The sequence below is a fragment of the Python bivittatus genome, unplaced genomic scaffold (genome assembly GCF_059951505.1).
Source record: "Python bivittatus isolate LINGU-HERP-01145 unplaced genomic scaffold, Pbiv_v1 ctg000080_np1212, whole genome shotgun sequence".
Lineage (NCBI taxonomy): Eukaryota > Metazoa > Chordata > Lepidosauria > Squamata > Pythonidae > Python > Python bivittatus.
Window position 1 is genome coordinate 76,417,613 of NW_028277035.1, and position 144,179 is coordinate 76,561,791.

Genomic DNA, 144,179 nt, shown 5'->3' on the forward strand with positions numbered 1-144,179 from the left:
GCCTGTACCTACACCTGCAATTCTTTTCCATATTAGAATCTTCCAGACTGTCACATTCAGCCCAGGTGGGTTTTAATAAAAATGGTGGAGATGGAGGACATATAGTTTGCAAAACAAAACAAACAAACAAAAACCAAACAACCCTGGGCAGCTAGAAATGCCTTCTGTTAATATTGGCTGTTGGCAGGAGAGCACTAATGCTCATTTGGTTGCCTTATATTTACTTCCTGCATTATCAGCCTGTAGGTAGATAGGTAACTACATGTAGGTAACTACATGTTCTTATTTAAGTTATCTTCAGAAGTTTTAAAAGCACGTAAGTTCTTCTCAGAGAGGGGTTGTCAGAATGAACCTGTCTGGTCTGCCTCCACTCCCTCTAATCTCTGTCCATGTCAAGAGAGGGACAGGATGAGATGGAGACCTTCCTCTATCTAGGAAGATTCTCCATGCAATTTTAAAACTTTTGAAGCATGCTGAGAACATCCATGACCAGAGACTGCTGTCTACTAGGCTCACCCCTCTGGGCAGACTGAGAAAAGCGGCATTATTGTCACTCTGCCAGCTTCATTCCCTTTGAGCATACAACATAGTGAAGCATGTAGAAAAGGAATGGGTTTGTGTTTTGATGCTGCAACACTGCTCTACTCAGTCCAACTTCCCTTGCCCCCAGTTCACAGGCTGATTCACCTGTGTGAATCGGCTCTAATCTGATTCAAACTGGAGATTCAAGATTCAGAAAGTGATTTAAGTATGCAGTTCAAGATCTGAGGGCAAGCCTATTTGATTCAAGCTTATTCAAGGTAGTAGGAGGCCCTGGGAAGAGATTTTGTTTTTGTGGGATGCTTTGCTTGATCAGGTGTTATTCCTTGGGGGTTTTGCTATTTTTATTCTAGTTTTGTCATTCTCTTTAGGGGAGGGGGATGTTATTGGTTGTTTTAATTAAAGTGTCCAGAGTTGGTTGGTTGGGCAGCTTTATAATTTGATAAAATAAATAAATAAATACATAAATGATAGGCTATTTAGAGTGTATTAAGCCTGCAAAGTTTCACCTGAGCGTCTCCAAGAGTTCCACTGCAATAAATGCTTGAAATATTCTCTGTCTACAAAGAGTGTTGAGCAGAGTAGTTGCTCCAACTTAAAAGTGAAAATGTTCAAAAATGATTTTAGAGCAAGTTCTTATTTTTCCATTTTCTTTTCTCTGTGATGCTAGGGTCAGCATAACACTGAGAAACACTGATTGCTTTTGCTGCCTCTGCTCACTGGGGTGCAAAGAAGGTTGGCAGAGTTGATTGGCAAACTTGGAGCTTGCTAGGAAGATCTCCTCTTCACTGATTTCACTAGGATGCCAATCTCCACACTGGCAAAACTTGATCCCTTCTGGGTAGGTCAGAAGAATGACTATTAACTTATACTTGTAGGATGGTGTAGTTTTGCTGGACATTGTGGAGCACTATGTTTTCTGATTGGCAAGAGTGATTCTTCTGCATAGGTCCCCCCTTCAGTGGCAAGGGGGACAGAATTGTAGCTTTCTGGCAACAAGCTTGAGGCTGCATGAAAGAGTTAAAAAAAATGAATGACCCTAACAGAGCACTGTTAGCAAGAGAGTTTAATATAGTGATAAAGTTTATTAGCTCATGTCAAGGTCAGAGAGCCCATTGCACTACCTAGTCCCCACCAGCCACACTTTTCCATATTTAGAAGTGAAGCTGAAACACCAAATATTGTCTACAACAATTCCAGAAGTGGTAGAGAGCCACTGAATCTGTGTAGCTCTTCAAAAGGTCATCAAGTGCTTCAAAGCCTCCTGATTTGATATGTTGCTTCAAAGTAGATCCCATCTTCCATTCATGAATCTGCCTTGATGGAGTGACTAGATCTAAGTTTTGTTATATCAAAGCAGTCTTTTGAAACTTTGCACAGCCCTAATATTTACTCTGGACAATCACTCTCTGCTGGGCAGCTGTTTGCTAGTGAGCAAAGCTGGTATGCTTTCTCTTCTTCACGTAGAGGACTTCACATATTGAAGCATCTGAAATGAGCTATGTTAAAGGCTGAAGAGCACCATCAGACAATAACAGTTTGAATGTGTGAGAACTTAGATCAAATTTGTAGAAAAAACACAAGCAGGGGAAAACATGAGACGAGTCTTATGGAATTGTTCCAAAGTTGCTAGGAAAACAATGGTCACTTCAAAAATGAAAGATCTGTGTTTCCAGTGTACGTCAATTAAATCTGTTCTGGATTATTTGAAGAGGAGAAACATATGCTTGCTTGCAAAATAGTCTTTTGTGACATAAAAAGAGAAAGTATAAATCATTTGTGTGCATCTGCTAGATTTCATGGCATGAAGTAATATGCAAAACCACTGATAGCTTTAGAAATTGTCTAGGAATGTCCATTGTTTTACAATCCACTGATGTCATCTGATTTTGCAGAAGCATAGAAGAAGCACAGATTGCAGATGATTATGAGAATCTAATATTTCTTATACTCACACTATCTGCACTGTTCAAATGTGGCAGTAATTAAACATATTGATCCTTTGAGCAAACAAAAATCTTCAGGAATGTTAATAAGATTTATATATTTTTTCCCTTATTTGTTCCCTTTTACAGAATTGTAGAAATAATATGTCCTTTAAAAATGCAAAAGTAGATACAGTTCACAATTCTTTCCCTAGCATGCTTTGGAGTCCCTCTGAATGTACATGTAAAGAGGGTAACTGATGGATAATTTCTTACATTTTAGTTCTAAACAAAGAAATGCAAAGAGGTCATTCTGGCAAGAGGGAAAAATGTACCTAAAATGTTAACTTTGGAGTTTGTCAGAGAAATTTTATAAACTGTACCAATGAACTTTGAATTACCCTGTCCCTTTCATATTTTCCAGTTAACAGGCATATATCTGCTCCTGCCATGTAATCAACTGATTGTTACACAAGCATTTTCTAAAGCTGTGACAAACTCAGATTTATGAGGTCAACAAGTTCAGACTTAATCCATTCAATAGCTGCAATTTATCGCCTGATGATAATTGTATACACAAACATTGTAATGATTTAGATGACATAGTGTAAAGATGAAACCCGTTTATTTTAAAAGGGTTTCTAACCTCTAAAATATGTTGCTGTGAATACCTTTCTGGGGCCATTTTTAACAACACAATTATTATTGTTTTATTGATCAGGTTTTTATTACTGATTTGACACTTATATTTCACGTTAATCGAAATTGGTGTAATTTTTCCACAGGAAATTTAACAAGACGATGACTGTAATTAATTATATCATTACTATGTTTTCAGTGCATTGCACTTAAAGGAGTCTGGAAAGAAGTGCCTAATTTATCATAGATTTATTATGAGGAATATGTAAACCTGCTTTAAGCAGGGAGAGGGCATGATCCTTTGGGAGGAGATGGGATATGACAAAGGCTCGATATTTATAGATCCCTGCCTTTATCATGACCTGGTGTTCTAATGACAGCTATTTTGGAATGGGATTGTAAATTAGTAACCTAGAAGCCCAGGAAGCTTACAATATCACCATTGGCTACTCTTAAAGCACAAATCAGTGGTCATTCTCTAATGCCTTCAATAGATCAAGAAAACTGTCTGCAGACAAGGAAGCAGCCGCTAGACAAATAATATGGGAAGTCTGAAAGAGACGTATGAGGGCTCGTCAATATGCATGTTCTAAGCATCATTAACTGCTCTGGCAACCACACTTTCCAGGAGACTCCAGCCTTTGTGGTGGATCTTCTCTAAATGCAATGCGAACTTGTAATGATCAGCTGTGCAGACTCTACAGCATTTAGCTAAATGGCAAGAATTCAACTGATCTCTAGTTTATTGTCATTGATCTTTACCAAATGTGACTATATTTAGTCCTGGGAAAAATAAATCTGTATATACACAGGAACATAATTTATGTTCTCAGCCAACATAAATGCCATAGTGGGAAACAGAGACCGGCTTAATTAATTAATTAATTAATTAATTAATTAGCTAGCAAAGAGAGGATAGCCTTTCTTCTGTAACACCACTCCATCTCCAGCTTTGCGTAATATTTATAATTTGCAAACTTATCACATACATTCAGATTCCATTCTTGACATATTGCCACATATGTCTAATTCATGTGTGTAATAAAATATTATAAGTGCATATAAAAACACATCTCTCAAGTTACATCTGTGTCTTCTAAACACTTCAGCATAAATAATAATCACTTTAGAGATGCGTAGCTGCATGCATAATTATAGTTTTCTACATTATCTAAAAAATGGCAAGCCGTGGAAACGAAAATTTCTAAAATTTACAGTCGCATATTTGGAAAAGCTTTGGATTACTGTAGTCGACCTGTTCCTATCCAGAAATGACTGTAGGAAGCAAACCAGCTGAAGCTGGAGGAAAAAAAGGGTTACTTTGTCATAAAGGTCACTTGTTTCTTCATTGATATCAATGCCTGTAAGAACATTCTCCCACACACTCAGTATGCCTTCTCCTTTAGAGAAAGCGAATCTCCATCTAGAATGGAGACAATCAACAGCAAACACCTATATCCTGTGTCACTCCAAGTTTCATTTTCAGTTCTTCGGTCCTCAGTCAGCATACCAGTCCACCTAGACGTAAGTCAAGGGCGCTATACAATTACAATTACCCCTGATTTAGGTATGGTCACCCAACAATATGGTTAGCCTCCCAGTTTCTAAATATAGAGCTGCATGTAGAAGCAGAATCTCTGTGAACTGGGTGCATAATTCCCAGTTCACAGAGCGGTTCCAGGATCCCATAGTTAATGGCCTCAAAAACTATTGAGGATTTTCTAAGTTGCGCTGCCTCTCTTCACAAAAAGTTTGCAGAAAAATCAGATAAATAATCTAATTGAATCCAGAGGAGTAATTGGTATAACATCTATGTGAGGTTATACATGGGATGTTAACCATTCATTCCAATGTATTAGCTGTTGCACTAGGTTTTATTTATCCCATTGAAATAAATGGTATAGCAAAAGATGGCCTAGGAAGACATGAATACATAAAACATGTTTAAGTTTTTTCAGTCCACAGGATTAGGCTCTAAATACACAATGCTATAAAGCAACGTTTCTCAATCTTGCCAGCTTTAAGATGGGTGGATTTCAACTCCCAGAATCCCCCAGCCAGCATGGGAATTGTGGGAGTTGAAGTCCACGCATCTTAAAGTTGCCAAGGTTGAGAAACACTGCTATAAACTAATGAGTGCTTCAGCATAAAATACCAACCCATTTTACCCAAACTGGTGTGTGAGCCCTGTGCTCTACTGAAGTTAATAGCATTTGCGCAGCAGCATAGCTTAACAGATAGATGAAACTGCTCTCACTATAAAATACGCTGCAGGGGTAAGGAATTTTTTTTTAGATTTTTTATCCTGCCTTTATTATTTTTATACGTAACTCAAGTCAGCAAACATACCTAATACTCCTTCCTCCTTCTATTTTCCCCACAACAACCATCCTGTGAGGTGGGTTGGGCTGAGAGAGAGGGACTGGGCCAAAGTCACACAGCTGGCTTTCATGGCTGAGGCAGGACAAGAACTTACCATTTCCTGCTTTCTAGCCTGGGGCCTTCACCCCTAGAGCAAACTGGTTCTCATTTTTCATTTCATTTTGAGGGATCCTGATGAAATTCTCTGCAAAATGCAATTTCTGGATGATGTGCTCTTAGATTCCCAGCTTCTTTCTCCATTCATTCCTTCTGTTTCTTGCACTTTCTCTGAAGATCCCTGAACTGGCCCAGTCTTCAAAACCCCATAATGTAGCAGGCAAGGAAGGTGCCCTTCCTTTCTGCCTCCTCCGTTGCCCTCATATCTTGGCTGGTGGTACAGTAGGAGAAGAAAGTTTCGGGATCGGCAGTGGAGACGTATTTCTGTCTTGAGGGTGGCCACAGTTTTACATGATTCCCAGCCTTTTGCACATAGGCACACCTTAATCTAGCCTGCCAAGACAAATGGAACTCCCTCCAGTTCTCTCCAGTTGCACCACTTTAGCACCCAATGCTGCATAATTTATTTGTAATCTCTGCAAGAGAAGAGAGGTCCTTTTCTGCACCTATTACACCTGAATGTCCGACAAGCATTGCCAGGCATTATCTCAAATTCTCACCCTGGCAATGCACTTAGCATTCTATCGATGGCACCATTCTCCCCACTATAGTTGGGCAAGCTTTCCAAAGAGTCCCTTGGACCTTCACTTGAAAGGACAAGAAGCCAAGCCAGTCTGAAGACATCCCTGCCAACCTTTACTATTTATTTATTTATTTATTTATTCATTCCTTAGAATTATATCCCATCTTTGGTACAGGAGTTCAAGGCAGGGTACAGTGTTGCCTCCTCCTAGTTTTCCCCACAACAATAATCCACTGCGATAGATTGGACTGAGAGAGAGTGACCAGCCCAAAGTCATCCAGTGAAGTTCCATGGCCAAGGATGGACCAGGACATGGGTCTTCCTGCTCATTTTAATCACTATACCACGCTGGCTCTTCACACTGGCTCCTCACACTGGAGACTGTGGAATCGTAGTGTAGCCTTTATCGTTTCAAGAAGCAGTCTAACAATAGAGTTCTCATGTACTTTGGGAGATATCTTTTCTGAAAATTGTGGCAAAGGCCAATAGTGTTGAACTATACAGGCTGAATCCCATAAAGGAAAGAACAATTATGAATATGAAAGGTTTAGAAACATCTCTTAATTAATCCCAAACTTTTGTTTTCATGAGCAAAGCATATTGAAATTTCCTCTTATCATTTTTTTTTCACATTGCCCAGAAGTTGTGAAGGCTTTGAATTGAACAATTGTTAACAAGTAAGGAGTCTTGGGTTTTGGTATGTATATGTAGATTCCTTTTTCCTTTTAAGTATATTTAATAGTTGGGTTGTACGGTATGAATGTGAAGAATGGAAAATGACCAAGTCTTGCAGAAGCCATCCCCAAATCTTTTTATTTGACATAATATCATTTTTAAATTTGTGAAAAAGGAAGGATTTTAAGCAAGAAAAAATCATAAGCAGACATTAGAGAACTGGAATCTCTTTACAGACAGCATGTTATGCTTATTAAAGTGTTCTTTGTTGTCTTCACTTATGGTAGAAGCTTCCATGAATAGGTTTTTTTTTCCCCCTTGGAAATGATTTCCATTTTATGGCCTGAGAGGCTTAAACTTTAAATGAAACTTTGATCAGCTATATGTAACTCAAGTAAATGCATATTCATGGGTACCCTACTGACTTTAGAAGGGAATTATTTGGGGTTGAAAAAATAACAGTGGAGAGATTCCATATGGGAAATTGCCTGGCAGTTCTTAATAGAAATATCAACTTTCTCTTCTATAGGAACTACTACTGTCTCATATTTAGATGAGACATCACCTATCCTGGGATAGAAGAAAGGTGAATTAGCAATCCTCCCCCCTTTTAATTATTTTTTTATTCTCCTTTAACTCTACACATGCTCTTGAATATTGTGTGGGGGGAGGAAATTAAATTTCCTTTGTTAAAGAATTCTAAAAGACTTACTCAGGGAAATATTGAATCACTATTAAATGACAACTCTCATTAAAAAATAAATTTATTATTGACCAGACTGTTCTACAGGTTTAACTTTTGGATTAAAAGTCCTAATTATTATTAAATTTTTATCCTGCATTTCTATCTATCTCATCTCTCTCTCTCTCTCTCTCTCTCAGCAGCCAACATACCTAATACTCCGGCCTCCTATTTTCCCTACAAGAACAACCCTGTGAGGTGGGTTGGGCTGAGAGAGGGACTAGCCCAAAGTCACCCAGTCAGCTTTTGCTCAGTCTGGTGAGTTTGAGTATACTACTGTACTATGATATAACACAAAGCAGTAGATATACAGTACTTATCAGCAACATTCATTGAAATCATAATCATAGTGAACCATCAGAAAGCTTTATCATAATTTGAGATCTTTTCCAGAGTAAAATGATAAAAAGTATTCCCTAAATGCCAATAATTATGTAATTATTTTGGTCTAAGTAATATTCTAAATAGTAATCTTATTTCTTTTTTAATTTTCTGCTTTTGAGCTTGCTTTAGTTTAGGATAAACATTTATTAAAATGCAGTAACTTTATCTGCTTTATATTAGTTAATGTAAATTAAAGATTAATTGCTTGTTGACATGAGATACAAATATTACTTGATCTCCAAAGAGACAAAGAATGAAGATAACATGAATCTAATAAGAACAAATAAGGAACTAAAAAAGCCTGAATTACACAGCTATTTCATGATGCTTTATATCAGATTTATGCTGCAGGGAAATAATGGCCCTTATTTTACTATTTAGGTGGAATATGTTTTTCTAAATAAGATCAATGTTAGATAATATAATGTATAATTACAAAATTGAATGCTTGTGGTCATTGTTTGTTTGCTATTACTATGTCTTAGAACTAAAAATCCTGTAACGGGGCACAAATTATACATGTTGACTCTATAATTTGACTGGGAATTCTGTAGAATTTCTTATGATTCCTTCATTACCTTTTTGGACTTTATTCATGGCTCACTTTCCCAGTTGTAAAATATTCTTCCTAGGCGCACCATTCAAATAAAACACTGGGGGAATTAGGGTGGATTATATTATCCTAAGACTTCTATTGCATCAAGATCTCTGAAAATATATGTTTGAAATTTGGCAGGTTTAACCCTTCCTCCCAACACACAGAATACCTGATATGTAGTTCTGTCAACAAAAGCAACAATAAATATTGTTTAAATTTAAACATCCAAATGTCTATCCCTATTTCTCTGGAATTTAGGCTTTAGCATCTCAGAAAAGCTTATTATTTTCTAAAATTCCTCCAATTCTATTCAAAAGTTTAAAAAGCTAAGTTTAAAAAGCTAGCGGTCATTTGGCAATGTCCCACGGGATCAGTGGGAAGACATTTTCCATGCTTCTGATTCTTGCTCTGAAATTGGGTAATCTGAATTGACCTAAATAGAATCAATCTGCTTTTAAAATTGTATCAGTAGCACACCCCACATCACATCCCACATCAGTAGCATATACTTTAAATGATACTATGTTGGAATCAAAAGGTGTTTCCACTTAGGAAGAACTCCTGTCGTCCGTTTTCTTGATCTGGTCCGCTCCGCCTCTATCAACCCCAGTCCTGGACCATCTGCTCCTGCCATTCCTTGTGCTTTCCATACCCAGATAACATCTCTCTCTGGAGTGTACCACAGAGTGAGACACTGGGAATGATTCAGCTGTGGGAGTTGGAGGGGAGGGGAGAATAGATATTCAGGGAATGTGTTTTCAAATACTGCATTGATTTTTTCCCTTTTGCTGACCAGGAAAATAATTGCATAGGTTGATTGGCCTGGAAAGCTTGATACTTCACTAGGGCAGGGAGGGCACCAAGTCAATGGCACTTATATTGGCAGAGCTCCCTAAAATTAAGTAAGATGGTCAATTCCTTGTTCTTTGACTATCAGAGAGTGTGGCTTCTTTACAGTATTCACATTTTCCATTTGTTTACCCTGAGCCCTCCAATTGACTTCAGGCAGAAGATAGGAATTGGGTGAATGCAGGAGTGTGGCCTTAATCCACCAGCTGTCCCAGTCTATCACTGAGAAGTTTGGTTCATTGTGTTGAATGTAAAGGCCGGCATGGTGTAAACCATTAGTTGATTCTCCTGGATTACCACCTTTGCAATAGGTTTTCATCAGTGCCCTCTCCCCCAAGATGCTAAGGGTATCAATGATTTGAATACATAATTATCTCTGAAGAGAGGTAAGAGAGGTAAACAAAAAACAAAACAAAACAAGGCGTCATCATCATCATCATCATCATCATCATCATCGACAGCAACATCCAATTGACAGTTTACAGTGTGACCTTTGATGTTGTTATTATGCTATTGCCAATTTAACTGGATTTATTTAAAATTCTGCTGAAAGTATGATACCATAAGGAAAGTTTTCTCTACATATCTTATGACTGGAATCTATGCAGGTGGATTCTGTAGTAGGAGATATCATATTTACTGTGGAAAGGGAAGGAATGATGTTTTTCGGATTTGTCCCAATTAACCTTGTAACACAATGTAGTGGAGTGCCTATTAATGATACTAATGAGATGCAGGGAAGACAATGCATAAAACATCATTGGCATATAAATTAAATTCCTATACACAGATACCTTTATGCACTAGACATGAAGGAAAATTATTACGAGGCTATTTCATTATTAAAAAAAAAAGCTAATTAGAAAGAAAATTCAATACTTTTTCCACCTCATATCCATCAATGTTAGAAACCAATCTGGGCACTTACTGATGAAATGTTCCATTGATATTGCTGTGCAAGTCAGGAAATTAATTTTATGATTGTTCTCCTGGAAGCTACAGTTGCTGCAAATACTTTTATGTCTTACCTTTGACTATGTACTGGTTTACATTTTAATTTGACCAGGTTTATATGCATAAATTCATTTCTTTAAAAAAATCTTCAAGCCAAGTTTCATTAGGTATGGTATATGCAAAACAAATAACTCCTGCTTACATTTCTATTTCCAACAGTCCTTATCAGTAAGTCCACTAGACAAGGTGTGTAAAACTGAAAGATAAGAAACCCTTCAGCACTTAGGATGTGTTGCAAAATAATATTTGTGTTTGTGCCTCTGTGTGTGTGTGGTATATGTGTTGTTGTTGTTTAGTCGTTAAGTCGTGTCCGACTCTTCGTGACCCCATGAACCATATTGCGCCAGGCCTTCCTGTCCTTCACTGCCTCCCTGAGTTTGGTCAGTTTCATGCTCATTGCTTCAGTGATGCTATCTAACCATCTCATCCTCTGCCGTCCTCTTCTCCTTTTGCCTTCAATCTTTCCCAGCATCAGGGTCTTCTCCAAAGAGATCTCTCTTCGCATTAGGTGGCCAAAATATCTGAGCTTGAGCTTCATTATCGATCCTTCCAATGAGCAATCAGGGTTGATTTCCTTTAAGATTGACTGGTTTGACCTCCTAGCAGTCCAGGGAACTCTTAAGAGTCTTCTCCAGCACCACAGTTCAAAGGCATCAATTCTTCGGCGCTCGGCCTTTTTTATGGTCCAGCTCTCACAGCCATACATTACTACTGGAAAAACCATAGCTTTGACTATGCGGATCTTTGTCGGCAAGGTGACGTCTCTGCTTTTTAATATGCTATCTAGGCTTGCCATAGCTTTCCTCCCAAGGAGCAAGCGTCTTTTAATTTCATGGCTGCAGTCTCCGTCTGCGGTGATCTTGGAGCCCAAATAAATGAAGTCTGTTACTGCTTCCATTTCTACCCCTTCTATTTGCCAGGAATTGATGGGTCCAGATGCCATGATCTTAGTTTTTTTAATGTTGAGTTTCAAGCCAGCTTTTGCACTCTCCTCTTTCACCCTCATCAAGAGGCTCTTTAGTTCTTCTTCACTTTCTGCCATTAGGGTGGTATCGTCTGCATATCTGAGGTTGTTGATGATTCTCCCTGCAATCTTAATTCCGGCTTGTGATTCTTCCAGCCTGGCATTTCTCATGATGTACTCTGCATATAGGTTAAATAAGCAGGGTGACAGTACACAGCCTTGTCGTACACCTTTCCCTATTTTGAACCAATCGGTTGTTCCATGACCGGTTCTAACTGTTGCTTCTTGGCCCGCATACAGATTTCTCAGGAGACAGGTAAGGTGGTCTGGTATTCCCATCTCTTTAAGAATTTGCCACAGTTTGTTGTGATCCACACAATCAAAGGCTTTTGCATAGTCAATGAAGCAGAAGTAGATATTTTTCTGGAACTCTCGTGCTTTCTCCATGATCCAGCGAATGTTGGCGATTTGATCTCTAGTTCCTCTGCCTCTTCGAAACCCAGCTTGTACATCCGGTAGTTCTCGGTTCATATATTGCTGAAGCCTAGCTTGTAGGATTTTGAGCATAACCTTGCTAGCATGTGAAATGAGTGCAATTGTGCGATAGTTTGAGCATTCTTTGGCGTTGCCCTTCTTTGGAATTGGAACGTAAACTGACCTTTTCCAATCCTGTGGCCACTGTTGCGTTTTCCAAACTTGCTGGCATATTGAGTGCAGCACTTTAACACCATCATCTTTTAGTATTTTAAATAACTCAGCTGGAATCCTGTCATCTCCACTAGCTTTGTTGTTAGCAATGCTTCCTAAGGCCCACTTGACTTCACTCTCTAGGATGTCTGGCTCAAGGTCAGTGATCACACCAGCGTGGACATCAGGGACATTAAGATCTTTCTTGTATAGTTCTTCTGTGTATTCTTGCCACCTCTTCTTAATCTCTTCTGCTTCTGTTAGGTCCCTGCCTTTTTTGTCCTTTATCATGCCCATCTTTGCACTAAACGTTCCTTTCATATCTCCAATTTTCTTGAAGAGATCTCTAGTCTTCCCCATTCTATTGTTTTCCTCAATTTCTTTGCATTGTTCATTTAAGAAGGCCTTCTTATCTCTCCTGGCTATACTCTGGAAATCTGCATTCAGTTGCTTATATCTTTCCCTTTCACCCTTGCTTTTCGCATTCCTTCTTTCCACAGCTATTTGTAAAGCCTCATCAGACAGCCATTTTGCTTTCTTGCATTTCTTTTTCTTTGGGATGGTTTTAGTTGCTGCCTCCTGTACAATGTTACGGACCTCCGTCCATAGTTCTTCAGGCACTCTGTCTACCAAATCTAATCCTCTAAATCTATTCATCACCTTCACTGTGTACTCAGAAGGAATATGATCTAAGTCATACCTGAGTGGTCTAGTGGTTTTCCCTACATTCTTCAATTTAAGCCTAAATTTTGCAGTAAGAAGCTCATGATCTGAGCCACAGTCAGCTCCTGGTCTTGTTTTTGCTGTCTGTATAGAGCTTCTCCATCTTTGGCTGCAAAGTATATAATCAATCTGGTTTCGGTATTGACCATCTGGTGATGTCCATGTGTAGAGTCGTCTCTTGTGTTGTTGGAAAAGAGTGTTTGCTATGACTAGCTTGTTCTCTTGACAGAACTCTATTAGCCTTTGCCCTGCTTCATTTTGTACTCCAAGGCCAAATTTGCCTGTTATTCCGATTACTCCTTGACTTCCTACTTTAGCATTCCAATCCCCTATGATGAAAAGGACATCTTTTTTTGGTGCTAGTTCTAGAAGGTGTTGTAGGTCTTCATAGAACTGGTCAACTTCAGCTTCTTCAGCATCAGTGGTTGGGGCATAGACTTGGATGACTGTGATATTGAATGGTTTGCCTTGGATACGCACTGAGATCATTCTGTCGTTTTTGAGGTTGTACCCCATTACTGCCTTTCCCACTCTCTTATTGACTATGAGTGCAACTCCATTTCTTCTAAGGGTTTCTTGCCCACAGTAGTAGATATAATGGTCACCCGAATTAAATTCACCCATTCCTGTCCATTTCAGTTCGCTGATTCCCAAGATGTCGATGTTCAGTCTTGTCATCTCATGTTTGACCACATCCAGCTTGCCTTGGTTCATAGATCTTACATTCCAGGTACCTATACAATATTGTTCTTTACAGCATCGGACCTTCTTTTCGCTTCCAGATACATCCACAGCTGAACGTCCTTTCGGCTTTGGCCCAGCCGCTTCACTCTTTCTGGAGCTACTTGGAAATGCCCTCCGCTCTTCCCCAGTAGCATATTGGACACCTTCCGACCTGAGGGGCTCATCTTCCGGCATCATATCTTTTAGCCTTTTAACATTGTCCATGGGGTTTTCTTGGCAAGGATACTGGAGCGGGTTGCCATTTCCTTCTCCAGTGGACCACATTTTGTCAGAACTCTCTGTCATGACCTGTCCGTCTTGGGTGGCCCTGCACAGTATAGCTCATGGCTTCACTGAGTTACGCAAGCCCCTTCGCCACGACAAGGCAGTGATCCATGAAGGGGGTGGTATATGTATCTGTGTGTATATATGACTTTTGGTAAATTCATTGACACAGCCATTTAGCCTACAGCCCTGGTGTTTTCTGCTTTCTCCATTCCAAGTATTAAACAGCCTGACCTTACTTAGCCCCCTATTTGAAATCATCCAAAGGTTGTTGGGTGTTGCCATTTCAACAAAACATTCTGTTTAATGGGAAAGTTAAGGACAAGGGGGAAAAGGACAAGGGGAAAAGGGGAAAAATCAACACAAGATCTTTCCAAATAGCTCTGGGTTCTTGCTCGATTTGATTACTAATACTGTAACCACTTAGAATTTGTAGTGGCCAGAATGCAATTGTACCTCACAAAATGTTACCTCTAGGAGACATTGTTATTGGTATCTTGGAGATGGTGTGGCAACTTTATATGATCAGTTTTAAGATGCAAGATCACCTGCACAGTCTCACTAGATATGGTGCTTGGTGAAATATAGAGTGCAGGTAAATGAAAATATATGGGCCTCAAGTGGGTTGAAGAACTTTTAAGAGACCAGTTCAAGGTCAAATCTTACAAGAATATAGTCTCTGAACACAAACTCTGCAATGCTATAGAAAAACAAGAGTGTTACAAGCTTAGAGGAAGATGCTTCAGGGTTGAAATTATTGCAAACGCTATGTTCTATTGCCTAATAATCAAACTTTATAGCATTGTATTGGGCCATGGATACCGTCTTTGTGCATTAGGTTCTGTGAGAAAATAATGAAAAGGCTGTCTGCTAAAGATTTTTTAAAATCTTCCATTGTTTCTTAAGTAATTTTTTCCCTGTGAATTTGGTCCCATATAAATCAGTATTAATTTGAAAATAAACCCATATTTGCCATATTCTCGTCTAAGAGGCATTGTTTCTTTCCTTGTATTGCAAACAAGCAACTTGCTTATGCTATACAAGAATCAAACACCTTACTGTACATGTTATGGAGAATTCTGAGGAAGGTGTCTTCATATGGTGATGGCTAAGGCATGAACTATGCTACCTCCCCCCAAAATGTGCAGATTTCCAGTCCTAGAATTTTTAGCAACAGATCTGCTGGTTGGGGAGTTCCAGGAGTGGAAATCTGTACTGTACCACATTTGGAAGGCACCAAAATTGGAAACGGGTAAATTAAACATTATCTCAGCAAAAACACGTTCTCAAACCTGGCTCGTAAAAATTCAAGTGTCATGACATTTTGCATGTATTTATAATTCTTTATTTATTTCATCTCTTTGTATCCTGTTTTTGAAGTTTAACATTTTAATGGCAAAATATATATGAATAAGATACAAATAATCATATTTAAAATACAATGGCACTATAATAAATATACAACCCAGTATCAATTAATACAGAAATTAAAAGAAGTCTTCTCCCTTTAACTGTTCTCAGGCCCATCATACCTTCCCTTTAAACAACCTGCTGGTCTGGATATTTTTTAAATGTTTTTATATTTACAATATCAGCCAATCGGTGGAAAGAAAATAAATCACAAAACCAGGAGCTTATTTGTTTTTTGTAGTCCTCCTTCCTCAGCTTGTTCTCATGACAAGGAACTTGAGAAATTACAGTTTTGCAGCCATCAGTTCTCACTGGAAAAATACTCTTTCTGTGTGTAACCCTAAACTCTAGAAGGAGTTGAATTCTCCTCTTTTTCAAGTTCTCCCAATAAGGAACTTGCTTTAGAAAGCTGAGGAACCCCCTGGAATTGACCTTGAGGGTCTGGGAAAGGAGAGGGGGAAAGGGGAAGTCCACTTTTTACCAGTTTGGAAAATAAAGACTTTGCACTATATTTTAAAAATATCTCCTGATATAAAGGTTGCTTTTCTATAAAGAACATGTATTTGTGTGGACGGTTGTACTCAACTGTTTTCAGAAATGTGCTATTTTGCTCCACTGAGTTTATAAAGAGTATCATTAAAAGCTATGATTCCCCCAGCTGACAGCCTTCACTCTGAACTCTTCTAGTCCAGAATTCTAGTCCAGAATTCTAGTCTATTTTGCATAATGTGTAGAATACTTTCAAATCTCTTGTAATTTAGAAAATGTTCAGCAAATGGGAGACTTTAAAAAGCTTCCTCTGACCAAAGCTAAAAACAAATTGATTATCATGCTGAGCTTGCTAATAGCATTTAACAATCTTTTTCACTTATCAAAATTATAAGAAACAGATCAATTAAACATACATCTATAAGAAGATATGAAAGAAGCATGTCCAAAAGCCCTTAACAAAAGACCGGTCAGATCGCAATGGATACCACAAATTATGCATAGTGAAAGTAATAGCTCATGGCTTGACCTATAGTCATCTGGAGATGTAGGAGACAAAAGCATAGAATATCAGGACTCACTTATTTTATTACAATTATATCCAGCAGTGCTACTTATTACTTCTATAAGCATGTTGAGAACCCAAGCAAATTTTGTATTAAACATGTGCTCTCATAAGGGGCAGGTATTTGGCTGCCTTCTGGGTGTTTTGAACTGAGACTCCCATAATACCTAATTATTGGCAATGCAGACTGGAACTTATGGTAGTTCAAAGCATCTGGAGAACACCGAATTTCCTTCTTTTACAATAAGAGGAAGGAAAAAATAAGGAAAGCAGCTTATTGGTGAAAGACCTGTTCCATACTCAACCCAAGAAATTTTTTTGCTCCAAATTTTCTGTTCGATTCCAGGTGGTATTGTACTCTTAATCAGCTGTGGGTCTCAAATGAGCAGAGACACGAAAGAGATGAAATTTTATTCTACTGTAGGAAGCATATTAAAGCCAAATGAGTCTAAGTTCAGATATTAGTGGATCATGTTCCAAGAGTTTGCAAAGATCTAATTCTCTGGAAAAGGCTCTAATGCTAGGAAAGGTGGAAGGAAAGAGAAGAAGAGGATGACCAGCAGCAAAGTGGATGGATTCAGTTATAGTGGCGATGAGTGCACCATTGGGAGACCTGAAAGAACAGGTTAGGGACAGGTTGTCATGGAGAAAATCTATCTATGTGGTCCCTAGGACTTGAAAATGACTCAATGGCACATATTATCACATATATATATAGCAATGAGGGAGGAGTTATACAACCTTGGACCCATTATAAAAGTATGTTGGGACTAAGTCCAGAAGGATCGCTATAAAATGAAGCATTTTAATAATGAGCTTACTCAAGTTATGCTCTAGTTGTGGAGGAAGAATAATTTGGCCATTTCTGCATTAACTCTTCTGGTGACTGTGTGTGTGTGAGTAGCCTTCAAGTCAATGTTGATTCCTAGCAACTGGCTGGACAGGTCCATGCAATTTTGGCAAGACTTTTGGAAGTGGTTTGCCATTGCCTTCTTCCTAGGGCTGAGAGAAAGTGACTGGACCAAAGTCACCCAGCTGGCTTTGTGCTTAAGGTGGGATTAGAACTCATAGTCTCCTGGTTTCTATCCTAGTGCCTTTAACCACAACACCAAACTGGATTTCTCTGATGACATATCTAGGGATACCTTATAATCAAGATAGAACAGCTCATCTAAAAATATGGGATTTTATAAACATTTGGTAACCTATAGTAAGGAGGAGGTGGAGCAACAATTAGGCTACAAAGTATATGGTTACTTTGGTTTCATGTAAACTCACTTTTATAAATGAATGTTTCATTATTTTGCATAACCCAGGGCTCTGTACAATCCTAACCTTTGCATAACCCAACAGTTACCAAAAATGTACTTATACTTGTTGGAAATAGATCTAGGTAATCCTCCATAAACTTGAAACAAGTTTGGGAAACAGATTTAGGCAAGCAATTGGATAACACAATATGGCAACTCCTGGGAATGTCTGGGGAATTTTTCATCTGTCTCAATGCAGGAATGTTATATTAAGATCTCACATTACTGGCATTTAACCTCAATAAGAATCTCACATAAGATGCATAACTACTCCATAACATACTGGAGGGCTTGTAATCAAAAAGGACTTTTTTCTGTCTTTGATGGGAATGCAATAAAGTCTCCAAATTTTGGAGGGAAGTTTTTAACAAAATGGGAGCAATAACCAAAGGATTGAAGTCTCACCAAATTTAGGTTAATTATATTCAGTGGAAGGAATAAAAAGTTACAAAGCTGGAAGTTTATTTTACTGCTTTTAGCAGCAAACATCTATCACTGCCACCCATGGAAACATGACTTAAAAGTAGTTTGGTAAGAATTGTTCAAATGTCCTTCTTGAGAAAGTTGTCTGATAAAATTCATTTGATTAAAAAAAAACAAAGTGGGAAATTGTTTTACTATGATTGGCAGAATTTGATCTGTTTCTAAAATGACGATCCCCTCAGAATGTATGGAAAATGTAAAGCTTTAAGATAAAAAAAAACCAAGGTATATCAAATATCTAAATCAAGGTCTACCTATCTTCATGTTTCCTACGGAAGTTACAAAAATGATTGGAGTAAGCTTTTACAGTCAAATGAAGACTGTACTTATACCAATACAAAAGAAAGGCCTCTTTAAAGAAATTATGGATATATTCCACTTGAAACATGGTCTAAAGTGGAGAACAGAGCTCTTTCTGCAAATGGCTTGATGACATGCTGTATATCTGTTTAAAATAGCAGCAGCAGAGAACTATAAAATAAAATATAGTAAGTATAAAATATAATTGCAAATCTACAGCCAGGGATATTGTATGGTATCTGACATTTTAAAATACCCAGTGAGTCAGGCCTGAGGAATAAAATATATTTTTTACTTTGTTTGGTCATTCACTTACGTGTGTATGCATGTGCATGCATGTATGCATGTACTGTATGTTTCTCCCTCTCTGTATAAATATAAAAATATAATCACAGGCACTGAACGAACAGGGATGCTGAACAACGAAAACTAAATTAGCAACCACGTCCTCATTGCCAAGGGCAACATTCACTCAACAGAGAATATGATAATGACAGATGAATCCGTGTTCCCAGCTTAAATTCTCTCTTCTCAACAAAATAAATGCACAATGTCTTAGATATTTCTACTCACATGCCAGTCACCTCCCTAGCAGAGCAGCTGTTGGAAATGTTGTCAGTGACAGCCAGGAAAGGTACTGTTTCCTGTCATGTTTTTGACAGGGTCACCCCAATTTTCAGCTGACAGCAGTCTTTTCCTTTTTTTTCCTAGTCCCTTTGCCTTTTCTTTTCTGTTCCTCCTTTGCCCTCCAATCCCTATATTTTCCTTGTCCGTTCTGCTCTTTTTTCCATCTTTCCTTCTCCCCTCCTTCTCCCATCTTTTGTTTCCTTGTTACAAGCCATATCATTTCTATACCTAGACCTTTTAGAAATGTTTTCACATCCCTGAAGAACTACTGAAATGAATCAGCTTCCCTACAAAGTTGCCATAATGCAACCGATGTTTTTGTCCAGAAACCTTCTTGCTTACATGCCCCTTCTGAAAATTAATCTTTGGCACTGATGAATACCTGAATCTGAACAAGGCTTCCAAAAATTTCAGTTCATAGGAAATGGTGCTTCTAGCTGTTTACACAAGGCCATGATTCTCAAAGCAGTTTCAAGTTAAGTCAAGAGCCTTCTTTTGACTGCTCTGATAATGTTCCTCACGTCAAAGGGCCACCAAGTTGCCATCTAAAAATCACTATTTACAGGGGCTCCAACAGTAGTAGTATAGAGGCAGCTGGTCTCTCAGAAAAAAGAAACAAACAAACAAACAACAAATCCCCCAAAACCAACTCTTGGAATTGTTGATAAAATCTGCAGAAGGAAAACGTTTCTGGTGAATGCCTAATATATTTTTAGCTACAGATTAAAAACAGCAACAGTGGAACCTCATGAAATGTAAGGGGGAAAATGAGAGCACATTAAAACTTGCATGTACAGGCCCTATTATTTATAGATATGTTCAGTAGCTTATTTTAAGCATGGACCATTACAGAGAATAAACGATTGGGTTTGTGTAATGTTATCAGAAACTACTGCAATGGAAACACATATAAATATCTTCAAGGAACAACACTTAATGTAAAACAAGTTTTATTTCTTTTTCAAACCGATTTGGAGAGGCTGCCCCTCCATTTTAAATCCTGACACAAAAGATCTAGAGGTTACCAATTTTATTATAGGAAAAAAAGACCTAGCTAGCCAAAAATACTCTGGAGAGAAACCGTGTTTAGAGAGGACAAGAGAACCATCGTGCTGCAATGTTTATGTCACACATGTACAACCGAGCCTAAAAGCTAATCATGATGAAATGGCTATGTATTATAAAACAAGCCGCCTCTAATTTTAGAACCACAAGGACTGCCATCCCTATTGTTAATTTTAATTAATATTTTTCCTAAATAATGCCTTCTTTCAGTGTCTATTTATACTAGGTCAGAGAAAGAAAAATATGCTGTGCATTGCACCTTGAAAGGTAATGGAATATTTCCTTCTAAGCAGAAGGAAACTGTAGTTTTGTCTGGAAAGAAATTGGCCCAGCTGATGACTATTGTTGTTTAAGCAAGATGCTTTCTTCATATGAGTTTTAATGCGTGGGTCTTCCATTCTGAAGTTAATATGTACATTATGGGAAATAAATGGAATATGAAAGAGAATGTTAAGAATAACATTCAGTATAGTCCATTTATTATCTTTCCTGGATAAAATGCTCCAACACATTTTAAGCAAGAGACAAACATTTGACAGTACTGATCTGCCCATGTCTCTTCAGATTTTGCTCCTTTTCAGTTGGAGGAGACTCACGCCGTCTATGAGCTCTTCACAGTGGAAGAGACTACCTGGAAGCTAGTGGAGGTTTTAAATAATCAAATGCCACTTGTCAGGGATGGTGAAAAATCAAATTGCTTACTTCTACAAAGGATTGGATTGAGAATTGAACTGCCTACATCTACAAGGGATTGGACACTGCCTACATCTACAAGGGATTGGACACTACCATATGCTGTGATGTGGGTAGCCATATAAATTGTTTAAATAAATAAAAATAAATAAGATAACCTTTTAGAAACTTCCATCTCTATTATTCTATGAAGTAGGTAAAGGATTTCAGCCAAAATACATCATGCAAGTGATGTCCATTACATTCCTTAGTAGGCAGGATATCAAAATGTTCTTTTAGCTTGATGATTGTGAACTACTTTCAAATTAAAACAGTTGCATACTGATTCTGACACCTGCTATGCAATAATGTATTAATGTGAATCTTTTAGTCACCTAAGGGCTATCAATTTTGTTGCCCCCTTATCTGCTTCTTTTTAGTCTGAGGGCAAAACATGTGCACTACTTAATCCCCCCAGGTTGATACCCTGGAGATAAATTAGATTACAACTGACAAAATTCACAGCCTTGTATGACATGAAGGTTAGGAAATTCTACACATCTGGACAAACAATCGCAGAAGCCCAGATTCAGTTGTTGATTTCAAATATGGAAACCAATGGACACATGTTATTTTAAGGCACTCAAAAGGTACACATGGGCCTATTCCTCACATATGGAAGAAGAAAAACCTTGCAAACAGCATAATCCTGTCTTTGCCCTTTTCTTTCTCTCTGGAACTTGATGTAAGGTTTACCCCATTCATGTCAGAGAAACTCTCGTGACACATGTGTTCAGCAAAGAAGTTTACTCAAGCGTAACGTAAGTAAGTACAGACAAAGCCAGGGTTGGCTTGGCATAGCTTACATGGTATTTTATAGCTTCCCCGTTCCCGTGCTTTACCCGTTGCTTAGTTACAGATTACCCGCAGTAATCCCCCCTCGCCCAAATGGCAGATTCAGTCCAGTGCTTTTGTCTTTCTGATTGCAGTCTATGGGTTGTGCTGTTGTTGCCTTTGTTGGGTTTGCCTTTTTGCGCGCAAAACCGGGAGTTCTCGATCGTTCGTCGTTTGTTAATTGCTTCGTTTCCGAGCCTCTGCGCTTTCCTTTGTTTGCAGCGCCCGAGGGAAGCCGCGCTGATACAAAGTATCCGCTTGCGGTTTTGAGTTAATCATCTCACGGTTTCACTTCCCCTTTTTCTCTGCTCGTGCCTAGGCGGTGAAATTGACTTAGGTGAAGCTGAGCGGTGCCTTCGCCGTGCCGGGCTATGCCGGCTGAATCTGACATACCACCCCCCTGAAAAGAAACCCCCCCTTTACCTTGGTTTCCCGGGTACTTCTTGTAAAAGTCCTTGACCAGTTCAGGCGCCCTAACGTGGGACTTGTTTACACACTCACTGTATGCTCTTGGGAAATGTTTCCATTGTACTAGCAGTTGGATCTGGTCCTTGTGTTTCCTGACTTCCAGGATTTGTTTTACTTCAAAGTGTCTCTCCCCGTCGACCATGATCGGTGCCAGGGCCGGCTCGTCTCTATGCCAGTCATTGGACGGTTGGCGTGGCTTCAGCAGGCTGCAATGGAAGACTGGATGGACCTTCCTGAGTGCTTTTGGGAGCTTCAGTCACCGGGTTTATTATCTCGACAATAGGGAAAGGACCCACAAACTTCAGGCTGAGTTTTTTAGACGCTTGATGTGTCTTCAGGTTCTTTGTGGACAGGTACACCTGGTCCCCTACTTTCCACTGCCACTCGGGGAGTCGCTTGCGGTCAGCGTACTTTTTGTAATCCGCTCTGGCTTCCTGCAGTGGCGTTCAAACCGCCTGCCTTGTGGTGTCTATCTGGGTGAACCAAGTGTCCAATGAGCTGATCTGGGATGCTGGCTGGGGTAGCTTGGGCATGGCGACGAAGTCTTGCCCGGTCGCCACTTTAAACGGGGTGAAGGCGGTGCTTTTGTGGACCCCATTGTTATATGCTACCTCCGCAAATGTCAGCAGCTCTGCCCAGTCGTCTTGCTGGTAATCCACATAGCACCATAGGTACTGCTCCAGCCCCCTGTTAAGATGTTCTGTGGCCCCATCCGTCTGTGGATGGGCCGCCAAGGAGAGGGCTTGCTGAATCCCCACTCGCTTCAGGAACTCCCGCCAAAACCGCGTGATGAAGTTCCCCCCCCAGTCACTCACAACTCACTGGGGGGTGTCGTGCAATCGATTACATGCTGCACGAACATCCGCGCCAGCTTCTCTGCGGTGGGTACTCACCGACAAGCCACAAGTGCACTTGTTTTGAAAACAAGTCCATCACTACCCAAATAGCCACCTTCCCCTTGCTCTTGGGTAGCTCCACAATAAAATCCATGGAGATTTCTTGCCAAGGGCCGTCCGGCATCGCTACAGGCTGGAGGACACCCCGGGGCTTCCCCTTGCTCCCTTTGGCCGTTGCACAAATCAGGCAGCCCACTGTGTACGCTCCCACATCCTTCCGAAGGCTTGGCCACTAGAACTGCCTCCGTATTAGGTGGAGGGTTTTCACAAACCCATTGTGGCCCGCGTTTTTATTATCATGGGCTCTTTCCATCACCTCCCTTTGGCAATCCCTAGGCACATACAACTTGCCCTCATTCCACCACAACCCCCCGTGTCCCATTAAAGAGTCTTTGTTCTCCGCCACCCAAGAGTTTTGCTCACCGGCTTCTTGGAACGTTTGTTGGAGTCCCGGTTCGGTGTAGCTTGCCCGCTTCCTCGTTTGGCTGCGTATTACGGCTTTTGCGGCCAGCCGGGTCACGGGGATGATCGAGTCCACAACCTCCTCCCGCTGGCTTGTGTGTTGGGGCATGTGGGACAGTCCATCCGCTAAGAAGTTCCTTTTCCCCGGGATGTGTTTGAGGCCGAAATTAAATCATCCGAAATATTGGGATCAGCGCACTTGCTTGGGCGAAAGCTTCTGTGGGGTCCTAAGTGCCTGAGGTTCTTGTGGTCTGTCCACACCTTGAATGGCTGGCTCACTTCCTCCAGTAGGTGTCTCCAGGTGGATAGGGCCCACTTTATAGCAAACGCCTCCGTCTCCCACACCATCCACCGCCTTTCCGTCTCGGTGAACTTTCGTGAGGCATAGGCGCATGGGTGGAGGGCCTCTTTGGGTCCGGGCTGTAAAAGGACTGCTCCCGTCGCCACATTGGAGGCATCCACCAGGATTACGAACTGCTGGTCAGGTTCGGGGTGGCGCAGGATGGGCCCTGCTGTGAACCTCCGTTTTAGGTCCCCAAACGCCTCTTGACACTCTGGGGTCCATGCAAGGGGCATGCTAGGCTTGGGGGTTTTGCCGCTGCCCCAAATCTTAAGTCCATTAGTGGCAAGGCGACTTGAGCGAAGTTCAGAATAAACTGCCGGTAGAAGTTAGCAAAACCCAAGAAGCTTTGGAGCTGCCTCTGGGTCCACGGTGCTTCCCACCCCAGTACATCCTTCACTTTCGCCAGGTCCATCTCAACACCCCTGCTGGATATTCTATACTCAAGGTAGTCCAGTTGATCTCAATGGAACTCACACTTCAAAAGTGGCATACAGCTGCACTTTTAACAGTCTTTGGACATGGTGCGCACTAGTCTCATGTGCTCGGTCAGGGTCTCGGAATATATTAGGATGTCATCCAGGTAGACAAGGACACCCCGGTATAGTAGATCATGCAGCACCTCTTTTATTAATTGCATGAACATCCCCGGGGCCCCTTTTAACCTGAACAGCATCATGCGGAACTGGAAACTTCCAAGCGGGCAATTGAAAGCGGTTTTCCATTCATGCCTCACGCATATCCAGACCTTGAAGTACGCCTCTCGCAAGCCCAGTTTTGTGAACACCTTCCCCTTGGACAGGTGGGACAGAAGGTCCTTCATCAGGGGAAGGGGGTAGTGGTATTCGGTACTTATGGCGTTCAGCCTCCATGCACAGCCTTAGCGAACCATCCTTCTTTTCCTGGAACAACACCGGGGCCACCAAGGGGGATTTCGCGGGTTGCATGAATCCCCACTTCAAGTTCTTGTCCACTAACTCCCATAGGGCACCCATCTCCTTCCCCGACAGGGAGTACATCTTAGGCTTGGGCAACCTGGCCCCTCTGCCCACACTGGGATGCCATTCAGTGTGGGTGCCACTCGTTTCCCACCGGCACCGCCTCTTCTCCTGATGACCTGCCTTGGAGGTGGACCAGCTGGTACCACTGCGCTCTGCTGCTGCAGCCCCTACTCCTTTCCATGGTCGGTCAGGGGCATGCCATTCTGGAGGTTTCGGGGTCCCGGCGTCTACGCGGGGTGGGGCCCCGTCCTGCTCTGTTGGGCAATGTGCCGCCCAATGGCCTCGTCCTCTGCACCGGAAACAGAGACCTGGTTTCTTCTGAGTCTCCTGCCCTCCTGCGGGTTGCTGTTGGCTGCTCCGCTTCTCCTCCACAGCCGCCTTGCCCAGCTCGGCTTTGCTCGGCTTTTGGTGCCTTGTCCTCATCCTTCGCTTAATCTGCTGCCACGCAGACTCTGCCATCCCAGCCAACCAGATCCACTCCTTTAGCGTGGTCAGATCATCCCGACTGAGCACCCTCTCTAGGATCTCCGAGTTGAGCCCATTCTTGAAATAGTCTACCCTCAGGGATTCCGGCCAATCGGTGAGTTTTTCTGCTAGGCACTGGAACTCTAGGGTGTACTCAGCCACCGACTTTTCCCTTTGTCTCAGGTGTTGGATGTTGTCCCTGGCCCGCCTGACACTCAGCATGTCCTCGAATCTATCCCGGAGTGCCTGCATGAACTCTGGGAAACTCTCTAGCTCTGCTGTGTTGGCATCGTATAGACGGACGACCCACCTGGCTGCTTGGCCCTCCAAGAAGTTGGCCACGTAGGCAACTCGCTCCCCGTCGTTGGAGAAAAGGTGGCCCCTCCGCTTCATAAAATTCCTCACCTGTGTGAGGAAGCAAGGTAGTTGTTCGGGGTCCCCCGAGAACTTTCCGTTCAGGCCCTAGAGTCGCAGTGTGTCCACCGCCCGTTGGTCTCCTGATACCTCGCCTCCGAGGCGCGTCCTCAGAGCCGGATGGGGCACAGGACTAGTGCTGGCCTCACCCGACTCCTCCTTTGCCTGTGGTTCTGCTGCAGGGGCCTCATTCCCACAAAGTGTGGCCTGCAGCATTGCCTGGATGGCTTCCAACCGCTGCTCGAATTTGGCCTCCAAGAGGGTTAGGCATTCCTCCAATTCCCAGGCTTCGGATCCCGAGCCACGGCTCGTCGTGACTCCCCATCCTGCTGACCCATCGGGCCCTATGCCGACGCCAAACGACCACCTGGCATCCTCCGGCACCCTCTCGGCTGCATCCCCGTGCCCCTTGCTCTGGGCCGGTCCTGCCATCACGCCTTTGGGCTTGGGCTCCTCATTGCACCACTGGCTCACGCCTTCTCCGTTGCTGGCCATCTCGGTCAAAGTCGACAGGCTTGGAATACTTGGCTGTCCTGCGGATAAAATTGCGAGCACTCCTCGGTGATACCAGGTAGTGCTCAGGAGGAACCCTGGCTTTATGTAAGGTTTACCCCGTTCGTCTCAGAGAAACTCTCGTGACACGTGTGTTCAGCAAAGAAGTTTACTCAAGCGTAACGTAAGTAAGTACAGACAAAGCCAGGGTTGGCTTGGCATAGCTTACATGGTATTTTACAGCTTCCCCGTTCCTGCGTTTTGCCCCGTTGCTTAGTTACAGATACCCGCAGTAATCCCCCCTCAACCAAATGGCAGATTCAGTCCAGTGCTTTTGTCTTTCTGATTGCAGTCTATGGGTTGTGCTGTTGTTGCCTTTGTTGGGTTTGCCTCTTTGTGGGCAAAGCCGGGAGTTCTCCATCGTTCCTTAATTGCTTCATTTCCAAGCCTCTGTGCTTTCCTTTGTTTTCAGCACCCAAGGGGAAGCCGCGCTGATACAAAGTATCCGCTTGCGGTTTTGAGTTAAGCACCACCACCTGTCCGTAATCAGCTCACGGTTTCACTTCCCCTTTTTCTCTGTTCACGCCTTGGCAGTGAAATTGACTTAGGCGAAGCTGAGTGGTGCCTTCGCCGTGCCGTGCCGGCTGAATCTGACACTTGAATCAGATGGACATATTCCCAGACTCCAGCTATACAGAAGGAGAAGGAGAAGGAGAAGGAGAAGGAGAAGGAGAAGGAGAAGGAGAAGGAGAAGGAGAAGGAGAAGGAGAAGGAGAAGGAGAAGGAGAAGGAGAAGGAGAAGGAGAAGGAGAAGGAGTCGTCATCTTCCAGAACTAGGTATGGGTATATTGAGAAGAGAGGAAGAGAGAAGCGTGTTGCCAAGGAGGCAGGAGCAATGGAACTAGACCTGAGAATGAAGGGTGGGGAGTGTTGAGCAGTGAAAGCCAGAGAAGAAGGGGTGCACAAGTGTTTGAAACATGGAGGGCAACCAAATAGCCAAAGGCAGTCAATCTTGGGGTGGCTAAAGGGTGATTGAGGCTGAGGAGTGTGGCCAAGGAGAGGGCTTGTTAAGCCCTAATAATTAACACAGGTGTGGGTAATCCAGGAAATCCTGCCAAAAATAACCAGTGAAAATATGTGTGATGAGAGGAAGGGGGAGATTTTGGAGACTTTCAGAATTTTTGGAAATGATGAAGTGAAAAAAAATTTATAATGGATGAGGAGGTAATCTTACCTTGGTCAGTGGCTGATGGGAACTTTTTTTGTTTCTTTGTTTTAAACAAATGTCTTCTTCCTTACAACAGCATGAAGACTCTTCTTCACCTTCTTCCTTGCAGTGAAAATCTGATTCTGTGCTGTCAGGTGATCTTAAACCTGGTCATGGGAACAATGTAAGAAAGAGAAAGCAGGAGGAGGCGGGGAAGAATCCTTGTGTCACAGTAGGCATCTAGGGTGAGCTCTTTTAAAGTGAAAAAAAGTCAAGGGAAAAAAAAAAAACCTTTATGCCACTGACCCAGGTGAAGTCCCCTCTTCTCAAGATTCTTGAGAAAATCATTTTCACATGTGAAAAAATTGCCTCATCTAAGATTCCACACGGCTGACCAGCACACCAAGAATGACCAAGAAGTTGGTTTCCAGGCACAGAATCTAAGACCTGTCCAGCGTGGACAGATGTGGCGTTCTCACCAAGAGGTTCAAAAACACAGTAACATAGGACAGAATGGGCTCATCAGAACAGGACAAACGACTAGTGGGAAACGTATACAATTTCAAAATGTAACTGAAACAAAATTTATAGCAAAGTTAGAGCAGGGTCAACGTTTTCATTTCTGGCCTGGAAGAATTGGAATTGAAGGCTTATAAAACAGTTATCTGGATTCTACTCTAGCCTCAGCCACCAGCAATCAAATCTTCAAGTAGTCTCTCATCACAGTGGTAGCACAAGGAGATTTGCTTCCTTAGGCAGAGGATGGAAACGCTTCTTTCTCCTGCTGCCCCTCCAGATTACCCCCATCATATGTGCCTATCCAGCAGTTTTTCCACAGAGGCAGCAGCATTATCACACATCTGACTGGCAGCCCATCTTCCACCCTATAGATATTGCTTTGAGGGGATTCTTTAAATAGCACCTTGTAGAGAGGACATGGCATCTACTGCTTGATCTACTACTGAGGATCTCCTACAGAAAGTGTAGGGCTTTGGGAGGGCAGCAAGCTGCTCCAGAAAGCTGTGAGCCTGATGTGGCAAATCAGGGGGATAGCAGATAGAGGTTTCACCCCTGTTCACCACCTGTCTCATGTCACCACTTGAAGCTCTTGCTTCATTTTGCCTAATGGTAGTGCCAGCTCTATTGATTCACAGCTGTTAGCACTGTCTGGGTCTCAGTGGCAACTCCACCTCTGTTTAATTTAGCAAGGAAATGGTTCACTTCTATTGCTATCCCAAGTTGCCATTTTCTGCAACTAGCAGAGGCAATGGCTCATTGTGGGCTGGTGTCTCTGACAAGAAGTCATCAGAGATGCTAGACTTCCCACTCCACCCCAAATTTAAGGATTCATCTTGCTTTCCAGAATTATTACGGTTGTTAATGTGGGCATTAAAAAAAAATCTGCTCTAGAATACTTTGGCCCAGCACCAGTTCATAAATTTTATTCTTATTTCTATCTTCAGAAAAGTGCAATTAGCTGCATCTATTCATGGAAAAGGAAATGTCTGTTACTGTAAGGTTTAGGTAAATATGCTCCTAAGAAATATTTCTTCATGTAAGTTAGATATACTTAGAACAGATAACATTTTCAATCACATCTATAACAGATTTGAAGGGATAAACATTCATAGTGATAATAATATAATCCACCCTTAATGAGATAATTGGGATTTCCTGGAAAGTAGCGTCTACAGTTTCTTGACTTTGGCTGGAATAGGCCATAAATTCTCTCCAGCAAAGGGTGAATAAAATCATGGAGGAAGATAATGTAATAACTGACTTCCCTGCAGAAAAAAAAAAAAGATGTTAAGTATTCCTTCTAAACATTTCTCTCCCTTGCAACTTTTTTTTAAGGGCATACTTTGGGATAATGCATTGGAAAATGAAAATGATGTGGCAGTAGCAACATATTTTATTAAAATATCTTATCAAGGTGTATTATTCTCTGCCTTTAAAAAACAGGGGATGATTGATTAAAACAGCATGACAGAACGGAATTGTGTTTAAGACACACTGTGAACAAAGTTGCTAGTTTAAATAAAAGGCTTTTTAGGTGCAAGGGGGTGCGTGATTATGAAATGCTCCTCCATTAAGAAAGTCTAAATCTTCATACCAGCTATGTCCTGGATTGTGTTTAATCCAAATAGCCAGATAAAATAAACCCTGTGTTGAAAAGCAGAGAAGTTATGGCTTCAATAGTGTCTTTATTAGCTGTTCCGCTGTAACTTTTTATAGCTGTGTTGTAACTTGCAACAAAGTTAGAATAATGATACCTTAATACTAATAATAGTAATAATTGCATGTGTATGTGTATACAGACACACGCACACATATTCAGAGGACTTTTTGTTCAGAACAATCACAAGGCACTTTAAGTACTATATATAGGCATTGCTTCACTCGTCATTAAACTGGGGTGGGATGGAACAGCTCTTCACACCACAGTTATTACTGGACATGGTCCCAAATCCCTGCACTCTCAATAATGGAGATGGAATGTTCAGTGTTCCCATTGGCTGCTGCCAATGAAAATCTGCATAGGAATCTAGATGCATTTGTGTTGATCAGAGCTATGTTTTCTGTGCCAGGAAACAAAATGTTCCTTGCTCCTATGAAAAGTGACCCATGGAGCACAGCCACCAAAGCTGTGAGGTCAGGATGGAAGGCTATTTCAGCACCCAATTGTTCGGATGGAATGAACATCCAGATTTTAGGTCTACTGCATCTTCATTAGGGGAAATTATATTTTTTCCTTCTCAGCTCTTCATTTTGGAGATTCCTTGCCCTTTCTCCATGCAGGAGAGTTGTTGTTTAAGCATCCATTGCTACCTTGGCAGATCTTTTTAAAAAATCTATAAGGTGGGAGATATTTCCAAAATGTTGCAGCTGGGAAGGGGGGTAAAAATGCAGATCTTGACCCTGTGTACTTTTGCTGCCCTTCCTTTGATTTTTGCATGCTATGTAATGAACAAAAGGTATTCCAGATCTTGTTGCAGACTGGCTTCCTTAAGGGGGATAAAGCAGTTTTCCTCCAGAGGTCGAATATACTGTCATGGATTTGGTTCTCTTAAAATGGCTGCACTAGCAAGTGGTCCAGATTTTCTTCCCAGACGCAGAGAATTGTGTATGTTCTCCATCAGTAAGATAGACTTTTCAGGCCTCATCACTGTTAGGGAAACTCTCATAAGATCACCACATTGAATATTGTTTTCTATAAAAGTAGATTGACCTATTTTTGCCCAACCTTAATCATTATATTTATCATTGTACTAGTTCTGGAAGTGCAAAGCACCAGTCCTTTGCCCTATAGATCACTAGATAAGGAAATAAGGAGAAAAGATAGTAAGGGAAAGACTATGGACTTTCCCAAACATCTGCCAGTCATGACAGCAATATGAGGATGGGGCTGGTGGAAGTGGTGAGTTTTGGCAAGCGGTTCAGCATGCCTATCCTTCCTTATTGCACATGCCAAAGCAGGAGAGGGTGGGTTACTCACCAATCCAGCAAAACTGCTAAATAGTTGTTTAAACAGTATAGGTAGATGTTAAGTTTTGAAAGATGGCTAGACCCATGCAGTCTTGCTTTTACTCTCAAGACAGCACAGGTTAGGACTCTTTCAAACCTCTGCACTTCCTCAAGCCAGATGAATAGCTGAACAGACTTGCAGAGTTTAAAAGAGAGCTAAACCTGCATTTGTAAGGAAGTGGAGCATGGATTGTTCAGAAGTGGTCATCTTGGAAACCTGCTGAACAGTTGTTTAAAAGAAGTGCACTCCCCTGCTTTCAGGATGGCTTCATCTTCATCTTCTGCTTCAGATTCAGTCTTTTATAGTCATCTCTTAACACATCAGTTCATAAAATTATTCTCCTATACCATTATGCACGTAAAAGCATTGACTTTTTGCTAGGAAAATAATAATGCTGCTAATAATGAATAGCTAAGCAGGGTTGGCCCTGGTTAATACTAAATAGGGACTGCTTAGGAATTCCAGGGCTACAGGCTAGACTAAGAAGTGAAAAAGAAAAAGAAAAAATCTGGAAGTCAGTGGCAAAACACTTTCAGAACACTGCCAAGAAACTTGCCATGAATATATCCACCAAGAGCTGAGCTCAAGTTGAGGTCATGTAAAATAAAATAATAAAACAAAACAAAACATCATTAATTAGATGCTAGTTACTGTTCCAGGATTGCCACGTATCTTCTTTGGGTATTTGATATGTCCAATTTCCAACACCTGCCTGAGACCTTCTTAAGTTTTTTTATGTGTTTCCTCCTGATATTTGGTATTGGGCAGACACTTGGCTAATATACAGTATTATTTGCTCACAATGCCTTGAATTGCTGCTACATTAGAGGCTCTTTTGGTAATCAACTTGATGGAATCCTGGAATCAATTGGAAGAAACCTGCTTCTGGATAAGTCTGCCAGAAGGAGATGGTCTTCAGGACAGCTACAGTAGCAGGTTCTGCCCTTCAGTTTTTATAGGAAACCATGAACTTCATTTCTTCAATTGAAATTGTCCTCCTCCACAGCAGTAGCTCAACATTTTCTTGCTACTTCAAGAAAATTAGGACTTAGTAGGTTATAGAAACACACACACACACACACACACAGAGAGAGAGAGAGAGAGAGAGAGAGAGACATACAGATACCTATGCAAGTGGTTATAGAATCCCAGAATTGGAGCATTTAAGCTAGGTAGTTATAGAAAATCTAGAGCTGAAGATTTCTCGACAGATGTGACCAGATATAAAACCTGTTCAACTTTGGACTTGCCAACTATAATGGTCTCTACTATGCTTCCAAAACTCTGAACACATCATCATCATTAATCACCTTCTCTCCCTCTGATTCAGAACATTTCAGACTCTGAATTGGGGATATTTGCTTGAAATTTGTACATCATGAATCGCATGAATTTATAACCTATAAATTAACTATGCCTTGCATCTTTCCAGAAACCTACAAATTAGGTGGAAACTTGCAGAATCTTAAGCTGCTGCTATCTCAAAAATCATGAAACATTATCTAACCAAGATTATACCTGCTAATGTCTCATTAGCTTCAAAATGAAGCAAGTATGAATGTATTTTCAATTCTTACTGGAAGAAAATGAGAATGTTTTCCTTGTGGCTATTTGAAGTGTTTGGAGAGTATTCACTGAGAACTAAGTTGGAGAAAGAAGAGTTAAATCTCCCTTCCCTATACAATTTGTTCCTGTAGAAATCCTGAACCAAGAATTATATTGTTTAAACTTTCACAAGAGTGCAGCAAACAACCCTATTAACAGCATGCAGTTGGACCCTCAAAAGCTGTATTGAGTGTCTTGTAATGTAAACTGGGGAAAAATTAAATCTTGAAAATAATGTGTAATCTTAAATATGCCATCCTTTCCTACCATCCATCTCTTTTTCATCACTTCCTCTCTCTGTTGTTTTATACTGCTAGGATACAACCCTCTTTACTCTGTACTTATACTATAGAATATAGTCTATTTTGAAGAACTTTAATGAAAACCTGGTCGAGATGAAATTAGAAGAGAGAGCTGAATACCTTCAAAATTAGTCCTTGCTGAAATTGATACTGTGTTTGTAATGGATTTGGGCACTTATCTGTAGTCTCATACTGGGTCTCTGATTATGGCATTAGTCATTCTTAATGTCATAATTAGAAAGCCAGTGTAGTGTAGTTGTTAAAGTCTGGACTGGCATTCGGTAGACCCAGATCAGGTCTACTGCCAATCATGGAAAGTCACTGGGTGACTTTGGGGTAGTTATTCTCTCTCAGGCCATGCACGGTGTTAATATTCTTGATGAAATCAGTTTGAAATTAAACCCACATCCTTTTTATATCAAAAACTGAGTAGCATTTTTAAAGTTTACTGTAGGGACCTTTATGACTCATGGCTGAAAGAAGTGGAACACCCAGTAACAGAACATCAATGGTTGCAAGTCTTAAAACATGCTAAATTTGCTTCAATGGATTTAAAATTAAAACTGATTCATCAAAATTTCTTATTTTGAGTGTTAATGGACACCTCTAAGAATGTATTCAAAAGAGTGAATATCAGATTTTCTCTGTTGACAATGTAAACAATTTGAGGGGTCATTGACTCATATGATTTGGTCTTGTGAACCACTGACATTCTTTTGGAATAATATTTTTCTGTACATAAATAGATTTATAGGGAATTTTTAAAAATATGTTAATGCCATGTTAAATTATGTCCCAAAACTATGGAATTTGACTATTTGAGGAGCTATGATTTTATTGAGCCTGGGATGTTGCTAAAAGAATTATTTTGAGAAATTAGAAAAGAGTAATATTCCTGATATTAAGGATTGGTTTCAAGAGATGTGTGACTTATCTGTATTTGAAAGGGCTATTTTATGTACTAATAAAAAATGACTCAGTATATTTTTCTGTGGCATAGATTCTGTGATACCTTGTAATGTTAGATAATCATTAACTATTATTTTCCTGAGGTAGATTTAGAAATCTGACACTTGATTAAGATGTAATATATATCAATAGACTCCCATTTTTGGTGGCGAGCGTGTTTTGTTTTCATTGTTTTTCATATATTTTCTTGTTTTTTGCATTTTGTAAATTTTTAAACCCTTTCTGTAAAACTTGTTAATAAATAAATAAATTAATAATTTTAAAAGACCAGAGCGAGAGAGAGAGAGAGATTTGCAAAAACTTTTAAAAAATAAATGAATTTCCCTCTCAGCCCAGTCTAGCTGACTGGGTGGTTGTAAGGAAAAATTAATGGGGGGAATGGTACATATACAGCCTTGATCTCCTGGATGAAAGGCAGAATATACATTTAGCAAGTAAATAAATAAATAAATGGCTACTCCGAAAAGTGATCCAGCCACTGAACATGTAAACTATGGATGGGGAAACTGTGTCCCTCCAGATGTAGGCTGACTTCCACTGCAGACCTTAAGGCAGAATACTTAGCTCAATTTTTTTTAAAAAAAAATCACTTCTTCCCTCTGCTGTTTTTTTTGGGGGGGGGGTATCCTTTTGGCTGATGAAGAGTTCTTGAGAATACAAAAGATTACACATGCATGCTTACCATTTTTGATAGTCCTAATAAACCTATTGCTCTAATTTGGGGTTGGATTTTTTCTCCCTTTCTCATATGAACCGGCATTGCTATCATTGTTTTTAATAAATATAAATATTCAGTAGCTTTTTGATATCATGACAGATGGTAGACCTAGCAGACCTTGGTTTTGAAAAAAGCTAAGTAGAGTCACATTTGATTAGTAGTTAGACAGAAGACCACCCAGTGCTGTAGACTATTCTGGGAAGTTGAAAAAAAAATATCCCAAAAGTAGCAAAGGAAAGTCACTTGCATATTGTTGCCAAGGAAACAACATGGATGTGTCCATCTAGTCACCAGAAATCAAACTTGACTCAAGAAACTTTCCTTTGAAGATTTCTGATGCTAGCCATAGTGTGTCAAATACATTTGCATTTTACTTTTCAATATTGTCTGCATTTATCAAAAAGTGACTATGAGAGATTCAGGGATGAAAGACTTAGCTGCCGGCCCCTTTCCTTATCCTACTACTGAGACATATGAGGGTGGCCATTGTGGGTTCTTACTGACCTGAAACAAGCAGGTCAGCACTATTTAATACAGAAAGAGCAGTGAACTGAAAGGTAATTTTAAACTGGCATTAATCTGAGGCACAATTTGAAATTCGATGACAGTGTATGTAAATGCGATAATGCCACTAAGGAGACACACAGAACAGGTGATCGGTGACAACTTAAGAGCTTGTAGAACTGCTTTTATTTATATAGTCTTTCCCTTCTTGACACATCAGGGATGTTTTCTGCCGTTGAGCCCTGCTTGTAACATCCAAAGAAATGTGGGTTCATTCCAGGGAGTTCCTCTAAAAAAGTGCAATTTGGCAAAACAGAACATTGTTTCCTGTCAGAATGAATGAAGAAGCAACAGTTCAGTAGAGCTTCAGAGGAATATCCAAACAGTGATGACACAGGTTTGCTTTTCTGGAAAATGTTATCCAAATCTTTTTTTAAAAATCTTATTCTAATAAGCTGAAAACAATAAAAAAGAAAATTAAATATAAACACATACTGATTTAGATCCAGGCTAGCTCTCCTACAACTGAAAGGGTTATTTGTGGCTGTCGAAGGAGATGCAATTCAGTGAAAGTTCCTTTCATGAAATTCTGTTCATTTCTCCTCACTTCCCACACTGTTTCAGAGGTCTCTCCAACTTCCCAGAGTGGACTTTCTTCAAGAAAGATGCAGGGGCTAATAGGGGAACTGAACGTGAAGAAAAACAGCCATCTTCCACTCTGGGAACCAAGTTTTCTTTGCAGAATTTCTGGATATAACCCTGCAAAATCTTTGCAGACTCTGTTGAATCATTATAAATTCTGGTTGGCAACTGCTTTTTTCTGGTGGCTGAATTTCTGGTTCAGGAGTTTTAGCAAAGTAGATCACAGGCTAAGTTGTAATTAATAAAGGCACCAGTGGAACTAATATAAGGAATTTTAGCTCCAGTCTGGTGCAACATCAAGATATGCAAGGTTTTTTATTGGTGGTAGGTTAGTCAATACTCCAGTTCAGTGTTGGAATCTCAACACCAAAGGATCTGATATTACAGCCTAGACTGCTTGGTTCCTGTTTGGTGTTCCATCCTGCTTATCCTCTAATAACATTTCATATAATGAGCGCATGAGAGTCACTTAAGGTGGACCTTATAATGGAAAAGATCCAAGTGCCTATGTACCCTACCAGAAGCAAGCACTAATTTCTCCTGAAAAGGGCAGAAAAGAGGAGGGAGGAAGGAGACTTTCTCCCTAACACCACAACTGGCCAGTCTCAAATGGCATCTGGTGAAATGGGCAACTATATAAATTGATGCAATAAATAATAATAAATAAAATATAAACATATGTGAATCCATGTTCCCCTTTTCTTAGATGGTAAGTTATTAAGATTTAGAATGAAGTTTCATGCCCACATTTAATATTAACTGAAAATTACCTTCTCTGGCTTATATGTTCATTGAGTAGGATCTTCCTTGGAACTCAAGGATTTTAAAAACAAAACAACCCCAACCACAGAGAATGGAGGAGCACAGTGGGGACAGACCTTATGGTTACTTCTCCTTCAACATCATGGGGAAGACCTGTAGGTTGACATGGAGAGTGAACATGGTTACAATTTTCCTGAAGACCATGAACCCCATGCTGTCAGGTTTTGCCCTCCACTGAAAATTGTAATCATTTGTTTCCCAAAACCAGTTAGACCTCCTTACAGAATGGGAAATTCAGATGGTTTGGGTTAAGACATGACCATAGCATATAGCACTATCACATCACCCTTTTTGAGGTGGGGGGATGGCTGCCATATGTATCGTTTCACCTTGTTCTTTTAACAAGAAGAATGGGCTGCTTACAAATTCAATGAATGAATGAATAAATAAATAAATAAATAAATTTCTAAGTTCAGTGGGCTCCACTGCTTCTGGAGGCTGTATCAGTAATGTATTTCTGTAACTGGATGTTTTTCTTATAAAGTGCAATCAGAGATGTCTGCAAAGTGGGGTCAAAAAAAGTCAAGATGGCAGCCATGACAGTCTAGTCAACCCTCTGCCGGTTTTTTATCTGCATTGCAACATGTGCAAAAAACAGGCGGAACAAGCTTTGATTGCACCATCGCAGCCACTATCCTGTGGACGCCTCTGAGAGCAATAGTCCAAAGATAAATATTACAAGGTTTTCACTTCTGTACAGATCTTAAAAACACTAAGATGTTGTGAATCACTGTACTAATAAAATTTTTTTTTTTTAAATGAAGTATTATCATTGAGATAGGGACAGGGTTGGAAGTTGCCTATAAAAAAAAAATGGCAGTCACAGATACACATGTTTACTTGGTCACAATCTTCCCTATCACCGTGAGACATATTCTATTTAAACTGAAACCATTCATTCAAAAGGTTCATCTCGCCATTTGTCCCTTTCTGGAAATGCATAACAGTCCACTCTGTTAAGATGCATTTATCAGGCTCCAGTTAGTTAAATTATTGTAGGAAACAGGAACAATTAGCATGTTCATATATTTAGTAGCTATTCTTTGGGTAGAGAACGATCTTTCTTTTTTCTTCCATAACAAGTCTTGCAGTGTGTGTAGAAGGAAAAAAAATGACTGAAAATTGCTTCCTGGAGTCATGTGTATATATAGAAATAGTTATATATATTTTTGCAGGCTTTCCTCTATCCCATGGTGTTTACTAGCCTGCATTAAAGAGGGCAGCTGTGCTTATTCGAAGAATGGCTGTTTTGTTCTGCTAGAACAATTGCTTCACCTCAACTATTTAAGGATTAAGTCAATGGCAAGTCTCTTCATTCAAGCCTGGTGTAGGCAATTTTCAAACAATATTATGTTCTTTACCTGTATCAATTATCAAGTTAGCTTATGATGCCATTTGGGGACTGTGGTGTATAATCCAGCAATTCCAGCAGAGGGCAGTCAAGCAAGAATAATCAGGTAATGAGAGCAGAGAAATGATCCTGCCATTTCTACACATTTTTTTTTTTTTTTTTTTTGCTTTTCTCCACCAAGAAATGAACGTCGTAATTTTCTTTTTGACAAATGTGTCTTTGGCAAGCCAGATTGCTCTTCACTTAACCTACATTTTAAACATGAATATGAGTCACAGCATTTTCCAGATAACAAAAATGATACTTGTCTGAAATGCTTCTTTCCATGCTAAGATGCAGGGATCCCTGTTTAAAGAAAATAGGTGTTTCAGTAACCTTTGTCTCTTCTTTTCAGTTCAGGATATAAAAGAGATGCTAAATCAGCTTGTTCAAATAACGTATCTCTAGAGTCTCTCCCTCACATCCTCTTCCCTTTTCCCAGATTTTAAAGCAGCGATTTTTTTTAAAAAAAACTAAACTTAAAATAATTTTATTCTTTCAGAATAATTCTATTCTTACTACTTGTGAATCCAAACCCAGCATAAATTGTGAAAGAGAGGGAGAAGGAGAGAAGGACTGAGGATATTTAGCAGATATTTAGGACCACAAACATAGTTTATCCAGCTGGGTAGGTGATTTTTTCCCCCTTGCCACAGAATCCCAACCAGGGGCATCCATGGAAGCAAGAAGGAGTTTGTATGACAGCTGGGGCCAGGCCATTGAAGGCTGCCCCCTTTTAAATGTATGCTGCGACACATATAAAAGAGGCAAGGCTTTCATTGCATGGTCAGGCCTGCCATTTTGACTTTTTTCTAACCTCTCCTGTGGATGCCTGCTCCCCACAGGGATTTTTTGTGTTTTGAAGGGTCTAGCGCTCAGTTTTGCAGGGTAGTATATAGTATACCCAAGAGCTGCATTGTTCTGTGGGAATTAAGACCAAATTACTCCATCAGCATTTCTTCTCTTGGCCAGCTGTGTGACTGGTGGGTTTTGTGGGAATCTCGTAGAATCTTATTGATTCTGCAAAATTTTAATGCAAAGCAGGATTCCTATAGCCTAAGTGATGAAAAATTTATCCTTTGATTGCATAGTATTGGGCTTGTTAATATGCTTGTACATGGAAGTTATTTATTTTCCTTGGAATGAAAAGATTATCCCAATCTAAATGCTGGAATTTAATTTCTAGATCTTGAAAACCATTGGATTTCCATTCTACAAATCTTCAAAGAATTTAGGATGGGTGTTAGACTATCATTGATATAACCCAGCCATTTGGACTCAGGAGCGTCTTGTTCATTTGTTAAAATGTTCTTCTTCAATACTTAATACAAAGACTATCAATAGCCACGTCTGCCACAGACAGGGATTCCCTAGAAGAACCGGTCAAGGTTCTTTGAATGGTTAAAGACCTATTAAAGATCCATTCTCACTACCGATATGGTTCTTCATGATCTCCAGAGTGTAATCATCCTTTTGAAAACCTGCTACCTTCATTTTCTGCATTGGGAATCCTTTTCTTAGTTGTAGTTCAGGAACACACTGACTAAAGTTGCTTTGAATAAGGCCTTTGGACCAAACTTGAAAGTAAGTGTCAGGTATTAACTTTGGGAGAGGGCTCAGCAGTACAATTTTTCAAGCCAGTTCCTTTTCTTTCTTGAAGAAAATAAGGAACAACTTGTAGCCACAGGACTGTATGAGGCCCCTAAACATATTTTCTACCCATTGAATCTTTCTATAGTCGTGTATACTAAAAATTATTACTGTTGTTTCTCACTGTTTTGAGGTATGTAAGAGTATTGTAAGCTCTAGAACAGTGTTTCTCAACCTCAGCAACTTTAAGATGGGTGGACTTCAACTCCCAGAATTCCCCAGCCAGCATGGAATTCTGGGAGTTGGTCCACCCATCTTAAAGTTGCTGAGGTTGAGAAAAACTGCCCTAGGATATGCTTACCACATCTTGAAAACAAAGAAAAGCCCCACCATCCCAAACAAAATGAAGCAATCTGAGCCCTGGAGGTATCCATTTTATAGTTTCTCCTGCTTTGCCTTATCATCCCATCTAGGACAATGCTAACCCCTTCCCACTATACTACAGCTTCCAGCTACTAAAACTTACCTCTTAATTTTTAAAATGTATTTATTAAGATGACTTACATCAGTGTTTCTCAACCTTGGCGACTTGAAGATGTGTGGACTTCAACTCCCAGAATTCCCCAGCCAGCATGGCTGGCTGGGGAATTCTGGGAGTTGAAGTCCATACATCTTCAAATCTCCAAGGTTGAGAAACACTGACTTACATCCTATCTTTCTGCCAATAGGCATTTAGAAAATACTGAAACATAAGAGAAAATCTGACTAACCTAAGATGCTTTCATGGCTAAGCTGGTAATTACAAAGCCTGGTAGACATTTACATTTATTCAGAGATTGATAGGAGCAACTCATATGATTTAATGCTTGGAGGAAGTGTCTAGATGGTTAACAGATTATAAACCTAACGTATTATATTGTTTCTTACTCCTGGAAGCTTTAACTCTTCTTGCTACTTTTTTGGAACAACACGGATGTTTTAACCAAGGTCCCAGGATGTTGACAATAAAAGACGAGCAATACATATACAGAAAGCAATGATGTCTGAATTTCTACATCTCCCTCAGAATGTATTCCCTCCTGATCAAAACAACTGTCTGTGTATAATATAAACTGAATATGCAATATCTATGCTGCCTTTATAGTATTTAAATTTTAACCAAAACTTATTTTTGGAATGTTGTAGTATTTGGATAAACTGATGAAAGGGTGAAGCATTAGGGCAGCTGGAGCAGGGAAAGGGGACAGAGAGGCAGGAATGAGGTATTGGGACAGCTACTCACTCATCCCTGTGCATGCTGTGAGGAGTCCAAGAGCTATACCCATTCTAATGCCTTACTAAGGAAGTCTTTATAGCAAGACACTGGAGTAACTGCCTACTCTGTGATGGATTGGTTGGCTAGTAGCTTAGCACTGAAGATGTTACTTAGCAGAGTAATGTTCTTTTTTGTTATTGTGAGCTGTCCAGAGTCACCCGTTGGGGGAGATGGGCGGCATACAAGTTTAATAATAAATAAATAAATAAAAATAATGAAACGTTTGCAAGAAAAGAACCATGCTCAGAGAACCCAAAGGATTCCACAGAGAGAGCTTATTTTATTGTTGGAGGTGGCAGAGGAGAATGGTGTAACTTTCTCTTACAACTTTTTTCCATTGCTCTGAAGCATCCCTGGCTGTTCCCCCTTCTAGTCTGAATGTCCCCTATAAGTTCCTGCATGATATCCTCCCTTTGAAGGTTGCAGACTGCTGGAAGATGATAGTGCAGTGAAATACAAGATATTTGCAAACATTTGCAAAGATATTTGCAAACATCCCTCGGACGCCACATAAGTAGATAAGTGCAAGAACATTGTAGCCCACCCATTCACAAAAAGAATTCACCAAAATTATTTTCTTCTTTGAAAGTATTTTCAACAGTAAGTTCTCTTTATCCAGCTGAATAAGAACTGGTAGAAAAAAATGCAGATGTTTTTTCTGCACAGCTCTACTTACATATTCACAGTATATACTAAAGCAGCTAGAAATCTGTTTTCCTCAGTGTTCCAATTTGTAACCCAGGGAAAAAGTTTTTATAATAATAACCTATCCCACAGGGATAGACTTTTTCAGATTTCTGAAACAAATACACACACACACACACACACACACACACACACACAGGAAAAAAAGATGTACAACAATTGGATATGAACCTTAAACAGTTTTAGGAGATTGTCTTGATAGATATGCAAGTTATTATAAAAAAATAAGTTTATAAAACCCAAGTATGAACCAGCAAAGGGTTAAATGCAACAGAGTAATTTTCCTGCTAACAACAATAATAATAGGCTTTATATCAAAATTTGTTCTTCATTTTTTTTTTTTTACCTTGGCAAAAGTGTTGGTGTGTATCAGTGATAAGAGGTATAAGTTTGCTAGGGCAATTACCCATTACTGTTGAGTGGCTGAGTAGTCCCTTGGGCAAACTCACACATAATTTGTGCATAAGATATCTTAAAGCTGAAGCTGTAGGAACTCCTTTCCTGCTTATGGAGAAGAGGAAAAAAAATGTAAAGCTTTCCCTTAACTCCTGCGTAGTGCTTGGTCTATTAATTGAACTTAACTTTCTTCCTTCTTGGCTTTTAACCTTCCTTCTAGGCTTTTGTTTCCTACATGGAGTGCAAAGAGAGCTTCCTGTAGTAAGAAAGGCAGAGGTCACAAGAGGGGAGCCCTGGTGAGAAACAGAGCAGTTTCCGCCTTATAAGAAACATCATGGTCGTTGGTCTCAAGACATCAGTAGAACTTCTCCTTAACTGATTTATCCTGGTTCGGTCTATCTAAGCAAACTCAGCTTAAAATTGCTTTCTTTTGTAAAAATGAAATCCTTTTGTTTCATATAGAGAGGATTGTGTTATTTATAATTGGGATGCAAAATAACTGCTTTAAAAAGCCATATGCATTTGCTGTGCTTGGTATTTTACTATCATCCTTTAACCTAGAGAGCCACACACTTAATCCCTGCTACCTTATCTGTAACTCAGTACTTTCTTATTCTTCAGTCCAGCAGCCACTCAATAGTTTGCAAGATGGCAGATGCGCTGCTGTTATATCAGCCCCACCTCTTTTGTGCGTGTGTCAATGTGACATACAGGTACAAAAGGGACACAGCTTGCATTGGGATGCTGTGTGTGTCACGTTGGTTGTTTTGACCACCTTTAGAAGATGCTGATGGCCCTTTTCCCATTTCATACAGCTCACTATTCTAAACGGAGTGAAACTTCCGGTTAGTAGAATTTAATGCAACAGACTTTGGATGTAGTGGATGAAATTCCCACTTTATTCACATTGTACATAATTTTAGATCATTTGTGTAATGTTATCTGTATGCAAAGATTGCCAGTGGTGCCATTTGTGGTCATTCACATGATTTGCGTAAAGAAATAATTACGCAAATGATGTAAAATATGCAAACGACACAATTTGTGTCATTTCTGTAAAGACATCACTGGGGCTGATGTATCTTCTTATTTAATGGACAATTGAATGGGGAATACCCTTCCCCAGGTGGCTCATTAAACTGAGGTTTCACTGGTTGGTTTGCATTACCAACTTCTCCATCTCTGCACAAAACCATTGCTTACTACTGCATTCTAGATCATAAAGTCTTGCTTGAAATTTTACAATGTCTTGACATTATGTCATGTAAGTGATACGTTCACAGGATGATTTTTCCTTCCATTGAGGCATGTGTGTCTATGTGTAATTTTAATGGGCTGTTAGCAGTCCATTCACTTTATCGTCTGGAATGAATGGCATTTTTTCAGGTGTCACACCCACTTCTGAGACAGATTTGTAAAAAAAAAGTAGGTTTATTTATAGACTCTTAAGGGAAGTTCAATTGATGTTGCTTGGGAAAGACTCATGATGGATGGAACTGCTCAAATCCAGATTTAACAAAATCCACTCCCCCCCCCCCCCCATGAAACTTACGTGGCCAGGCATTTGCAGAGAGCTGAGTCATGCAGAACCTGGGCAGAGAACTGAAAGAAAATGAACATGGACTAGTTGAATAGGAATGAGAAGAAATCCAACTAGTTCGTTTTTTAAATAAATGTACCAATTGTTAATACTTTGGATACATGGATTAAAAATAAGTATAATCAAAAGCAAGTACAAAAATATGTTATACTGATTGCACAAATTGTACACTAGTTAAAAGAACACGTGAAAAGCATGTATTAGAAGAACTCTGCGCAAAGATACATATAGGCTAGTTTGCTTTTTCCCCCCAAAAAAAGATACTCTCTGAACAGATCCAAACATGTGATAAACTAAACATAAAAAAAGAATTTGAAAGAAACCAGCACTGGCAGAGTCTTCCAAAACTCAGGTTCCCTCATGAAGCTCAGTGACTAACTGAGGCCCTAGCCTTATCTCATAGCAAGGTTAATTTGGAATAAGTTGGGATAAGAGACCACCCAGAGATTTTGGATAAAAGCAGAATATGAATAACCCACAACAAATAATTACTATTTTCAAATCAGGCTCAGCTTTATAATGTTTGCTCACTTACCTGAAGTGGGTGAGTGAGATTTTAAAAACAGCATTCAAACCATATGCTCCATTCCTAGGAAGTAGGATCACGTGGTGCTGTGTCCTTGTAATATCTCCTTCAGATTGTAGATCTAGAAAATACCCAACACTGAAATGTGCCATCAGAACCAGAATATTCTTTCTGTGGTGATACGCTATGCTAATTTTAATATGGATGTGAAGAATGGGAAAGTATGCTTTAGAACAGATGTGTGGTATATGCATTACAACAGCAACCACCTTCAGTCTTAATATGGATAGGAGAAGTTGGCAACATAGAGTCTGTAGGACACCAACATATCTACAACACATTTCTCTCAGTACCCACTAGGCCCCTAGTCTCACTTGACTGTAACAAAAAGTAAATATTAACTTTATTTCCAAGGAGTTTATAAAGCCCCCATGATTTTCCTTAAAAATAAAATTAGCAAGTGGCTGCAACCCAGGTCTTTGTTATATAAGAAAACCATCCCGGGACTTTTGGTTAAGATAGTGCAGATGATTATTGCAGTCTTTGGCATCTCCCTACAATTTCTCTTAATATTTTCTTGTTTGTTGGGTAAATTGTTACTGTCTGAGCCAGAAATAGATGACTTTTGATGATCAGAGAGAGCTCTTTCATTATCCATCTAACTGGCACCCAAGTAAGTTTGATAACCTTCTTCCGGCACTCTAAAACAACAGTGTTAACAGCAGCTGAGAAAACGTATAAGCCATTAAAGGTGTTGTTGATGTCACAAGTCTCAGAATATCTCATTTGAAAGATCATGGATGCATCTCTGATTCATTTACTAAAGGTGGTTAAGACTGTTCAGGACAAAATTCTCTGGAATCTCACTTCTGCTGGAATAATCAGTGTCACTGGGATTCCAGAGGAAGCTGGGAAAGGCCACTTGGTTCATTTATTGAAGCTACAATGGAGGTCATATTGGCTCTACTCAAAGTATGTCAACTAGATATTGTTGAGGCTTCTTGTACAGCTGATAAGCCCTGGCTATTCATTGTGAGGTTCCTTAGTTTTGTCATGAGGCATGTGGTCTTAAAGAAGATCTGTGTGGCGTGTACAATCAAACAAGGGTATGGAAAGTCTCATATATAGCAATCCAACATTGAAGAGGAAATATTGCTCAAGAAAAAAAAAAAACTTCAATATTCCTCAGGTTTCTGGCTATAAAATGAAATGATTCTGAAATTCTGAAATGATCATGTCGTACTCATAAACCATTTTATAATTGCATAGAGCTGAAATGTATCATATTTCTTAAAGCTCCTGTTGAAAGATGAAGATAATTTTTCTTTTTTTTCTAATGTTTTCCTGTGACATTTGCTTGTATTCAGGTGGCTAGATTTATCTTTGGCTCTTAATTATACCATTGTAGTTACTTCTAAATGGCCTTGCTTTGCATTTACTTCTGAACAATTTCTTTAACCCACATGTTTTCCCCCTTTTCTTTAAATTGGCCTTGATAAAAGATTGTCCTTTTTATTAAAGCTTCTTCCTTTTCTTTTCTATTGGGCATGTATAATAGCAACAGTAACAATCAGTTGATTATGTTATTACTTTTTGTAAAGGGTAGAAGGAATGTAATGTAATGTGTGATTGGGATTTAGAATTTTTATTTTTAATTTTATCACTGTAGTATTTTCTTTTCTTTTTTCTTTATCCAGAGCTGGTCTTTGGCATCAAATTGAGATACGTTATAGGTGACATCGAAACATAAAATGTAAGGATTGGATAAGAGTTTAGAAATAATCTAGTCTGACCAAGCCGAAACCCATTACTACAGCACACCTGACATAGGGTTATCTACTGAAACATCTTCAGCAAAGCAGAGAGCCAGCTTTGCCTAGGGGTTAAGGCTCCAGGCTAGAAAGCAGAAGATGGTGAGTTCTAGTCCCACTTTAGGCATGAAAGCCAGCTGGGTGATCTTGGGCCAGTCACTCTCTCTCAGCCCAACTCATCTCACAGGGTTGTTGTTGTGGGGAAAATAGGAGGAGGAAAGATTATTGGGTATGCTCACCACCTTGAGTTATTTCTAAAAGTAAAAAAGGCAGGATTAAAAAAAAAAAAAGAGGACAGGACAGAACCCACTACCTCCCACGGCAATCTGTTTCATTGCTGAGCAGCTGTTACCATTATGAAGTCCAAACAAAATCTGTTTCCTTGTAATTCAAATTGTTTCTTGTCTTTTCTTCTGGAACAACACTGTCTACTCTATCTCCCCATGACAGCCCTTCATACTTCAAAATGTCTGCCGTACCTCACTACTCTTCTCCAAGCTAAACAGACCTGACACTTCCAACAAGTCTTTGTAAGTTTTTCCTCCCATGCCCCTTATCATTTTGGTTGCTGTCTTGTGGAGGTGCTCCATCATGTCCTTTCTAAAATGTGTGCAGAGCTGGACAAAATATTGTAAAAATATATGGTAAATTCTTCTTTTTGCTGTTCAAAATTTTTAATGTTAATGATATAAAATGGCAGAGTCCTTTGTAACATGGGATGTTAAAGGAGTGCCATATTTTGTTGAGCATAGATAAAACTTAGCTTACTTAAAAAAGATGGGAACAGAAACTGCTTTTTTGCACTAGAGGCATATTCTTCGTCTAGATTAATTTTTTTTTTAAAGAAAGCTTAGGGAGAAGAAATGATCTAAATAGAGGTGTTGCTATTTTAATTTGTAGATTTACTAAACTGATTGTTGACAAAGAAATATCAAAAGAAGAAGGCTGTTTCCTAATACTTATTCCCACTGCCAGATGGAGTGATCAGCATTAGCACCCTGAAATTGATACGGTCCAACTATAGACTCTCCAAAATAAGTACATAATTATTCTCAACACTTGTGTGCTAAACCAGCAGACCATAGAATTGCTAGAAGTGATTTGCGTCACGCTGGATTCTTTTCTGGATTGTAATTTCCCACCACCTAAATTATATTCTCAGATTCATAAATACTTTGTTAGATTATACGTATCTGAATTTAATTTAGATGATATTTGGCATTCTGTTAATCCTTCCTGATGTGAATATACATTACTTTCCTTGTACACAGGACCTGCTTTAAGCTAGATTACTTCCAGATTTCTCATTCTTTGTTATCTAAAATTAAAGTGTGTGATACAGAAGCTATTGTGATTTCAAAGCATGCTCCTGTGATTGTTATTGCTCCATTTGATGAACATTTACATACATTCTTTAAATGGTCCTTAAATCTATCCCTGTTGAATGATACATTCTGTTAACAGATGGAAGATTCTGTTAACAGATGGAAGAGGAAGTGAAAGAGTTTTTTCATCTTAACAGAGACTTCGTTACATCACTGTCTTTGATACGGGATACCACTACAGCATTTATTTGGAGTCTTCAGAAATGGAGTGACATTTAAGTTGAAGTAAAAAAATAAATAAATATCACATGCTTCATATAAAAAGTATCTACATTTGGTTAAAGTTAAAGTTTTAGAGGAGAATTGTTATTATGTTGCATAACACAACAATATTTGGAAAAGGGAGCAAAATCTAGAAATTGTTTGGCTTCTAGACTTTATCAAGTTAAGCAACATAATATTGATGCTGAAATAGATTACAGAATATCTATTACCAGCCTTATTAATCAATGTTTCTTGGATTTTATTTTAAACTGTGTAATATTAATTTTAATCAACAGAAAATGAGATTTTTTATAGAATATGGGTTTACTACATTTATCAGGTTACTTAGTTGTATTTAATTTCTCTCAAGAAATGAAGATATCACCATTTCAGGTAAAACTATGATATTGGAAAGGACTGTTAGTCTTCATTATTTTCTATTTGATTGGTATACTTGTATATTGGATTCTAATCTCTCTCTTTCTCTTCAGTTCTATAGTGAAGTCTTTCAAATAAATCCCTGCCTTTTAATTTAAATGAGACAAACGTCACAGTTATTCCCAGGTATGATATCTGAAACTGGCAAGGCAAGAAGCTGTGATTGCCAACCCAGGCAGAATCACTATGTAAATATGGAATAGATGTCTTCAGGGCTCAAAAAGAATGGCCAAAAGTCCGTTGCTTCAAAAAGGCTGGAGGAAAGGTCCCAGAATTAAAACCATGGGATTGACACATATATACATCTTCATATATACATTTTTACATATGTGGGTGGGTGTGCATGTCTATGTGTGTATGTATATTTCTCTGCAGTACACACACACACAAAGTGTGTGTCTATGTGTGTGTATATACTTCTCTGCAGTAAAGCAACTTGTCTGTTCATATCAAGTCTTTGAATTTTCAGTGGTTAGCTAGCTACAGAATAGGGGATGCAGGTTCTGGAGACTATGTTTTAACATGTCTTGGAGAGAAGTGTGACACCATGTTGGACAAGGACTCTATTTTCTAACTATAGCAAGTGTATTCAAAAAGTGAGCAGGCCATTCAGAAACCCAAGAAAGAACGAGAATGGTGGTTATCTGATGGATATTTGCTTAGAAAATGGTTTGGTTCCCCCCTCCTCTGAATATATGGTTTAATATATATATATCCAATATATCCATGCATAGAAATGGAAAAAGAAATTAAGCTAAAAGTATGACTGATTTGATAGATGAAATATTTCAGAAAAAGAAAGTATGACAAAGTATTAGAAGATGCTAAAAAATTAGGGAAAAAAGTAATGTGGGATAGATGGAGGATGAGAGGTTCTGAATGTGGAACATATCATTATATGTTGGTGTCAAGAGTAGATCTTGGGGAAAAAACTGACATGGAAGAAAAAAGAAAAGAAAAGAAAAGAACCCCCCCCCCCCCCACCAACAAACCAAACAGAACAAACCCCCAAACCTACTACCTTACAGTTAAAGAAGAACAACTGCAGAAGGAGAAAGCATCAGTTTTGTATGGAAAAAGTATCAGAAGATGCATTAATCTCCCAGCAGAATGAATGAAAAGTGGGTGGAAAGGAGGAGGATATGAAAGCTGCTTGGAACAAAGGGAATTGAAGCATGTTACAAGGTGCCACAGAAAAATGTGTAGCTTTGCCGATGGGATGGTTGGAAAAGGATTCTTGGTAGAATAATGAAGTAAAATACATTGTGGATAAAGGGGGGAAAGCATATAACAGAATGTTTACTAAAAAAAATAAGATGAGAAAAATATACTGCATAAAATGTATAGGATAATTAATTTGAGGGTTTTGGTGCCTTCAAGTCAGTGTTGACTCCTGGTGACTGCCTGGAGTAGACTCAGCAATTTTCTTGGCAAGATTTTTTGGAAGCGGTTTGCCATTTCCTTCTTCCTAGGGCTGAGAGAGAGTGACTGGACCAAAATCACCCAGCTGGCTTTGGGCTTAAGAAAGGACTAGAACTAATCACTACACCAAACTAGCTCTAGAGAGACAAGTAGTTCTAACAAATTAGTTAAAGAAAATAAGGAATGGTTAAAATTAAAATAGGAAAAGAAAATGCAGAATGGTTTTGGTATAATTATAAAAAATGTTTTGGAAGTGGGTGAAAAGAGAGTAAAGAAGGAGTCTCCAGCAAAGTGTATGGTATTAAAAGTGAGGTGGTATAGGATGAAACTGAAATGAAGGAATGCTGGAAGGAGTAATTTAGAGATTTGTTTGGGAATGGCATTGAAGAGTGCAATTGAACTTAATGCCATAAATATTAGCATCCAAGGAAAATGGTGAAAGGAAGCCATAAACATTTTTAGAATGTTGACAAATGGGAACGCTGCAGGTACTCATGATGGAAATGCAAGTGACTGCTTACAAAATAAATGTTCAACTCTAATGTGTTTGAAGACTACATCTATGCTGATGATTGCAAGAATGCTGTTATTGTTCAGCTATACAAAGGGAGATGTAGCTGGAGTTAATCCACAAACTGCAGAGGAATTAGTTTGTTAAATTACCTGGGAAGATATTTGGAAGAGTTCAGATTGAAAGGCTAAGAGAAGAAACAATGAGCAAAATTTGAGAAGTCCAGGATAGTTTCATGTAGAGCAGAGTATATACAAGCCAGGTTTTGCTTTTCATAAGAACTTCAAGAAACATGATAAATAACTTGTTTTGTACTTTTACTGATGTAAAGAAAGAATATCATAAATGAATAGGTTTCAGTTATGGAATGTTTTGCATAAACATGCAGTTGAAGATTGGTTGTTGGATGTGATAAAAGCAGTGTATGAAACTAATGATGGGAGTAAAGCATGAGTGAGAATAACTAGAATGCCTAGCAAATGGTTCAGCATTGACTAGGAAGCAAGACGATGTGTGATGTCCCTTTGTTTGTTTAATGATTTAGTAAATTTATTTATAATAATATGTTTATGTATTAAAGTTATTAATAAACGTATAAGATGTGGAGAGGTCAGAAGTGTGTTGGTTGAGAACATAAATGGGTGTGTACTTTGATATGAATAAGTTGCTGTGTTTTCTAAAAACCCAGATGACCTCCAGACAATGTTAGAGATTGTATGATGCAACAAAGAGCTTTGAATCGGTAAATTAATGAATCGAAGATTAAAGTAGGTGTGGTTGACACGAAAAATGGAGGAAAAAATTCAAGTTATACATAAATGGCAAAAAGCTAAAGTATATGAATTGGTATATCTTTGTAGAATGTTTATTAAAGACAAGCAAATATCTATAAGAAAGGTGGTGGATGATTTGTGATCTGTAGTAAGGAATGAATGTTTATTAAAATAAGTGAAAATGGCTGTGAATAAGGGTATGCTTTTGTCTACTTCATAATATGGAAGTGAGAGTTGGGCACGCTACAGAAATGTAAGCTGAATGCAGTCTAAATGGATGAACTGAAATGAATGAATGAATGAATGAAATGAATGAATGAATGAATGAATGAATGAATGAATGAATGAATGAACTCCAGGTGTAAAACAAGAAAAGATAGGACCAAGAAGAAGTGCTTACTAAATGAATGTGGATTGAATCCACAAATGAGTGACCAATATGAAATAAGTATTTTGAGGTTGATTTGGCCATTTTTAGAGAGATAGATGCCCTCAATCAATCAGCTAAATCAGTTGATTAAGTGTATTCATATGTATATGTACTCCAAACTAAATCTTACGAAATCAATATAACTAAGTTTCCCAGGCATATATAAGATATTTACTACCGTGTGTGATTCACTGAACTCTATGGGAATTTCTTCTGATCAATTTACAGAGAGCTGCTTTGCAAAGGGCTCATGTAGCACTTTATAATATAAACAGATTGGACTGGGATGATTTTTTTCCTCAGGTTTTTAAAAAAGAAATTGGATTCCACTAAGATTTGCAGTACATTAAGGGCAAATTTTACATGTGGCCATGCTGTGAGCAACCACAGTAACTCTGTTGCAGAAAAGCAGACATCATGCCAAGAATGCAAAAACCTGAAGCTTCCATTCCTGCCATTCCTAGCATGGCTGTGACTCCTACCAGAAACTCTAGATAGCTGATGTCAATCAGTGCACAGTGATAGCTACATTGACTTAGATAGACTAGTGTGCTGACTGGATATGACAGTTTTTCAGTTTTCTTATGTGTTCTCTTATTAATCCTATTATGCTGCTATACTAGCAGACAAAACCATGAAAGATTACAAGTGTCCATCCAGTTTATGTACCAAGTCCACGTGCTAGTTGAAGATGAAGTCTTAGATGGAAATTGTTTTCTAAATAGGTGGCCTGGTATTCCACAATAGCATCTTAATGCCCAACATGTTACTGATAGGGCAGACATAATTCCCATAAAAGGAAAAGATCCTGAAGGAGAAACACCCTCCAAATGTCTATCCTTTCTTACTTCCCAACCTTGTGTGTCCTACTCTCTGACTTTTCCATTTCTTAGGAGTAATCATGGTACTGTGCTGCAACAGTTATGTCTGACTGGAAAAGTGACTACAAGTTATTCCTTCTCTTCGGTAACAGAACTTGGAATAGCTCTAGCTCTAGGGACTAGCTTGGAAACATAATTTTCTGTTAAATCATTGATCCCAAAAGAGAGTCGTGCTCCCTCTTTGGAAGTTAATCAGATACTGAAAAGTAATTCTCTGGAAAGCTTTCCAGATAGCTTTTTCCCCTCACACCAAAGCCATCATCAATATAGTTCAACTCTGAATTCCCATCAATTATTCAAAGACATTGAAGCAAGCTAACCAAATATGCAAAAATGCATGTTTCAGATATTTCCTCTATATCTTTAAGCATTGTAAAATGGCTTAAATAGCTTGATTCTTTAAATCAGTCCAGGAAAAACATCATGGGAGGGGGAGCAGGGGGAGGTTTATATTTTAAGGGTTTGATGGATACAGTCCAAGATGGGCCACCTTGTGGGAAAATGTCCACCCTTAGGAAGAACCAAAGTGTTTGGAGATTTTGCTACAAAGTTACTTTATTGGCATGGAAGAAAATACAGTAATGACTGGGCTGTCAGCCAAAGAATCGGACAGTCCCAAACATTCAAAGAAATAAAGATTATATAGGAAAGGGGAGGATTTTAAAGGCATTACAAAGGTTAATTTATGACCCTAAGATGCAAGGGCAACAATTAGATAACATGAACAAATCGTCCTCAACTTTGGCAAGTTAAAATACGATAAACATTCCAGAGTCAATGTTCTTTTATTGCAGTGAGGAGATGACCTTCTTTCCCAGGAAATATCATATCTGAGTTCTGTTATCTGACTCCTCAGTAATTCCTCTTTGGGGTCATTGGCTCATTGGGAATAGGATACTCAAGCCATTGTGATGCTACAGGCCCAAAGTCTGGTTAATTCTTATAGGAAACTTAATATGAGAATAATAAACCTACGTTAGTAAAATATAAGTTAGGCCCTGGCTAGAGTCACGCATACATATTCCCACAAGCCATAAACAAGTACAAGTGTGTCAGGAAAAAAAGTGCTACATGGCAAAAACCTCTAGATGATTCACACGGCTGAAACCATCCACTACAAGGGAAGGCAAATCTTAACTAACCTAAGACATTTTGCTAGAATTAAGTAGAACACCTAATTACATTCTTCCTTCAGTGCTATAGACTCTGTTGTAAAATGTCTTAATTGCACCATTCAGATACCAGTCTTTTTCTTCACCTGGCTTTCTAAATTCTGCTTCCTGAAGCATCCTGCTTTATCTTTTGAAAGAAAAAGGCATGCACACCAAAGACTTTGCATTTACTAATAATAGTGGTTAACATGACATCTGAATCAGGCCATTTTCTTCTTTTAGTCCATTGGCAACAAGGGATCTGATCTTGTCCTAGTGTCTGATCTCTCTGCAAAAGAATCCGGGATCAATAATTTATCCTTCATTATAAACACGCTCAGACCTACCAATTTATTGGAAAGTGTGCTTAATATCAAGTTATTAGTTAACTTGGCTCAAAGCTGTTGGCCTCTAACTCACATGAATGGTTGTTCTTATTGGACAAGCAAAGAATGAGAGAAAGAATACATATGCATGAATCTTGTAGGCATATGTATTAATATGGAAATGGGGCAGATAGACTTGCTTTGGCATTAATTGTCCAAAATTATATGAAATATTTTAAATTCAGCAACTCTAATCTGTTTGCCACACATGCAATTTACTGTTAACTAGAGATGGTAGGTTACTCGTGAAGGTTTTTTTTTTAATCCACACACACATACAATAAAAAACATTTTTTCCTGTGAGCGAGAATGACATATGATGGGAAAGTAGAAGAAGCTGCTGTCATAACAAAAAGGAATATATTATTATTTATTGGACAAACATAAGTACATAGATCTTGGATTACAATATTGGGTGACAAATGCTGGATAAGATTTTGTAAATATTGCAGGAAGATAACATTGAATTCATTCTACAATTAATAGTTCTGGAATTCACCTTTACAAAGAAGAACTAGCATTTTCCCTCTATATGATAGGATATGCATATACTAAATTTGATCTACCTCCAGTTGAGTATGAAGAGGTTGCAAGGCTAAACAGATGGAATCTAACTGATAATTTAGTTTACATGAGCACTGAAGGAGTCAAAGAACACGGGAGACCAGTCTCTCAAAGAAAGAGGGAAAGAAAAACAAATGGGGGGCATCAACTTGTGGAAGAAAAAAGATTGCTCTAACATGTAAGAAATGATTTCATGAAGTACAAGGCCCTTGCATGTCATTTACGAGAAAGCCAAATACAGTTAGAGCTGTGGCTTGTTAGGGGTTTGGTCCCCTCCAGCTGAATTTTCATCCTCTCATTTTAAAGCATAAGTTCATCACCAACTTGGCAGGCACAATTCTACTCAGTTGGTTAGTAACATGAAAACTTACTGTTTTCAAGATTTTCACCAAATGTAAAAAAGCTGAGATGACTTTTTAGGGTGGGGGGAGCTGTATCTCAATATATCTATGTATACATATACATATACATATACAGACACAGAAACACTCACATGCATATCACATTATTTAAGTGGACCCTAAGCATTGTCAAAACCTTTCAACTATGTCTTTCAAGTGTAGTCTTCAAAAATGAAGGCCTGGGTGGTATGATGAAGTGCGAAAAAGTTCTCATTGCACTGGGAAGCCCTTGATCAAAGTTCAGAGAGGTTCTGGAGCCTGAGCCACTAAAGGTGTGTCCAATCCTTGTCCTTGCCAGACTTCATACACAATTCATATGAAACTATCAAGCTGCAGGTCCGCCTTTCCTTAGCCTGCTGAGAAGCAGTTTGGATTGGGGAGAGGAAATGCAGGCTGGGAAACCTGAAGCAGCAGTCCCAAACAGTGTGCAAGCTATTCCCTTGACCTGATCCCTGCTTTTTGTATTCTCTGTAAGCCCTCTTACCCAAGGTAGCAGTTCTACCATGCCCACCATGTTCATGTCCACCATGGTGGCCATGGGCTTGTCCCAGATTATTTGCGACCCAACTTGGGACAGCAGTCCCACACTGGACTTGGTTTTCTTGTCAGAGCAGTGGCAAAATGATCTGAAGGGGGAGTTATATTTGTCCCCATTGTCACAGTTAGATCATGTTCTGGTGGCCTTGAGATTCTCTTCTGCTACCCCCCTTTGCAGGGAAGCAGGACCCATTCAATTGGTCTGCCCCCAGGGACTGATGGACCAATAGAGTTCGAAAGGGAGCTGGGGGTTATACCCGAGGATCTGCTGCATGGTCCAGCGAAGGTCTTGGCTGCTACCTGGAATAGGAAAATGTTTGAGGCCTTGGACAAGAGGTTGCATGACCTCTCCTGACCCATCGAGCCTGATACTCCCCATGGTTTACTGAGGAGCTGAGGGTCTTGAAAAGGATTAAGAGACTTTTAAAGTGCTGCTGGAGGAAAACAAGGACCAAGCCGATTGAACACAGGCTAGACCCACTATTAAGGCCAACTTGTGGCAGTAAAAACAGCGAAAGGCCAATCTTTCTCCACTCTTACTGAATCTGAAGAATGCTGCCCAGGGCCCTGTTTAAGATCACCCAATCCTTTTTAGGCAAGGAGGCCCCAGCTGCCCACATACAGGGCCACACAGAGGAGTTTTCTGGGCACCTGGAGGATAAAATAGCTTGGATTCGTTCCCAGTTGGATACCAACCATGAGGCATAGCCTGTAGAGATCCCCAGGGGATGGACTTACATTATATGGGAACAGTTTGATCCTGTTGAACCCAAGGAAGTGGACAGGGTCCTCTGGACTTTCATTGCCACCACTTGTTTACTAGATTCATGACCCTCCTGATATGTGGGAGGGTCCGGGCAATGGTGAATTCATCCTTGAGAGATGGAGTGTTTCCATCACTGGATCCCACCATATTGGACAATTTTCATCCACCTTTTTAGGGAAGGTGGTCAAGAAGGTAGTGGTGTTGCAGCTCCAGAGGATCCTGGATGAAACGGATTATCTGGACCCTTTTTCAGTCAGGTTTCAGACCCTGATATGGGATGGAAATAGCATTGGTTGCACTCATGGATGATCTCTAGCAGGAGCAGGATGGGGATAGTACATTCATCCTTGCTCTTCTTGACCTCTCAGAAGCTTTTGATACCATTGATCATGGTATCCTTTTGGGTCAACTTGGGGAGTTGGGAGTGGATGGCACAGTTTTGTGCTGGTTTGCCTCCTTCCTCCAAGGTCAGTCCCAATTGGTGTTAATTGGGAGCGAGAGGTCCAGCCCTCGGCCACTCCACTGTTGGGTGCCACAGGGTTTGGTACTCTCTCCTCTCCTTTTTAACATCTACATGAAACCACTGGGTGAAATCATCCGTCACCATGGAATGAGGTATCATCAATATGCAGATGATACCCAATTATATATCTCCATCCCGGGTGACTTGAGTGATGCCGTGACCACCCTTTCGCGGTGCCTGGAGGCTGTGGGGATCTGGATGGGATGCAACAGGCTTCAGCTGAACCCTGGTAAGATGGAGTGGCTGTGGATTGGAGGTCCCTCTATATCTGGTGGTGTACCATCTTTGGTTCTGATGGGGTTGCACTATCCCAGATACACCCAATGAGTAATCTGGGGGTCCTTCTGGACTCATGATTCCTGCTCAAAGAGCAGGTGGCAGTCGTGGCCTTTGCTCAACTTCATGTTGTGCACCAGCAATGCCCCTTCTTGGATCAGGAGGCCCTCTGGTCAGTCAGCTGCATTGGGTGCCAGTTTGCTTCTGGGTCCAATTCAAGGTGTTGGTCATCATCTTTAAAGCCCTACATGGCAGGGGTCCAGGTTACCTGAGGGACTATCTCACCCCTATCACATCAACCTGTCCCACCCAGTCATGCAGAGAGGACATGTTATGGACCCCGTCAGCAACAGAATGTTGGCTGGCAGGTCCCAGGAGGACAGCCTTCTCTGCCATTGCCCCTGCCCCTTGGAATATTCTCCCCCCAGAGGTGAGGCAGGCCCCCACCCTCCCAGCTTTCCAGAAAGAACTGAAGACCTGGCTCTGACAACTCACATGGGGTGAGAAGAGACATAATCAACCCTGGGGGTAGCTGGCACCTTGCAGATGCTCCCTGAGTTCACCATCAATCTTGGAATATATTTATTATTTGTAGGACTATTATGTTGTATTTTAATTAATATTCATCCTTCTACTGTAAATTGCCCAGAGTCATTTCCAGGGAGGTGGGCAATGACAAATGTAAAATATAAATATATAAATATCTTCTCTCCCTCCTTTTCCTTCAGCCATTTGGCTTGAGAGTAAGGCTTACAGAAAGGCACTCAGACGGAACTTTAGCCTGGTTACATTAAGGAGTGGTACTACCACCTTATTACACTTCATCTCCTCCTTTCATGCCACAATCCCCCTTCAGTTTTGGCAGGTACCATCACCTGTCCTTCCTTCTCTCCTGCACTGCTATGTGCAGGGAAGTCCCACTCATAAATAGAATAAATGGGCAGAAGGATCAGACAGAGGAAGGCCCAAAATCTATTCAAACATGTTCAGAGATCATGCAGATCTGGAGTGTACAACTCATGTTATTCATGTTCGTTCTGCTCAGCGTTCTTAAGATATGGCAGTGGCTGGAGCTTCTGGCCAACCTGCAAGTCAAGTCCTGTTTGTCAAACCAGGGAGTAGAATGAAGATGTGTGAATCAACACCACAATAATCATAATTTAGAGTTAGATACAGTGAATCCTGCTGTACTTTTAATAGCAAATCTGGGAAAAATTTCTGTCTGCCATTTTGGAGTACCACTGTGGGCAAGGAGGATTGAGGTGGTTTCTTTTGTGTATATGGAAGGGTACCATATTTCTCAGCAGGTCTATGTGATTGCCAGAGACATCAAATCAACTTCAAGAGAGACTTTCATTTCTCTGACAGCTACAGCACAGTTCTTTCTTTCTTTCTGAACCTTTCCTTAAGGAAGATACCATTTCGATTTAACATGGCAAATCAAATGCCTCTTCCTTTCCTCCCTTGCACAAAATTATTGTCAAGGAGACATTTTCAAACTGAAGACTGTGCTGCTCTGTGCAGCACAATGTTTTTGTCAAACACCCAACTTTGTAGCCATTATAATAAGAAGTGTTGTCAATTTTTTTTAAAAAAAATCATTTTAGCACTAACGTGGCTGGTTCTGGCAGTCAATCAAATCTGGCACTGTACAGCACAGGAAGCGGGCGGAGGGGGGAGAACGCCTAGCTCATCCTTTCGGTACTGTCAGCGTGAGGGAATGCTGGACAGTACACAATCTGGGAGTCTGGAAGAAGGACTAAACCATATTCGTTGGACCTGCTTATCTTCATCTCTCTTGCTTGGAATGGCAATCTGAACTATCTCAACCCTGAGAAGATGAACATCAGTTAGAAGAAGATAGTCCAGTATAGATATATGTGTGTGTGTGTATATATTTATATTTATATATATATGCTCTATCATTTCGTGGAAGCAAATTACAAGAGGCAATCCATATTACACTACTCAGCAGACTAATGTACACATAATACTCCCAGGTACTGTAATTTGCATGCTTTGGTGGACAACAGTCCTCTTTAGAAGAGATGAATGGCTGAAGGGGCAGTAAAGAATATATTGGTTACACTTTTGCTGAACTACCCTTTATTGATATTTATTTGTGAGCGCTTGAATGTGATGCATGATTGCTATTTATAAGCATATTAAATAGCCACAGGGATAACTCCTGCCCGAAAACAGCTTATCTCTGTGCTATAATATACTCATAAGAATTATTAATACATCTCAACATAAAACTGATACCACTGCTGTTGAAGAATACATGTAATATTAATAAAGAGTTATGAAAAAGCATCCTGGTTTAATGTAAGATATTTTGGAGGATGTGTGATTTTTTTTTCAAAGGACGAATACTTGTTATTTAACAAGACAGAAACATCCCATAATGTAGATACCGATCAGAGGAACTATTCATCCAAAATAAAGCATTTACAGCAGTACTCTAAACATCTTTACAGTACTGCTGTACTCACTTTCCTATGAGTACGACCCACTCAATGCAGTGACTATAAGCTCTTATTTTTGAGTAAACATGCATAGGATTTTTTGCAAACTGGTTACAATGACTAGATAAGACTCTGTTGAACTAAATATCATTTATGTCCAAGTCGATATGCTTGATGATGCAATGTACATTCCAATTACTACCATGGGAAATCTATTTTTAAATACATTATTTCTTTAGTAAATATCTCATAAACCTAGTTCTCTAAGTGTTGCTCAGCTGTTGAAAGCACAATGACAAAGCCATAAACATGGCAATTAACTGGAAAAACCAGCATGCAGAAAATCCCAGTAATTACAAATCACTGCTAGATACAATGCTCAAGCTAGTTGTCAGAAGCTAACTTTTCCTACCCTGGTAAAAATAGGCAAATGTCAAACACTACAACATTACTTGCTGATATTTTTTACTTTTTCCCATTCTACAGATGTCAGAAACAGAGACAGACAAAGTGAAAGTTAGAACACAGAGCTTTGAAAATGACCAGCGAACAACTTCAGTGTTGCTGAAAGAAGGTAAGTTTCATTGCTTATATTGGAATTATTATTATCCTAAAATATTGAGAAACTAAATTTTCAAAGAATGAGATTTTATGAGAGCGACCAAGAAAGCTTTCAGAAGGCTCAGAAGAAACAAGTTTCTAGGACTAACTAGAGAAATATGACAATGTTAGTCATTGTTTCTTATTCCACAGAAAAATCTAAATTTGCCTACCAGCATCTCTTTTGGCAGCCACTAGGTTTTCTTCATGCTATAATGTGTATGTTTTATTTTAAAAGTTGACCAAATTACTCTAAGTTTCATCATTTGTATTTTCTTCAATATAAAATATTTGGCAAATAAATGGGTTATTTATTCATTTATTTAAATTTTATTTCATCTTTCTTCTGAAAGATCAAGGTTTTATATGTAATATATATTGCTTGTTTGGGCTATGTACTTGATATATCTTGGAAGTCTCCAGTATTGGTGATACTTTCCTTGTTTTACAGTTTTGGCTTCATTTGTTTTGATCGGCTCTGCCGACTTTTGCTATTAGAAGGAATGAAACTCCTGTGACCTTTGCATTTATATGTATGTCTGAATGAAAGGAATTCCAAATGATTACAGTTCTAGAAAAGTATTTGTTTTCAAGCAGAAGAAGTCTATTCTTGTTGTAATGTTGGCATCTTGGCATCAAATAACAAATTCATTCAACATGCAATTATTATTTTGGAGAACTGTGAAGTAACAGGTTAGATTTGAGACTTGAGATAGATACATATGTAAAATATATTTTTATCTCTCACAGGGTTTGCACCCTTACAATAAATGTGTAGGAAATAATTCTTCTGCAAAACGAGGCAAATTTTGATACTAGATTTAACTCTTCCAACTTCAACTCATTAATAATATGGATTTTAAAAGTGGCCAAAAGTGGTGGGTGGAGTGGGTTAAAGGGAATGCCTCAAGTTTCATCACAGAATGTAGCTAATGGAATAAATTAAATATGATTTGGTTTTATTTTCTTTCTGAAGATGAAAGCACACATATCAACAAAGGGGGAAGTTTAGCTTTTCATGCCTAGCTAATTTGAGCTGTTGTCCTACCTCTTGGTTCTCTCCCTTAGTTTTATAGATCATAATGGTCATTGTTCACTTCATCAGCACTATTTAGATATGCACCTGAAATCTATGGGAATTCTCAATACAATGAAACAGGAACACGGTCCAGGAGACTTTGGTGCTAATACTTGTAGCAAATGTGGCAGAATTCCTGTAAGAGTAGCAGAGTTCCTCAACTAGAAGGTTTTCATAGCAACAGCTCTTAGATGAATTTTTGTAATGTGTTGTGTGTGTGTCTGTGTGTGTGTGTGTGTGTGATCTTTCACCATAGAGGTAAACTGGATATGTGCATTGTGGAAGGAACATAAGTTAATGGTAAGGCATCTGCTTTAGATGAAGATTTAGACTTCCCAAGTCAGTGTAGATTAGCCAGATCCTGATGAATGAGCTAGATTAATTACTTTCTTGATTTGCTTAAAGGCAGCTTTTTCTGTTCCCGTGATGTAACCACATTATGTGTTTCTTCACCTGTGCTTCATGGTGTTGACTGATGCATATTACTCTCATGTCACAATGTTGGCTAATGTTCCTACAATTTTACCAGGGAAAGGAGAATTCATCCATGTGGGCATGTGTGTGATTTTCCCCCAAGCATCCCTATGTAATGTATAATATATTTCTGGCACCTACCTAGACAGCATTATACATTCTGTGTAATTTGAATAACTTATTATTGTGAAGGCTGAGGACAAAAATGAGAAAATCAGGAGGTGCTGAGTTAGGAAGTGGCTAACAAAAAATGATAATGATTCCCCTTCCCCCTATGTTTTGTTATTCTCCCTGTATGATTTTTATATTTATTTATGCTTGCTACACATGATTTTGAAATATTCATTTTCAGGTCTCACAGCAAAAGACTGAGTTGTGTAGTAGAACTTGATCCTCCCTGCTAAGAAGGAAAGCTGCATGTTCTTTTAGCATCCAATTTTAAAGGAAAGTTATTTTTATTCATGGTTTTATATTGATTATTTTTGCCTTCTAAAAGAAGCAACCAGGAACCACAGTGGAGAAAAGATGCTGAAAAAGTATGGAGTGAAATGCCCTGCATTTTCAGATCTTAGAGAACTTTTCACAAAAACAATACTTGATATGTCCTTAGCACAGCATTGTGTACAATAGAAAAAGTTTGTGATCTTTACAAGATATCCTTTAAGTATTTATGGGCTAAGCAGGTCATCACCTTTTACTCATCATTTGCATTAGAAATACTGATGTGAACACTTACATATATTTATCCAGAAGAACAGACTAGGAACCAGAGATATAGGGCATGATGTCCAAAGGTTAAACACTTTGAAGTCCATTGATTTCAAATAGAGGGAAGGAGCTCAACTTTGAGAAAAGGGAGGTGTAATAGTGGATCCCTTTCAGGGCTACATGGGTGGGCTAAGCTGGTGGTGGGCAAACTCAGTATCAAGAGCAGACCACAGTCTATGGGTTGTCCACTGGTACCCTGCAGTAAGCCATTATAGGAAATAATAATAACAACAACAACAACAACAACTGTACCATCAAAGCCAAGGATGAAACTGTAGATCATCTCATTAGTGGCTACAGTAAAATTGCTCATTTTATGGCATCATAATAGGGTTGCAAAAATTGTCCATTGAAATTTATGTAAAAAAAAAAAACCTAGAATCATTTGTTCCAAAATGTTTTGCAAAATAAGATCAAAATTCAAACTAATAAGCTCTTAGAACATAATACACCAGATATTACTGTTATGGAAAAGAAGAAGATGTGACAATACCTGGAGACAGTCAGATTGATGAAAAACAATTGAGATCAACAGTTTTTGGAGAAAAAAATCAATTGTCATGCCAATTGTAATTGTCTCGGTGTAATTCTGAAAGAATTAAGGAAATATTTAGAAATCTTAAACTTGGTGGACTTGATACCATTAATTTTACAAAAGACTACCCTACTTTGAACAGCATACATTTAATAATGATATCTCCATCCCCCTTAAGTCCCTGGCTAGGATCTGAATCACTGGAGTCAACATCCATTAATATGCTGGATATATTAGGCCCTGTGTTATTGCTTTCTTTTTGCTTTAACTATGCTGAAATGACTTTTTTAACTTGTACACCATCCAGAATATGAGTTGGATGGTGTTATGAATTTGAAAGAATAATAACAATGGTGGTGTTATTTTTCTCCCAGAAAGCACATGGGGCCAGATATGCCTCTCTCCTTCCTCCATTTTCTCATTACATCAATCCTCTTCAGACATTGTGCAGCAAACCAGAAGGTGAGGACCAGTGCTGCTGATAGAGGTACAGGATCCAAGCCTGTCCATCAGCCAAGGCTCCTGAACGTGAGACATTCAAGTCTAAACATCAAGGAACAGCAACAGCTGAGCCCAGTCCCATCAAAGGTGCATTTCCCTTCAAGGGCTCCTTGCCATACAACTCAATGTGAAGTTAGCATGAATGGGATACATAGCAAGGGTGTGAACTGGACAAGTGGATGAGGCTGAGGAAATGTGAAAGGGTTCTAGTAATAGGACTAGATTCCAAAGTCCTGTTCAGACATTATCTCAACAGGAGAAACAATGAGGAGGACCTCCTATCTCTTAGTCATGCAGGTGGTGTAAGTGAAGACTACTGGTTATACTTGTAACAAATGTAAAAAAAACAAACCATTATATGGATTAGTATAAAAGGGATTCAAAATAGCAGTGCCAGCATCATATGGACTTATAGATATTAATAATGTTTCCTGACCACTAGGCTGAAGACATTAGAACAGTGTTTCTCAACCTTAACTACTTTAAGATCTGTGGACTTCAGTTAAAGTCTGAAAGTTGCCAAGGTTGAGAAACAGTGCATTAGAATAAGGCTGTCATTAGTCATATCACTGGGTATCTCTGGTCAGATATGACTTGCAGGATTTGAAGCACACAAATCTTCATCTTCAGGCTGAACTGAGCCATAGCAAGACAGATAAAAATAAATAAACATGTGTCTGTCAGTACTGATAACTCAATTGCATTGCCTTCATGTTGTTGAAGAAATTGTTGCTGTTGTAAAACAGACATTACAAAGCTTCAAAGTTGGGGTTTTAAAAAAATTGTTAATAGATGTACCAGCATTCATATTGGGGGGTTTATAATGAAACCATGATCTGTAAGAATAGTATAAATTTCCCCCATATCTCAGCAAAATTATAATGTCCAGAACAATGAACTTAACGACTGCCTGCAATTGGAGAAAACTATATTAGATAGTGAAGAGTATATTCAAAACTAGAACTTTTTTGGTTTTGGATTTGCAGCCAATCACCTGGGGAAAAAAATGGGTGGATTTTTTTCTTTTCAAACCAGCTGGCTTTCTTCTTTCAAAGAAGAAGAAAATCTGTGCAGAGGCAGATTTCATCAAAAGATTCTTAGTGAAACAATTATTCATGGGGGCAGCAGATAAAACAGTCAAAATGCAAGGGATCAGGATGAGGAGGAAGATGGTTGGTCACACAGTCAGCCAGATGTTTAGACTGGATTTGGCATTTTTATCCACCTATTCAGTCCTTCCCAAAGACCTGGGATAGGCAGATGTTGTTTGTTGTTACTGTTGTTGTTATTTCTTATCAGAACAGATGGCGAAAGGCAACCAAAAAGTGGTGATGCTAATCCCGGGGAGCTGAAATCCTGGGAATATGCCTTGCCAGCTTCAGACCTCTGTTCAGGTGACTAAATCAATGCAAGCCTTGCTTTGACTTGTAAAAAAAGAGGAGATTTAAAGACTTCTTTCCAATAGGCACAGAGACTATCAAATGTAGCACACTTCCAGCTTGCTGCTATTAATTGCAGTTTTATAAGCTCAGTAGTTGTTGAATTCTGCAATGCACTCTCCAGGGAAAGAGAGGTTTTAAGTCCATTCAGAATCAAAGAACAATGTTCTGGTAGCTGGAAAGTGCTGCAAATGCTTTTGATGGCAGGGCACCAACTGGACTGCTGGATTGTCCATGCTGCTAACCAAGTACAGTGCCAGTGCAGAGCACCAGCGTTTCCCAGACACTGGTTAGGAACCTCAGCAATACAGAGAGCCTGACCAGGCCATAACTTACTGGGCCTTATATAGTCCCCAGCAGAGGGCAAACTGGCCCGCTTATCCCTTAGAATGATCTCATTCAGAGCAGTTTGAAAACAGTTTTCTACAGTTGGAAGATGCTTTCTGGAGCTGAAGCTGTTTTTTGGCATTGGACAATAGGGGATGTGGTGGGCCACCAGTGGGAAGCCACCCCTCTAACTGAGTCAGTGGATGGGAGCAACACACACACACACACACACAAAACCTGATTCTTCGGGGGAGTTGTTAATCATAGGCAGTAGGGCATTGTTACAGCTTTCCCACTGCCCTAGGACAACATATAGGTGAAGAGGGAGAAGTTAGGTAGGTAGATACCTGTGTGTGTGTGTGTGTGTGTCTCACCCTTACGGGTGGTATGTGTCTTCCTCAATCTTGGGTCCTCTACCAGAGGCCTGGGAGTTTGAGGATTCTGCACAGTATCTGAGCTGTTCCTAGCACTTCACTTTTCTGGACAAAAAGCTCTGATGTTGCTCCTGGGATCTGTTGGAGCCACTGTCCCAGCTTAGGAATCACAACCCCGAGTGCTCCTACCACTGCTGGGACAACTTTGGCCTTGACTTTCCACATCCTCTCTAGTTCTTCCTTCAGGCCCTGGAACTTCTCCAGCTTCTCATACTCCTTCCTGATGTTGTTGTCACTTGGCACCGCCACATCTATCACTCATCTTCTGGTCCTTGTCTACTACCACAGTGTCTGGTTGATTGGCCAATACCTGCCTGTCCGTCTGGATCTGGAAGTCCCACAAGATCTTAGCCCTGTTATTCTCCACAACCTTCTGTAGAATCTTCCATCTGGACTTGGGAGGGTCTAGCCCATACACTGTGCCAGTGTTCCTGTACACAATGCCACCTACTTGGTTGTGCTGTTCAGTGTATGCTGTTCCTACCTGCATCTTACACCCTGCCACTATGTGTTGGATTGTCTCTGCACAATCTGCACCTTGGGTCCTGTCTAACGTGGTAGGCCCTGCTTCTGTGGAACTGGTGCTTAGTGCCTGTTCTTGTGCTGCTATGATTAGTGTCTCAGAGCTGTCTTTTAGTCCAGCCCTCTGGTTCCTCTGCTTGAACTTCCTCCCATGTCTGCCTCAGGCATTCTCTCAGCAGTGCATCACTGGGTGACATCTTACTGATGTACTCCTGGATGCTCTGGGTTTCACCCAGGGTAGAGGCTTTGACACTCACCAGACCCCACCCACCATTTTGCGGCTGGTGCACAGTCTCTGGATGTTGGACTTGGGGTGGAAACCTCCGTACATTGTGAGGAGCTTCTGGGTCTTCACATCAGCAGCCTCCATGTCCTCCTTTGGCCAGCTCACTATACTGGAAAGGTATCTGATGACTGGCAGGGCATATGTGTTGATGGCACGAATCTTGTTCTTCCCAAAGAGCTGGCTCTTCAGGACCTGCCTTATTCTTTGGTGATACTTGGATGTTGCTGTCTTCTTTGCCTCCTCATTGTGATTCCCAGGTGTCTGTGGGATCCCAAGGTACTTGTAGCTGGTCTATGTGTCTGCTATATGGCCTGCTGGTAGTTCCACCCTATCAGTCTTAACTACCTTCCCTCTCTTTACTATCACCTGGCCACACTTCTGCAGTCCAAATGATGTCCCAATGTCCTCACTGTAGATCCGTGTCAGGTGGATCAGTGAGTCGATGTTTCATTCACTGTTACTATACAGCTTGATGTCATCCATGTAGAGGAAGTGGCTGATGATAGTTCTACTCTTGAATTAATATCTGTATCCCATCCTTGTGATTATCTGTCTGAGGGGTTCAAGCCTATGCAAAACAGCAGTGGGTACAGTGCATCACCTTGGTATATGCCTCACTTAATGACCACTTGTGAAGCTGTCTTGAGTTGACTTCCAGTGTTGTCTTCCATAGTCCCACTGAGTTCTTGAGGAAGGTCCTTAGTGTCCTGTTGACATTGTATAGTGCCAGGCATTCACAGATCCATGTGTGCGGCATTGAGTCATAGGCTTTCCTGTAGTCAATCCAGGCTGTGCTCAGATTGGTCTGTCTAGACCTTGAATCTCAAGCAACTGCTCTAAGAGCAACTGGTGTTTTGAGCCTCTGGTGTTGTTCCCAATACCCTTCTGAGCTGTACTGGCCCATATGGTCCTGTAGCTTGGTGGCTAGGATGTGTGATAGGACTTTCCATGTTGTGGGGAGGCAGGTTATTGGCTGGTAGTTGGACGGTGCTGTTCCCTTGTGAGGGTCTTTCATGATCAGCACTGTCCTTCCTTGTGTTAGCCAGTCTGGATGGGAGCCTGCTGCTAGCAGCTGGTTCATCTGTGCTGCTAGGTGTTCATGCACTGCTGTTAGTTTCTTGAGGTGTGGATCATGTCCGGGCCAGGTGCTGTCCAGCTCTTCATGTTCTTGACCAGCTGTTGGATGTCTGTTACTGTGATGGTGACTGGTTCCCGTTCTGGGAGATTGCTGTGGTCTGCTCTCAGGTCCTGCAGCCACTTTGCATTGGTGTTATGTGTCTTCTCTTTGTTCTCTATGTTCTTCCTGTACTGTTCATTTTCTGCTGTTGGTGGTTCTGCTGTTTCTGTGTTGTTGCGCTGCAGTTGGGAGTACACCTTGGATGGTTTTTTGGAGAACAGGGCAGTTGTCTTCTTGGCCTCTGCTTCTCTGGAATATCTCCTTAGCCTGGCAGCCAGTGCTGTGAGCCTTTGTTTAGCAGTCTCAAGGCTTCAGATGGAGTCAGGCCCTTGTATGTTTTCAGTAGCCAAGTCTTATCCTTAATCTCTACACCCTTGTGTAGGGTGACTAACTTCTCTTCGAGTCTTAGCAGAGAGATTCTTGATCTTAGCCTCCAACCTCATTTTCCATTAGATAGATAGATAGATAGATAGATAGATAGATAGATAGATAGATAGATAGATAGATAGATAGATAGATAGATAGAATTTCCTACGTCTGAGAGAACAGGGAAACATGTGAAAAAGATTCAGAGTAGCTTGGCCTTAATTACGCAAGTTATAAGTTGACCTGAGTAATTGCTTTGACAGACTTCAAAGATTCTGTTACGACACCCTACTATTAATAAAGATCTTTCCAGAATTCTTAGTAGTTTTTGTTTCCTGAGATTGCCTGCCTCATACAGCTTGATGTGCAGTAATGCTCATTGTATCAATTGTTTAAATGAATGTAATTATTTAAAACATAAAAATATTAAAAGAACATAGAACAGTATCCAATCTCAGTTATAGGCCTATATCTAAAACCAGCACTTGGCATTAAAAGGTCCTGCAATAAGTCATCAACTCTTCCCTCCAACATGATTTGGAAACAGGATATTGGACAAACCATCTCTTCTGCATCAGGGGTGTCTGGGCGGGAAGGGTGTAAAAAGTCAAGAGGATAGCCAGAAGCATGGGATTGAAACCACCTCCCCTTTTTAACACAAAAATGAATGGGGCTTCAATCGTGAGGTCACAACTGTCATCTTGATTCACTCACTCACCAACTCACTCACTCACTCACTCACTTACACACACACACAAAACACCCCCCACCCCACTGTGATACCTCTGACATTCATGAATGTGTCTATAACTTGTATTCAGCTTCAGAAGTTGGGCTCTTCTTTTGTTCTTCAGGGTGGCAGGGAATGCAATATAGCCCTTTTGGTGGTGGTAGCACCCCAATTGTCAGAATCTTCCTGAGGGCAAGTAGATTGGCCCACTCTGTGTTATGCTATACACCCTCTGTCTAAAAGACTTTTAATTCATTTTTAATGTATTCTTTTTCCAGTAACTTTAATTCTCTTTTTAGCCCACTAAATTCCTACAAAAGCTCATGAAGTTCATTCTTACTGTCATGGTACAATCTGAAAGGCATGGCATAAAAGGAAAAGGGTTTGGGAAGGAGGAAGAAAATTACATTTTTTAATTAAGATTTTGTTGCATTTTATTTTGACTTATTTTGGCTTTGAATGTTGTTTTTAATTGGATTGATAAAATGCCCCAGGGATTTTCTTTTTTAAGCTGTAAGACAGCACAGAAGTATTTTATAAGTAAAAGAAGTAAATGGTCAAAAGTAGTTGGCTGCCTATTTATTACATTCTCCAGAAAACATTTTAAAAAGTCTGACTGACAATATATCTTTGCACAAATTGCTGCTTTTTTTTTTTTGACTTTGAGTTTTTAAATGATAGTTTTATTGTAATGCATCATTTTATTGGGTTGAACATTATAAAGAAAGGTGAGATTTTATGCTACAGTGTTTGCAAATTGGCAGGAGTCTGAGATGAAGGGCAATACAGAAATATGTGAAGTAAATAAATAATTGCTAGCAAAGATTATCTCTAGCTTTGCTGGAAAAATACTTGCAAGGGCTTTGCATAGCTTGTTGATGGAAGGGCTTAAGTGCCAGGTTTCTATGAAATTTCAGAGATTACTTATTGGAGACAGGAAAACAATTTAGTGCGTGTTGCTGCATGTATAATTAAAAGGTAAATTTGTAGCATGGCCTCTTATATTATTTAATAATGAATTACTCAAGCCTATAAATAATAAAGATGATATTAACCTTGTACCATAACAATGACCATATTGGAATAAAATTCCATGGGAAAAACATCTTGTTTCTTTGTTCTATTATTTATTATATGCCTAATGAGTAAATTGTTGTTATAAGATTATCGTTAAGCTTTTGTCAAATGATGCCATTTTGTATATTGGGGTTTGCAATCTGTTATCCTGCAAATATTTGGGACTACTTTCCGTATCACATCCAGTATATATGTCAGTATCCTGCATATACAGTACTTCCTAGCTGGGGCAATGAAGACAATATTCACCTGGCTTCTAAGATTAGACAATAAAAAACCTAGCTTGCATAGAATATTGTGAGCATGTTACTTGGGCATCTTGGGTAGATACGTCAAAGCCACTGTCTTTACCATTCGTGGGGAATGCTGTATGTGGCAGGAGTTGACTAAGGTTGGATACCTTAATCTGATCTGTGGTTTTAGCATAAGTCTATTCATACATTAAGATATTAATACAAATTCCAAAGCATGATTGATTTCATTATTTATGGTGAAAGATTGGTAGAATTAGGAAAGAATACAAGAGTAACATGAGGTTCTGAGTGGAGGGCAGTCCATTACCTGGTAGTATCAAAAGTGGATTTTGGAAAATAATGGATTTAGAAGAAAAAGAAGTGAAAGAAATTAGCGTGAAAGCAAAGGCATGAAAATGATGGCTTGTGGAAATGGCCATTCTCATTCTAAACAATGCTCAGGACTTCAACCAAGGTAAGAGTTTGAGGGAGCTGCAGTGTCACTGAGTGTTCTCTGAATCCCTTGGGTCAATGTGGTTTCTTCTGTAAGGGTTCTTCCTCCTTACTGCACCTGCAGTAGAGACATAGGTCTAATTCATAGTGGCATGGTGATGCTTGGTAATGTCACAAATGAATAAGCCCCACAATAACATAGGGAGACTGTACATATTCTCAAAGATGTAGCAGAACACATGGATAGTCCAATCCTCCATGGGATTAGAACTTCATGGTAGAAAAAGAACTCTCCTATCTACCATTATCTTTCATATGCTGGGGGGCAAATATCTCTGCTGAGCTCATGCAGAAGCTCTAGTCCACTTCCTTCTCCACTTTCACCACTACTTTAGTCACCTTACCCTTTCCTTCTTTCTCCCACTACTAGTACTATACATCTCTTCACCATATTTCTTCTGGTACTCTCTGTTCAGTCTCCCACTAGGGACAACAATTTGGTGTCCTCCAGAAATTTTGGAATTCAAATCCCATCAGCACCAAGCAGCATGGATGCTGACAAGGGACTGTGAAAGTTAGCATCCAAAACTCCTGAAGGACACCAAGTTGCCTAACACTAACTTCTCATTATTTACAGACATCCAGATTGCACCACCAGCTGTGTACCATTTTCAGCTACAAAATTTTCTAACAGTCAATATTGTCATATATTGCCTTTGGAGTGTGGAACAAATGAGTTTACTTCTGTGGCATAAGGCCTGCCTCTTCATACTCCATGTATCTGCAAGACATAAGTGAATTTAGTCACTTCTATTGTAGTTTAAAACCGCCCTACTTATGGCTTCAGCTAGCTGATCCAAACACAACATAGCTCTGGGACCCCCAGCTTGCTGCTATCATTACTCAGTCCTACTCCTACTGGCACTAATGTACAGTAAGAGGGCTGCAGTAGTTAAGGTGTTGGACTTGGACTGAAGAGTCCTAGCTTCAAGTCTATGGGTGATCATTCACAGGATTGTTGATTTCAGGGAGTGTCACCTTGATTACCTGGAGGAAGTGCAGAATATCCAATCATAATAAGTAAATGAAAATTCCCCACCTATTTTAGAAACATGCTTTTCCAGAGTTCTAATTCAAGCAAGGTGTCTCTACAAATACGATGAGGGAAGTGATGGTTCATGCATTTATGCCTTCCCTCCCTCAAGTGATTTGAAGTGCATAGGGAATTAAATGCCAAAATAGGTGGTGTGCTCAGAGCCCAGTAACTAAGCAATTTGTCTACCTGCATGAACTAACTCATCTGCCTACAGTACTTTTTTTTTTTCTGAAGTAGGTGGACCACCGTGGACCGCATGCTTTCTTGAAGGAAGTAGCTGTCCCTTTCTTATATCTCTGATTCTTCCCTGAATGATGAGAATGTAGACCATAATACTTCATAGGGTCCATATTTCTAAAGTCTTGTTTTACATGGAACATTGGATTAAAGACCATGTTATCACTACCCAAAGAAAGAAGTCATATTTAATGTGGCTGTGTGTGGGAGCTCCAATGTGGATTGTACCAGTCGGGCTAGGTCACAAAGTGGTTTGTTTGGTTTTAGCTTAGTGCATTGCATGAAGCCAATCATTATTGTTTGAAATGGATTCAATAAACCACAACTGAACTACAGCTTAGTGCAGCATGTGAAGCAGGCTACCCTGGAGGCTTAAACATCCTAGAGCAAATAGGTATACAGAGGACTCACTCCTAATGAATGGCTGCAATCTGGTTGATTCATCATCCTTCAAGTCAGGGAGCACCAAAAGAATTTATGACTTGACTAACCTGCTGAATTCAAATGTTTTGTCCTATACCACTGTTTCTCAACCTTGGCAACTTCAAGATGTGTGGACTTCTGGGAATTGAAGTCCACACATCTTAAAGTTGCCATGGTTGAGAAACACTGGTCTATACTTTTGTTATACACAGTGTATAGAAAAGAGTTCCTTCAAAATATAAATGAAACCAGTATAACCACAACTGAGGAGTGCAACTTTCCATAACCTGCTCCAGCCATGCCCTGGAAGGGACCTCTGATCACCATGATGAACTAGTTTTTAATCATCATATCTTAAAATAAGATCATGTAAAAATAAATAAAATTTTGAACTAAGCAGTGGTTTTACAGTATGACACAGCAGCATTACTTGCATTAGGCCAATTTACCACTTATGATAGCAGTAATGGGACTAAAAGCCAATAAAAGTGGTCTGTTCTTTCAAAGATTGGCTTTTATGACTTATTCTAAATATTATCAAGTGAATCAAAAGCTGTCATTACAGTATCTAAAGAGCCTTCATACCTTGTAAGCAAACAGTGTGACTTTGACGAATAATCATTAATGTGCCTGTGTGAAGCCAGAGCCAAGAAAAAGGAAGAAAAGTAGAAACCTGGTATTTCACTTTACATAAGTCATTAAAATAATTTTAACTAGATTTAAAATGAAACAGTTTTATATGTAAAATGGCTTAATTTGTACCTTTTGATCCCATTACCTATAATACTTAGGTGGCTAAAAAAGTGTCTGGGTACCAGAGTAAGGAGATGTTTAGTTGCATGTATGTGCAATATCCCCATTGTGCAGAAAATGTCAGACATTGTATTGCTAGGGCTCTTCCACGGGCAGAAAGGAACATAAGCAGTAATAAGTAGAGAATGGCTGCAACAGGGAGACTCACAAGGTACATTCATTCTCTTTCCTTGTTAGCCTCTCCTCCATTGCTTTTTATAGGAACAAGAAAAGTTGCCTTATACAGAACCAGGTCACTGATCTGCCTTGTTTTGTATAGTGTTGACAACAATGACCGGCAATCACCCTCCAGAAAGATGAGGACTTAAATTGTATTCAAAGCACATGCTTTATCCCTGAGCAATGAACTTCCTGGGTCCTTTTTTCATCTTTTTCCAAGTTTAAAGGATCTATCTATCGCCCTTTAAAAGCAGGAGCAATATCTCCTAAAAATGGAAGAGGCTATATCATAACATGCTTGCTAGTCCACCCATTGCATCTCACAGCCTTTCTTCAATGTCTAGATGTTTCTGTGAAGTCTGTAAGTGGCAGGCTGAACATGAAAGTCTCTCCACACAGTCCAAAAAGCTGGGGATAATTCCCAGTCACATGATGAGCTTACATGGCTTTATGTAAGGTCTCCTTTATATACTTTCTCCAAACAGTCAGCGATGGGGATGAGGGCTTCAAAGAGTGGAGCTAGTGCATGACATTCATTGTTCATCTTCATTTTTTCACTCAGATAATTCAGGAAGCAAAATGTGCAGAGCAGACTCTGGAAGGGCAATCAAAATGAAGGGAACTGAACTTGAACAACTGCCATGAAGCAGAGGTCTGTTTTGGATCTTTACCTCTGGTTATCCTCTTCAAATCAAAGAGTTTGATGAGATAGGTTAGGATTTTCCACTTCTCCAGTATTAATTGAATCACACAGTTGGAATTGGATTCAGAATCAGTTTAGGTAAAAAGCCGTGCTGCAGGGCTACAGAAAGCTGAGTAACAAGGTCCACTGTTACTTCTTAGTAAGCTGGATCGTCTCTCATAGGCAGAACATTGTAAGGGCTGTGCCTGGGCCTAACCACCATATGAAATAACATGGTAGTTCATTTACAAAGGCAGATTCATCATTAGATAGACGTAACTGAACAATACAAACATAGATAAGTGTTGTGGATACAGAACAGGTTCCCATGTCTAGCTGTTCTTACTGTTGGGAATTTTACCCTTGGGATTTGATTGGAATCTGTCCTCTTGTAACTTAAATTCATTATTCCATGTCCTACAATCTTAAATAATAAAGGAAACCACCTTCTGTATGACAACATTTCATATACCTCAATGACTTCTTATTGCAAAGGTAAGCATGCTTAGCTCCTTTACTTTCCCATCATAAGACTTTGTTTCTAGTCTCCCGTCACCTTTTTTGCACTTCTCTGAATCTGCTCCAGTCTGCCTGAATCCTCCTTAGAAGGTGGTGTCAGAATGGGACCCAGTGCCCAACAGAGAATAAAACGGAATAATTATTTCACATGATTTTGAAACTATACTTCTGTTGATTCAGCCTAAATTTGCATTTGTCATTCTTGGAGCCATAACACACCACTGGTTCACATTCAGTTCATAACCAAATATCTCAAAATCTTTTTTTCACAAATGTTACCAAGCTACGTATCCCTGATTCTGTACCTATGCCTTTGATTCTTTGTTACTAAGCATATACTTTTTCATTTAATTCTGCTAAATGATATCTAATTATTTTCAGCCTGTTCCTCTAACTTATCAGGATCTTTGGAATGTTATTTCTTTCTCCTAGGGTATTTGCTATTAGGGCCCTGTAAAGCATTTGAAAGTGGGACTGTCAACACCTCTCTTTGAAATGTTCAAACAGCTGCATGTTTTGTATGGCTCACCTGGCTGTTTCAAAATGGACTCCAGGAACCCTAATATGTCACCAACAGTAAAGTGGCAGTTCATGCGTACGTATACAGAGACAGCCAGGGACAGGTTTAGAAGCAGCTACACAGCCTTGCAAAGATACAGGTACTTCACCTTTTTGAAAAGAGGTACTTTATTTGCACGGATACACTTTGTGAAACACCTCTTTCAAATACTATGTACTGGTATCTGTGACATAGGACTCTGAAAGCTGTTACAGTCTTGTGCATTACAACTGCCACTCTTCCTGCTCCAAGCTTGTGGCTGGTGCTAAATGTGAAACCCAGGTGGACACATCTCCAAGAGGGGAACTCTCCTCTCTGAGTCCAGTCAGTTCTCAGTTATACACACTAGGTTGCTTGCCTTACCCACAATGAAATCTCTAAATGGATGTGCTGTCCACTTAGAGAAAACATTTTCTGGGACCTTTGTTGCTCTGTTCTTATTACTGTTTTCTCAATCAGCTCATTTCCTGGAAGCTGACTACCTTATATGCCTACTATAAATAGAGGGCAACAGTCTCTACTTACTCAGGAAGCACACTTAATCACCCATAGTTGCAATCAGAGGCTTTTAAGACTTAGACACAACCTGCAATAACAGCTATCTAGTTGATCTTTTCATCCTTCAGCTGAGCACGCAGCTGTTTGGAACATACAGATCTCTCATGACTTCTTTCTTTCTCCCGCCTCTTGAATTCCATTGCTGAACTCCTTCTAATTCACTTTTACTTGCTCAATTATTCTTGAAATACAGTAAACCTTCAAATCTCTAAAAAGGGTCTGCCAATTCCTCCAGAGAGATAAGCAACAAGGTATTAATAGACTCCACTGTGCCCACAAATTTATCCAGAGTTCCTATTTCTTGTAACTTTAATTTTGTGTGGGTTTTTGTTTTTTAATTGAATGGAATAAATTCATTCATATTAAATGAATATCTCTTGTCTTATAAAAGTCCAATAGGGGTTCTTAGAAAATAAAAATGATGGGTAGGTATAATCCAATATTCTGTTTAAGGGTTCTCTTTACTGAGTGAGATAAATGGTGATTATTGTAATTTAAACATATGTTGTCCCATGATAATAAGGAGTTATTCAAGATTAATTAGTGGATTGCATGGTTTTGCTTTCTTAATAATGTATTTGTAAATATGGCCCCTTTTATCTTAATTGTTCCACTGCATGTCACTTTAGCTTTCTTGAGTAGCCCAAGTTTTGACACTAATGTAATACTTGTAAATGTTTTCCATTTTTATATTGATTTTTTTAAATTTATGAATGTTTTGTTTTGTTAATGCAAGGTTTTTCCCCCTTCAGTACACCATGGTGATACACTGTGAGATGTACACTTGCTATTCTCAAGATTACTGCCAGTTATTCCATTAATGTATGAGAAAATCTGCATATTTGATGCTGGCAAAAGAACAGCTTTCTGCCTCTCATCAAACTGGAATGTTCTCCCCCAACCATTTTACTACCTTGGTTTGCAAGTCTGATCAAAACTTGCTATAGAACTTTCTAGCCCCTGTGATAATTGTTTAGTGAGTTTGGGCCACAGATATAAGTTGACTATATCTCAGAATGAATGTTTCCCCATTATAATTGAATAGAGTAAATCTTTGAAATGAAAAAGATTCTTTTAAACTCAGTAGTGTTTATTTTGTATTCATCGCCTAGTAACTTCTCTGCTTTATTCAAAATTCTATCTCAATGTTGGGGGGAAAAACCTTTCATTTAATGGAAATATTTCCTAAGTTGAGGCTTCATAGTATGAAAAGTGTGCTATTCCTTAGACCACCCCAACCTGTGGCTGGAAATAATTTATCTGCAATGAAGGAAACCAGTATGGCGTATTTTCAGTTTTAAATTCAAAGTTCTTTTCACCCCCACAAAGCTCATTGAGTAACATTAGGCTCATCATCACCTGACAACCAGACCCATTCAGATTTTAGAATGCCATCTTTTATGTTATCTTCCCCATCCCTTCATCATCAGTTTATTAACAAAACAGCCATCCGTTTTAATTTTCCACAATGTCCTGGACTGAAAGAATAGCAGGAACATTGTGGGAAATGTAAATGATTGCTTGTTGCTCACCATCACCAGAGAGAGTGACCAATAGTCTGGGGCAGACTTGAATTAACAGAAATTGCCAGGTGCTCAGACTTGCAATGCCAGATGCTGACTGAGCTAAACAGAATTGTTATATAAATGCACAGTGTGATAACTGGCACTACATGCACTTAAGGAAGCAAAAATATGGATGTGAAATTTCTTTTTTCCATTGCTTGTCCACATTAATGTGATAGAACATACTTCAAACAAGTAATGGGTGCAAGTAAATAAGGAAGCAATTTGAAGCAAACAGATCTTTTAAGCAGTTTTAATAGTACATCTTTAATATTGCCATCAAAATTCACTGGAGTTCAAGAGTAGAGCAAATTTGCATCTGTTAAAATAATGGAATTGACATTGATATCACATCATGGTTGTTTTAAATATAATCATTCTCTGTAACACCACCTTTCATGTCACCACTCACATGGAAAGGGCTTGATCCTGCTTCCATCAAAGTCAACCACAAAGCTTCCCATTTCATTTCAGGGAGAAAAGGATTGAGGATTAAATATGGGGTGCAAAATTGGTCTTGCCTTGACTCTTTGGGCTTGACATTGTTCAATGAAGCACTAAAGAATATTAATTCCATCTACTTCAAGAATTACTAGATAAATGTTGATGCTTTGCATTATTTAGCTATTGAATCAACTGATTGCTGCAGTTGCCTTCTGTTCATACTTGAAGCCACATGTGTTATCAAGATTTCTCAGGGAGAAAGAGCTCATCTTTTGCAGTGCTTTATATGTGTAGGACTCAGTGGATTATTCAGAAGCTATTCAGCTGCCTTCCTCCCTGTATCAGCTCTTATTTAGAATTTGACAACCCTTTCTCTCTGAATTCAGACAATAGCCAAATCAGTGTGGGGTGACACCAAGGCGATGGAATAGCAGCAGAAGCCCATAACAACAAAGCCAGCATGATCTAAAGGAAAATACATAGAATCATTTATTGAAGAGAGTGTGTCTGCAATTTATTTGGCAGAGGACAAATTTCTATGTAAAGACACCCTATATTATTCCAGTTCAAATTTGATTTAATGATTAAGAGGCATAAGAAGACAGAACAGGGGTCTTGAAGTTGCTCAAAAGCAAACTGAGCTGACAGACAGGCCACCTGGCTTCGGTCTTCCCCACTATGGTGTGATGCATTCTAATATAATTAATTAGGTTCTAATATGCACTGATGTTGCTTAGCTAACATATGCTAATTTTATGCAATCTAGTTTGTCCTCTTTTTTGTTGATGGATTTCTTCTTTTGTGGTGATATGTAAGAAGTCACCCTATTTGCAACTGGTCTCTTGCCGTTTGCCTTTACCAAACTATTCTGGAACTTTTTAATAGTGTCCTTTATACCTTGAAGGAAACTTGACTTGAGAATTCTAAATAAAATTCCCAAGATTATCTTCCCTCAGGAACAGTTACAAACATGAATTTAATCTTGATTATCTTGCAAACAAGTGAATGGGCTAGATGATATCTTTTCAGATGTAAAAATATTTAACAGTAAACAACATTTATATTGAGAGAAGCTAGACTGAAAGATGAGTGTGGTTTTACAAAATGGTAGAACATCAATAACGTGTGCTATGCTGATAATACTACTCTGATAGTTAAAATGCAAATGATCTACAAGCCCTAGTAATGAAAGTCAAGTAGCACAGTGAAAAAATGGGACTAAGATTACATATAAAGAAGTCTAAATGAATGCAAACAGCAAGAAATATGCCATAGACTAGCACTTGATAAAGTAGCAATGAAGGCCTTGGAAAAGATATTCAGAAGGCATGATGTACTTACCAAGATCAAAACATGCAGACAATGTTTTTTCCTGTGACACTCTGGACCTTGAAGAAACAGGATAGAGAAAGCATTGATGCTTTTTAATTTTGGTATTGGAGAAGACTCCTGACAATACCATGGATAGCCAAGAAAATATACAAATGTATCCTTGAACAAATTAACCCAAAGTTCTCAGTTGAGGCTCAAATGACCAGGCTCAAATTATCATATTTTGGATACATTATGCAAAGATCTGGCTCTATGGAGAAAACTATAATGCAGGGAAAAGGAAAGAGAAGAGGATGACCAGCAGCTAGGTGGATGGACTCAAGTACAGTGGCGATTTGAGCACTATTGGAAAACCTGAAATCTCCAGGTAGTTGCTAAGAGTCTACACCAACTTGATAACATATCATCAGTAATGATTTTGCTCTTGTAGCTTCCAACAAACTACTGAAAGTTTAAGATTCTTGGCTTGGAACAAGATGTATACTTTAATCTAAAACAATCCTGGTTCAAGTTAAGGACATCATATTCTTAAATCAAGCTATAAGGATAACATCAACTCTAAGAATATGCAGATGTTTTCACTTATTCCATATATACAAAATGATAAGGAAATTTAATTAATGTGAAAAGACAGTTACTGATTTATTATATTTTGGATGTAATTTTCAATTAGTATCTTGAAAAGCTAAAGGGAAGAACTAAACTTTGATTACAAGGAACAGGCTATTTTAAAATCTAATTTCCATCTGTGTTTTGAGATGTTTAAAAATTGTTTTACAGTCTTGTGGGCATGAGAAAAGTTGGGGATAGAGTTTCCTCTTTAACCTGGAGATAGGACCTCAGAGAATCTTGGAGGGTGGGGGGAGAAATTCCCTGCTTGGAAAAAAGGGGTTGAGGTGAGAGACTTGGAAGAGAAGGCATGACTTCCTTAAGTAGTTTATGTCGGGCCTAGCCCAAGGAACTCCAGGAGACCATGCAGAATCAATCCAGCAAGGTTTATTAGCTACAACCCCTTAACAAGAATCTTCCCAGAATGAAACCAGTTCCCAGGCTCACACCAATGGAATTCTTAGGGAGGTGCCAGTCTCCTCCGCTTATCTCTTCCTCGCTCCTCTGGAGATGAGAGCACATTCTTTACTCCCCTCCCACCATTCCAGTCCATCACAGTTTGGTGGATAAACACTAGGATCCTGACATTCTGCCTTTTTAATCTGAACATTCAGATTAAACCCTGGACTGAACCCCAGGCTGAAAGATTCAAGCTTATGATCTGAACTGAGGCGCAGCTCAAGCTAATTGATAAGACCTATGTAAATGGCTTTATGCTGCTTGAAGGATACAAACTCATTATATAACTGCAATGAAAATGAGACCCACTGTGGTTTCAGTGGTAAATTTCAGGATTCCAAGTGTCATGAGGTATCCATAATACTGTAAACAAACTATACATTGAATCAAGCCAAGAATTTTGTGTGTGACTGCCAGCCAGCCCTGACATTAAATTTGCTTGCCCCCAAATCCTGTTAAGGTTTAGTTTTTGAGCTGCTCCTTCTACATCTGGGAGTGGGGTGTTGTGAAAGTAAGGGTGCTGCTTAACCACTTGCTCTATTTCTCAATTACTATTCTGCGCTTTGTTCTCTGCTAGTTGTGAACATCCTTTTACCCCATTTCCTTCTGACTCTTTGTTATAGCCCTGGAACTAGCATCTGGCCTGTTTTTAACCAGCTGTTCAATCATATCATTTAGTTCTCTGAACTTTATGGTCTTGTAGAGAAATTTTAGATTTTGCAAAGATCATTTCTCTCTCCTCCCTCTCTTACTATGTATAGTTGCTTCCATTAAATGACAGTTTGTCATCGGTCTATGTGCAACATCACATTTTCAATTCATTGATGTCTTGGCACCATCATGGCTGCAACAGTAAAATGGAATTTGCTTCTGCTCTCCTGAAAGTTAGCATGCTTATCTGGGGATAAGCTCCAGGATACTGTAGCAAAGGCTAATCTTTAAAACAACTAAACATTTTTAAAAAATGAAAAGAAAGAATGCTGTGATGGGCAGTGCCAGCTCAAGGGATCCTGGATAGCCATGCTCAGCTCAGCCTCAGTCTGTTTGCTGCTGCTCTCTGGTTGATGACATGTCCTCCGTATTTTAACTCTAGACTTCAGCTCTCTCTGTACTACCACTTTTGACTAAATGCCTTCTTTAGTAACTTGCGCCCCATTCACCTCCCCTCTACATAGAGATCCAAAGAATTTCAGTGATGTGATTTTTTTTGTCCCCCTGCCCTGAAAATTTAAAGTTGGGAATGTAATTAGGAAGTCCCTGAGAGGAAAGCCACTCCTCGCCATTAAAATCCTCTGTGAACCTTGAAACAATGTCCTAAAGTTGGCCTGAAAAAAAATGTAATTTGGGGCTGTTGGGGGGAGGGGGTTGCACATGGTTCAAGGGTGGGGATAGAAATTTCTCATTTCCTGTGATGCAACACAGAGTAATTAAGCTGCACTTATCAGGCATCTGAAAACAAACCAAAAAAAAATTTTTTTTTTACATACTGAATTTTTGTTTCAAGATACTTCTAATGCAAATGGGCATACTGAAAGATAACTATTTTCTTTAGATTATTAGCTTTGCATTGCATTTTTGCCAAGTAAGTTAAAGTGTTGTCATGCCTATTTTATTTTTAATTTTTTGTTAAGTTAGCATGACTTTAAAGCAGGTGTTCATCAGGTTTCTTAGCCAAAAAGAAACTCATCCCAGCACCACTTGACACAAACAGCTTTAGCAGATGAAGGAAGTGCTGGACCTAATCCTTTATCTAATGTCAGATGTACCACAGTTGTTTTAGAAAGAAAATATCCTATTGCAGAATTAGCAAGAAACTAACCTGATTTTTCTGTGACCACACAATAACCCTGTGCAGCTTCTTCTTTTATCATATTTATAGGGATTACATTACCTGACCATACCTGGAGGTTTCAGTATTTTGGATTTAATTTGTGGAGTGGCTAGGATACTCAATTTCTTAGATGCTGCATGTTCTTGTAACGTCACTTATTGTTCAACATATTAAAGCCATCAATTAAGAGAATTACAGCTTCTGTTGACTCTTGCACATACTTCCCCAAGCCCCAAGCCATAACAAATGCCAGATAACCTCTTCCACAACTTTTCGCATGACCTCCAACACTTTCTGCTGACTATAGAGTTGCACCCCTGTTCTGGCCCATCTACTGGGCACAAAAATTCTCCCGTGTTTTTTTCCTCTACCAGTTCTTATTCAATTTGCTGAAAGAGATTTGACTTTAGAAATTTTTTTCAATAGCGAATAGAATGTTGTTTAAAATCAGAGAATATATACAGTGCTGTGGTTGTTTTTAGCCTGTTAATTAAAACCATGTGAAACTTATTGATTTTGACTTTTTCTAAAAAAATCAAGCAGCCCTCCCAAAAATTCACAAATTTCACAAATTATAAATAATGACAATAGCAACATGCCATAGGAAGCCTGTTCACACTACTATTTATGAAACAATGAATTCCACATGGGTGACAAATGTCATTGGGATTGCATTGCTAGTGGAATAAAATGCATGGTAAATAAAGTGTTAATCTCTTCCTCCCTAAATGAATCATTTTAAAAAGCTATTAAGCTAAAGAAAATGAGCATAGTTTTCTAGTAATGACTTATCTTCTTCAGAATGAAATTGGTAAAAATCCCTGATTGTAGATGTATATCCCCAAAGACATCGGAATTTAGGGACGTGCTGGTTGGAGGAAAACGATGATCTTTGTTATACATTGATCTGTTTTATCTCAGTATAATTTACTTGTATACTTGTGTACTTGGTATATTTAGTGATATGCTTGGATGAACCTTTTTATTTAAAATCTCCCTAGTTTTGTTTTCAATCTGGTGCTTAAAAGCAATGTTCTTCCATTTTTTAAATATACACTTCAATAGATGTATATAGACACACGTGCTAAATATAAGTACAATTTTATTCATAAGCGCACATAATTCAGATTCTGATTGTTAATAAAAATGCATTTCTAACCATCAAATTCAAGTCTATTATTCTAAGTTAATTGCATTTGCCCTAAAGAGACTTGAAACTGGCTGTCAGCCTATTTGTGTCAGTTTCATTTTATTCATCAGTCAATCTTGTCTTTCTTTTTTTTACATCCCATATATTGATCAAATAGATTTGTTAGCATGCCTGTTCAGCTTTGGAGATAGGGGAAGGAGTTTATGTTATCCATCAGAGTTGTTTGATTACTGTATTAGTTTGTATTTATCTTAATTGATATTTCCATAGCAAATAAATGCACTTTTTGACGGGCCCATAAGTTTCCTATTAAATATAAATCGCCTAATATGTTTCTTGGATATGGATCTTGTTGAGAGAGGAAAATCAACCACATAAAATAGATTAGATTCTCCCCGTGCATCATTTTTGCTAGTCAAAAAACAGTCGTTTTGGTGATTGCTGATCAGGTTGAGAATAAGACAAGGTCCTTGTGATACCTTTAGAGAAAACTCAGTAACCAATTAACAGCTTTATAATTTATTTTGCTGAAGACTTCTTTGTAACAAAAATGCTCACTTACCTCCCTGTGAAGGCCTTTAACTGTTATCTTCATTTTTGGCAAGGAAACCAGTAGTGAAAAACAAGGATGAAATAATGTTGTAATAAACTCTCCTTTAAAAAAAAATCTAAGGCTGCACTGCACTTCATAAAGTACGCCAGGCTGGGACAAAGAATTGGGTGGGATTAAAACCAATGTTTATTGGATGTAATTTTAATTAATCTGAAATTAATCAATGAAATGCAGATAACACAATTGCTCTTTAATTAGTTTCCCTTTTGTTGCACTAAAAATTGACAGCAACTTCTGGAGGACTCTGGGGGCCACAGCTGGAGGTTGGGGACCACTTGTAGCTCTGAGTCTCAGGGTTGTGCACCCTTAGTATAAACAATCTAAAGTGTTGCTCTAAAGCAGTGTTTCTCAATTTTGGCAGCTTGAAGATGTATGGACTTCAACTCTTAGAATTCCCCAGGAGTTGAAGTCCACACATCTTCAAATTGCCAAGATTGAGAAACACTGCCCTAAACTTTCAAGGGGGCTGAGTTCACCTGAGAGCTTGGGCTTGTTCTTCTTGCCTTCTCCTTCCCTGTATCAAATCTTTCTCCCACTTCCTCTTTTTTGAAGCTGGAAATCCTTGGGGATGTCCTAGAGGAGAGATGGACATGCTGTGTGGAGGAGGGGGGGACAGAATTTATCTCCCTGTATGAGCAGAAGAGCAACTTAAGCTGCAGTTCTACAGGCGCAGATCCAAGAATGAGTCATGATGAATTTGTTTAATACTTCTTCTTATATACATGTAAAATTCTGCTTTTAGCATTCAAGCCTGTGGGACTTTTAGGTGCACGTTTGAGAAGTTTTGACATCATATCTACTTTGCTGATTTGCCTATCTTTTTAATTGTGTTTTAAACTAAAACAAAGCATTAAAGATCAGCTTAAGAAAATACAGAATAATCCAAAAGAAAATAAACAAAAAGGAAACACGTAAATAATCTTGAGTGTAAGGTCGGTAAGGAAATTTGCTGGTGTATCAATTTTTCAGCCAATGCAGTTTCCCATACTTTTATTTACTATTCAACTAAAGGGAAATATTTTCCAATATTTTACAGCATTGTGTCTGTTTGCTAAAAGCAGAAATTATTTAAATATAATTAATTTGCATAAGTTTTAGGAAAAGATAAACAGTAAATCAACTGCAGGATTAACTGGAACGATTGCTGAGTGATTTCACAATTTTCCCCCAAATAAGTTTGATCCAGCTGAAGATCTCTTTCAAAAATAGCTCATTCTGAAAGACACAGTTGGTTATAAAGCTCTTACACTGAAAAGTATCGCTTACACTTGAAAGATACAATTGACTGATTTACATAGACCAAGATGAAGAAAGTTAAATGAAAGAAAGAAGATCCATTCAGAAAGAGGCATTTTCTGGATGAAACAGCTAGTTTTTTGAGAAGGAAGGAATACATTATCCACAGTACACTAGTATGAAGAATTTTAAGCAAGCAATCGTTCATATCAATGATCAATGATCAAGGGATTCCTTCTTTCTATATGTATGTTCTTTCTTCATTTATAAATCTTAGTTCATATTTTTAAATTATCAACATTTATATGCATATTGCAAGTCTAGGTGACATATAATAAAAATCTAAAAAATCCATAAAAATACATCATGCTAAGGTAAATATATAAAAATATTGTTGTCTGACTAAATCCCTCCCTATCCAGATGCTCTTGGAAAGAGAACTGTGTGTTTGCCAATGTCCTAAAAATTAAAAAGGGTGGGGCTGACCTGCCCTTAGGGGCCATGCTATTCCAGAAACAGGGGGCAGTAGCTGAGAATGTCACTCTCTGGGTCTCAGCCCCTCAGGCAACCAGTATAGCTTCCATAGAACAGAGGCCATTTTATTAAACTGGCTACTGTTGATCAACAAGAAGATAAGCTGCCTTCTGTGCTGGCCTCAGCTTTCAAATTATCTTCCAGGGCAACTGGTCTTTTATTAAAAAGTTGCAGCCACCAACTTTCTTCTTTTGTTTAAAAACTGCTTTTTTTGAGGCGGGGGGGGGGGTCCACAGTAATTACTTTTCAATTTTAGTCTGCCATTCTTATGCACTGAAATACTAAATCCCAGAATTGCTATCAAGACTGTGGAGCGCCTGAATATTCCCACCAAATCAGACATCCAGTAACAACACTTATTCCCATTTCTTATCTTCAGAGCTCATTTAGGTCCTGCAGTATCTGTTATAAAGAGGAACATATATAGGTGTGATGGGTGGTGGAAACGATCCTTACAATTATAGAAAAACAAAGAAAAGGGGGAATTATCGTTCCATGAAAGACGTTTCAAAGACCTCCTGTTTAAACAACAACAACAACTTTCTTAAAATCCCTAGTAAAGATGCCTGGCGAGGAAACTGTCACACTCCATGATCCTCAACTGACTTTAACAAGATATTCACACGTGCAAAAGTTTTTGCTCTATCTGTGGAAGACATGTATAAACAATCCCAATAGGGTGGTGCACTTCACTAGGAGACAAGTGGCAGAAATAAAGGACTTTCTTACACTGTAGTCTAAAAACCCAAGATTCCAGGATAGTCAATAATGAGAAAGTTTCTGAAAATTATTGGCCCAATTATATGCGACATTTTTCAACCTGATTATGAACTAATATTACATTCATATATGTTGCATGTTTGATTAACAAGGAAAACATATTTGGCTTTGACCCTTTTGGTGATGTTCATTCTCTAACTTGCGCCAAAAAGATCAAACTAAGATACTGATTACATTCTCTTCTGTTGGCAGAGTTCAGGCTATGCTCATGAAGGAGTCCATGTCGTATTAATGCCACCATTATAAGGATCATTATATGCTGGTGTAAATCAGCCTCTTTAGAAAATCCAAAACAGGCAGCTTTGATGAGGTGGTATAGGAGCAATGGTAATGCAGGAGGCTTAGCCAGGGATGGACTAAAGGACAATTGGTCTCTATTGACAGATTGCTAGGACTGGCCACAGTTTCAGGCTCTTGCACATTTCACACATTTATTTCTTTTCTAGAGTTAGAATGTGCTCCAGTTCCTTAACTGAAAATATCTATCTTCCTCCTCTTTTTGATCAGTCTTGGGATTCTAGAAAAAAATCCCAATAACCAATCAATGTACTAGTCTGAAGCCCACCCACTTTAAACCTTATCCCTATCGTCATGACAGTGTGAATAATACTTGTGAATAATACTTGCAAAATATATTAAAAGTTAAATTTTGACTTCAGTGGCCCAAATTTTCTTTTTTTTACTTCAACAGCCCTGTGGAAGAGGTAAGTGAATCATGTTGCCCCATCGCCATCAGTTCATTTCCCAATTCAAGTACAAGGGGCAGAGGGGTCATTTCTATGATTTCCAGGAAGGGCAGAATTAGCAAAAATTGTGGGCTCTTGTTAGCCGTCAGCAGCCTATACAGTAGTTGTATAGCTACTATTGTAGAGTTCTCTGGGTGATGCATGCAACATAGAGTAGATATACCAGGAAATTAGAAAAGCTGTGAATGTCTGAGAGTAAAGTTGTTATGTGCTAGGTGTTTTAGAAAAATAAAGATCATAGAAGGCACAATTCTACATAAGAGTCCTGTTTCTCCCACTATTTCTGCCTAATTCCCTCCCCAACCAACTAACAAAGTTTCTACAAGCTAGCAATTGTGAGTCCCCCTCCAATTGCTTAGGGTTTTCTTCTGACTCTTCCTGAAATCATATCCAACCTCCCCTCCCTCCTCTAAACAACAAAAAATGGTAATAAACAGCAATTGATGGTTGACCCAATGAGTGCAAATGGCAGGAAAACAGGTTTTGACTAAATACAGTAAAAACAATTAGAACAAGATTGTTCTGGTAGATTCTTTTTTGCTGGTGAAATTTAAACAGAAGCTAGACAGCCAACTGTCAGGGAGTGAATTCCACATTTTAATATCTTTTTTTTTTTTTCCTGGTCTCTCCCATTCTTCTTCCTAGGACTGTCCAGCCCTATTTTACATCCTCTTGGAGATCCAAGTAAGTACAGATTTTAAGGTACTCTTCTTCTGAATATTTGGAGATCTTATTTATTGTATTCACTGATTAAAAAAGCAGAGTTACATTAGTTTGTATCTTCAAGTTCAATCTCCTGTTTTGTAAATTCCCCATAAATGTTTATTTAAAATATGTATATCTATTTTCTTTTTTTAAAATAATATTTTTATTAAACGTGTTGGCCACAGTAATAAAAGATAATACAAACTAAAATGAAAAAAAGAGGGAATAAAAAATGCAAGAAAGCAAATAGAGAGAAAAATAGAAAGAGAAAAGAAAAATAGTTTAGAAAGCCACTTCCCATCCTTATCACAAGTATAAACAATTTCACTATCTCTTCACCCCTTTTTAGTTAACAAATATAAAACTCTTCATCCCATAACTCAGCTATAGGTTAGTCCAGTAAACGTGTTTTCCAATCCAGATGTCAGCAAAAAGTCCAAACCGAGCCCTAAAATAATAGCATTCATTAACAAATACAAAACTCATCATTCCATGTCTCAACTCTTAACTGTAAGCAAATCCAATATACGTCTTTTCCAGTCCAGATGTCAGCATGTACATATATTTTCTAATCGTTAGTTTGCTGTTGTGTTGTGGCTTTGTTTTGCTTTTGGGCTGTTAGCTTACCTTGGGTTAGCTGTTTTTGTTTTTGTATTAAGACATTCATTCATTCATTCATTCATTCATTCAAAGCCTTTTATATTGCTCTATTTGCAGTGGCAAATACAGCAATATAAAAGGCTTTGAATGAATTAATTAATCATTTTCAAAATGCCTTAAAATAAGTGAGCAATAGCCAAAGGTGTTAAAGTAAGCCACCAGAAGATGGAAACAGGACATTATACAGCCCTTCCTGGGATAATAGCATCATTTTACTGGATCCCCATAAACCATTAAAATGGAGTAAAGGAAAGGAAATTGAAAGGCCAATCCCATTGGATATAATGATATAATTTAAAAGCTGCACTGAGTGTCACAATTAACATCACCGGAGAGATGACTAGCACTGAATGTTATGCCTGAGTGCCCAAATCATTTGATCATCCACAGTTTGATTTGAAGGGTACTACTTGCTGCTAAGTCTTTGCAGACAGACTATTGAAGGCCAGCCCATAGATATGGAGAAAGGTGAAGATTTTGTGGGATTTTACTTGAACCTGTGACTTCATCCATGTAGTTTTCTTGGCATGATATGGAAAGCATTTACTATTACTGTCTTCTGGAATGTTCTGTCAACCTCCCAGGCTAGCAAACAGCCTGGATTTCCACATACTGTCCCAAGTAATCATCTGGGCTGATCCTACTTAGCTTCCAAAATCACCTAAGGTCAGCCAAGTGAGGCTACCTGCTGAAGCTCCACAAAAATGTACCTCTTTATCTTAGAAAGTCACCTACCTCCTTTCTGAAGAATGAGATGGGCTGCCCACAAGATTACTGTCAGGCAAGATCACATGGGAGCAGAAAATCTTTTATGGAGTCTACTACCATGTTGTTTACAGGTCTTTCAAGAAAGCTTAAGACCAAACTGGTTCACCAATGAATCTCTTTCTGTATTGGCAATCTATCTTCCCTTATCTGTGCATCAGTTAAGAGCCATGCAGCTGTATTCTCCATCAACTGAAATTTATGGACAGGTTTTGGAGGTAGATCTCTTCCAGTTTGTCTGAAAGAGATGTGTGGGACCCTGAACTGGAGGCCATACTCAAGGTAGGGTCTGCCCATTCTGATTGGGTTTAGTTCTGGCATAATTATCCCTGTTTTTTTTGTTTTTTACAGTATCGTGTCCTTTCATAGTACATTTATTTTATTCATGTTATAGTCCTTGGTGTGAGTGTTCACTAAATGATCTGCTGCAATACCCCATCTCCCCTGATCAATTGCCGAGAGAAGTGAATCCCTTCCACAAGCCATCATTATGAAAGGGAAGTAACCTGGGTTGTATTTTTGGAATCTAACACCCCCCCCCCATGCCACCCCCTCAACATACCTCTTTTGTTCTGTCAATCGAAGGCAAAGTACTCATGTGATGTAATTTAGAATGGAGCTTTGTTTCTTTTTTTCTTTTTCTTTTTCTTTTTCAAGAAAAGCTTTCAGTCTGGAAAAGCTTTAGGAACTCTGGGGGAAAAGCTTAGCTCAAAGAAAAAAAGAGAAAGCAAGTCTGCCCTGACAGCTTGATCCCGGGGAGAGGTGGCTGGGCTGTTGTCTAACAGGTCCTCTGGGTCCTGATGAGGCAGACACAGAGGAACGAGTCGTATTAAGTGAATGTGTGCTGGCAGGGCTCAAGGAGCAATTACCATTATGTTGCACAGTTCACTCTTTGCTATTGCTATTTCCTTCAATAAAACCCCTGCTCACTTGCCAATTGGAGCTTGTCATCTCACAATATTTCTCATGCACAATACACAGAGTAAAATGCCCTTGTGTTTTAAACACATTTGGAGATGTGAACAATAGTGGTTATACTGACAGCAAAAAAGTGCTTGCTTTGAATATAGCTCAGAAACAAAGAAGGGGAGAGAGTACAACTCTACTCCAAAGGGGTATACAGGTATAGTTTTGCCCACACACACAAACACACACACACACACATTTTCTCTCTCTCACACACAGCCTCTCTCACTCACATACACACATCATGTGTGACTTACATGTGACAGGCCTTATTCTAGTTGCTGCTTATCAGCAGAAGAAGGACCTATTGATGCCAATACATGCTTTCCAATAGCATTGTTTACCATAAAATAAAGCAAGCCTCTGAATAAGTCTACAGCTGAAAAGTTAGGCTGTGCAACAGGTGCCCTTCAGGCTTTCCAGCCTTGTTTTGCAGAAAATATCTCAACTGAAGCTGAAAGTTTCATGAAAAATGACAAGGATTGACCAGTTGGGGTGTAATAAAGACGGCAGGTAGCTGAAGGCAAACTCTTCTCTTTTAAATAGTCTTAGTTGCAGAAAAAAAATTCAGAGAAATTACAGAGATCTCCAAGGCTCTTTGTAAGCTCAGGAAATGAAAATCAATGGGGTTTCATCTCCACTGCCCCCATATTTTTAGATACTATTATGAAATTGTTCATAATTTTCCAGAATGGGGTGAAGGGAGGAGTCAATGCCAGCCACCTGCTCAGCATACCAAACTTTATCTTTGTTTGCATCAGCGTCTAAGAAAATTATTCAAATGTCTTATTTTTGGAAATGTGCTGAATAAATGGTGTTTTCATGCCATTCTTGAACAAGATTAACTTAGCCAAGGTTTACTCAGTCCAAATTTCTGGATTCACATCAAACACTAGTTTAAAATGTGATCAGGTTACATTCAGTGTGTCATGTGAGCCCAGCTTTTGGAGCTTAACCAAAAGAAGAAAGAGGTGCTGGTGATCAGCAAGAAGGCAAAACAGAGACAGGGTATTCAGCATATGCTTGATGGGATAATGGTCCTCTTGGGGAAAAAAACAAAACACCCCCCCCCCCCGAAGGACCAGTAGTTATTTACTCAGGAAGAAAAATTACTTCAAAATCCATTGAGTAATACCTTTAATAGGACTACTGCAGTTTTACAAAATTGTTACATACCTTTGGGTTTCTTCTTCATCAGATAAGATGGCTTTAGGGGAAAAAAAGAGAAGAAAAAAGATGGAGAAAAGGTGACTGATCTTGGAGACCTACAAAATGGGTTTTGGTCTAGAATAGTGTTAGGTGAACCTCGTACTCTCCCCTTGCTTGCTGGGAAGAAGAGGCCAGCAAGGCCTGGCAAGTATGTCATTCTTGGAATTACAAATTCCAACTCTTAAGGTAAAAAATGTTTCCAACCTTTGTAAGAGATGGCAGATCCCTCGGTGCATGAAAGAAGAAAAATCAGCCTTGTAAGCTTGATATTAACAAAGCTGTTTATAATATGAGCTGTGGTATTAGATTTTTTGTTTGTTTGTTTAAGTCAATGGTGAATTCAATTAAATAAGATTACCTAGTGATGGGAAGGAAAAAGACCAGTTTGGTTACAACTTGGGAGAATGAGGTCCATGTCTACCCTCAGCTATGGAAGCAAACTGGATAACTTTGGGCCAGTTACTTTCTCATCCCAGTCTACCTCATAAAATTATTATAGAGGGAAATTAGAGGAGAAAATCTGCCTTCAGCTCCTAGAAAAAGAGCAGGATAATAAATCTGACACATGGATAAATATACCCAATCTATATCTAACAAATCAATAAAAAGATACAGCAAAGTGATACCAGATTCCCCTTCCTTTGTGTAAGATGTCCCTACAGAACAGTTAAACGTTGAATTTAGGTCTCTGAGGGATCACAGGTTTTCCACCTCTTCCCTGAATACATATAATTATTGTTATTATTGTCAGTTGTTGTTGGCTGACATTCTTTTTTTAAATTTTGTGTTGTGGATTGTCATTTTTATAATTATGTTGATATTTTTAACCTCTGCTTGCTGCTCAGAGCTGTTTATGGGAGATGGGTGGTCATATACATTGAATAAAATAGAATAAAAATAAAATAAATGTGCACATCTGTAGCTATCCTAGTCTTTCCTTTTCCAACTACCTGCTTTTTAAAAATTCAGATATTTTTTCCCTGACTGCTAGGGTTTTTTTTTTAATAGCTAAAGGTAATTGTAAAGGAAGAAAAAAGGAATATAAACAATATATCGTGACTCTTGACACTCCATTGCTTTCTTAAATGAGAATAATAAAATTTTGCAGATGAACAAAAGAGTGGGAGGAAGCTATCTGATTTACAATGTTTTTGAGATAAAGAACACCATAAAAAAAAGAGATCAATGTGAATAATAAACCATTGTTAACTGAGTCATGACATTTCTATTCTTAGGGAAAATCTGAAGAGTAGAAATCTGCAAATGAGCACCTTATGCCATTTTCAAAGTGGGAGGAAGATGTGTAATTATAATTTCTGAAGTGGTGAAAGTTTTATTTAAATTGCAGGGGAAAATAATTGAAAAACATATCGACATATCAATATTACATAAATTGCTTTAATTTTATTAAACTGGTTGTGGGAGCAAGTCTTTTCTTCCTCTTCCTGCCATCCCTCTCTCTCCCTTCTACAACTTCTTGTTTTGTATGATGTTCTGGCTACAAAATGTCTTCCCTGAAAGCCATTTCTTTAGTAAAAGTGCAGCAGGAGAACCATAGGAGAGATGAAATGCCTCCACATGTCAACCCAGCATACGTTTATTCTAATCCTTCCAGGAGCTGAGACCTATTAAAAAGGTTCCTATTTTCAAAATGGGTTTAACCACTTATGTCTCAAGTGTCTACCTCTAATTGCCTTTACCTGACACATTTAATATATGCAAAATTAACAACACTTATTTTAATTAAATGTGCAAAAAAAAGAAAGAAAGAAAGAAAGAAAGAAAGAAAGAAAGAAAGAAAGAAAGCGTTTTCCAAAAAGTCAAAGTTAACTTGGCATGCAGTCTCTACATTTTCCTTAATCAATGGGACAAGGATTAATGGTTATAATCATTGACAAAATAATTTCATCCCATTCATACTTAAAGTGGCTATGCAAATTAACAGTCAAGAATCAAAGTAAGGAAATGTAAACTGACTTGGACAGTGCAACGATTGCTGGTCTTCATAGAGTATTTAGCTGCAGTTTGTTTCTAGTTTGGCTACCTTCTCAGGCTTGGAGAAGTGGACTCTCTGAATCTTTCCCAATATGATATCATCACTTTAAGTATTGCTTGGAAAAGGGGTCTGTAACTCTTTCATTATGTGAAGACCTAGCTCTTAGAGAAGGCTCTAATGATGGGCAAGGTGGAAGGAAAGAGAAGAGGATGACCAGCAGCAAGGTGGATGGACTAAGTTACAGTAGCAATAAGTGCACCATTGGAAGATCTGAAGGACCAGGTTAGGGACAGATCATCATGGAGAAAATCTATCTGTGTGGCTGCTAGGAGTAGAAAATGACTTGATGGCACATAATCAATCAATCATCACTCTCCCGCATGCTACATTGAGTCCAGATAGGTTTAGATTTCTGGGTAAAGTCATTCCAGGAAGGGGGATGTTCCAGTGACCAAAAGTACTTTGTCTTTGATGAAGAAAGTTTACCCAAAGCTTGCCCAAGGTAATCACATGGGAAGTTTTCTGTTCCTCACCATGAAAAAGAAATGCTGCAAAAAAACAAAAGATTGGGGGGTAAGCTGCCCTTGTTGTTGCCATTCCTTTGGTTAGCTTTAGATAAGTGCTTTTGCTGCCTGGAACAAAGCAACTAGTAGCCTACAGTCTAAATCACTGTGAAAGTAAAGTCTACAAATTTATTTTGATATGAGGCAGAAAAAAAGTCAAGAAAACCTTCAGGACTTTTTGTCAGTATCTGGTAAAACAAAAAACCATAATCATAATTTAAATAACTAACAATTTAGTTAGTTTCAGGTCACCAAATATATGGTGCTTGAGGTGGCTGGAGCATTCTGCCAAATGTAAAGGCCAGATCCAAGAGAAACCAAATGAATCCATTAAAGACAAGTAATCGTATTCAACAATGTCCATACAAATCATATTTAATCCAATAGATTATGGTTCTCAGACTTTTCCTTTACGTTGGACCATTACTTTAATTGCTAAAGTTCTTGTGGAGCAGTATATAACAAAGCAATTAATAAATCTGTGCTCATAGGTACTATAGCATGCAATACTTACTCGGATGGCTTCTGAGGAACTCTCCAATTAATTTAATTTAATTTAAAAATTAAACATTTCAGGTTGGTTGACATTTTGCAAGAGGGCAACATCTCACAGCATTTTAGTTTTTCTGGTCTTTTCTGAAATTTTGAGATTTTTAACCACATTTTTAAATACATCAGTTGCAGTACTATTGTGAACACTGGATCCTGAACCAGGTTGGGAATTATTGTAACAGGATCTTTATAGAGAGGGAGGGAGAGAGGGAGGGAGGGAGGGAGAGAGGGAGGGAGGGAGGGAGAGAGAGAGAGAGAGAGAGAGAGAGAGAGAGAATATATACACACATACAGTATATATTCCTGTTTTTTCCTATCTTTCTCTTCCTTCAATGTTTTCTTTTATTTAATACATTTTATATTGCTTCCCATTAAAAAAAAGACCTCTTGATACAGTTTATAGCTAAATAATTATTTATGATTAACTCCTGAGCAGTATTTGCTGATGGTATTCATGCTTGATTTTCCACCAAGATAGTTCCACCAGCTCCATTCCTTTGCAAGTCCTTCCTATTGTGATTCTGAACCAAGGAGATCATCCAGGTAAGATTCAGTTTGTAGGAATCTACTTTAAATTGTGTAATTTAATCCTGAACAACTCTCACAATAAGTATTGATCTATAAATAATATATCTGATCTATAAATAATAATATATTAGGTTAATATATGCCTAAGTTCTAAATCTGTAATAGTATATCACTGAAATGCTATTTTATGGAGGCTTCTAGTCAAATCTAACTTTGGTTGAAGAGGAGTCTGGAGAAAGCATGTGTGATATTTGTTCATCTCTAAGCATGAAGATTAGTTTCCAGCCCTCTTGATGGTTACAAAGAGATGGCAACTGAAAGAACAGAAAGTTGCAAATTGTACATGTTCCAGTTTTGAAATACTTAGGTCCTTAGTGCAAAATGTTCCTTGTTAAGTCAAAACTTAAGAAGAGTAAGATGTAGGACAGAAGCTATTTATTCGAAGGGATGTGATTAACAAGGTAATCCACTGACCTATTAAGTTTAGTACCAGGAAATTAGCATTTGGTTAATCATTTGGCTTGACCCACAACTAGAGAAGTGTGGGCATAAACATGCTTCTGCAAGTGAATTTTCTTGCTGAATCAGAGATGATGCACATAGACTTGATAGAAATACAACATATTTGATGCTGCTTTAGACACCCTCATATATTCATTAAATGTGGCTGGGGAATTCTGGGAGTTGAAATCCATACATCTTAAAGTTGCCAAGTTTGAGAAACACTGTCCTAGGCAGTTGGTGCTCTGCCTTACAAGTTCTCTGCACTAATATGTAGAAACTGGCATCTGGAGTTTGATATCTTGCCTACATTTATGTTTTTGGGTTTTTTTGATCTCCTAAATTTTTAGTGCATTCACATTGAAACTGACCATAAATACCAACAGAGCATTATGCAATTAAATGTTTTTTTGCCTTCATTTAATATTCACTTATTATTCCTACTTATTAGTCCAATTCCAAGTTATTCACTTATTGTTCCCACTGAATTTAGACTAAAGGAAAAATACTCACTATATGAATTTATACTGGCCTGCATAAAATTTTATCCAATAGAAGAGAATATATGTAGCCCAGGGTTGAACTGTAGAGTCCTTGGTGCTCTCTGAGCTTGGTTGTTTGCTTGCAGACATTTCATTACCCAACTAGGTATCATCATCAATGCCAGTGAGGGTGGGGTTTGCTCCCTGTTTATATGCAGTCACTTGCCTTGCCAATGTTGGTAGGGTGAGGTTTTCTCCTTGGTAGCTCCTTGATTAGGGTATTGTTTTCTGCCTGATTGTTTGCCTGGTGTTAATCCCTGCTTATCTGGGTGTTGGCTACTGGAGAGGATGTGTTTTGGTCTTTTTGTTTCCTTCTTAGCTTTTTTATTGTCTCTTGAATGGTCTGTAAATATGGTTTATTTCTATGTGTTCATTGATGGCTGATTTGTCTGAATGCCAAGCTTCCAGAATTCTCTAGTGTTTTTGGATTTAGATTGGTTTAGGATGCTCACAGATTTCCAGTTGAAATTATGGTTGAGTCTGTCCCTGTGTTATGAGATTAAGGAGTTTTCAACGTGTTTTCTGACTGCTAGTTGGTGTTCATGGATGCACTCTGCTATCTACTGACTGGCTGTAACTGGCTGTTACAGGCCTTACACTGCATGTTGTAGATGACTCATTTTTCTTCTTGGGCTACTGGGTCTTTTGGTTTTCTTAAGCTGTTTTGGAGGACTTTGGTTGGTTTGTAGGCCATGGTAATGCCATGCGGTTGTAATACTCTGTTGGTTGGTTCTGAGATGTTTTTGATGTATGGTACTGTTTACTTTTTCATAACTTGTGATGGTTAGGACTCCACATAAAATTTTATTCCTATATACACCCTCTTCAAGCATTAAACTGATGAAAGATACAATCTAAGTGCATCCTGTGATTGAACAGAGGGGTAATTGCATAAGGAAATGGAGACCTATAACTGTGCATTGCTTTCTCTGAGCAACAATGTTTTCTGGAAGATATGAATCTGCTTGCCATAGCAAGTTGTTTGTTATAGTGATTGTACTAGGACTTGTTTAATATTACTTACTGGAAGCTTTTCAGAACAGGAGCTTGACAGTAAAATGCACTTTATTTGCATTCTTCAACAAACAAAAGAATCCTTGAATGACAGCTCCCTTTTTTTTTTTATCCTTTTTTCTTTGAGTGTGTTGTAATGGGGAATTCAGGTTAAATGTGTGCCTTTTATAGTTCCTCTCCAACAGTGCTTGAAGGATAGCGCTTAGCTTGATGCACTGAGCAGTCTATGGATATAGGAAATGCTACTATCACTTTTTTTTAATGTTTCCTTCCAGGTTTTCTCAGCCTAGTATCATTGAATGCTTGTGTGTCTTTAAGGGGCTGTAATGAGACTGTTGGAATTTGGGCACATTTTGGACAAAGGCATGTTTATCTCTGGGTAAAATAGGTTGAACTTTATTTTCCAAGAGACCACTTAATACTGGACTGCTTATTGTCAATTAGGACTGGAATAGAGACGGATCCTCCAGTATCTAAAGGAAAAAAAATACCACAAATAGATCCTTGTACATAGATATAATGGAATGTGAGAATGTCCTTGGAAGGCAGTAAATAGGGACAGCAGGACATCTGAACTTTCAGACTTGCAAGATTGATGTCAGCCCTCCCAGGTAAACCAGACAGGAAACACAAACAGATAAGCTACTTCTACCTTATTGTTAGGCTACATTAACAGAGTCTTGCAAGTCTGAAAGTACAAATGTCCTGCTGTTCCTATTTACCATCTGATCAATTAGGGTGGGTCCTTTCTAAGTCTTTTTCTCTGCCTGTTACTCAGTTGCAGGCTCCTCCCCATTTCATCTGACCATTCCCTAGGCAGCATCTCTTCCCCCTGTCTTCCAAGGTCATTCTCACATTCCATTATAATAGATGAAATCCTAACTAAAAATGTGCCAGTGGGAAAGGATTAAGATGAGGCGAGTCATAAATGACTTCTGCAAGTTGAAAACCCCTTCTGACATCTGACTCCAAAATCTGTCAATGGGGAGTTTGGTCAATAGGACAGCTGAGAATGATGTAGAGGACTAGAGCAAGGGAGAAGGTAAACTGTACAACATCCAAACTGCAGCCAAAATACAAAGACAATATAATACTGCAGACAGATCGGCAAGCTGAGGGTTAACGTATCTGAATTTTGGTTATTTGGGGGTTACATAGGACTGGGCTACCTGTTTGCAACATAACAAGTATCTGGTTCAAAGCATGGAGTTGAGATCCAATTTTCTATTTCTTAATCATATGATAGGTCTAGGTAAAGATTTAATCTCACACAATTTCTACTGAATGGTCAAAGAAGTACTTTCTTAATGTTAAACTGTGGCATTTGCTATAACAAGATATAGTATGGTTTTGAAAGGGATTAAGACACAGTGGCTATTCATTGTAATGTATTAGCAATATCACCAAGTCAGCAAATGCTATGGTGGTTGGGCAACGTTGACCTTCGGGGTTTAGTGACCATGGTCTAGACAGCGGATTTCCAGACATTTCATTGGCAATTGTGGCTGGCATCTTTAGAGGCAAGGTGGTCTGCTACGCAGCATCTAGAACATAGTCACTAAACCGTGAAGCTCAACACTGCCCAACAGATACCAGCTATGAAAGCCTACGCTGTGGTGGTCATTTGCAAGCCCTGCATTTGGGCTTCATCTGGTTGGTCACTGTAAAAGCAGAATGCTGGTATTTGGTCTGATCCAGCATAACTCTGTTTATGTTCCTCAAATGTTACCTATGCTTTTGAATTATTATAGATTATTGTTTTATGATTGGCCAAAATCCACTTGGCATCTTTTTTTAATCTAATGGAAAGGCAAAATGCAAAGTTTTCAGTAACATCCAAACTTTATGAGAAGCCAACTTCACTTTAGTCATATTATACTGTTATGACTTTGGGGACTTACATTTATACAGGATGTATGGTGAAAAAGGTCAAAATATCTTATCTTAATCAAGTAATTGTGATTTCTCCCCATCACTCTAGAACACCAGTTAGCAAGTAAAGATGAGAAACCTATAAAAAGTATTGTTCTCAGCTCAGTATCAGAATTCAGCATCACAGATGTGCCATCTAAGGATACCAAAGATGACAGAAAACTGTCGGACTCTACTACATCTTCATTATCATCACTTCAGAAATGTGGAACACAGTTCAGCTATGCATCAGGCCATGAAAGAGACAGTAATGGTACGTTTTGCCAATGAAGCAGATTTTTTAAAATGTTCTATATAAATGCCCTATAATTATCCTCAGTTATATACATCAAAAAAGAAATAGAGCTTTGGAGATGGGTTTGACATTCCATTTCGTGGAGGTTAGATACCGTGTGATTCAGGTTTAGATGAACTGGATTTGTGGGTCTGAAGCCCTCAAGCCCCACAGGCAAACCTGAAAGCCAACTTGTTCGTATTGCAATGGGGAAACCACAGGCAAGACAGTTTGGGAGAGGAAGTGATGTTGATATTTTACTCATGCTTTTGTCTGAATATGTGCCTAGGCAAAATATTCTCACAGCAATGAGGGAAATTCAAATTTGTGTACTTTTCTTCCTCTTGACATCCTGCAGAGCCAAATGAGGGAAAATGCACAAGACCATTTGGGGAGTTTTCTCATGTGCATAAAGTATGAATGAAGATTTGTTATTTTAAATGCTATACAATCTTAGTTTGGGAGCCTTATGAAAGCAACCTGTAATTTTTTTTTAATGAAGATCGGCTATTATAAATACAATTTTCAGGAGTAATTGAATGGACCAAACTAAGAAGGTATAGTAGATGGTGTTTCAAAAGCATTTTATATTGAACAGGTTGATCAACAAAGGAAAACCTTTAGGAAAAATATGGTAAGCCAACAGAGGAAACCTTCATTATCATTATTTATTTATTTAATGGTTGTTTAGGGCTATCCAGCTTGAACAGTGTGACTCTCAGTGGCATACAGCAATAAACGAAAAGAACCGCATAGCATTAAAAGCACACCCAATATATAAAATATAATATTTGGCAACCAAATACAATAATGAAACCACCAAAAGGGGACTCACTCAAAAGGATCCAAATGTCTGGGGGGAAATACAAATACTTATATGTGTTCATTAGAAAATAAGGATGTCCTTAGTTAAGGCAGGAAGGAGAGGTAGGATTTTGTCAGTTTTGATCTCATTAAATATGCCCCTCATTTATGAGCATGATAGAGAATAAAAACATTTTGGATCCTACAGGTCCATGGCTCTTCCATGCTTAAGCTCCCAATACCAGCAGAACACCTTTAGTGGGACATCTGTATTGGTGGATTCAAGAAGGATGTCTGGTATATCAGATGGTGGTCTTGGTGGTAGAGCAGCAGCTCCTTGGGGTCTCCTTAGCTGACTCCCTAGAACAACAGCTGCATCCAAGAAAGAGCAAAAAATCATGTCTTACCTTCAAGTATAACAATCTTAATATAATGGAGACTGAGAGAAAAATGTTCTGATATTTCTACCTCTTACCATTTTAGACAAGTGTTGAAAACTATTCGATTCAGAAAGGCATTTTTAAAATGGTGGAATGGGGGGAGTCTTTAATAAAGCTGCATCTTTTTCAGCTTTTTTCTTGGTAGTTTTTTTTCCTTTAACAGGAATCACTGTCATAAACGTGTTACTTATTTCTATAATTACCCAAGTTAAAATGTAAGAAACAGGAGGTTTGAAGAACTCAATCACAGTTTTTAAATCACTTTGAAACCTGAATAGACCTTAGCTTGGTACCAAAAGATGACCAGCATTCAATAAGCCCATTTAGGGTTTGTGTTCCTAGTGTTCCTCATTTGCATAATGAATGCCCACAGGAGGGAATGGCTTCATCAGCCTCCTCCTCCTCCTCCTCCTCCTCCTCCTCCTCCTCCTCCTCCTCCACTGACACCTCACTGAAACATCTACAGAGAGCCCTTTAACATATATATGAGGATTCTGATTTCCCTATTTTGAACCAGTCATGGGCAAAGCCTGGTCTCCTGATTTCAGCTCACTTGCATATTCATTATTTCAGCACAAATCCCTGAAAAAATTTGGAGCTGCAGGCTTCTTCTTAGACAAGGCAGCAAGTCTCCCTGAACACAGAGGGATTTCCTGTTGAGCAAGGATCGGATAACACTGTACTATTTGTTCTTTTATATATTTGTGGGAATATACATTGTCGGATTACCATACAGTTTACCATCTCCCTGCTCTAGCTTGGTGCTACAGTGGTACCTTTTTCTCTTGCTCCTTTCCTGAAGTTTGATCTGTGGATGAAGGAAGGATAAAGTTAATACTGACATTTTCAGTTATTAAAGAACGTCCATTGCCAGACACTTCCTGCGTATAGATAAGTTTCTTCTTCTTTTCCTTGAAAGCTGCTTACATGTCATGTATGCACAACTCACGTGGCTGATTTCTGACAGCAATCCTCTATTTCCTTCCTTGGGAGTCAATTCTACTGTACTCCGTGAGAGTTATTTCTAAGTTGGCATGTATAGGATTATACCGTTACTTATGTAAATGGCTTGGGGTTTTTTGTTTTTCTTTCTTTTTTTTTGGAAGCATATTAAATTATCCCATTCCATCAGAGCTGTGTAAACACTTATGGGTGTAGTTGTTCTTTTATCCTTCACACAAATACTTGGATTTGTGAGCGAATCGCAAGTGACCTGTATTCCTTATACTGCATGCCTGTTTTATGCATATCTGGCTACTTCTGTCAACTTTGCAAGCTGGCAGCGAGGTCTATCCATCGCATTGCTGTTGGAGATTTCAAGATGTTGCAGCTTGCTTGTTTCAACAGCTTGCTTCTGTGTGAATATTTTTAATCATTCTGGCACTGGATTTTATGAATCAGGACAGTAGCATAAACACGGAGAGAGGTTGACAGAGAGATGATCTGGGCCAGTATCAGATCTTAGGGAGTCTAGAAAACCTGTGGGATCGCTATGCCAGCTCTGATGGGTTCCTCTGGAAAGCAATCTAGCAGGGCCCAGTGGCACTCAGAGGTGGTGAGTAGCTACAGCCTTGGCTGGAACTTTTCTTTGCCAACTCCCCACCATCTGAGTAAAAATATAGAGAAAGAAAAAGGGATGGCAATAACTCTCCAAACTCAAGAGTTCCTGCTGCTGCCCTACAGCTTTCCCTTGTATGAGAAAACCTGGTATGTGTCCTTTCACGCTCCTGCCCATTATTAAAGTTGAAATAAAGATAAATGCTATTTTGCAAAGCTGGAAGTATGTTGAATAACATTAAATAAAATGAAATGTGTTACATGACTGTATGTCATGCCCCTGGCATGGGGTTTTATGTGACTTCTCTCCCTCTTCTTGAGGTGGGGGGTGGTGAAACTGCAATTTAGTCAATCTAAGTGAAAACACTAGGATCCCCCCCCCCCCCAGGGAGGGATGGAAGTAATGTAAAACCCCATATGTGGGGGCATGACATAATGTAACATCTTTACTTCTCTGTTCTAAGAGCTTAAGGGAAGATGGATTGTATATACCATTCTAAGAGATCCTATATTTCTCTTCCTGTCACCACTAAACACCAGGATCTGGGTAGCTCCTAAATCCAGTGTTCTATATATAGTCATCCAAAGTACAAAGGTCCATGAGCTCAAGTCGCAGGAGAGGGTTTCAACTCTATAGAATAACATTTGCCACCCAGTTTCATCCCAAATAATGTCCTCACTTTTATTTTAATTCCATTCGTTCTGCTGAAGGTTTCTTGGTTAGCCTTTTTCACTAACTTCCTAATTAATTCACTAACTAATGTCCATTAAACCCTTCCTGTATTCCGAGGACCTTACTCAAAGATGAATGGAAATATGATGTTAGCTTTCATTTATATTGTTGAATACTTAGTATTACATGGTTACTACTTGATATTAAATAGTAAATTCTCTTCAACCCAAAGAATGATATTGATGTATTATTTTTAAGAACACTTCCTGTATCTTGGATTCTTTGTTGAATCTTTTATTTGTCTGATGCATTAATTTCAGCCTGCTGTGGTTTTCTATGGCTGCCTGTGGTCTATGCATATATTGCTTCTGTGTATCCTTAGCTTCCCTCTACCAAGGCCCTCATTTGATTCCTCTCATTGCTTTGCATAATGATGCAAGTCTATGGTAAAAGGAAACTTCATTGAATTTTGTGTCCCACAAAATGTGTTTTAAATGCAAGCTAACTCTTTGATTCTTACACAGGAAAGGTGGAAAATGTTCTAGTAAAGCATTTGGCATACTTTTGGCTTTCAGGTTAAATCTTTCTGATCTTGCTGTTTATAAAGCAGTAGTAGAAAGGATTGTTATTGAATAGTTATCACATCCATCACTAAAATGTAGTAAATTCAGCTCAGTGCAATAAATTACTGTGTTCAAAAGCAACCATTGGGGTCAGATCTATTTTATGGTTTGGAAAATTCCTATTTCCTATGCTGCAGGTGGTAAAGAGTAGCTATTTATTTATTTGGACTTAGTTAAACATTTTGTATGGCCACCAACTTGCAAAATATGACTTTTGGCAGCTCACATCAGATTAAAAAGAAAACAAGATAAACAATAAACGTAACAGAATGACAAGAACAATATAAAATATAAAACAGCACAGAGGCCAAAAGAGCAACATATTCAAAATCCTAAACAATTTTCCAGACAGGCTTACCCAATGTCAGTGTTGTCCAAATTTGGCCATTTTAAGATGAGTGGACTTCAACTCCCAGAATTCCCCAGCCAGCCATGCTGGCTGGGGAATTCTGGGAGTTGAAGTCCACTCATCTTAAAGTGGCCCAAGTTTGGACAACACTGCCCAATGGCTTAATCCAGTGGTGGGAGGAAAAACAGAAGGTCATCGGGGTCAGGGTTGTTCAAATCTTGGGAGGCTATGGTGTTCCAAAGGGCAGGTGCCACAACATAAGGGCATACCTCGTGGATCCCATTAGATGGCATTGTTTCATGGAGGTGTACAAAGCATGTCCAATCTCTTAGATCTCATGGGATGGGGAGACATAATCAGAGAAAGGTTGTCTTGCAAATAACCCACTCTGTGCCATGTAGTGCTTTAGAAGTAATAATCAGTAACTTGAATTACACCTATAGTAAGCCAGTACAGCATGTAAAATGGTAGGATTACATGGGCATACCATAATACACTCATAACTACCTCTGTCACTACATTCTAGATTCAATTGTAACTTCTGGGTGGTCTTTAAGGCCAGCCCCATGTAGAATGTGTTGTAATAGTCCAAGCAGGAGATTATCAAGGCAAGACCTCCCTCCAGGACTGGGAGCAATTGACACATAAAATGGAGTTGTGCAAAGACCCTCTTAGTCATGGCTACCACCTGCTCTTCAAGCAGGGGCTGTGAGTCCAGGATGACCCCCAAATTGTACACCATTTCTGTCTGGGAGAGTACAACCCCTTCCAGAGTTAAAGGTAGAGAATCTCCAGATCCAGATGCAAATCCACAGCCAGTTGTTCTTGCTTGGGTTGACCTGAAGCCTCCTCTTCCCCATCCAGACCCTCACAGCTTCCAGACACCAGGAAAGAACCTTTGTTACCCTGGGTAGAGATGTAAAGCTATATATTATTAGCATACTGGTACTCATCCCTGTGAAGAAATGAAGCTGGGATTGCTGTCTACGCTTGGGAAATCCAGCAGCAGCCAGGCAGAAATGCTTCCCACCCCATTTCCCCAAGCCTCAGCACAACTCATGCTTTTTCCCAAAGAGTTATAAAAGTTTACAGCCCCAGAAACTTGAGAAGATATGGGCTCATTCATTCATTCTCCCACTCACAGTTTACTCACAAGCATCCTCACTAGCATTCCAGCTACCTGGCTACTTGAGCCACACTCTGGTGTTTTCAAAGACGTGCCAACCTCCAGAGGGAGCCTCACCCCACCCACACCCTTAGCTTACAAAAGCAAACATTAAGACAGTGTGTGTGTGTGGTTGTGTAGGAGAAAAGGAGATAGGAAAAAGGCAAGCAGATGGGGAAGCGGGAGGCAACATCTGGAGATTGATAAGGCAGGTGAGAGGACTATCAGGCAACTGCCAGGACCACAAACTATGGTAGGTGGTATATCCTGGTGGGGGTCCTGCCTGGAGCTTGGCTTAGGAGTTCAGCTGGAGTGCCCAAAAGCAGCACTGCTTAAGAGCAGAGTTTGCAGCTTGGCCTGGAGCTCGAACCAGAAAAGGAGCAACCACCCTGAGGCAGCATCTCATCCTCACCAGTGCCAGAACTTTTGGAGGGAGGTCACCTTACAGACTTTGTTGTCTGCCACCTTGCAGACTTTGAGACTTTTGTTTGGTTTAAGGACTGAGTATTAAAGGCTAAGTATTAAAGAGTATTTACGTGGCTACATCAACTTGCAAGATCTAGGAAGGTGGAATTAACCCAGAGCAATAGCCTGTTGTTGGGAAAGGTGTGTGCTACAATAAACCATTGTGTACAGATCTGCTATGTTGTGATATGTTCAGTCCTTGGAAAGCAAAGAGCCCTCACAATCCCCATGCCAATGAATGATCTCACCCAGCAGATTCATGTAGATGTTACCTGGAAAGAAAGTAAAGCCCCAAGGAACTCTATAAAATAGGGGTCTAGGGCTGCCTACAACACTGACTTGAACTGGCCTTGGAAGAAGAAGGAGAGCTACCACAACACCATGTTCCCCACTCCCAGCCCCAAAGGCAATCCAGAAGGATACCATGATAGATAGTATTAAAAGCTGGTGAGAGATCAAGGAGGGCCAGGATGGATGAACTACTCCCATCCTGGTCCTGCCAAAGGTAATTTAGAAGTGCAATCAGTGCCATCCCACTGCTATATACTGGTCCAAAACCTGACTGAAAAGATGGGAAGGTTGGATCCAGGAATGAATTTTTGAGGAGGGAATAGACCATCAGCTCTTTAAAAGCTGATAGAACCACTCCTCCCTCAAGGACTGCCACCACTGTCTAGATCCACCCACAAGTCATCTCCTGAGAGGCCTTAATCATCCAGGAGGGGCATGGTCACTGCATTTATAGCCTAAGGATTGTGTCTTCTTCTTTAGGACCAATAGACTCAGACTCTTCTCAGACAACCACACTAGATCATGCCTCGGTCCACTCCAAAGGACCTGTGCAGCTTGACTCCAACTCATAGTCCAAGTGGTTTTATCTGACAAATGTCTTAAAAGACTTCACAGGAACCCTGCAGATGTTCCTCAGGAGGGACTGGGTCACCTTGAACAGGCCACTGGCTGGCTATATGTCAACATGATAAGAGCAGAGAAATGATCATTGCTACAGCTACTCTGAAAGAGATGAAGAGACAAACCAATGCTGCTGCCAGTCAGATAAGAATTGTGACCAGTTCCATCACTGTTGCCAACGCAGCACCCCAGAGCCTTATATGTTCGTTTGTCAAACTCAGCAGGCTGCACAGTTCCATAAAGACTATGGAACCATCCAACACTAAAACTAGTAAGAACAATACAACAAAGAACAAAGTGCTGTACATCTAGAAGAAAAGACTAACATCAGAGTTCATCATTCCTAAACCTTCCACCAATCAGCATTTGAGTAGTGGGGCTGCCAGCTCAGTACCACATACTGCCCAACAGCACTTCAGCTGCCACTTCTCCATCAGTTCATCCATGGTCTAGATCAGTGTTTCTCAACCTTGACAGCTTGAAGATGGGTGGACTTCAACTCCCAGAATTCCCCAGCTAGCATGCTGGCTGGGGAATTCTGGGAGTTGAAGTCCACCCTCTTCAAGTTGCCAAGGTTGAGAAACACTAGTGTAGGTGGCCATGTAGCCCTGTTCAGGCCTAGATTTCCCATCCCTGCCACTCAAGAGGCTGCTCCAGAGACTCCACCCTCTACCAACTCCTGCGGTTACCAAAAGCCTTCACCATGCTAACTTGCTGCCCAAAGGAGGGTCTCTGAATCTTCCTTAGGACCTTGCAACCTCCACATGTACACATCATTCCTACCCAACCACTCTTAAGGCCTATCCCAAGTAGACATATGCCCTTGGTGGCAATGTAAAAAATTTTTTTAAATCCCTATCTAGTCAATCCACTTCTATTCACTGACTGCTGTGAAAGCCACTTGCTCTTTCTTTTCTTTCTTTGCCCAGTTGGATTTTGTTTTTTCCTTTCAATTGAAAAGTTTTTTGACTGGTGTGGGTCTTCCAGGCTATGTGGCCGTGTTCTGGAAGTTTTGTTTCCTAACGTTTCACCAGCACCTGTGACCGGCATCTTCAGAGTGCAGGAGCACAGACAGGAGCAGTACTCTCTGTGCCCAGGGTGATGTGACCCTTTTGTGGGTATTTATAGAGATCTGGGGGGAAGGGGGATTGGGGGTGTGTGGGGGTTGGGTTACTGAGTGGCTGCTTGTTTTGGTGTCAGAATCTGTGTGTATCTTCCTGGGGATTAGGCAGGGTTTTTTCTTCTATTGAATTGTTAACGAGGGGCTGCTGGGGGTGATTAGCAAGTTCATTGTGTGAACTGTTCACATGTCACATGTCCTCTGAAGATGCCGGTCACAGGTGCTGGCGAAACATTAGGAAACAAAACTTCCAGAACACGGCCACATAGCCCGGAAGACCCACACCAGTCATCGTATGCCGGCCGTGAAAGCCTTCAACAATACAGAAAACATTTTTCTTTATTTCTTTCCACATTGTATTTTCTTATTTCCTTCAGAGTGATGATTGGCTTTCAGCCACCATGGGAATTCTTCTGCATCTGTATTTTTTTTTCACTTTAATTCTTTATTGTCTTTAATCATCTTCCTACTCTTCTAAATGCTTCAGAGTTATTTATCAGGACACCTTGTCCTGCTGTCACTGGTGCCACAATTAGTTTTATGGTGGAAAAATTTGGTGACACTGACTTAAAAAGCTCCCAGATGTTATGAAAGAAGCAGTCATATATCCCGGCACCTCAGCAAGGGTCTTATATTGAAGAGATTCAACAATAGAAAAACTCTCCCAAATACTCAACCAGTTTCTGGGATTGTTTAGTTTAAACATTAGCCAAGCATTTGTTGAATGTAAATGTTTAATTTAAATATTAGCCAGGGCTAATGACCAAGTAATCAGAACCAGCTTCAATCAGAACAGCCTATAAACTATATAAACAAACAAACAAGCAACATGCTTGATTTATTAAACTATGTGTCTAACTAAAACAGTCCCCTGAGATTACTTATTACAATTCACACATAATACAAGGAAGGAGCATGGTTCAATGCATTTCCTTCAGTGGTCTTAGCGGAGAGAAGCAAAGGCATCCCATTTAAATTCAGACTTTGCCCATGTGGTAAAAGACTCAGTGAAACCACCAAATGTGTTTTACTATACCATTCATTTTATGTTGACACTCGCTGTGAGCTGTTAAGCCCACACCTAATTAAATATCCTGGTCATTCTGACTAGTTTTGCTTAATACATTTACTTTCAGGTTCAAATGATTCAATTTCCTTAAGTGTGGCCAAATTTTGTCACATTATATGTAAGATGTGCAGCAGTTTGATTGGTTTACATAATTGGTTAATCAATATCAGTTTTTATGTCTGTAAGGTGCTTTATGGACTGGTTATTGATCACTATAAAAATTTACTCTCTGTTCTGTGATATACATGTGTATTGATTTACAGACAGAGCGTGATCACCTAGAAAGGCTTTAAGCATCCAACAAATGCCTTAAACCCATGATTTTTCAAAAAAGATTTTTGTAAGAATTTTTTCATCTGTTTCAATGACTTTCACTTTGAATTCTGTTGAGAGTAAAGCTCCGTGGAAGCTCATGGAACTGCCTTCTTTATTCTACTGAAACACTAACGAAAGTTATTTATAGACTGCATTTATGGAAAGGGTAGTTAAGTTATTCCCTGCCACCCACACCCAGGATGAGCTGAAAGAAAAAAATAATGATAAACACAGGACAAAAATCCTATACAAATCCCAGCTTCTCTGCTTTGTCAGCCTAGGGTTGCAGCTTTGGCTAAAACAAATACTGGAAATCCCATATTCCCAGTAAATAACTACTTGTGATATTTATCCTTCAAAAATCAATTGCCTGTAAAATAAGATATCCCATTGGTTTCCATCTACATATGGCAGCCATTATCTCACACAGACAAACCACTTGCACACACTGAGCACAGGCACACACAAAAACACATTCCCCTTCCTCCATTCAGCCGAAACAGTAAAGAAGCAGAAGAAGGAGATGGAAACCGAAATGGAGATAGGGGGAAGTAAAGGCATGGGTGCGCTGGATGGAGAAGATAAAGACAAAAGAAGAAGTGTATTGGAGGTACAAAATTGGACCGAGACGAATAAAGGGAAGAGGTAACTGGACAGGGAAGAAAAGAGAAAGATGCTGAGGTTACAGAAACAGTTAGATTCACCAGGCAAATCCAAAACAGTAGCTAATCTTCAAAGGTATTGATGCCTTGAGACAGTGTCTTCTTGGTTTTCAATAGCTTCTTCTATTGTTATCAGCAAATGTAAGAGGACTCCCTGAATTTGGAGGCAACTATTTGTGGGGAAAGATAAATGTAAATATGGAAGAAGTGTTAGGCATGCACTACAGCAACAATGCACACCTTGAAGCCCAGGGCTATATGTAATTCTCAAATGATGAAGTTTCTCCCAATTATTCCAAAGGCACAAAATTGCCACTTTCAATGCAAAAGAATGATGAAACAAAAGCCATGTAGTGTAGTCACATTACCTAAATTAATTATATTTAATTTAGTTAAGATTAAGTATTAAGTCACTTTTAGTCCAGCATTCTGATCTATGTAGGAATTCATATCAAAGCATCTCTGTCAGATGGCTATTCAGCCTCTGCTTGAATGTATGATATGATCAGGGAACCTCCTATCTCTCTGAGTAGTTTATTTCAGTTTTGACTGTTAGAAGCCTATCTGTTGTCCTAGACCTTCTTTGTTCTGGCCTACTTCAGAGTGCGTTCTGACCAATTTTTCAGAATGGCATGTCAATGAAACTTCAAGGGCACCCTCCTCCACAAGATGTGCATTCTTTTGGCCGAATATGGAACAATAAAGAAGAGAAACCTTATATTGGCTTCTATGGACTAAAAACATGTGTTCCAACTTTAGGTAGCCATGGGTAGCATGGATGTAACTTTGCAGAACTAAGTGAAATATATATTAGCCAATAGGAAACATGGGGACAAATGAGATTTACTTGGACAAAAAATACAAAATAAAAAATAAATTTAAAAAAACCTGTTGTAAATAGTAGAGCACACTTTAAAATTGTAATTCATACATAAATCTTGATAAAAGAGAATGAAATCTTGGTTTGGGAAATAATCACAAAGACTAAAATGCAACCAAATTAAATACACAGGTGAAATATCAAACAAATGTTTGGTGCAACTTAATGATACAATTGGAATAAAGAATTTAACTCACTTTGCAGAAATGATTCAGTTCACATCATCCAGAAATATTGATGGAAATTTCTTCAAAAATGGGACAATTTGGATCAGCTGCTGGCTAGGAGACATTGTGGTATAAAGCAAGACTGGACTGACAGTCAAAACAACTGGGATCAAAAAATGTAGAGTGAAGTCACAACATTATTAAATGTAGTTCTTTTTGTAATCATTAATCTACTAATGTAGAGGGGAGATCATTGCTTTTATTGAGATAGATCCAGTAATAATTTTCTTTTTTTGTGTGTGAGCAGCCAGGCAGGCAGAACAGAAAACAGAAGGTCTGCATCTATACTGCTGCAGTTTGTGGCTAATTTATTTTCAAATATAGGAATGAATGGATAGGAATGAATGCTCAATTGCTAATATTTATTGTTTATTAAACATTTCTCATTTAAATACTGGGAGGGGGAGGAAGAAGAGAATGGGTTATACAAGCAGATCTTGCAAAAAGTGTTATATCCATTACACAGTTTCATGGCATGTGCTCTGATGGGGATTTAAAAGCATCTTTAATGTAAGGCACAGTGTATGTGCTGGAACATCACTTTCTTATTAAAATGTTGTCTTTTTGTGTGGTCCTGCAAATAATGGGTAAAACCTTAAGAGCAATATCCATTCTCTGATTAAAATTATGCAGATGCCAACAAGGTTAATAAACTAAGGAACGTGCATATTATTAAGAAAACAGATCTTACATTTCAAGTAAGAATTGAAAAGATGCTTAACTTCGGATTTGATATTCTTCTGAGTGCCAAACTGGGGGGGGGGGGCGGGGGGAAGGAAGAACTTAATAAATATGTTACCTAAAAGAGAACTTTAATTACACCATGGACTACTGGATAAAATGATTACATTTTCTACACTGTAAATTTCATACAATTAAATGCAGTAGTGTCACCTTATAACATGTTTCAATTTGATAATTATTTCAGTTCATTTACTCAGAAAAAAATATAAGCATGAATTTACTTAGTATCTCCCAAATCTAGTCATTTTCATTCTCTCAGACTGACTTGGAAGTTACTTGTGCTTGTCTGAACTTAAATAGATCCCTGACAAATTTAGATAAGTATTAAAATTGATAATATTATGGATGATAGCTTACTAATAAAAATTAATTCAATGCTGTGCTTCTTAGTGTTATTATCTGATATTATAAAACTAGATTTTAATGCAATATTTGGGATGCTCAAGGAGGCTTTTGACTGACAGAAAGCTCCTAGCGATGAGCTGCTTTTTTATTCTGATGTTAAGGTGGTTATTGATATATAATTTGACTTCTGTTGAGAAATGCTCATCAAAGGGTGTTTATCAATGCCAGTGAGCCAAATGGTAACTCCTATCGTGTTCATGATTGGGAAGGATGGTTCAGGTCTAAGCAAGTGGTAAACACATGATGGTAATGGTCAGTACACTCAGCTTAAAATGGATCAGACATTTTCCCATTGTGACAATGTATGTTTATGCACCTAATTGCAACATCCATTCCTGTTTGCCTTTCAAAATGTTGTCCCATGGCTAAATAAAGGCCAATAACTCTTGCTCCCTGGGATTTTTGCAAACTTATTAGAAGACTTAAGATGCAGTTAAGATTCTTGGAATCTTCTTTCAGGAGCCATAAATGAGCCATTCTCATTTAAACAGCAAAACTCTTCGGCTGTCAATCCTTGCAAAAAAAAAAAAAAATTAGTCTCCAATTCTGATATGGCACTCATGAGCACTAATGCTCCCTATAGTACTTTCCTTGGCACAAGAATTTAATTTAACTTAATTTAATTTAATTTAATTGAGTCTTTTAATTTAATGTTCTGTATGACATCTCCTTTAACAACTTATTTTATTTTTTAAAATGGGAAGTTCGTATGCACACAGTCAAGGAGACATTACAAGTATAGTAAATGGAGATCAGGAATCAGGAGGCCAGCATGTGGGGGGAAAGGGTTTAAGCCACATGATGGAGTGATCCTGACCAAGGCTGCCCTGCCAGATAGATAAATGTCTGCTACCTATACTTTCCTTTCATAATCTTTCTTTATATATTAGTTCAGTTTCTAAGGCAGCAATAAATAAGATCCCTTTAGCTAAGAGGGACTTACTGCTATGTAATTACATTTAGCTTGTGCTGGGAAATGTTTCTGGTGATTCGTAGCATGAGAAGTGTGTAAATCCTTTATTTATTTGTTTTAATGTGAAGAATCTATCATGACGCTCTTGTGAATCTTACTCTTTGTACTTTTCCCTTTGCAAACAGATGAATGTGCCACACTCATCCTGGCCTGCTTGTTCTGCCAGTTTTGGGAGTTTCTGTTCATGTTGCCTGACGTCTGTGAAAATTGGCTGATCAATATGTGCTGCCCTTCCCATAGATATCGCCAAACATCAAGCGATGCCCCCAACAACGGCGACTGCAGCTGCAACTGTGACATTGACTGCAGCGTCCTTGAGTCTTGTCACGAAAGTGGGGAATGTCTTGAACTGGCTCTGGAAGTCTCCCAAGTCTGTTATCACTAAAGTAAAAATCCTGGTGGGGTTCCCTCGAACCAAAGGATAGATTGATTTAAATCATAGTAGCAACAATAATACTCATGTTTGCCAGCTTGAACTGTCAAAATGCATCTTGTTTTAAATCCTGTACAGTTGGTATAGTTTATGCCCCCCTCCCCTCAAATTCAGGATTTTCTGGATGGGAAGAAGAAATGAGAAACTGCCTTGTAATGGGTTTTAAGAATTGTATATGCAATATTCCAGAATGGGAAATAAAGTTTTTTTTTCTTTTCTGATAAAACTCAACTTCAGGAAACTAAAGGCAGCTTCATGAGTAGTATATTTAAGACAGTCCTCTCCTCTGCCAATAGTTCTTCATCCAACACATAATTAATAAAATATGCTGAATTTAATACTATAAGATTTAATGATAGCATTGGCAGAAGGTTTTTTTTTCCGCTTGTTTTTCCTACAGTTATTGATTGAATGGAGCCTCGATTTTTCAATACCTCCGTCTCAAGTATCCTTTACAGAGAACCAGTTATAAAGGAGGACAATATGCTAGATGGGCCTTAATTTGACCCAGCATGGGATGTCCCAATTTATTAGGGAATCAATCCAACTGCTTGCACTTTTTGCAAATCTTATTTACAATTGCTTCTCTTCCTCCCTGTATGTGCTGGAGAAATGCTTGTCTCATTTTAGGATGGCCGCCAGCTTATCTTCCTAATGGATTTTATATATAAACATATTCCACATTGTTGGCGATTATTAATAATGAATGATGTTACGTCATTTTATAATTAAAATTTCATTTTTACGGTCTCTTACGACACACCCACATGCACATACTTCATTTCAATCAGAAAATTTAATGAATTAGAAAGAAGGCTAGGCATAATTACAGTAAAGGTATCTTTAAACATATTTTGAGTGTAATGTAAAGAAAATGTATTTTTGCTATAGTTCTGAAAGCTGAGAGCCCGAGATGTTCATTGTGCACCAAGAGATTGGGGCTGTGTGCTGCTTCTTCATTCCAACAGAAAATAAGGCCACATTATCAAGTTTTAAAACTTTTTCACCAGTGTATGTATGTATGTATGTATGTATGTGTATATATATATATCTTTGTTTTTCACAATCTTATCATAAGGAATGGATTTTGGATGCCATTATATTGTTGGAAAATAAATAAAATTTCTGAGATGAACAGTTGAGACTGTGTTTGTGATGTTCCTAAAAGTGACAGACTCCACTCCCATCTGAAGAGGCTGAAATAAACATTATCATGCAACTGAGACCCACTGAAGGTGGATTCCAGCATAAAACTGGCATGAAATAGCCACTCTGAGCAAAAAAGAGGAATGCAAAATGTGATCATTCAGAAGGCTAGTTTACAAGCTACCTTGGGGCAGCTGTCTCATTTTTGTGCATCCATATTTCTTAGCAAGACATAAGCTATGTTCTAGCAGATATTTTACATAAGCACAGTCCGCCATTGACAAACCCTGAGCCAAAGGCAGGTCATAAAAGTCAGCAGCTCAGAAGAAGAGCATTACTAATACCTAGTGTGTGGGTGTATATATGCCTTCAAGTCACTGCTGACTCCTGGCGACTGCCCGGACAAGTCCTTGCAGTTTTCTTGGCAAGATTTTTCAGAGGTGGCTTGCCATTGCCTCCTTCCTAGGGTTGAGAGAGAGGGACTGGCCCAAGGTCACCCAGCTGGCTTTGTGCCTAAGGTGAGACTAGAACTCACCCGGTTTATAGCCTGGTGCCTTCCCCACTCACCAGACTGGCCTTCTGTAAAACCTAGACTTGCTAGCCAACACCATGTAGGCTCTCGTTTTCTTTCAAAATCAGAGGAATATATTTAAGCATATGGTGAAACTGTATTGGCTTATTCCCTATGTGATGCATATACATTCAAAGAAATACATGAATATATTTTTGTGCATTTAATGTCATTTATTATTACATCTATTATACCCACATTTATTCCTCTATGATATAGAGGAAAGGGAGAGGGAAAAAAAACATATAGAAATAGAAAAAGAGAAAAAATGAGATAGTTCTAATTGTAAAAAGGGTTGGCACATTCTTCCTTTACCAACACTTGAACAATTACAGGCATTCGAATTGGGCTTTGAATAAAAATGAAATAAATAGAGCTTGAAAAAAACGGTATTTGAAATCTGATGCATTACTATAGAAATATTATTTCTGAGATCTCGATTGTCAAATTGGGTTGTCCAGACTTCTTTTATTCAAAAATTATTTTTCTGACTGCAGTGGGTAAAAGGGAAAAGTCATGTTCTACCTTGTAAATTGTACTATATTTGGAAAGAGACTTTTTTCTCTTTCTCTCTCATTAAGGAAATAATAAGGGTTCAGATATAGATATTATAGCCCAAGATAGCAAAAAGTACTCTTCACTAGAATTTCTAGAAGTTTCATTTGTATTTGTAATTTCCCACAGTGGGAACCTTTTTATGTATTTCAAAATATTCTGAGTCAGGAAATGAACATTCTCCTTCCCCCACCGCCACCACTCACAGGCTTCTCTGTTGAATCAGCAGCCACAGCTACTGCTGACCTAGGTAGCATCCAGATGTGCCCATCCTTCAGCAGATGGACACTACTGGCCAATGGGATTCTCCATCACTGCAGCAAGATCTTAATCATCCCTCAAATCTATTCTGGAGGGTTGATGTTATGTTATGGCTGTGCAAACTCATTGGTTTAAGTGAAGCACCTTTTCTCAAAGCTGCTCAGTCCCCTATTGTGGGGGAGATGGGCGGTGGAGAAATCCAATAAATAAATAAATAAATAAATAAATAAATAAATTTAGGTAGCCACATTCTTTGGAAGGTTCACTCAACTGTTTTGAAAGCTGAATCAAAATGGTTATGCATGCACCCACACATTCAGACAAGTAGGGACAGACTTCCAGGTACAAAGTATAAAGATACCAGCAATAATTAACACAATTAATCAACAAATTTAATTTAACCTTTTTCTTTTCCTTTTTATTTTATGGAATTCATATGGAGATGTGTATAAAGAACTTTCTTGTTGTTTAGTCGTTAAGTCGTGTCCGACTCTTCGTGACCCCATGAACCATATTGCGCCAGGCCTTCCTGTCCTTCACTGCCTCCCTGAGTTTGCTCAGTTTCATGCTCATTGCTTCAGTGATGCTATCTAACCATCTCATCCTCTGCCGTCCTCTTCTCCTTTTGCCTTCAATCTTTCCCAGCATCAGGGTCTTCTCCAAAGAGATCTCTCTTCGCATTAGGTGACCAAAGTATCTGAGCTTGAGCTTCATTATCGATCCTTCCAATGAGCAATCAGGGTTGATTTCCTTTAAGATTGACTGGTTTGACCTCCTAGCAGTCCAGGGGACTCTCAAGAGTCTTCTCCAGCACCACAGTTCAAAGGCATCAATTCTTCGGCGCTCAGCCTTCTTTATGGTCCAGCTCTCACAGCCATACATTACTACTGGAAAAACCATAGCTTTGACTATGCGGATCTTTGTCGGCAAGGTGACGTCTCTGCTTTTTAATATGCTATCTAGGCTTGCCATAGCTTTCCTCCCAAGGAGCAAGCGTCTTTTAATTTCATGGCTGCAGTCTCCGTCTGCGGTGATCTTGGAGCCCAAATAAATGAAGTCTGTTACTGCTTCCATTTCCTACCCCTTCTATTTGCCAGGAATTGATGGGTCCAGATACCATGATCTTAGTTTTTTTAATGTTGAGTTTCAAGCCAGCTTTTGCACTCTCCTCTTTCACCCTCATCAAGAGGCTCTTTAGTTCTTCTTCACTTTCTGCCATTAGGGTGGTATCGTCTGCATATCTGAGGTTGTTGATGATTCTCCCTGCAATCTTAATTCCGGCTTGTGATTCTTCCAGCCTGGCATTTCTCATGATGTACTCTGCATATAGGTTAAATAAGCAGGGTGACAGTACACAGCCTTGTCGTACACCTTTCCCTATTTTGAACCAATCGGTTGTTCCATGACCGGTTCTAACAGTTGCTTCTTGGCCCGCATACAGATTTCTCAGGAGATGGGTAAGGTGGTCTGGTACTCCCATCTCTTTAAGAATTTGCCACAGTTTGTTGTGATCCACACAATCAAAGGCTTTTGCATAGTCAATGAAGCAGAAGTAGATATTTTTCTGGAACTCTTGTGCTTTCTCCATGATCCAGCGAATGTTGGCGATTTGACCTCTAGTTCCTCTGCCTCTTCGAAACCCAGCTTGTACATCCGGTAGTTCTCGGTTCATGTATTGCTGAAGCCTAGCTTGTAGGATTTTGAGCATAACCTTGCTAGCATGTGAAATGAGTGCAATTGTGCGATAGTTTGAGCATTCTTTGGCATTGCCCTTCTTTGGAATTGGAACATAAACTGACCTTTTCCAATCCCGTGGCCACTGTTGCGTTTTCCAAACTTGCTGGCATATTGAGTGCAGCACTTTAACACCATCATCTTTTAATATTTTAAATAACTCAGCTGGAATACTGTCATCTCCACTAGCTTTGTTGTTAGCAATGCTTCCTAAGGCCCACTTGACTTCACTCTCTAGGATGTCTGGCTTAAGGTCAGTGATCACACCAGCATGGACATCAGGGACATTAAGATCTTTCTTGTATAGTTCTTCTGTGTATTCTTGCCACCTCTTCTTAATCTCTTCTGCTTCTGTTAGGTCCCTGCCTTTTTTGTCCTTTATCATGCCCATCTTTGCACTAAACGTTCCTTTCATATCTCCAATTTTCTTGTAGAGATCTCTAGTCTTCCCCATTCTATTGTTTTCCTCAATTTCTTTGCATTGTTCATTTAAGAAGGCCTTCTTATCTCTCCTTGCTATTCTCTGGAAATCTGCATTCAGTTGCTTATATCTTTCCCTTTCACCCTTGCTTTTCGCATTCCTTCTTTCCACAGCTATTTGTAAAGCCTCATCAGACAGCCATTTTGCTTTCTTGCATTTCTTTTTCTTTGGGATGGTTTTAGTTGCTGCCTCCTGTACAATGTTACGGACCTCCGTCCATAGTTCTTCAGGCACTCTGTCTACCAAATCTAATCCTCTAAATCTATTCATCACCTTCACTGTGTACTCACAAGGAATATGATCTAAGTCATACCTGAGTGGTCTAGTGGTTTTCCCTATATTCTTCAATTTAAGCCTAAATTTTGCAGTAAGAAGCTCATGATCTGAGCCACAGTCAGCTCCTGGTCTTGTTTTTGCTGTCTGTATAGAGCTTCTCCATCTTTGGCTGCAAAGTATGTAATCAATCTGGTTTCGGTATTGACCATCTGGTGATGTCCATGTGTAGAGTCGTCTCTTGTGTTGTTGGAAAAGAGTGTTTGCTATGACTAGCTTGTTCTCTTGACAGAACTCTATTAGCCTTTGCCCTGCTTCATTTTGTACTCCAAGGCCAAACTTGCCTGTTATTCCGATTACTCCTTGACTTCCTACTTTAGCATTCCAATCCCCTATGATGAAAAGGACATCTTTTTGGTGCTAGTTCTAGAAGGTGTTGTAGGTCTTCATAGAAGCGGTCAACTTCAGCTTCTTCGGCATCAGTGGTTGGGGCATAGACTTGGATGACTGTGATATTGAATGGTTTGCCTTGAATACGCACTGAGATCATTCTGTCGTTTTTGAGGTTGTACCCCATTACTGCCTTTCCCACTCTCTTATTCACTATGAGTGCAACTCCATTTCTTCTAAGGGTTTCTTGCCCACAGTAGTAGATATAATGGTCACCCGAATTAAATTCACCCATTCCCGTCCATTTCAGTTCGCTGATTCCCAAGATGTCAATGTTCAATCTTGTCATCTCATGTTTGACCACATCCAGCTTGCCTTGGTTCATAGATCTTACATTCCAGGTACCTATACAATATTGTTCTTTACAGCATCGGACCTTCTTTTCGCTTCCAGATACATCCACAGCTGAACGTCCTTTCGGCTTTGGCCCAGCCGCTTCACTCTTTCTGGAGCTACTTGGAATTGTCCTCCGCTCTTCCCCAGTAGCATATTGGACACCTTCCGACCTGAGGGGCTCATCTTCCGGCGTCATATCTTTTAGCCTTTTAACATTGCCCATGGGGTTTTCTTGGCAAGGATACTGGAGTGGGTTGCCATTTCCTTCTCCAGTGGACCACATTTTGTCAGAACTCTCTGTCATGACCTGTCCGTCTTGGGTGGCCCTGCACGGTATAGCTCATGGCTTCACTGAGTTACGCAAGCCCCTTCGCCACGACAAGGCAGTGATCTATGAAGGGGATAAAGAACTTTATGTCGAGATTATTCCACATTCATCCAAGCTTTTAAAAGCAATTTCACTTAAGATGAGCAAATATCAGAAATTCTGCTGATTTTGTTGACGTTCTTGTAATTTTCCTCAGGTTTTTTACAGTGACTTTATTTAATCACTATTTAATATGTCTGTCTTGAAAATACATACATGTATATATTACTTATACCAAACTTTGATTTTATTTTACTTGATACATGTTTTGTTGTTGTTTAGTCGTTAAGTCGTGTCCGACTCTTCGTGACCCCATGAACCACACCGCGCCAGGTCTTCCTGTCCTTCACTCCCTCCCTGAGCCTGCTCAGTTTCATGCTCATTGCTTCAGTGATGCTATCTAACCATCTCATCCTCTGCCGTCCTCTTCTCCTTTTGCCTTCCATCTTTCCCAGCATCAGGGTCTTCTCCAAAGAGATCTCTCTTCGCATTAGGTGACCAAAGTATCTGAGCTTGAGCTTCATTATCAATTCTTCCAATGAGCAATCAGGGTTGATTTCCTTTAAGATTGACTGGTTTGACCTCCTAGCAGTCCAGGGGACTCTCAAGAGTCTTCTCCAGCACCACAGTTCAAAGGCATCAATTCTTCGGCGCTCAGCCTTCTTTATGGTCCAGCTCTCACAGCCATACATTACTACTGGAAAAACCATAGCTTTGACTATGCAGATCTTTGTCGGCAATGTGATGTCTCTGCTTTTTAATATGCTATCTAGGCTTGCCATAGCTTTCCTCCCAAGGAGCAAACATCTTTTAATTTCATGGCTGCAGTCTCCGTCTGCGGTGATCTTGGAGCCCAAATAAATGAAGTCTGTTACTGCTTCCATTTCTACCCCTTCTATTTGCCAGGAATTGATGGGTCCAGATGCCATGATCTTAGTTTTTTTAATGTTGAGTTTCAAGCCAGCTTTTGCACTCTCCTCTTTCACCCTCATCAAGAGGCTCTTTAGTTCTTCTTCACTTTCTGCCATTAGGGTGGTATCGTCTGCATATCTGAGGTTGTTGATGATTCTCCCTGCAATCTTAATTCCGGCTTGTGATTCTTCCAGCCTGGCATTTCTCATGATTTACTCTGCATATAGATTAAATAAGCAGGGTGACAGTATACAGCCTTGTCGTACTCCTTTCCCTATTTTGAACCAATCGGTTGTTCCATGACCGGTTCTAACAGTTGCTTCTTGGCCCGCATACAGATTTCTCAGGAGACAGGTAAAGGTGGTCTGGTACTCCCATCTCTTTAAGAATTTGCCACAGTTTGTTGTGATCCACACAATCAAAAGCTTTTGCATAGTCAGTGAAACAGAAGTAGATATTTTTCTGGAACTCTCGTGTTTTCTCCATCATCCAGCGAATGTTGGCGATTTGGTCTCTAGTTCCTCTGCCTCTTCGAAACCCAGCTTGTACATCCGGTAGTTCTCGGTTCATGTATTGCTGAAGCATACATGTTTACATGTTTAGTCCCCATTTTAACAAAATTTCTAGAGATGGATGAAACACTTTGTAGTGCATTTTCTAAGTGAACAAAACATTCAAGATTTCCATCTCTTCAGCATGACTAATGCAGAAGGAAATATTTATTTATTTATTTATTTATTTATTTATTTATTTATTTATTTACATTTTTTGTAACCTACCCCAATCTGCAGACTCTGGGTAGCATATGACAAAGCAAAAATAGAAATATAATATAATAAAGCCATTCTATATTGCCTTTGATGAACATCCATAAATCTGAGGAAGGGCAAATCTATGACTTAAGCCCTTTAGCTCAAAAATGGGCACATTTCCTGGTGCACAGAGAATAACTGCTCACCTCCCTCTCTCTTCCAAATCTCTCCACTCACAGCACTGGAGGTCCCTCATATTCTGTGGCTCTCTGCTCCTCACCCTACGTCCAATGAACCCTGATGGACTCCCTCAGTCTATGATGTATGGAACCCCACTAAGGTAGCCATTAAAAGGACAAAGTAAGATATGATTAAGGAAGGAGGAGAGCAATAAGGAATGGTTTACTAAACATACCTCTAACTAAAAATATGTAAACAAGATGTTACTTACTGTACATACTCAGCAAACATATCCAGACCTCCCCTCTATAAACACATCTTTTTTGGTTTTCTATTTATTTGTTTGGCTATTTATTATTCAATTTATATAGCCACCCATCTCACATATGTGATGCTGGGTGGCTCACAACAGTTAAAACAGCACGAAAGAACGATAAGTAAAACACAAATTAAAAACAACAAAAACATAAAACTATGTTAAAAACCATATTAAAACCATAGAACATAATCAGAGGCCAAATTACAATCCATTCATAACATTAACTATAACCATTGAACAGGCTCTATACCGCTTTTTCACACTTTCTGTCCCATGTGCATGTGCATACACACACACACTCACACACAAAGAGAGTTTTTGTCTTTTTTTACTAGCAACTCATGGTAACATCAGCTGCCTTATTAATAAATTTTTCTGAGTTTTACTGGCAGAGGAGGAGGAGGAGGAGGAGGAGGAGGAGGAGAAAAGCTTGGAAGAGAAAGGCCTCAGGATTCAACCATTTGTCTTGTTTCACCTATTTTCTTCTTGCCCAAGCTGTTTTGCCTCACCATAACAAACAGTCTCATGAGCTCCAAGACTTGTCCATGAGGTATCAGGAGAGTAAGGCTATCATATCTGGGCTGCAGCAATCTGGATGACCATTTGATGGCAGCAGATATTAAGAAAACTCCTTTTGCTGCTGTCTAGCCAGCTCCCTAAGATTACCCATGTAGGCATCTCTCCATCTCCTTTTTGATTACTCCTTTGCAGTCCTTCCACTCTCTTATGCAAATATATACAATATACTGAGCAGCCCAGTTTCTTTAAAGATGAATAATAATCAATAATCACTTGTATGCCACCCAACTCTCAACTACTCTGAGCAGCTCACAACAATCAAAGAAATTACAATAAAACCAATGAAAAGTAAAAGATGGCAAGGATGATAGACCGGATGGGCCTGGGTGAAGAGCCAGATCTTCACAGCTCTTCTAAACAGCAGAGTGGGGGGCATCCGGATCTCGGGGGGAACTTTGTTCCAGAGGGCAGGTGCTGCTACGGAGAAGGCGCGCTTCCAGGTCTGACATATGACACAGTGTCAGCAAAGAAACCTGGAGCACGCCAAGCCTGTAGGATCAAATCGGCTGGGGAGATGTTATGGGAGACTTGTGGTCCCTCAGTAAACAGACCCTATGCCATGGACGGATTTATAGGTAGCAACCAGCCCTTTGAACCATACCCAGAAGCAAACTGGCAACTAGTGCAGCTCACAAAACAGAGGTATTGCATGGGCATACTGAGGCATGCCCATCTCTGCCTGCACCTCTGCATTCTGGACCAGTTGAAGCTTCCAGGTGTTCATCAAGGGTGTGTTGTGGTCATCAAGCCACAAGGTCATTAAGGCAAATGTCTGAAGTACATTTGAAAGGCATAAAACATATTTAAACAAATTGATTCTCTCCCTCTCCCCCACCTTAAGATCACCTGCTCTTAATCTCTATCTTCCACTTGCTCTCTCTGGAGGTTCCTATCATTCCTTGATTGTACTTTCCTCCAGTTACAGACCTACACAGACAGTCACTCTGTCACACACCCTCCTAATAAACTCCTACCAGTCTATACCAACATATAACCCCAATGTAACCATCCTGGTTGCATATTTCTGCACAGTTTATATATATATGTCTCTATGGTCACTTATCACAATAAAAGGGGAGAAGGGATTTTATAATCAATCAAGGAAAAAATATCCCGAGTGACAACAGAACTATACTCATCTTGAATTTCCTCCCTGACTTTGCTGTACATTTTCCCATTTAGAAACAGAAATCATGGCAGGGAAGAGAATGGTAGATGTTAATAGGCAAAGTGTAAAGAAAGGGTTCTATTAGCTCATTATAGAGGAGAAATGAAAGACTTTACATCCAATAAGTATATAAAACTGTGCAGATAAAATAACACATCCACTTTGGGGAATAGACATAGAACTGTTAACCACAGTGCAAGAAAACAGCTGTAATTTTTGTTTTATTCCATAATAATATATGCTTCATTTCATGCAGTATGTGCTTTTGTTGCTCATAATATTTGCATTTAATATTGTAAACTAAGCAAGGTACTGCACAATAAATTCCGTGGTTTATTTCAGCAAATCTCACTGAAGGCTCTATTTACATATACTAAAGTAGCAAATGTATTTGCATTTACTTGGATGCATGTTCATTTAACTCAATGGAATGTACTTTTCAATAAACAATATAGGACTGTACTGAAACACTGTAATCCTGTGCCCATTTTCCCTGTGAACAAATCAAACAAATTCAGTGAAATTTGTACAGGAAACAAGAAGTTACTTCTAATGCAAGTGGTGACAGCTTAAGGTATGTTCAAGCAGTTAAACTGGGAAGATCATGACAAGCCTAGGCAAAGTGGCGACTGATAGGCAACTCTAGGATCCTCTAGGTCAGTGTTTTTCAGACTTGGGAACTTTAAGATGTGTGGACTTCAACCCCCAGAATTCCCCAGCTAGCATGTGTTTATTTTTGTTTCTTTTTCTTTTAGTTAGTCTTAGTTAGCTTTTTTTCCCAATAATATTTTAAGTCTATATATCTTTGTTACTAATGGTTACAATTCTGAAACACTTATAAACAAATTTATATATATTTATATTTATAAATATATACAAATATATATATATTTGTTTATAAGTTTATAAGCTTATAATTTATTTGTTTATAAGTTTATAAGCATGGGTTATGGCATTATATATATATATATATATATATATATATATATTGCCTAAACCCATGCTTTCTCAGGCAAAGGGGCTGCGAGTCCTGTTTAGCCCCTTTAGCCTCAGGCTAAACACAGGTAACCCATTAGTGGATCTGTTCAGCTCTACGTTCTGGGACAGCTAGAGTGGAGTGCAAAGATGGGACAATCCTGGTCAAACCAGGAAGAAATAAAAGACTATTGCTCTTAAATTACAAAGCAGATATTTCCATGAGCTTTATCTCCATTTATGTGCTTTATAAAACTTCAGGCCAGCCCTGCCATTGAACAGAATGAAGCAGCTGCTTTAAGAGGTTTGATTTAGGCTTAGCCCACCACCTATTGCCCTCCTGATCTGCTGCGCAGAACAGTTTCCTTCCAATATTCAGGGAACAAGATCATTAGAGATTAAGAGCAGGTGATCTTAAGGTGGGGGAGGGGGAGAGAATCAATTTGTTTAAATATGTATTATGCCTTTCAAATGTACTTCAGACATTTGCCTTAATGACCTTGTGGCTTGACGACTGCAACACACCCTTGATGAATGATGAGCTCATTGGCTTAGTATAACATGATGAAATATATAGATAGATACCATACATACTCATCCAGTTCTTCCCTCTACCCCATTTCCAAGCTCCCACATTTCTTTGTTTGACCCTATTTTAAGGTATTTGCCATAGGATGCTAGACAAATACCTTAAAATAGTAAATCATTTTAAAGAATCAACAAAGATGGGGAGAAAATTGGAAAGAAACATATTACAGATACCTTCTCAGCCATTGATAGGACTACAGTGGCATTCCAAATTCTGAATAATTTAACTGCAGACCCAAAGGTCTCAAACCAAAAGATTTTTTTTAATTGTTGGGGCACAGAGAAGAGAGAAAAGTGCTTCACAGAATGATCAGCTATTGGACTGTATGGATGTGACTTCAGCAGGTATGTGGTATTACTTTAAACAGGAGTGTGTGGGGGATTTGGAACATAGCAGTGTATAATTTGAGTGGCTTAGGCATCCATTGTATACCATACATGAATGGGAAATACGGATGCTGTTATTAGTATATGATGGGAAAAGTAAGAACTTCTTCAAATGTCCATAGGATTCCACCTACCTGTATCTGACTGCAGAATGTACTCGGTTCTCTGGCAATGGAATGCAAAGGGACTGGACTGGGCTTGAGTCAACCTGCATTGCCTACAGAAATGCCGAAAAATAATTATTATTCAAAGTTTAATCCCAACTGTGCATGAAAGGTGGAAATACCAAATAAATGACATAATGCTATTGTCACCAGACTTTTTTGGTGGGGGTCTCATGCTGTCAAATGCATCTTTTCTTGTAATACAAGTGTAAATTATAATTTCAGTGCTAAACTCAAGTTTCTACAGTCTTCTGTAACCTTAAGATCTTAAAGCCATTTGACAGATTACATATATATATATATATATATATATATATATATATATATATATGTTACATACACCAATATGATGCATTTTCACACAGTTATGCAAGTCTAACATAAAAAGTATGCCGTAATATTTCAGAGCAATAAATCCAATTCTTAGTCATATGCATTTTTGTTCAAGTTCATCAAAACCCATTCCAAAAATCTCTCAATACCTAGTATTGAAGCAAAGGACTAAGCCCTCTTAATTGCTTTTTGAGTTTCCAGAAAGGTTAAAGTTAATGGTCCATGCCTTAGCAGTGAACCACAGACACTGAAGTCATGTGAACTGCATTTTACCTTTGTGAAAGGCACATGATGCCAAGTTCGGTATAGGGTAGACTGATTTCCCCCACCCCAAACAATTTCCAGATGGAATAAAAATTCAAATTGCTCACTTTTTTTTTTAGGTTTGCTTTTTTAAAAAAGCCATCTTATTAAATAGGCTGATACCTTTTTGCCAGTAGTAGTATTAATTTTATGTTGGAGATGGAAATGCGCAGAAACATGGGTACTATTCTTCAAGGGATATAACATCTCACAGGGTCTGTCCTTTTTCCAAGGACAAACTTCCAAGTCCTTATTGCTCTTAAATTAAAAAGCAGATATTTCCACATGCTTTATCTCCACAGGGAGGAAGACCAAAACTTCAGGCCAGCCCTACCATTGAACAAAATGAAGCAGCTGCTTTAAGAGGTTTGATTTAGGCTTAGCCCACCACCTATTGCCCTCCTGATTTGCTGCCCAGAACAGTTTCCTTACAATATTCAGGGAACTAGATCATTAGATTCAGTGGCTGGTTTTGGTTAGAGAGTGAGTGGCACACACGAAGGAATATATGGGAAGAGAGAACTACAGAGGAAGCAGCAGGGGATGTGGGGCCTTCTGTCAGTTCAAGAGGTAGATTTTCTTGGATCACTTTTGCAAAACATAGTGGAGTGGAATCAACCCTTTCCTTTCTGGCTTGCAGGCCTCCCTTTTTCTTGTTTTCATTGCAATCACAGACTTACCAACTCAGAGAACTATAAGGGGTCCTTTAAGCCAGTGTTTTCTCAATCTCAGCAACTTTAAGATGTGTGGACTTCAACTCCCAGAATTCCCCAGCTAGCATACTGGAAAGGTTGGAGTCTGGGAGTCAAGTCTGGGAAGGTTGAAGTCTGGGAGTTGAAGTCCACACATCTTAAAGTTGCCGAGGTCGAGAAACACTGCTTTAGGCTACCAAGTCCATCTCCCTGCTCAGTGCAGGAATCGACTTAAAGAATCCCTGATAAACATTCCTCTGAATATAGATTGATGCCAGTGAAAAACAGTCAGAGGTGGTCTTCCTGATGTATGAACTTCACTCTTATAGGGCAGGGTGCCACCACATATTTAGTGTGGGCTGAAGTCCTCCTTTGTCAATAAAACAAGAAATCTCTTTATCTTTTTCTGGAAAGACCGGTCAACTGGGCATATTCAAAGAACCAGCCCTTGATTAGCATAATGGCAATACATATATTAATTAGATGGCAGCTGATGACAGTCTTCAAAAAGTAATGAATTACTTTATTAAATAAATATGGACCAGAGAACAAACCTGTCATATTTAATCAAAGTCTCAAACAGAACTGTTTACATGCAGTTCCTTCAGTAAGTTAATACTCCCAATGTCCTGTCCTGTTCCTTCCTGGAACTGATTATTAAAAATTATTAAAAATCTCTCTGATCCTGCTCCAGTTTCTCCTTCAACCTTCTACCAATAGACATGACTGTCAACCACCTTTCCTCAAACCCTTTCTTTCTTTCTTTCTTTCTTTCTTTCTTTCTTTCTTTCTTTCTTTCTTTCTTTCTTTCTTTCTTTCTTTTTTTTCTCTCCATTTCTCCACTTCACTTAGTCTTATTCAGATATACAATGTTTTATTTCTTTGGCCAATCTCAACATACATTCTAAAGGTGACAACAAAGTCATCTCAAGACATGCTCTACCTAACTAAATTTTAAAAAAAAATTGCATAAAACCTGAAAGAGTTTTGGAGAACTTGAAAACTCATTATTTAAGGTCACTTAAAGTGTTCTCCAGAGTCTCAAGATTTACTTTTTAAGAAGATGAAAGGGGAATTTGTTACATATAAATGACTAATATTATTAAACTTTTAAATGCCAAGGGACTTAATAATACTGAACATATTGTAAATTATTTAAATTTAAGTAAATGAAACCAGACCTGACTTTTGCTTTGCCCCGTCCCACTTCTTTATTCCAGGCCTTTCTACTTCTTGAAGTGTAGTCATCTGTACATTTGTTGAACAGTGCAGGGCCCAGAACACAACCCTGCACTGTTTAACAAATGAACATTCAACACTTCCTTCAATTTTGGTGCAGAGTCATTGATAAAACATTTGTTGGTATGCTTGTTCAACCAGTTCTGTATCCATAAAATGATGACACAATCTAGCCCACATTTTGCCATCTTATCTATGAAGAAATAATGGAAAACATGGACAAAAATTTTGCTGAAGTCAAGTCATGTTATCTCCATTGCCATCTGGTGGATAACTAAACTGGTCATTCTATGAAAAAAAGATCAGACTGGTTTAGCATTATTTGTTCTTAGTTCCTGCAAAACAATGCATTATTTTTTAAATGCTTACCAACTGACCATTTAAAAATCTGTTCCACAGTTTCGCCCAATATCAACGTCATGCAGACTGGTCTGTATGCCTATCCTTAATGATTTTCCAAAGATCAAAGAAAGGGACACTGAGATGATATCTGCAAGCTCCTTCAAGACCCTTAAATGTAGTTGATGTGGTCCCAAAGAATTAAACTAGTTTATGGTGGCCAGTGGCTCTCTAATAATCTCTTTACTTGCTTTGAATTCAGCAACATCCTTAATAAGCTGAGATGACACCAAAATGACTACACATGCAATGAGGTCATGATGCCAGTACTGTAATTGCATACCTTTGTCAAGACATCTGATGCAAGTGAATAAGTTTCATATCATCATTACATGTGTGTCATCCTTTGTCCCCCTTTCCTCTCCTGTGGAACCCAACAACCTGTGAACTCTCATGAATTCATGGAGGAATTTATGTACATTCTTGTTACAAGAGAGTTACATGTGCCAAATGCCCTACTCATGTCAAGGAATTGTGAAAATGACAGAATTCCAGACCCTACATAGGTTTCCCCATCCCTCAAAGGGCTGTGAACACATCCGGTTGAACGCTCATGGTAAATGCATGAAGACCTTTTCAAGCAGTTGAGTGGAGGTGGTGTTTAGCTTTCCTTGTGAGAGTAGGCAAATTATATAGGGCAATTATTATACACAATGCTTTTAAAATTAGTTTAAATACTCAGGGTTAATGTGCACTTGTAACAGAGAATGGAGACAAAGTAGTCTTGCACACATGAATTCCTTTCTCTCCATTTGAAAGAGAAATGATGTCCAGTGCTGACATCTTTCTAAGCTGTCAAAACATTATAGGCTCTGCCAGAACATTAGCAACATATTTCAGATCTTCTATACATTCATCTTAAGAGAAGCAACAACATGTCACCACTATGCCAATTGCCATACCAGCTTTGACATATTTGTCTGTTCTTCTCTGATTGCTAGAATGCAAAACAGCCTGTAGATTTATGCTGATACTACAACAATGGGAAAACATGAAACTGATTGTATTCTTTCTGAGTCAGGCACGCTAAAGAGTCTTTCCAGGAATCTTCAGAAGCACCACTTGGCTGGCAAAATAAAGTAGGCCCAACAAGCCAGCTCAGCCTTTAGATTTTATGGTCTTACCAGATAGCAAATTACACAGGCTGAGCCTGTCACAGTCAGTTTAGCTAAGCCATTAGGAGTCCTTTAAATCACATGAAGTCTTAAGTATAAAGTGGATATCCTTTTCTTTTTGAAAATAAAGAATGTTGGAGGTTAGCTAGATATTATAGATTACTGCAGGAAAGATGGTATTCAATTAGCAGGGCTGGGTTATATGTGAATCATGAACTTAATGATGCTAAAAGGATCCAGCATAATTAAGATGCCTCCTTATTGCTTATCCATATGAGAACGATGTGTCAAAAGAACACAGTAAATCAATGAATGTATTTAAACTCTGGTTTGTAGAGTTGTCACAAACAGCATGAATCTCTAACTTTGATATCAAAATTTCCAGAGAGCCAATTAAAAAAAAAATCATAACTAGAGGGATCTATAGCCTCCAACTGTTAGGCGTTGCTGCCTAATTTAGCTTTAATTTACTTTTCATCTGTACATCATCTAAATTAAACCTATTTTTTCCTGGTATAAAGAAGATTATGTTCCTCTTTCTTTCCTTCCTTCCTTCTTTCTTTCTTTCTTTCTTTCTTTCTTTCTTTCTTTCTTTCTTTCTTTCTTTCTTTCTTTCTTTCTTTCTTTTGCCAAGAGCATGTGTACGTTGTGCAATGTTGGGGACACATCTCAGACACCAGCAGTTTTGTTCGTTCAAAACTGAGAGTACAGGCGGTAATCATCCATTACTTCTTTGTCCCAAAACGCTAGATATAATTTGGTACCAGCAGTACCCACCAGTACAATGAAGGCATTCAGTCTGCAGTCTGCATTTTTAAATTGATTCTAAATTACATAATTGATTGGCTACCATGTTTCATCTAATTTTGGACTTTTCTGTCTCTTCCTCAGCCTCTGCCCCAGGGACTCTTTAGCAGAGGTACAACAAGCAAGGCTCCTTCTAGAAATCTCATAGGTTTGCCTGGTACAGACAAAGACTTTTCAAAAAATACAATCATACATTCGGAAGGGCCACTGGTGTCATCTAGTACTGGATCTGGCAAATTATTTCAGAAAAATAGCTACCCTGCCTTTACCTGAAGACCTGCAGTGAAGAGGAACTTACTGTTTCCTGAGGCAGACTATGCTGGGTTCAACTCTTATCATCAAGCAATTCATCCTAATGCCTAATCTGGATCAACTTCCTTGTAGTTTATCTTGGGATTAAGCTTTCCTCCTCTCCAAAAGGAGCTTGTGTCTGCTACATTATTCTCAGGGTGCTTGAACATATTATTAGAATCATACAACTTTATACAATATCCTTTAGCTTGCTTTATTAGGAGCTGGGTGGAAGAGATTTTGGCCATACATCTTTTCATCACTTTGCAGAGGTCAGCAATGCTGGAGTGGTTTAGCCTGCTAACCTTCCAGAGAACTGCAGGAGGTTGTCAAATGATATTGTAATGTCACCAGGTGGGGAAAGGCCAATTTTTTCTGCCCCTTTATTGTTGGAAGCTAGGGTGGGATTCAGCGTACAAAGCTTTTGGAGGCAAAAGCTTCATCCTAATAAAGATAACAGTAAAGATAACAGAAATCCTATTATTAAAACTCATTCCCATTTCTCACATGTTTTAAGATAATGATTCAGGTCTGAGCAAAAGAAAGTTAGGGAGTGAGAGTTAAAAAGGAGACAAATATTCAAGCTGAATATCAATTCATTGCCTAGTCTGTTAGTACTGCATGCATAGTTTTGTAAAGAGAGCCACACAAACATTGACCACTGTTTACAGTATTGTCAACATTTTAAAACTGGGAAAGTGAGATGATAAGAGTTTAACTTACCACTAGCACCTTCTTCAGTGATACAGGTAGTCCTCATTTAGTCACTGCCTCATTTAGTGATGGTTCAAAGTTACCATGGAAATGAAAAAGTAACTTTGCAATAAATCCTCACATGTATGACCTTTGCAGGTCTGTAAAGCAAAGGAAAGCTGAAGTAAAATCATAAGCATAGTTGTGGTTTCACTTTGCAAGCTTAACAACTGTGTTGCTGGTCCCAATTTGGGCTGCTAAACAAGGACTACCTGTACTTGCACAGATACATTACTGATTTTTTTTTTTACAATAATTACTAGGGTATGAATATCTTGTAACTCAAAGTTGACATCCATTAATATTCAGGATAATATTCATTAATATTCAGGATGATACACAGCTGTTCTTTTGTTCACAATTGCCATGTTGCAACAAATACTAACTTAAGAATTCAAAACAACCCTATTAGAACATTCCACCTAATTAAACAGAGAGGGATTTCAATCAGACTATTTGGCCACCTAGTCCACTTCCAATTACTTTTATGGACATGTATCTACTGGGAAATGTATGAGAGAAAGAGTGATGTAGTGGTACTGGTTTTGAACTGGAATTAGGGAGATCTAGATTCTGCCCTCCTGTAGCTGTAAAAGCTCACTGAGTGACTCTAGGCCAATCCTAGTCTCTCAGCCCAATTTACTTCATAGGCCTGTGGTTGTGGGAAACAACAACATAGGCCTGGAAGAGAAAGAGCTATATTATGCCACCTTGAGTCCCTAGCAGAAATATGAGAGATCAATCTAGTGAATAGGTAGCTTGTAATATAAGGCTTCTGCATTCAAAGGACATCCTGCATCAAGACTTTTGAGTGAAATAAGTATTGAACTTACTGTATACTGTATATCACAGACAGATCTCATCATCTGAAGCATAATACTTTTGTCTTAAAGATAATTCACATGTTCAGTTACTAGAAAGTGACTGATGTACTTTTAGATCTGAAGCTGCTCTATTATCATTCATAAGCTAGTTTAACAACTAGGTTTTCCGTCTTCTGACAGTGTAATTTGTTGCTAAGCAAGTATCCAGTCCCCATTAATAAGGTGGATACTACATGTGCTTTTATTTATGAAAGTTTACTGCTTGAGGTAATGAAGGATGAAATAAAAATCTATTGACTGTAATTCATGAGCAGTGTCAGTGCAGTCATTTTTATTGTTGGCTTTACTACAGATGAAAAACTCATTGATTACCACTTTATTGTTTATTGTAACTACTTATACTTAAGGCACCTGAATCCATGCACAGAAGAGCCATAACAATGTAGCTACGATAGTTCCATGATATATCTTGGACTATCACATGTGTGTGTGTGTGTGTGTGTGTGTAGTAAAATACTGCTAAAGTGATAGGTGTGGGGAAGGGCAAAGACAAGCTCCTTCTTTAAGAAACAGCATTTCTTACAACAGGAACATTAAGGGTGGATATAAATTAAGAGGACACATAGTTTTATACAGGAAAAAGCCACCCAATATCATCACTGCCAATTAAAAATGTATTAGGGATCAGTCAAAAAATAGTTTTAGCTTGGGTTATCATCATCATCATCATCATCATCATCATCATCATCATTTTCATATATATATATATATATATATATATATATATATATATATATCAATCAATCAATCAAAAGGGCGAACATACCTAATATTCCTTCCTTCTACACTCCCCACAACAACAACCCTCCACATGAACAGTACAAAAAAAAGTGGGAAGAGATATTTCATAATAAATGGCACTTTTTATATAAAACTAAACCTTTTTTTTTTTTTTACTCATTTCATTAAAAGAACTTTTCCTTTCTAGCGTTTTTCCTGCAGCTGCAGGGTTCACTTGTTTTTTTTTTTCCTTGGATCAACTGAATGTTGATCCACTGGTGGCGACAGGAATTGACCGACCTGCTTGTTGCCCGAGCCTGACATCGTGGGCTGAGAGAGAGTGGCTGGCCCAAAGTCACCCAGCTGGCTTTCGTTAAAAGAACATGACTGGTGAAATATTTTGCTCTGCTTTCTGAATTCTCTGTCGCTCCTTTTGAAACTATTGAAAGCAGCAATATTCTTCCATTAGGACTTTGAATCTGTGGTCTTCTATTGTTCACAGTATTGGATATTGGGGAAGGAATGGGAGGGTTAGCACCTACAAACCTGCAATGCAATACACATGTCCCTTGAATGTGTGTTGAGCTGAAAGAGTGTGACCAGTTCTGTGGGTGAATGAGAGCTTAAGCCTGAATTTTCCTAATCTATATGTATCACTTCAACTTGTCTAGTACACTGACTCAAAGAACCTAACAAGGAATGATAAAGAAAACATTTTCCCATATATACATATTAGCTCTATTTAAAAAAAAAAAAAAAACAGCAGGTGTGGAACTCAGACTAATTCACTGACAATCAGAAAAATAATGAAAGTCCCAGCATTTCATTTTGTTGAATCCAAAAGCATTAAGATGCCAAATAATGCAAATGTATAATGCACCATTTCCAAGTGTTTAAAAAAAAAAAATCACAACCAGCCAGAGTATCATGATAATTCTTAAATGGACTATTCAGTGAAAGATTGATATTTGTAATACATAAACTATACACTCTATTACTAGTAGCCAGAATCAATAACTCAAGTATTCAAAACTAATCAACACAATAACAGTATCGTGGTCTCTTTGATTAAATACAGACCACTTCAGTCCCATTGTCTCCAAACCTTCTAAACTCTAAATTTATCGATTTTGTCTCCAAGGCTATTTTTATGGTGAATATGTATGAAATTAAAATATTTTTCGTAATTATCAAGATGATGAGCCAAACCCATAGTGGAAGTCCAAGGCTAGAATCTCCTAGAAATTCATGCAGGCTTCTCCAGGGCCGAACCATCCAAAGAGCAGTCTTTTCATCGACTACAACACAAAGTGGGCCACGTGATGCTACAGGCTCTGATGAAAGCAAGGATCTGCAATCATTTATTTATTTATTTACTTATTCAATTTATATGCCACCCATCTCCCCCAGAGGGCGACTCTGGATGGCTCACAATTAAAATCTAAATAGTAAAAACAATAAAACTATAAATATCAATATTAAAATTAACTAATAACAATTCTATATAAAATAAACTATATACTGTACAATTCAAGATGATGGGGGGGGGAACAGTATCAATCATCCCACCAGCCAATTCCAACAATGCAAGCCCCCATCAGGCCCCCAGGCCATGTAGCATAGCCATGTTTTCACACTTTTTTGGAAGGCCAGGAGAGTGGGGGTGGCCCGCACTCAGGTGGTAGGCTGTTCCACAGGGCGGGGGCCGCAGCAGAAAAGGCCCTGTTCCCAGACTCCTCCAACAGGAATTCCTTGACTGGTGGAGTCCACAACAATTATTGCTAGAACATGCAGAAGAATCATCATAGCTGAGAAAGGAGTGATGTGGCTTCTCCAAAGCAGAGTTTTGTTTTATCAGCCTTATAAGATTCCTTGACAGGGTCATCAAACATTTACATAGGAGACACTGGATATGCCCTGTATATGTGCACTTTCAAAAGCTACCTGTGAAAACCCTTCCAAAGGTTCTTGGATGCTTATTGGACATCCACTGAGTAAATGAACAGATTGGATGCTGTTTGGTGAAAGAACAAAAAGTCAAGGTAAGAAATCCTCAGCAGTTCTTACACAATGGAGATTTTTTTAAAAGAGACTGCACTTTGGGATTTCAGTTAACAATGAACAATGAACAACAAATACTCAGGTTAAAAAAATGTATGCATGCACAACTAAACAAACAAGCACATACATTCAGAGGAGCTTGGCTATGTTGTCTTTTCAGATCTATTTGGGCATTAGGCAAAAAGGAAAATATCACAGGAGCACCCACACGAAGCCCCACCAATATAATGTGTGCCAGGATATCAATTAAAAGATGAGCGCCTGAGAGAACAATTCAAATAATTGCACTATGGAGACCTTTACACATAAACTTATAAATTCACTGGTTTTCATGTGAGTTGAAACTCTGATAGTGGACAATTTTGGTTGAATATTAGTATTTCAACATGTCTTAATCTCCATGCATTTTTCATTCTAAAAACCCACTCCTGAAAAAAATAGTTCTTTCAGTGAATCTCCTATATGCTTATCTTGAGCTATGAAGTATTCATTGTTATGACAAATAGATCAATGGGCATTATGTATTCTTGCAATATTTTAATCAGGTTCATGTCAAATCTGGCACATTCCTTGATATTGTAAGCCTTCAGTAATCTCGTTAAATCAGTAACCCTGAATCTGTGAGATACAGAATGCGAAATATCCAAATAAATATATATACACACACACATGTATAGCTTATCATCAGAGACAGGTTTATAAGTCTCAAATTGAATAAATTTACCATCCCTCTGAAAAATCAATTGCACTGCATTCCTATCAACACAGCATGAATCTTCTTTCGCTTTTTTCTAGCTGGTTGTTTACTAAGCATGACACAACACATTTCTCCCTGTTCAGATTTTCATTTGTATCTTGAAAAGAACCTTGAGCATTTTTTTCCTAAGAACCAGTGGTAAAGTATATTTAATTACCTCATAGTCCAAAAATCAATATTTTTGTGGTTCCTACTAACATGGAGTGATTCTTCAAACCTAAGGTTACAAGCAGTATTTGGTGATTCTTAAATGAATTCCACCTTTGTAGCCATGGAATGAGACATCAAGATTTTAAAGATTAAGGAGCCACATAGTGGGGATGTAATTTTTGCTTACTCCCAATCTATAGACTTTTCTTGTTTGACTGCTCATTTGTGTTTTTCCAAAAGAATTGTTGATGAGATGCACCAGGATAGGTATGTGAATTAGCATGCTCTAAACTAAGTGCTTTCTGTTCTTCACTACGAATAAATGGCAGTTTGTGTATGTGAGGTTTAAAAATTATTTGGATTTTACAAAGTTCTATAGAACAGCCTTTCACAAGCTGCCACACATCAGGTATGTTGGAATAATAAATTTATCATTCCCATTGGCAAGGGATGTTGAAATTTGTAGTCCACTATATCCAAAGGGTACCATGTGGAAGAAAGTTTTACTAGAACTACTGGAATCAATTATCCATTTCATTTTTTGCATTCATTTTTGTCAATGGAGGAGAGAATCCATTTTCAGGCTATAGATAAGAATAATCTCAAATTCTGGGAGATATGCCAGTTTACAACTAGCCCATTTCCTCTAGTCTTTAAATCATATAACTTTAGAGTGTAACTGGATGATCATATCCATGTATTCCCTATTGCTTTGTTTTAGCCAACCTGAAGTTCTTTATCACCAATATGCTATAGTTAAAGAAGCACCACTATTTTTAATACAAAAACAGAAGTTTCAAAAAGGAGCATTGACATTTGCTGAAATATGCATTCAGAATAAAAATCCAGCCATTTAAATAAGGGATTCTCCCTGAAAATCACATTGCAAAACTTTCAACAGTGTATTGATTAGGTGTTAGTGATTGTTACCTTCCTGCTTTCTAATCTTACTGAGTGTTCCTCTGTTATACCTTCTTTATTTAAAGAAGGAGAAAATATGTATCTCTTCATGAACACAATAACACCAAGGGCTTCCAAGTGAGGATCTATGGCAGACTAGACATGCCTGAAGGAACAGGGACAGCACTGCAACAGAGATCAGTTGTGAGATTGCCCACCTGCACTCCAGACAGCTGCTCTTCATGAGTTGACTGCAGGAACTGAGGATTTTGCAGTCGACTCGTGAGTTGAGCTGCTGGGAGTCGAGGGATTTCAATCAAGCTTACAGCCATAATGCAGCCTATATGGACGCAAGGTTTGCATGAGCCTCACTTTCTTAAACACTTTTGGATGCAATTAATTTACAGCTAAAGAGAGACTTTCTGAGTGGCAGGATAAGATAATTCCACTTGGTGAGTTAACATTCTTTCTGGATTAAAAAGGAAAAATAAACAGTTTCAAAGATTTAAAAACTTTTGGCAAAAAGCTCAACAAGGAGTGGATGTAAGAAAGTTAAAATGGCTAAAGAGGATAGCTATTTTGAAATATTATTTTTGGGTGAAAGTGCTTTTGAATAAATTGAAATTAAAATAGACCAATGAACCAGACCTTCATGGGAATGTTTTTTGTTTACTATTAAAGAGTGCAGACAATTAGTGGATTTTACAAAACAAAAGATGAAGTTAATATGAGCCAGACTGTGATGCTGACTGTAACTACAGAGTGTCATTTGAGATGAAAGTATTAAGGATACAGGAAGACAAAATAGAAAAAAAGGGAAAGCTTGCCTTTTAGTCTTGCAATTGAGACACAATTACAATGCCAACCACCAGAAAAGCTGCAAAACAGCAGAGGGAAGGAGAGAATTGCTAGAGCAACCTGCAGAGAGGAATAACACCAGATTTACTTCAGAAAATGTTTGAGGAATTGGGCAATAAATTAGCTGAATCACTTGATACTAAATTGATTAAATCACTGGATACTAAATTGATAGCTTTTGAAAAAAGAATGGATGAAAGACTTATAAGCGTGAAAGAGGAGATGAAAGGCGTTAAGAGGGAAAACTCTGTAAAACAAGTGTCTGGAGATGTAAAACAAATTAATAACAAAGTGGAAATTCTGGAGAGTAACAAAGAAGTTATAGGCAGAGAGCTAGAAAAAGAATTAGATAATTTGGCACCACTGGAACTGAGAGAGAAGGAATTTTGTTTGAGATTTATAGCAATTCCAGAGGACTCTGGTGAAGATATTAGACAAAAGCTTATTAAAGCTTTAGCTATTTTTTTTCCCAATTGGGATTAGGAGGATACAGAGGCAGAAATTGATAAAGTATATAAAATAAATACAAGATTTCCAAGAATAAAAAATGTTCCAAGAAATATCTCGGTGTACTTTGTCAGGAAGAAGACAAGAGATCAGGTTTTGCAGCAGCATTTTAATACAAGATGGAAGATTGATAATTGGGTGGCATGGTGTATCTGTGGTATGGTAAAGGCAAGGTTAATGTGGATTTTAAAAATCATTATGTTAGACGTGCCATATTGAGAATATGGAATATATACAAACCCAGGTTGTGCCCGAAAACACTTTTGTGGCTCTTACCACAAGAAATATTTTATAGACAAGAAACAACAGGCAAACACAAATAGCTAATTTATCATGAGATACTAGAATTTTGTCAAGGGGAATACAAAATAAAATCAAGAGATGAACTGGTGGCAGAGGGACATAGCTGCCAGTGGTTTTCTTATTTAGTTATTAGAAAGATTTAAGTTGACAAAAGAGTTTATGGTTTTGAACATTGTAAGACTTGGTTTGAAATAGAATTATGTGAAATAGAACAATGATGAAATGTACAAAATTTTATTGAAATTTGAAACAGAAAAAGAACAAGTGAAATAATATATGATAAAGTGGGCTAAAGTTTTGGTTATAACATATAGATGGAACAATATGTGGTTGAAACGATTGAAATTTACGCTATGTTATAATCTTAAAGAGATTGTTTTATAAAATGATGTACTGTTGATATATATCATCAGAGAAATTGTCTAGAATATATAAATGCACTTCAAATTTATGTTGAAAGTGTGAACAAGAAGGGACATTTTATTATGCTTGGTGGATGTGTAAAAAAACTAGATTGGATTCAAATACATGCACTGATTCAAAAGATTTTAAAGATTAATATACAATTGAGACCAGAGATTTTTCTTTTGGGATTGATGGACAAACATTTGGAAAAAAAGTCTTGAAACTTTGTTTTTGTATATGATAACTGCAGCAAGATTATTGTATGCACAAAGATGGAAAAGATTCGGCAATACCTACAATGGAGGAATGGTTGGTGAAGACAATGGAACTTGCTGAGATGGCCAAATACCCTTCTTTGTATCTTTTTTCTTTCTTTTCTATTTTTATTTTACTTTCCCCCCCCTTTCTTGCACTTTTAGCTTTGTTTTTCTTTTTCTTTTTTCTTCCTTACTTTATATTAGTTTGCATTAGTTTTTACCTTCCTTTTTAAAACTTTCAATAAAGTTATTTTTAAAAAAAATGAACACAACACCAGACCTATTTTGCACATCCTGAGCAATATTCCTACTTAATTGTCACTGGCTATATTGCCTTTTCTTCCCTCTAAATGCTGATATCATGATCCCTTATTACAGTAGTTCTTTTTTGAGAGCTGTCTGAAGACAAGACAGCATATCAGCAGGTTATATTTTCAAATGGCAGAACACTGCTGGGATGGTTAGAGATTAATTATCTTACTTAGAATAAGCTGCAGAAACCAGTGCAACCTGTAGATAAGAGATATTTCTAATCTCTCAAGCCAACCTTTAGCTTCTTTCTTGGACAGGAATTTGGCTGCTTGAACCATATATGATGCAATACTTAAGATGTTGGATCAGGACTAAGAAATCCAGGTTTGAGTCTGAGGATAGACTCACAGGGTGACTTTTGGCAGGTCACCCTTTCTCAGCTAAACTTTCTTCATAACTTGGAGTTGCAAGGAGGAGTGTATTATACGTTTCTTTGTCTTCTGGAAATATATATGAATGAATGAATGAATGAATGAATGAATGAATGAATGAATGAATGAATGAATGAATGAGCGAGCAAGCAAGCAAGCAAGCAAGCAAGCAGTTTCTAGTAATTTCCTCCCTTAAAAAACGACTGTTTCTTCTAATTTGCTGTTTCTGACTACAAATGTGAGCTTCCTGAATGCATCAGTTTGGCCACTGGTCAGCATAAAAGGCTAGATTAGATCGGCTCTTGACTTGAATCAGAAGGGATTTTCTTAGGTTCTTCTTTTCTGGAGGTATTACTACCTAGATCATCCTGGAGAAGGTCTATCCATGTGGTCTCAAGACTTGACTTGATGGCACATAATCAATCATAGTCAATTGCTGCATAGTTTGTATTCCTGTCTGAGCATGGGGTTTTACTTAACATTCCCTCAGTCAGCCAGAAATGTACTTCTATGTTTATCAAATAAATATTACAAAAAATACTTTCCCCCATCCGCTCTCAGCTGCTCATTTGATTGAAAATTTAAAGTCAATTTCCTTTACCCACCAAACTATAATGTTTTCTTTTCAGACCATGCAGCTTTTGTATATGTACATATCTCCAACTTTGCAAGCATGTTATCAATGCATATTTAATACTGAAACACATCTTCTGAACAACTTCTTTTATATAAACTGGGACCTCCTGAAAGCAGGGCAAGAATGATGATCATAAGAAATCTATCGAGAGTTTGAGAATGCTTGCACTTCATCCTCAGAATTTCCAAATTCTGTAGGTGATCTCAGAAGCTACCTGAAATGAGCTACCAAACATATCAGATTGGGTGCATCCACCAAGTGTAGGGCAGGATATGCATTCTTCATGACAAAATCAGTCCTTAAGGGAATGAGAACAAAATATGAACCCCAAACCTGTTGACATAGTGATTAACATTCAGGGACTGGAAAGATCTGATTTGCTTCCCCTGTGGATATTGTCATAACATTATGACAACAATGACTGCTAGTCATAAAGACTATAGGCTATAAAGGTAGCCTGTAGAATGCAGCATTTTATTGGAGCCCTACTGATGCATGCTCAAGGTTGCCTCTGTCATTTATCTTGTATCCTGTGATTAAGCATATGTAAGTTGAAACGTAACGCAACACAGACACTGAGGCAAAACTGTCTTCTAGAAACATTGCTCTTGAACTGCTTACAAGTTTCAAGATTCAGTGTGAAATCTGACAGGGAGAATACAATGTTGACAGAACAATTTGGTTGCTGGTTTTAACAGTAAAACATCAATTACAGTTCTTTCTTTCTTTTTTCTTTTTTCTTCACCAGCATAAAGGAATGCAGTGAGAAGTTAGCTGTTTGGTGCCTGGATTTTCCATGGCAGAGGGCCATTTCTCTCACCACAGGACACAAAACACACACCCAATTAAAAAATGTTCACAGATTCCTTTTCACAACAAAAACATCAACGTGGCTGAGGCAGTGGAAAGGCTGAGTCCATTGTTAAGGGAGATTAATTGGATGTAATTAAATGGGATTTAATTGAAATATGGAACTCAGAAGTTTATAAACAGCTGGATGATGTGCAAATTTCAATGAAATGTTCTTGTTTGAAAAGAGAGTAATTTTCTTCTAAAAATGCAGAAGAAATTTTCAGCAAAAATTGTGAATTCATTGTCTGATTTGTCAATTGGCCACATATTGTAAACCGCCTTGATTCTTGCAAGTCAGTAGTAGGTAAATTGCTGTATAAATAAATAAAATCAAGAAATGTATGCTCTTTTTAACCTGTAGCAAAACCTGTCAATTTAAAAAAAAAAAAAAAGTTGAGGACAGTCAGTCAAAGAGATCATCTGGTGACCTCATATCTGTTCTCTCTGAGCTGTTGACTGGGTGACCTTTTAAAAGATTTAGTACAAAGCTCTTTGCAGAGAGAAACACTGCTGCCAAACACTGTGGGGAAATAGAAAAATCTTTCCCTAATTTAAATGTTTTTTAGAAAAAAAAAATACCTGTTTTTCTGAAACCATTCATTTTCACTTGATAATGAAATCTGGAAGATATTTGGCAAATCAATTAAAAACACAAATTAGAGAAAAAATGCCTGGGTTAACATTTGTTTAGCACTATCAAAAATTAATCACTGACTTTTGTGAATGCAGTGATACATTCATTTTCCCTGGGTAATTTTCTGCAACTCATTATACCTTGAAATATACAGCTAATGGAGCAAATTTTGCTTTATCTTATTTCTTTTTAAAAGATAAAGGTCTTAACCATTAAATGCTCAGCCAAAATCCCATTTCTTACCCAATGAAGTTGATACTTCAGTTATTATTTTTATTCTTTGGGAGTGCATTTTTTATAGTTCAGTTTCATAACTCCTGCCAATAATACTTAAACTTTGTAATTTTCTGCTTCTATGCTATCTAAATGCACACAGAATGCTTTACATTTGCCCATTTAAATATCACAGTTACATCTCATTTAGATGTCTCTTTTTCAGGAGCTTATTACTTGTAAATGTTTTTTTAAAAAGAAATATTTAAATTTCATGTGGTACAGGGCTTTTTTGTAGCTTTACAAAGAGAAAAAAAAAACTTGATTAATGGTCCAGGACGATGTATTTATACTATCTGTTTATCTACTTTATTCAGATATATCAGTGTTTTGAAAACTATACTACTTACATGCCATTGCTTTTTATAGATGTTGAATATTTAAGGCTCTAACAATATTGTTCATGTGAAACAAATTCCTTCTTTATTGCCAGTGATAAAACAAACATGACATATAAGATATGCATCATGTGTTAAGTGTGCATTTGCTCTCCTAAAAATATTTCAGTTCTCTAAGTATATTGCTAAAAAAAAAAAAAAGGAAAACACAGAGGTAGTCCAGCATTGTTCTTTGCCAAGATCTGAACTAGCTGGAAAATGGGGAAATGTTCAGATGGGATACTGGTATAGTATGATGGCAAATATGCAACTGCCATTGATACTTCTTCTGACCCTCAGCCGTATCTGCACAGGGAGTCAAAAAAGGTAAGAGGGTTGATGTGGCACTGTGATACAAGCCCTACCAACTGGGTATACGCCAATCCTGTAAGAATCACTTCTGAGCTCCTTTTGTATCGAAAATATTAATGGTGGAAAAGGTGCCTATTTCCTTCATGATAAATATATTCTTTTTGTGGTAACCAAGAATTCTGGAAGAATTATGCAGTTTCATTCCAGATTAGCTCCCTTGAAGCCCCAGATCTTTCCATCTATCCCATCACCTAAACTGTATCCGGCATAATTTTTGAAGCACAAAGAGTTCTGTACTTATAAAAGCATCCAATTCAGTTTAGAGATTTGATTATTCAGTTCAGACACTTTGCTTTAGAATTATGCTGAATACATTGACCAGATGGGAAGAGGAGGACTAAATGAGTAGCCCCAATGGTCTTTCAAGATGCTTACCCTAGAAATGTAATGACTAGGTACTAGTAACAACTGATCAGAGCTACTACATTCAAATAACTTTCAACGACTAGGCAAATGCTACTGTGATTCTTGAGTGAAGTAGTCAGAGCAGGACTAGAGTGATACAGTTGCTAGAATGCTAGACTAACATAGAAATCCAAGTTCAAATCCCCATTCAGCCTGGAAGAGATCACAAGATAACTGGCCAAGTTATTGTACTTCTACATATATATCTAATATATCTGAAAGGGTTGTTGTGAAGATAAAATTGTGGTAGGAATGGACAGAGAGATCTTTGTAAGCCATCCTGAATTCCTCAGAAGAGTGGAAATAAAAATAACAAATTTATATCATATCAATTTTCTATGTTTGTTTTCCTAAATATGGGCCAAAATAGGTCCCCTACAAAACTTAATATTTTTTTTTGTACTTTAAACTCCTACATTTAAATTTAAACTCCTAAATTCTCCCCCCTTCAGGAAAGAGTGAGTGAAAAATGCTCTTCCAGTAATAATATACAACATCAGAGGATAGCCCCCCTGCAGCCTTCAAAGACCAAAATAATAATTGAAAAAAAATTAAATACAGCCAAGCTGCATGCTAAGCTATAATGTAGATTTGTTTGGGTTTGGCTTACGACAATGGGTACACCAAACCACTGTGGTTTGCAATCCATGTTTTATGGCCTAGCACTCAAGGCAATTTCTAAACCTAACCTTTTCTATTCTAGTATCCAATAGTTTTGGTGGGTTTTTTAACATGCTGAGCAGAGACCTATTTATTTGCCCAAACCTCATTTTACATATTTGGTTTGCCTATTTGTTTGTTTGCTCTCCCTGCTTCTGTTCGATATCGTTTTTAATTCCAGCAAGAATAACAACCACTCCTCCTCCTCCTCCTCTTTCTATTATATTATAGCTCCATTCAGTTTTCCATGGTAATGGTTCTGGAAGGTAGCGGCCTGAAGAGTGGAGCATCTCTCTCCTAAAACATCCACGAAGTCATACAAAGAAGTGGGATCTACCTCTCTTGAATGTGAGGACAGATTGCTTCATGAATAGCAGAATCTTTTAAAAAAAAATCAGTCCAGTTCTTTACTTCATCCAAAGCTGATTAGTTTCAGTGCACATTTTTAAAAGGGGGCATTCAGTCTATTTTTCCATTATTGGGACTTTGGAGGTCATATAGCCCAACCTCTTGCTCTAGTACATGCAATATCCCTTAGAAATATCCCTCCAGCTTTTACTTAAATACCTTCAGCATCCCTGGGGTTGTTTTGCTCTTTCTTTTCTGGAGCTGGTTGTCTCTTTTTTCTGCACCTGCAGACAGAAGAAAATGAAAAGGAATTTGAACCATTTCTCTTCCCTTTTCTTTCCCTGCACTGATTAATCCAAAGAATTAGATGAAGGATATTGAAGCTCCGTATAAAACAGCATCGCTTCCAAATCTCCAAGATTCAACACTCTCATTTTATGAATTAAGACCAGATGTTTCCTGTCTTTACTTATTCCCATCTTAATATTTATTTAATAGTGGCAACATTTGAGATGTATACGTCTTAAAAATAAATACCTATCAGTTAAGATTAATATTTTATTTAAACATATCTACATCAGCCACCTTAATCACCAGAAAAGATTTATTTGCCTCTTTTCTGCATGGGATAACCTACGATTAAGAGAGAAAAGCTTGATTGGAAGATAGGATTTGCCAGGTACCCTACAGGCCAATTTGACTCCAGCAGAGCTAATTAAATAAGTCTCCTGT

General features: G+C 38.8%; 1 protein-coding gene across 1 annotated transcript; it reads left to right on the forward strand.

The window, feature by feature from the left end:
• Positions 1-26,944: 26,944 nt before the first annotated feature.
• Positions 26,945-112,226, forward strand: MDFIC2 (MyoD family inhibitor domain containing 2). Its single transcript, XM_088134791.1, has 6 exons — positions 26,945-26,999; positions 59,393-59,480; positions 86,897-86,935; positions 94,142-94,210; positions 98,234-98,437; positions 111,967-112,226. The coding sequence occupies exons 2-6, from the start codon at positions 59,393-59,395 to the stop codon at positions 112,224-112,226; spliced, it is 660 nt and encodes a 219-aa protein (XP_087990917.1). The 5' UTR covers positions 26,945-26,999.
• Positions 112,227-144,179: the final 31,953 nt, after the last annotated feature.

Bases quoted from the DNA above. Each gene is read 5' to 3' on its own strand.
- MDFIC2 (XM_088134791.1), top strand. From the start codon at position 59,393: ATGTCAGAAACAGAGACAGACAAAGTGAAAGTTAGAACACAGAGCTTT. The intron at 94,211-98,233 runs GTAAGATTCAGT...CCATCACTCTAG, and splicing joins GAACCAAGGAGATCATCCAG to AACACCAGTTAGCAAGTAAA. The intron at 98,438-111,966 runs GTACGTTTTGCC...CTTTGCAAACAG, and splicing joins CCATGAAAGAGACAGTAATG to ATGAATGTGCCACACTCATC.